Raw genomic sequence first — 144179 nt, 5'->3', positions numbered from 1 at the left:
GAGGGTAAGGCTCAGGATCACTCTTCCATTGGTGATTCATTTGCTGCTCCCACATCTCTGAGGTCAAGCACTTGCTATTCTTTTCTCCAAGAAGCTGGGTCCTGAAAATTGTGAGCTCCAAATTCTTTTCCTTCTTCCCTCCCCTCTCCCTTCTATAGAAGGCAAACCATTTGATATAAATTCTACATGTGTAGTCATACAATCTTCCTCCCTTTCCAAAGAGTTCAGTACCTGACTCATTGTCTTACTCTTTTTCTCAATTCCAGCTTTTATACTAGGGGACTTGGATGTCTATGTTGGTGCTCCCTCAAATTCCCCTAACTTCTAAATTCCTCAGTCTCCTTAAATCTCACGACTTACTCCTTTATTCTACTTTACGCCTTTGTTCCACTGACTTTTACCATTTTCCACAAGCTTTTCACTTCCTTGATTAAAAACTGATGTTCCCCTATCTTATTGTACTGTCCTAGATCATTCCATTTCTCCTTATGTCCATCAAGATCCTCAGTGATTTCTTAGGCCATTGCCCCTGTACTGAATACACTTCACTTTCTCTAGTCTTGATTTTGTCATTAGCCAACTCAATTCCACACTGTCCTTTGCTTTAGAATCCCTCAGCCTCATTTCTTCTCAAATCTCTGCCCTGAGCTACTCTCCTCCTCCTCCTCTTTCATCTCTATGAATTGCTCAACAGAGTCGGAGGAAATCTTACGACCATGCTGACTTGAATGCACATTATATATTCAGGTTGTCCAGCAGCTCTCATTGCAATAAGATCTTCCTTTTATTCCGCCCTAATTGAGACCCTGTCTCACCTTTCACAAAATCTTTCCCAAACCTAGAGCTTCTCACAGAAAAACACACCTTTTACTTTACTGAGAAATTTGAGTTCATTCAAAGTGAGTTCTTTTTCTGCCTTTCTGTTTATCTGAATACCCATTGACATTACCCTTATTGCTCTAGTTTGTGACAGTGAAGTGGTTCTCCTTGTTTTCAAAGCCAACCCCTTTATGTGTGCATTGGATCCATCTCATCTGCCATCTTCTCCAGCAGATTATCATCCCCTTTCCCAATCATTATCTTTCTCTGTAACCTCTCTATATCAACTGTTTCCTTCCATACTGCTTTCAAACATGCTGAAATCTCTACAATCCTTCAAAAACTAGTCCCTATATCTTCCATTTCCTCAAGCTATTATCTTATCTGTGTCCTCTCTTTTGTGGTTAAATTCCTAGAAACAGCTGTCTATACTTGCTTCTCCAAAACTCCTCAAACCCTTTACAGTTCAGCTTCTGACCTCATCACTCAACTCAATTGTGTCTTTATATCTTCAGTGCCTGGCAATTCACTCATGAATCCTTTTGATGTTGTGATCTCTGTGGATTTAGCACAGGAAATGAACTTTCTCTCTGTGCCTCTGCTTCCCAATTTGTGTAATGGGTGATAGATAGCAGCATTTGCCTTTCCTCAAACTCCCAGCAGGAATGGAGGGTACTTGAGTGTGAGCTTTATAGAAACCAGCCCACATAATTGTAATAGAAAGTAATTTCATCTTCCCTATCATTCCTTGTAGCTTGCTTCCATTACTGTTTCAATTATCCTCCTTTACCTTGAAAACATAGGTAAAAAGATTCTCTGCATGATGATTGCATAATATGACAGCCACTCAAGAGAACACAGAGAGTTTGTAGTTTAAAAGCTTGTGGCATTTTAAGATAATGGTTTTTAGGGACCAGGTTAGAGGAGAACATGTCTTCTTATCCATTCAAACCTCCAAGTGGTTTTCCTCATGTAAAAATATTTAGTAAATGTTAGTGCTTTACCAAGTAGCAAAGGGCAGCATCTGGCTGATGTGGGTCCTTCATGGAGCCCTGCAATGCCTCAAGAATCTGGACTGCATCAGACAATCCTCATGGGCCATCTGGTTCTGAATTCCTAGATCTTTTCACACTTTCTTCCTTTTCTCCATGCTCCCATCCCTAACATCTGGACCTTGGGCTAGTTATCAACCAACCAACACATATTTATCAAGCATTATGTGCAAGGTATCAAGTTAGTCATGGGAATGCAAAGACAAATGAAACAGTCCCTGTCTGGCCTCAAGTAGCTTACCATCAACAAAATACCTACCTGTAAGTGAGGGGGATTTGATTTCCTTCTTTCTCTCTTCCTCCAGCCCAATTGACATAGTTACAGTACCTCTTTTTGGCTCCTTAAACTGCCTTTGTGTCTTTAAAAGTAGCCCAGGGAGTATATACAATCATTCTTTTTCTTTCTTTTTTTTTCTAGGGCAATTGGGGTTAAGTAACTTGCCCAGGGTCACACAGCTAGTAAGTGTTAAGTATCTGAGGCTGGATTTGAACTCAGGTCCTCCTGAATCCAGGGCTGGCGCTCTATCCACTGCGCCACCTAGCTGCCCCTATCCAATCATTCTTTGTTCAATAACTTTGATCTCTTCTCACTCAGTGAAAGGGGATTTGACTTTACAGAGGGATAACAGGAAGTTAACAAACATTTTATGTCAATATTTTAACACCTCATTATTTTTGATTATATACTGTGACTGACTTGACTAAACTGAGTTGGTGAGGGTAGCAAATTTCCTGCTTTTAAATATGAAATGAAGGTAAGGTAATTCATGAATCAGGAAGACCTGAGTTCAAATCTGACCTCAGATACTTACTAGCTGTGTGACCCTGGGCAAGTCATTTAACCATGTTTGCCTCAGTTTCCTCATCTGTAAAATGAGCTGGAGAAAAAAAATGACTAACCATTCCAGTATCTTTGCCAAGAAAACCTCAAAAACCATCAAGAGTCAGACACAACTGAAACAACTGAACAACAGCAGCAATTCATGGGGAAAAGGAACTAGCACTTCAGGGGATCAGGAAAAGCTTCAGGTAGGAGGTAGCACTTGAATTGAGCTTTGAAGGAAAGTGGGGATTCTCAGAGGCAGAAGGAGAGCACCTTGGACATAGAGGAAGGTGAAGGCAAAGGTACAGAGGTTGGAGATTTAGTGTTGTGTTTGAAGACCAGATAGAAGGTCGTTTGTTTGGATCATAGAGTTTGGGAAGGGGAGTAATAGAGAGAAGGCTGGAGAAGTAGATCGAAGCCAGATTATGTGATTATTTTAAGTGCCAAAACAGAGGAGGCAAAATGGAACCACTAGAGTTTATTGAGTAGGGGTCTGCCATCCTCATACTTGTGCCTTAGGGAAGTCACATTGGCAACTGTATAGATAATGGGCTTGAGAAGGAAGAGACTTGAGGGAAGGTGACCAATGAAAAGCCTATGGAAATACTCTGGGTTATATTATGAGCTCCATGTCAATTTAGAGATGGGGATCAATGCAAGAGGTTGTGGAGATAAAATGGACAAGATTTGGCAACTGATCATGACTATGTGAAGTGAGAGAGAATATGAGTTGATGATGCCAATGAGGAGGTGAACCTGAGTTACTGGAATGGTGATGGCACCCTATTTCAATGACTCCTAGAACTTTCTATCTTCTCTTTGCATCTGTCTCTGTCTCTTTCCTCTTCTTTGATCACCAGCTACCTATTGCATATTTCCAACTGGATGTCCTATAAGTATCTCAATTCAACATGTCCCCAACATAACTCATCATTTTCTCCCATAAGCCATCTCTTGAAAGCCTCCTTGGCTCTTCATTTTCTGTCACCTCTCATGTCCAATTAATTGCTGAGTCTTGTTGATTATAAGCTCTCACATCCTTTCTATTCACATGGCTACCAGTCTACCCAGCTCAGCCTTTATCACCTTTCACCTGGACTATTTAATTCATCTTCCCATTGATCTCTCTGCCTACCATCTCTCCCTTCTCCCTACTTTTCTCCATGGGGTTTCCAAAGGGATATTCCTAAAACACAGAAATGGCCATGTCTCTCCTTGCTTAGGAAGCTCCAATTATTTCTTCTGGGCTATGGATGAAAATCCATTTCCCTCTGACATTCAGAGTTTTTCTCAATCTGCTTCATCCCGTCTTTGCATCCTAATGACATGTTTCTCCCTTTCATGCACTTTCTGTTACAGTCAAAATAACCTCCTTATGGTTTTGTCTATACCTCTGTGCCTTTCCAGGGGTTGCTCCCCATGCCTAGGATGCCCTTCCTCTTCACCTTAGAATCCCTGGCTTTCTAGAAAGCTTGACTCAAGTGCCATTTCCTACATAAGGCCTGATCTCTAGATGCTTGTGATCAAGCTTCAGAATTACTTTGCCCATAGCTTGTATTTACTTATGTGTGCACATTTCCTCTGATGGAGTGTATGCTCCTTGAGGGCAGGAGCCATTTTGTTTTGTTTCCATCTTTGGACCTCTCAACTTCTGGCGCATCATAGGCACTTAACAAATGCTTGATTTATTATTTAATCAGACGTTTTCTTTTTTATAATGAAATTCTATACCGATAACAGGGCCAGACCTTGGCAAAATGCTAATTAGGAAGAGTTGGTTCTTAGTTTCCTTCCAGCTTTCCTTTCAGCACCCATTTTATCACATTCCTCCAACCTTATAGGGACCTTGGTTTATTGTCAGCTAAACTCTTATAAGGTGTCAATGACTGAAGCTCAAACTGTGAGTCTTTCCAGGGGATTTGTATTTCTTTCATTATTCATGGAAATTAGCTCTAAATGAAGGGATTTTAGGCACCATGCCAGTGGGGGGGGGGCGGTGATATTTTTGCATAAGTAGACCTTCCCAGGCATCCTTTCCAATGTGCAGGTACTCTGATTGAGTCTGGAATTAGCCCCATATAGTAGAGAGTGCAGAAGAAAGGAGACCACAAAAAGCCCCCTGAATGATTAACTTCGCCAAATTCTCCAGGATAAGGGATAAAATGGAGAACTGTGACCCCACATTGTAACGAAGAGCTTTGTGCACTCCTTAGGGGATTCTGGGAGTGAGGGACAGGTTGCCAGAGAGACTCTTTTGTCTCTTACTCACTTGGATCCGAGTGAATACAAACAACCTGTTTCTTTATTAATGACATTCTCTTTTTCTGCAGAGCTAGATTAAGCACTGATTAAAGGTGAATGATTCCACAGTATAAATGTAAGTGCCTTCTCACATTACAGAGTTTACTCTGAGATTCTTTAAAATCACTTTGGCTCTTTTCCCATTCGCCTCACACAGCTCTCTTCACCCCACCCAAGAGAGGACTCCAAGCTCCCTCAGAGAGGCAGCTAGCTTAGCTGCACAGAGCATCTAGCTCAGCTCCTGGGAGCTGTCTTTGGGGCACCCTTGGGTTCCTGAGGACACAGGGAAGGACCCTGGGGACTCTCTGCTCACAAGGTAGGAAGAAGCAGAATACTGTTGTATGGCTTTCCTTTCTATTTCATTCTTTTATAGAAAGAACAGGGCTGGAAATGTGGACTTCTCCTTGGGTGAATAATATGTCAGGAGAAGGAGGAAAATTCACTTTTCCTACAGCTCTTCTCCAAATCCAGAAGCAACTTTAGCTATGTCTTCATCTCTGGTGGCAGTGCTAAGGAGATGACACAGTTTGTTAGAGCTGGCTGGCTAACTTTTAGGAGGGAGGGACAGGTTTCTGTCACCATCGATTCAGGCTCTCCTGTCTCCACCTAAGGGGAATATTATGCAAATCCCCCAAACCTTGGATTGATGCTTTATGTCTAAATGACTTGATGAAAAACAAATTCTCTTTTTTTTCCACTTGAGGATCTAACAACCACTGTTTACTGCTTCAGGGTTTCTGTTTTAAATGTTTCATATTAAGATTGATTTTTGTGATGATTTTGTTTCTGTTATGTCTGTATGTGAAAATGAATTGAGTGTGACCAGTTTGTGTGTAAGAACATATCAGAGAGAAGAAACTGTGGCTTGTCATCTCTGGTCTGATTCTTTCAGTTGGAGAGGGCGGTGGTAGCCATTGAGATAGGTTTGGGGAGTGTCTACATCCCAATGTTCTGCTCTTGCATTCCTCTCTTCCTCTACTGTTGGGAATGTTGAAGTATTGAGCCCAGAGTGGAATTTTGGGATTTGGCAAGTTAAGAGTTCTAGGGCTTCACTAGAGAGTGTTATAAAAGTCTATTGTTTATTGTTGCTTTCTTTGGGTGGTTGGGGTCAGGATAAGTGTTAGCCCTGATTCCTTTGCCTCTAGCTATTTGACCACACTCGCAGAACTCCTAGGGGGAGAACCCCTAAGTATATGTCTATGAAAAGATGCCCCAGCTTCCCACTCAGATGCAAAATTGCCCAGCTAGGGCCAGTTGACATATTTCTCACTGAGCTAGAAGTCTTTTTGATTTCCACCTTTCCTGGGGACAGAGGAAGTGGGTATTTGGATTTAAAAGGCCTCTTCTGCAGATTGAGGCAAGATTTTCTTTATATAATAGAGATAGTGATACATAACTAATGTTTTAAAAACTGAAATGATCTTTAATCACTGACAGTATTTTTCTAAAAGTTCTAAGAAATATGCTTCCAGACCATGGCCCATATAGAGAAAACTGACAGGCTATTTAGCTTTTGGGCTCATGTCCAGAATAATGTTTATATGACCTAGAAAAATGCCATATATTTTTATTGTGTATGTATGTATATACATATAAAATATATAAACACTTGACAGAGAAAAGTTGAGTGTGAAGAGAATGATAACATTCAGAATAAAAGTCATGTTTTGTATGGCAGAGGAAAAAAAACTTTACAGTGAAGGGAGAAGGTGTCTAGCTAGTCATCCTGCCTCTAGCTGAAGTTGTTCTGCTAAATGTTCAGCAATCAGCTCTTTGGGAAAAAATGTCCTCATTACACACTTTTAAGACTAATGTGCATTATGAACATTTTCTCCATTAATTTCTGAAGTCTAGACAAGCAACAAAACAACAACTCAATCCCAGGTTTGTAGTGTGTTGATTTCCCAAGTGTAAGTTCTCACACTGGAAGTTTAACAATTGTTAATGATTAAAGCTGGCTCTAGCACACCTCAGAACTGTAACACTTTGCATCTATATAGAATATTATGGTTTATGAAAGACTGATATGAAAACAGTCTCCTCCAATATATATTGTGATTGCTTTATGCGTCATGGGTCCATGCAATGACAATTTTCCACCCAGTCAGATTATGGTAGTGTACCAACCTACCAGATCATTCTCTCTCCCTTCTCAAGGATTTCAGTACCTGACTCACCCTTTTCCTTTCTCCAACTTCCATTAGGGGAGCTGAATATTCACACAGATGCTCCTTGAAACCTCCTAACTTCCCAATTCTTGAACTTCTTTAGATCCCATATGGCCTTTTTCTTCACTCTACTTCAGTCATACATAGGGATGGATGGTCACACACTGGGATCTCACTTTTCCCCATCAATGTTCCATTTTCCTAATAAGAAACTCTGACATTCCTCAGAGATCTGTGACTTTGTACCATTTAATTTCTTCCAATGTCCCATTCTTCCTAAACCTGTCCTTCTCTCCCATAAGAATGGATACCACTGGGTACTTTCTTAGACCACCTCTGCTCTGATCTCACTTCCTACCTCTCCAGCCTCAACCCAATAGTTGGCGGGTTCATCTTTACTTGAATCCCTTGTCCTCTTGTCCTGTTGCTACACTGCTGTTTCCTAAACTCAGCCTTGGATTGTTCCTATTATCTTCCCCCTCACAAGCCTATGGGTGCAACTTGAGATAGTCTCTCAAGGGTTCTGATTGGATCTATTATAAAGTCATGGTATCCAAATTCTGTGGGGCCCTCACTACAGCAGAGCAGTCCTGTCCCCCCACCCCCATCCAATTCTTTCCCCACAGAAGCTATTCCAAACCTCCTCTTCCTCCCCCAAACTTTCACACCCTTCAGCTTAGGACCTTGTCTTGTACTTTATGGAGAAAATGGAGGCTGTTTAACATGAGTTCCCTTTTCTCTCTTTCTTTTCATCTCAAAACCCCTTGACCTCATAACCCATTCTATCACTCTTTCTGTTATTCTCTGACAAAGAGGTGACCCTTCTCCTTGACAAAGCAAGCCCATTAACATGTGCATGGGATCCCCTGCCCTCTCGTGCTCCCTCCATCATCTTCTCTTTGCCTGGTATCTTCAGTCTTTCCCTATCAACCTGTTCCTTCCCTACTGTAGTCAAACATGCCCAATTCTCTCTCATCCCCAAAACAAACAGGCCTTAAATAAACCTAAAAACAAAAACACCCTCTTAAACTATTGGCCTACATGTCTCTGTTTAGCTTTTAAAGCCCAACCTCTCTCTCTTGCCTTATTGGACTTTCCTGCCCCTCCCACACTTGGTGATCCAGCCAAACTGGTCTTCTCTCTTCCTCACACATGCTGCCCTATCTCTGCATCTCTGCCATCTCATATGCTTGGAATGCACTCCCTCCTCCTCTCCCTCTCATACATCCTTTCAGACTGAGCTTAAGGACCATCTTCTTGATGGAAACTCATCCTGATTCTCTCCAATGGTCCTTTCTCCCAAATTAACTTGTATTTAACTCATGTGCATTTTTAGGTGCATATTTGTATTCCTTCTTGTGTGTCTTTGGGTGTGCACTCTACATTTTCCCCCATGTACTTCATGTCTTATCCACCAACTGAGAATCCTTTGTGAATAGGGATTATCTTCTTTATTTTTTTTGTATGTGTACCCCCAGTGCCTAGAACAGAGACTGGCACATTAATAAATACTGACTGACTGAAGGGTAGGCAGTTTGCTGAAGTTTCTTAAAAACAATAAACTGGAGGTTCTAAAACAATCCTTAACCGGTGTCCAATCTTCTCTCGACGACCCTCTCCATACTTAGTGTGGTTGATAAAGCTATTTGTGTTTCTTTAGGACTTGCCAAGCTTTGCATTCTGCTCTCTTAGGGACAATTTTGTGGTATGATAAACCACCAGAGCATAAAATTTCCCACAAAATAGAAATCCCACTATTTTGGTTTTGACAGATGGCCAGTTTGGGTGATAGAAACTGTTTCTCCACAGTATTATTGGCCCTTTTGTGGTTGGATGCTCTAGTTGTTAAGAAAGTTCTTAGAATGAGACACTATTTGCCTTGTCACTTTTATGACATCTTAGACTTACTTTTTAAAGTTACACAGAATGAACTGTTCTATCTTATTTGTTCTTGGATGTGTCCTTTCCAAATTTTAATTTTTGTTTAGGATTGCAATTTTGGAAGAGAGTATTTCCCCTTAAAATCTTTTGCTTCTAGGGGTTTTATTTACATTTATTGAGGAGTCATTAGCCTTTTCAGACTATGATTATGGCCATGCATACAGAAATCCAGTGACTTCCAAGTGAAGAGCAGCTGCCACATCTTCCTAAGTGAAGAAATGATGTGTATGTGTGTGTGTGTCATATGTTCATATGTACACACACACAGCAGATGGGATTCTGCCTACCTTGGAAGGTGGCCAAATCCTAAAATTATGGGGTCTTGGAGATTGAAGCAAATCCATAAGTCATTCAATCTAACCTGAAGAGTAAGTACATTGGTTTTCTGAGACTTGGATTGTATGAAACAGCTAGAGTTTGATGGTGAAAGGCTTTCAATGTCAGGATGAGGGGTTTGTATTTTGTGCTGGAAGTAATAAAGAGCTACTGAAGATTTTATAATGAGGGAATGACATGATCAACAACAACAACTAGAAGCACTGAGTCAGGCACTTTGTTAAATGCTTGGGATACAAAGAAAGACAAAAGACAGACCTTGTTCTTAGGGAACTCACAGTCTAATGCAAACACCTAGGTGCAAATAATATAAATACAGGATAAATGGGGGCTAATCAACAGAGGGAAGGTGCTAGCATTAAGGGGGATTGGGAAAGGCCTTCTGTAGAAAATGGAATTTTAGGTGGGACTTTAAGGAAGTTTGGGAAGTCAAGAGACATGAGGAGGGAGAGCATTTCAGACATGGGGGACAGTTGGTGAAAATGCCTAGACTTGGGAAATGGAGTGTTGGGTTCGAGAAAAAGCAGGGAGGTCACTGGCATTAGATTGTAGAGTACATGGAGCAGAGTAAGGTGTAAAAGGCTGGCAAGGTAGGAAGGGGCCAGGTTATAAGGGGATTTAATAGCCAAATAGAAGATATTGTATTTAATCTTGAAGGAAATAGGAAGCAATTGGATTTCATTAAACTTTTTTTTTTTTTTTTTTGCGTGTGCGTATGTATGTGTGCATAAACTTTAGGAAGATCACTCTAACAGCTAAGTGAACAATGGACTGGAGTGTGGAGACACTTGAGGTAGGGGGACCAACTAGTAGTTGTTGCAATTATAGTCCAGGTGTGTACTAGCAACAAGATTACAGCGATATATCACAAAGATCTTACATTATGACCAGGTGGGACCTATGCTGGGAATGTAGGGCTAGTGCAATATTGGGAAAACTATCAACACAATTGACCATATCAAGAACAAAAGTAATAAAAATCATATGATGATCTCAATAGATAACAGAAAAATCTTTTTATAATATGCAACACATTCCTATTAAGACATTAAAAAGCTTAGTAGTAAATGGAGCTTTTGTTAAAATAAGTAATGTTTATCTAAAACCACTATCAGGTATTATCTGTAATGGGGATAAGCTAGAAAGTCTTCCCTAAGATCAGAGATGAAACAAGGATGCCCATTATTATCATTGTTATTCAGCATTTTACTAGAAATGCTAACTATAGCAATAAGACAAGAAAAAGAAATTGAAGGAATTAGAACAGGCAACAAGAAAACAAAACTATCCCTCTTTGCAGATGATATGATGGTATTAGACAATCAACTACAAAGCTAGTTGAAATAATAAACAACTTTAGCAAAGTTGCAGGATATAAAATAAACCCAAATAAATCATCAGTATTTCTATTTATTACCAACAAAGTCCAGCAGCAAGAGCTAGAAAGAGAAATTCCTTTTAAAATAACTGTAGACAATATAAAATACTTGGGAGTCTACTTGCTAAGATAAACCCAGGAACTATATGAACACAACTACAAATTTCATACAAATAAAGTCATATCTTAACAATTGGAACACTATTGATTGCTCATGAGTAGGCTGAGCCAATATAATAAAAATGACAATTCTGACTAAATTAATTTACTTATTCATTGCCATACCAACTACCAGTGCCATCAAACTACCAAAAATTATTTTATAGAGCTAGAAAAAATAATGAAATTCACCTGGAAGAACAAAAGATCAGGGATATCAAGAGAATTAATGAAAAAAATGTGGAAGAAGGTAGCTTAACTGCACTACAAAGCAACAATCATTAAAACAATCTGTTACTAGATAAGAAATAGAATGGTGGATTATTGAAATAGATTAGGTACATAATACATAGTAGTAAATGACCATATTAATTTAATGTTTGATAAACCCAAAGGTCCAAGCTTTGGGACAGAACTATTTGACAAAACCTGCTTGGAAAACTGGAAACCAGTTTGGCAGAAACCAGGTATAGAACAATATCTCACACCATATAACAACATGAGGGCACACCATGGACAAATTAGGGGAGCATGGAATAATTTATTAGTCAGATATATGGGTAAAAGACTTTATGACCAAACAAGAGACAGAGAACATTATGGGATATAAAATGGATAATTTTGATTACATTAATGTTTTTGTACACACACACACACACACACAACCACAATGCAGTCAGGATTAGAAGGTAAGCAGAAAACTGGGGAAATTTTTGTAGCAAGTTTTTCTGATAAAGGCCTCATTTCTCAAATATATAGAGAACTGAGTCAAATATATAAGAATACAAGTCATTCCCCAAGTGACAAATGGTCAAAGAATATGAACAGGCAGTTTTCAGAAGAAGAAATCAAAACTATCTATAGTCATATGAAAATGCTCTAAATAACTTTTTTTTTTTTTTGCAGGTCAGTGGGGGTTAAGTGACTTGCCCAGGGTCATACAGCTAATAAGTGTCAAGTGTCTGAGGCCAGATTTGAACTCAGGAACTCCTGAATCCAAGGCCGGCGCTTTATCCACTGCGCCACCTAGCCGCCCCCTCTAAATCACTATTAATGAGAGAAATGCAAATTAAAACAACTCAGGTACCACCTTACTCTTATCAGATTGGCTAATATGATAGAAAAGGAAATGTTGAAGGGGTTTTGGGAAAATTGGGACACTACTGCATTGCTGGTAAAGTTGGAAACTGATCCAACCATTCTGGAGAACAATTTGGAACTATTCCCAGAGGGTTATAAATCTGTGCATACCCTTTGATCCAGCAATACCACTACTAGGTCTGAATACCAATGAGTGTTTTTTTTTTTTATAAAAGTTAAAGGACCAATTTGTACAAAAATATTTATAGCCATTGTTTTTGTGGTAGAAAAGAATTGGAAAATGAGGGGACATTCATCAGTTAAGGAATGGCTGAATAAGTTGTGGTATATGATTGTGTTGGAATACTGTAGCAGTATAAGAAATGAAGAGCATGCTTTCAGAAAAACCTGGAAAGACTTACATGAACTGATTCAAAGTGAAGTGAGCAGAACCAGGAGAACATTGTACACAGTAATGGCAATATTATATAATGAACACTTGTGAATGGCTTAGCTATTATCTATAAAGTTCTGAAGGACTCATGATGAAAAATGCTATCTATCTCCAAAGAAAGCACTAAGTGCATATTGAAGCATACTTTGTTTTTATCCTTTTTTGGGTGTTTTTATTGATGGGGGTGGTGGTGGTTTGTGTTTCTTTTTAGAATATGGCTAATATGGAAGTGTTTGCATGACTGCACATGTATAGCCCATATCAAATTGCTTGCCTTCTCAGTGAGAGAAGAGAAGAGGACAAAGGGAGAGAATTTGGAATTCAAAATTTTAAAAAATGTTAAAATTATTTTTACATATAACTAGAAAAAAATGATTAAAAAATTAGTTGAGGTGTGAAGTGATGAGAGACTGCGCCAGGTGGTGGTTGTGTCAAGAGAAGAGAAGGGGGAGTATATGACAGATATTATAAAAATAGAATTGACAGTACTTAGCATCAGATTGAATGGGGGTGGGGCAGAAGAGGGAGTAAAAAGTGACATTAGGTTGTGAGCCTAGACAATAGCAGTGTCCTCAGTAGTAATAGGAAAGTTGACACCAAGGGACAGATTGTTTTGGGGAAAGATAATGAGTTCAGTTTTGGATGTGGAAATATTTATAGAATATTCAGATTGAGATGTCTAATAGGTAGCTGGAGATATGAGACTGGCGTTCAGGAAAAAGATTAGGGCTGAATAAGTAGATCTGAGAATCATCAGCATAATGATAATTGAATTCATGGGAGCTGATGAGATCACCATCTGAAATAGTTTAGAGAGGGGAAAAAAGAATCAGCTAGTCAGTCAAAAACATTTCTTTTTTTTTCTTCTCACTCTCTTTTATTTTTTGACAATAAACATTTTTATTCTCTCCTTCCCTTCCTCCCCTCATCCCCTCCCTGAGGTGGTAAGCACTCAGATATAGGTTATACATGTACAATTTTGTAAAACATTACCATTTTACTCATTTTGTATAAGAAAACTTGAATAAAAGGAAAAATGAGAGAAAGTGAAAAATAGCATGCTTCAGTCTGTGTTCAATCAATATCACTTCTTTCTTTGGTGCTGGATAGTCAGTTTCATCACGAGTCCTTTGGGATTGTCTTAGATCATTGTATTGCTGAGAATAGTGAAGTCATTCACAATTCTTCATCAAACAATATTGCTGTCTCTGTGCACACAGTGTTCTCTTGTTTCTTCTCTCTTCACTATACATCAGTTCATATAAGTCTTTCCAGGACTTTCTGAAATCGTCCTGCTTATCATTTTTTATAGCACAATAATATTCCATCACCATCATATACCACAGTTTGTTAGGCCATTCCCTAATTGATGGGCATTCCTTTGATTTCCAATTCTTGGATCTTAGCAGTCTCATGGGCTTTGTCCAAGGGTAAACAAATATTAGTAACACTCAATACAGCCAATGGTGGGTACCTATATTGTCAGCCTTTGCTTTTGCTCTGAGATAGGGTGTTTGTCTGTTAGAGAAGAATTTTAGCTAGGTGGTTCAGTAGGTAGAACGCTGACTTGGGGTTAGGAAGACCTGAGTTCAAATCCAGGCTCAGACACCGACTAGCTGTGTGGCCCTGGGCAAGTTATTGAAATACTGTCTGCTTCAGTTTCTTCATCCACACAATAGAGATAGTAATAGCACCTCTACCTGAGGAGCAAATGAAATGATATTTTAAAGCACTTTGCAAACTTTTAATTAATATGTAAATATTTGTTCACTTACCTTCCTCCTCTTCTTTCTGTAAGGTTTTAATCTGTGTCAAGTGAATAGCTTGTGAAATTGTTGAAACCCAAGTCATAGGTACCACAGTACAGACCATGTTACCAGGCTGCATTTAGATATTTATGACCTGGGATCTGGCCCATTCTATCTCTGAGGGAGGGCCCTAGTTGAGGGGGGGCAGGCAGGATCCATGACTGCTTTGTTCTCTTGTTTTTTTTTTGGGGGTAGGGCAATGGGGGTTAAGTGACTTGCCCAGGGTCACACAGCTAGTAAGTGTCAAGTGTCTAAGGCTGGATTTGAACTCAGGTCCTCCTGAATCCAAGGCCAGTGCTTTATCCACTGTGCCACCCAGCTGCCCCTGTTCTCTTGTTTTGGAGGAGTATTGGGTTAGAATTAGATTTACCTCACAACAAATATTTGTAGTGTAGGGGTACATTGATTTTCATCACAAATATTTGAAAGTCTTCTTTTTCATTAAAGTCCCATTTTTTTCTGCTGAAAGATTCTGCTGAGTTTTCCTGGGTAGGTGATTCTTGGTTGTAATCCCATTTCCTTTGCCCTCTGGAATATCATATTCCATGCCCTCTGGTCCTTTAATGTAGAAGCTGCTAGATCTTGTGCTACCCTGACTGGGGCTCCACAGTACTTGAATTCTTTCTTTTTGGCAGCTTGCAATATTTTCTCCTTGACCTGAGAGCTCTGGAATTTGGCTATAATATTCTTAGGAGTTTTCCTTTTGGGATTTCTTTCTGGAGGTGATCAGTGGATTCTTTCAATTTCCATTTTAGTTTCTTCCTCCTCCTCCTCCTCCTCCTCCTCCTCCTCCTCCTCCTTCTCCTTCTCCTTCTCCTTCTCCTTCTCCTTCTCCTTCTCCTTCTCCTTCTCCTTCTCCTTCTCCTTCTCCTTCTCCTTCTCCTTCTCCTTCTCCTTCTCCTTCTCCTTCTCCTTCTCCTTCTCCTTCTCCTTCTCCTCCTCCTCCTCCTCCTCCTCCTCCTCCTTCTCCTCCTTCTCCTCCTTCTCCTCCTTCTCCTCCTTCTCCTTCTTCTCCTTCTCCTTCTTCTCCTTCTTCTCCTTCTTCTCCTTCTTCTCCTTCTTCTCCTTCTTCTCCTTCTTCTCCTTCTTCTTCTTCTTCTTCTTCTTCTTCTTCTTCTTCTTCTTCTTCTTCTTCTTCTTCTTCTTCTTCTTCTTCTTCTTCTTCTTCTCCTCCTAGAATTTCAGGGCAATTTTCCCTGAGAATATCTTGGAAGATGATGTCTAAGCTCTTTCCTTGATCATGGTTTTCAGGTAGACCAATAATTTTCAAATTCTCTCTCCTGGACCTATTTTCCAGGTCGGCAGTTTTTCCCAGAAGATATTTCACATGGCCCTCTATTTTTTTTACTCATCTGGACTTGCTTTATCATGTCTTGGTTTCTCACAAAGTCACTGGCTTCCATTTGTTCAATCCTCGTTCTTAGGCAATGATTTTCATCAGAGAGCTTTTGAGGGGTACATTGATTTTTAAGGGTTCAGAACAAAGGTCACTTTTCCTGGTTCCCCTCAAGGGGATTGTAACTGTTTCCTATGGGAAAGTTTAACTCACTCCAACTAACGGCCAGTTACACAAAAGACCAATATAAAGCAAATACGGGGAAATTGTACAAGTTAGAGCCGATTATAGAATACACAAGAGTAAGTGGGAGTGATTACACTGGGGAAGTCTGCTTTTAGCATCTCCCATGTTGAAGCTGCTGAGATTCAAGAGACAAGTTGCAGGAATGGCTTCCCACTCTCCAGCCCCACATAGCTGCTCAGGGACTCCCATTAGCCATTCAAAAGTTGGCACCTTCTGCCCTGTCTCTTGCCCGTCTCTCTGACAATCAGTTTCTTTTCCCTCTGAGGTCTCTTTGCACTTAGGTGGCATTGTGGGCCCAGAGGTTCCTCAGACAATTAGGAGTCACATCTCCCTCTGCACAAATGCAGAGTCACAAGCCTCTAGTCGGTGAAACTGGTGGGTTGAGTGTATTACAATTACGCCAGTTTAACTCACAATGTTTGCCAATGCTTTTCCTCCTTTTATAAGTTGATCTTTCTATTGCTGCCTTGTTGCTTTGATAATATCTGAATTTTTGTTAGTACATTCCTCCTGGATTCAAAGATTCATGGAGACCTGCTTCAAAATTGGCATTGTTATTAATGACTACCCTTTGGATTCAACCAAGCAATACTGAATATGGCTACATCATATAAGTTTATTTTTTCCACTAGCATAATATGAGTGAGATTTAAAAAAATATTTTATTAAAAATTTCTTTTCTAATTACATGTAAAGATATTTTTGAGTTCCAAATTTTTTCCCCACCCTCCCTTCCCTCCCCCCTCCTGAGGCCAGCAAGCAATTTGATATACATTAGAGTCATGTTAATCATATTTCCACATTAGTTATGTTGTAAGAGAAGGATCAGAACAAAAAGAAAAAAATGCAAGAAAGAATAAACATGAACAATAACAAAAAAAGCATCAACAAAAGTGAAAATAGTATGCTTCAATCTGCATTCAGATTCCATAGTTCTTTCTCTGGATGTGGTAAGCATTTTCCACCATTAAGTCTTTTGGTATTGTCTTGGATCATTGTATTGCTGAGAAGAGTTAAGTCCATCACAGTTGATCATTCCACAATGTTGTTGATGCTAAGTACAATGTTTTCTTGGTTCTGTTAATTTTACTCAGCATCAATTCATGTAAGTCTTTCCAGGTTTCTCTGAACTCCTCCTGCTCATTGTTTGTTTGTTTCTCTTCTCTTCTCTTCTCTTCTCTTCTCTTCTCTTCTCTTCTCTTCTCTTCTCTTCTCTTCTCTTCTCTTCTCTTCTCTTCTCTTCTCTTCTCTTCTCTTCTCTTCTCTTCTCTTCTCTTCTCTTCTCTTCTCTTCTCTTCTTTTTGGTTAGGCAATTGGGGTTAAGTGACTTGCCCAGAGTCACACAGATAGCAAGTGTTAAGTGTCTCAGGCCGGATTTGAATTCAGGTCCTCCTGAATCCAGGGCCGGTGCTCTATCCACTGTGCCACCTAGCTGCCCCTCTTTCTTTTTTAATCAGAAAATTATTTTATTGCTTTCTAGTTACATGTAGAGATAGTTTTCAACATTTGTTTTTATAAGATTTCTAGTTTCAAATTTGTCTCCCTCCCTCCCCTCCCCAAGACAGCAAGCAATCTGATATAGGTTATATAGGTACAATCACATTAAACATATTTCTGCATTAGTCATGCTGTGAAAGAAGAATTAGAGCAAAAGGGAAAAACCTCAAGAAAGAAAAAACAAAAACAAAATAGAAATAGTATGGCTCAATCTGCATCTAGATGCCAGAGTTCTTTATTTCTGGCTTTGGAGAGCATTTTCCATCATGAGTCCTTCAGAACTATCTTGGACCATTGTATTGCTGAGAAGAGTCAGGTCTATCACAGATGTTCAATACACAGTGTTGTTGATACTGTGTACAATGTTCTCCTGGTTCTGCTCATCTCATTCAGCATCAGTTCATGTAAGTCCTTCCAGGTTTCTCTGAAATCTGCCTGCTCATCATTCCTTACATCACAATAGTATCCTGTTACATTCATATACCACAACTTGTTTAGCCATTCCCCAATTGATGGGCATCCCCTGAATTTCTAATTCTTTAACACTGCAAAAAGAGCAGCTATAAATATTTTTGTATATGTGGGTCCTTTTCCCTTTTTTATGATCTCTTTGGGATATAGACCTAGTAGTGGTATTACTGTGTCAAAGGGTATGCACAATTTTTTTTCTTTTTTGCAGGGCAATGGGGGTTAAGTGACTTGCCCAGGGTCACACAGCTACTAAGTGTCAAGTGTCTGAGGCTGGATTTGAACTCAGGTACTCCTGAATCCAGGGCTGGTGCTTTATCCACTGCACCATCTAGCTGCACCCTGGTATGCACAATTTTAAAGCCTTTTGGGCATTGTTCCAAATTGCTCTCTGGAATGGTTGGATCAGTTCACAGCTCCACCAACAATGCATTAGTGTTCCAATTTTCCCACATCTCCAACATTTGTTATTTCTCTTTTTTGGTTATATTAGCCAATCTGATAGGTGTGAGATGGTGCCTCAGAACAGTTTTAATTTGCATTTCAAGTATGAGGGACTTTTCAAGATGCTTTACTAAAGTCTAGGGAAACTGTATTTATGATACTTCCCCAATCTACCAGAAAATTCTCTTGATAAACAACATTTGATAAGCATTTATGGATGCCTCAATAGTGTTCCCAGAGCTGGGGACCTATTCATAGACCAAAATGAAATAGTTCCCATAAGGAGTTTCCATTATAAGTAAAGGTTGTTGAGTATGTTGCTGTTTGTCCTTCATTCTCAAAGAGCACCATGACATCGGGTGATATCATAACTTACACTGAAAAGGATTTAAGTAAGGCAGGGCTGTGCATGGTCACAACCTCACTCTCTCCTCCAGAACCATCTGGGTCCAGTGGCAAGATCTCTCTCCCTCCCCGCCCCCCTGTCTCTGTCTCTGTCTCTCTGTCTCTTTCTGTCTATGTCTCTCTCTCTCTCTCTCTCTCTCTCTCTCTCTCTCTCTCTCTCTCTCTCTCTCTCTCTCTCTCTCTCCCCCCCCCCCCATGACTGGAGATGGCCCCAGAGTTGTTCAGTATAACATGTTCCTGATGATGTCATCATGCCTTTTTGAGATCATCATCTCTTTTCTAGCTGTCCATTAACTTATTATCCTTTATAAACTCTTCCAGGAACTGAAATCAGGATGATTGGATTGTCATGTGAAGATTCCATTCTCTTCCTTTTTTTTCCTTTTAAAAAATAGGGCAAGGCAGCTAGGTGGCGCAGTGGATAAAGCACCCGCCCTAGATTCAGGAAGACCTGAGTTCAAATCCGGCTTCAGACACTTGACACTTACTAGCTGTGTGACCCTGGGCAAGTCACTTAACCCTCATTGCCCTGCCCCCAAACCAAACCAAACCAAAACAAAAAACAGGCTATTTGCAGTTTTCCAGTCTTCCACTTACCATGATATTTCAAAGATTAATGAGTGAAACATCTGCCAGTTTCTTCAGTACTTGAGAATGTAGTTTCTTAGGGCTTGGTGACTTGAACTCATGAAGGTCATCTAAAGGAATAAAAAAACCCTATCTTAACACTTGTATATTAGGATTCAACTTAAAATAATTTCTTATTTTGTCATTTACAGTTCAAAGGAAAAAAACTGAGCAACCTGGCTTCTTTTCTTAGTAGGCCTATTCCTTCTCTGATCAACTTTGTGGTGGTTCTTTCTACGTATATTGTTATAGTAATTATGTATAGTCTTTTCTTTATTTCACCTTGCATCAGTTCATGTAGATCTTTCTATGTTTCTCTGATTAACCATATGTGTCATTTTTTCCTTTTTTTTGGCAGGGCAGTGAGGGTTAAGTGACTTGCCCAGGGTCACACAGCTAGTAAGTGTTAAGTGTCTGAGGCTAGATTTGACCTCAGGTCCTCCTGAATCCAGGGCCAGTGCTTTATCCACTGCGCCACCTAGCTGCCCCATATTTGTCATTTTTTACAGCATGGCAATATTCCATCACATTCCTGTACCATTCCTCAATTAATGGACTTATATTTTGTTTCCAGTTCTTTCACTTCTATAAATATTTTGATGTCCACTAATGCACTAATTCATAGTACAACCAGCAATGTACTAGGGTGGTTATCTTTCCACAATCCCTCCAACATTGACTTTTAGGGTCAGCTTTACTAATTTGCAGGGTGTGAGATGAAACCTTAGTGTTGTTTTGATTTATATTTCTTTTATTATTAATGTTTTGGATCATTCCTTTGTGTGGTTGTAAGCAGTTTGCAATTCTTTGGAGAGCTGTTTGTTCTGACTTTTGACCTCACTATTCCACTGAAACTGCTCTTTCCAAAATGACTTAGTTGCCAAATCAGATGGCCTTTTCTCAGTCCTTACTCTCCTTGACACCTCTGCAGCTGTTCACTCCATTGATCGCCTTGTCCTGCTCGATAGTCTCCTTTTTCTAGTTTTTCAGGACATCTCTCTCCTGGTTCTCCTCCTCCCTATCTGACCACTCCTTAGCCTCCCTTGCTGGATTATGGTTTCTAATTATAGGTGTCCTTCAGTGTTTTGCACCGGTCCTTTTTTTGATCTTGTCAGCTCCCATGAATTTAATTGTCATCTCTATACTGGTGATTCTCAAACCAACCTGTTCTGCCCTAACCTTTCTGCTAATCACTAATCTTGCATCTTCAATTACTTTTCAGACATCTCAAACTGGGTGTCCAGCAGACATCAGTCAGTCAATCGATAAACATTTATTAAGTGCCTTCTATATGACAAGTACTGTGCTAAGCACTGGAGAGACAAAAAAGACAATCCCTGCCCTTAAGGAGTTTATAATCTAACAGGAGAGACAGCATGCAAACAAATATATACAAGGCAAAATATATACTGGATAAAGAGGAGATAATTAAGGCATTGTAATTAAGAGAGGATGGGAAGGCTTCCTGTAGAAGGTGGGATTTTAGTTGGGATTTAAAGGAAGACAGAGAGGTCAGTAATCAGAGTGGAGGAGAGAGGGAGCTCAGGTATGGGAGACAGGCTGAGAGAATTCCTGGAGTTGAGAGATAGATTTTGTGTGCGGAACAGCCAGAGGTCAGGATCACTGGTTTGAAGAGTGAGATTCAGGGAGTCTTGAGTTAGAGGAATGGAAAAGTAGGAAGGGCTACATCATGAAAGGCTTTGAATTCCAAACAGAGCACTTGTATTTGCTCCTGCAGGCCATAGGGAGCCACTTTGGTAGCTGAATGGAAGAAGGACTGGGGTGGGAAGAGACTTGAGGCAGTCACACCCACCAGCAGGCTTTCATAAGAGTCCAGATGTGAGGGGATGAGGGTCTGCAACAGGGTGGGGGCAGAGTCAGAGGGGAGAAGGGGGCGTGTGAGGAAAATATTGCCGAGGTGAAATGAACAGGCCTTGGCCACAGCTTGGATCTGGGGGTGAGAGGGGGTGAGAGGGGGTGAGGAATGCAGAATGACTTGTAGCTTGTGAGCCTGAGGGACTGGGGGACGGTATTGTCCTCTACGGTCAGAGCGAGAGACAATGAGTTCTGTTTCAGACGTGTTTAGTTTACGATGCCCTCTGGACATCCCATTCAAGATGTTTGAAAGGCAGCGGAAGATGTGAGATTGGAATCAGCCGAGAGTTTAGGGCAGGAAAGGTAGAACTGAGAGTCAACATCACAGAGATGACAAATCCATGGAAGCTGATGAGATCGCCAAGTGAAGTAGCATAGAGGAAAAGAGATGAGGAAACAGGACAAAACCCTGAGGGATGCCCGTCTTAAATTAAACATGTCCCAAAGAGACCTCATTATCTTCCCCCTAAACCCTCCTGGCCAACTTCCCTATCACTACATGGTTCAAAACCCTCCTTCCCATCCCTCAGACTCCCACCTAGGAGTCGTCCTGGCTTCTCCATTATCTCTCACTCCCCCTCTCCAATCTGTTGTCAAGGTCTGTGATTTCACTTTTACAATACCTATTGAATACTCCCCCTTCCCTCTTCTGATGCTACGACCACTCTCTTACAGACCCTCATGTCTGGATTATTGCAATAGTTTGCAAGTGAGTGTACCCACATCCAGCCTCTCCTCACTCCAATCCATCCTCCAGGCACAGGAGTGGTTTTCCCAAAGTACAGGTCCAATCATGTCAACCCCCCCACTCAATAAATCCCAGTGGCTTCATCTGGCCTCCAGGATCAAATAGAAAATTCTCTGTTTGACATTGAAAGCCCTTCACAACCTGCCTCCTTCTACCTTTCCATTCTTCTTACATCTTACTCTTCCCCACCATGTAATTTGGGGTCCAGTGACACTGGCTTCATTGCTGTTCCTTGCACATGATTCATCATCTCCAGACTAGGTATTCTTGATTTTTTAATTAAATTTTTTTTAAATTAAATTTTTTTGGGGGGGGGCAGGGCAATGAGGGTTAAGTGACTTGCCTAGGGTCACACAGCTAGTAAGTGTCAAGTGTCTGAGGTCAAATTTGAACTCAGCTCCTCCTGAAGCCAGGACTGGTGCATAATCCACTGCACCACCTAGCTGCCCCTCAGACTAGGCATTCTTTCTTGCTGCCCCTCATGCCTGGAATTCTCTCCCTCCTCACCCCTTCTTCCTGGCTTCCCTGAGACCCTTCAATTCTCAGATCAAGTCCCACCTTCTGCAGAAAGCCTGCTCTAGTCCTTCTTAATCACTGTACCTTCTCTCAGAAATTATCTCTAGTTTATCTTGCCTATATCTTGTCTGGTTGTCATTCTCAGACTGTGAGCTCCTAGACAACAAAGATTGTTTTTGACTTTTAAAAAAATTACCAGAGCTTATCTCTATCCCTGGCACATAGTTGATGCTTAAAAAATACTTCTTGCCTTGCCTTGTCTTAACCCACAGGTATCTATCTCTTTCTAGTACCCCCTCCCCCCTTCCTGAAGTAATATATTTCATTGCTTGTGTTTTTACTAGCTACTGTGAACGTTTTGTTTTTCTCTTGTCTTGGTTGTTTACAAAGCAAATAATCTGCTCCTGTCTGTTTTGTATTGCTGTTGGAATGATTCAATGCTTCTTTTTTTAATAAAAAAAATTTTTTTTTGGTGAGGCGATTGGGGTTAAGTGACTTGGCCAAGGTCACACAGCTAGTAAGTGTCAAGTGTCTGAGGCTAGATTTGAACTCGGATCCTCCTGGCTCCAGGGCTGGTGCTCTATCCAGTGTGCCACCTAGCTGCCCCTTAATGCTTCTTTTTTATTGAACATTCATCTTTTTTTCATTGACATTTAAGCTCAGGCTTCAGGATATGTCACTTTGAGTTGTTGCTTGAGTTCCTTTACTCTTTGGACCTCAAATGACTAATGAATAAATTTAACAATTATTAGTGAATTAATCATTAATTAAAGAGGAATATTTAAAAAATAATATCAGTTAATCCAGTCCCCTTTCAGAAATTTCTGGTGGATGCAAAAGTTTTCTGTTGTTGAGAACGATTTTTCTTGATATTTGAAAGTCTTTCTTCTTCGGAATTTGTTGTTTCTCATTGGAATAGTGGAATTTAACCATCGTTGTGTCTTAGAGTTTGCAGCACAGGTTGGTTTCTTTGTTTTTCCTTTCTGGAGGTGAACTGGATTCTTCTGTTGGCATTTAGTTTTCTGTCTTCAGAAGATTTGACCCCTTTTCTTGTATTCTTTCTTGCATGTCCATGTCCAGGTTTATTGATTTAAGTGTTCTTCTGGGAGCTCTATGATCCTTGGGTTGTTTCTACATCTCCTGTCTTTGGGATCAGTATGTTTTGCTTCACTATTTTCCACCCTGCATTGAGTTATGAAATTGTTTCTACCCCCATAACACCTTTCACATCTGGCCCCTTCTCTTTGTTTAAATAGCCACCATTCAGGCTCTCACCACTTTTGCCGGCTCTTGCAATGAGCCCATAATTGATCTCTCTGTTCCAGCTCATTTCCCACATGACAACAAATGTTTTCTAAAGTACAGTTTGCCTATGTTGATCTCCCCACCCAAGACACATCAGTAGCCCCTTACTTTTGCCTAGGATCAAATACAAACTCCTCAGTTTAGCATTTAAAGCTCTGGCCAGAAATTAGCCCCAACCTACCTTTCCAGGCTTATTACACATCACTTCCCTTCATGCACACCATGGTTCAGCCAAGATCTCCTTTTGACCTTTTCTCCTACATGACTGTAACTTTTTCTTCTCCATGACTTTGCTCAGGATCACCCTCCTCCTGGCCTGGAATTCACCAACTCCTCACCTCTTCAGGTTAGAATCTCGGTTTTTCTTCTAAGCTCAGTTCAGGCATAGCCTTTTCTCTATGAAGACATTCCTGATCATCTCCAGGTGCTAATGTCTTCCTCCCAAAATTATTCTATAATATTCTATTTTAGGTACTCATATATGGTTTCCTTCATTAGAATGTAACTCCCTAACATTAAGAATATTTGCCTCTGGACTTTGAATTCCCAGAGACTGGAACTTATTGATTGATACTCAACTTCAAAAATTCTGCATCATTTCATAGACTCATTACCAGTATGCTTATTCTCCAGAGACACATCAGCATCGTATTGTATTATTTCCAACTAGCTGAGGCCTAGGGATTGTTTTAGTTTGCATTTTATGTTTATTAGACAGTTTGAAAACTTTTTTCAGGTGGTTGTTGATAATGGTGGATTTTGGGGAGAGTTTCTTATTCTTCAATTGATCAGTATGGCATTTATTAGGCCCCTAATTTGTGACAGGCAGCTAGATGATGCAGTAGTTAGAATGTCCGAATCAGGAAGACTCATCTTTCTGAGTTCAAATCTGGCCTCACCCACTTACTAGTTGTGTGATCCCGGGCACATCACTTAACCCTGTTTGCCCCAGTTTTCTCATCTGTAAAATGAGCTGGAGAAGAAAACAAGCTACTCCAGGATCTCTGCCAAGAACACCCCCAATGGGGCCACAAAAAGTTGGACTGTTCAGTTCAGTCATGACTGAAAAATGACTGAACAACAACAAAAACAACATGTGATAGGCACAATGCTAAGCTGGTGACAAAAAAGACATCAGTGAAGCAGACTCTGACTTGAAGAGTTTATATTCAGTAGAGGGAGGCAACACATGTGACTGCGAGCATCTATGAAACATATAAACTGAATACAAGGTTGTGTGTGCGGGCACAAGCAGCTGGGCATTAGAAAAGGCTTTATGTAAGAGGTGGCCTTGGAGCTCAGTTCTGAAGGCAACGAGGGGTCGATGAGGCAGAATTTTGCAAAGGTGGCCAGTGTGCCTGGAATGCACTGACTTCTCACCGGAGGCTCCTTTGAGCATGAAGTGAGCATGGGGGGGAGTGATGCAGAATAAGGCTAGAAAGATAATTTAGAGGCAGATCGTGAGGGGCAGGGGACTTTTTATTGCATCCTAGAGGGCCTAGTGAACTGCCACAGTTTATTCAATAGATCAGAACTGTGCTTTAGGCAAATCACTTGGTACTTGGGTGGAGAACAGATTGGAGAAGGGAGAGACTTGGAGCAGGGAGGCATATTAGGAGGCTATTCAGTGAATCAACAATATATGTTTTGTTTTTTTTTGGCGAGGCAATTGGGGTTAAGTAACTTGCCCAGGGTCACACAGATGGTAAGTGTTAAGTGTCTGAGGTTGGATTTGAACTCAGGTCCTCCTGACTCCAGGGCTGGTGCTCTATCTACTGCGCCACCTAGCTGCCCCAATAATATACATTTATGAAGTGCTTGTTAAGTGCTGTGGGAGGCACTGGGCATATGAAGACAAGACTAAAACTATCCCTGCTTACATAGTTTACTTTTCAGGCAAAAGAACCCTCCAGTACACATAGAGATATATTCCAAATAAATAGAGCAGCTAGGTGGTGCACTGGATAATTAGGAAGACCTGAGTTCAAATCCAGATTTAGACACTTACTAGTTGTGTGACCCTGGGCAAGTCACTTAACCCTCTGCCTCAGTCTCTTCATTCAAAATAAATACAAAGTACTTTGTGATGAGGAGGCTCTAACAGCTGGGGTGGGTGGTAGAGAGGGTAGGTTTCATTCTTCTTTTTTTTTTTAGTGAGGCAATTGGGGTTAAGTGACTTGCCTAAGGTCACACAGTAGGTTTCATTCTTGTAGATGGGGGCGATTTAGCTGGGCCTTAAAGGAAATGTAGGATTCTTGGAGAAGGAAATGAGGAGGGGGTGCTTTTGAGGGCCACATGACTGGAAAAGAGGGGCTGGGTAGGACAGATACTGTGGAGATAGAATCAATCAGACTTGGCCACTGATTAGAGATAGGCATGGGGGGGGGTGAGGAGTTGAGGAAGATTCTAGGTGTCTAAGCCTGGTGAATGGAAGGATAATGACACCCTTATCACAAGTAGGAGAGTTGTTTTTTTTTTTTAATAAGAATGGATTTGGTGTTGGGGGTGGGAAGAAAATGAGCATTATTTTAGACATACTGGGGCCTCAGTTATATCCAACTGAAAATGTCCATTGACCATTGGATGAACTCAGGCAAGAGACTAGAACTTTTGAATATTTTGAGCATTTACCAAGTGATTTTAATGCATTTTATTTTCACAAGTTTCTATCAATGCCTTGTAGATTTTGGATATAAGATTTTCATCAGAAATCATGTGCACATAATTGTTTTTCCAATCTGTTTCTCTTCTTTTCACCCTGGAGGCATTGCGTGTCGAGGGCAGGCGATATTTTATTTTGCCTTGGAATCATCAGTGCACCATTTGTCTTTGTCACAAGGGCAAAGATAGAAGAAAAGATGGCCTGCCCGGTGATCTTCCCGGATGCTCGAAACTTCCAACTCTTCACTCCCGATTCCCTGGCTATGATTGAGAAACTGATCGCTGCAGAGAAACTGAAGAAGGCCAAAGACCCATCAGTTTTAGAAGCCTCTCCTCGGCCTCAGCTTGACTTGAAAGTATCCAGGAAGTTGCCCAAGATCTATGGGGATGTTCCTCCTGAGGTTGTGGGGAAGCCGCTGGAAGACCTTGACCCTTTCTATGTGAACCACAAGGTATGTCCAGGGAGGGTGCTAGGGGTAAAGGGGTTGGGGCAACCATGTTTTTATGGTTATAGAATCAGTGACCTTGGGGTTCTCACCCTCATCTTCCTAGTTCTGGACGGTGCCACCTTTTCTTAGGGTGTTTCTTGAGGTAGAAATCTAGTCTAGTAGTAAGGGGACAAAGGAGGATAGAGAAGCAACAATGTTACTCATTTTGGTGAAAAGAGAATTAAATTGTGACTCAGTTCTGGCTTCATGTCTTTCTTTTCTGAGGTAAAAATTAATTAAAGGCAAGAAAACAGAGTAAGAAGAACAGTAGAACCCTTAACTGAATTAAAATGGAAAGAAAAAGGATTGCAATAGCTCAGGGCCTGTCTCCTCATTGTAAAATAATAATACCCATCCTGTCTCTTTCACCGTCTTATTCATCAGTTAATCAGAAATTATTTGTTAAGTTTTTACCATGTGCCAGACACCCAGGACATGAAGAAAAATGGAAAATGTTCTGAGGGGGGAGTTAACACGTATATAAGTACACACTTAAAAGATAAATGCAGGCTACATGGGAATTAACTTTAGTGGGGACTGCGCTAGCAGCTGAGGGGAATGAGAGAGGCCTCCTGGAGAAAGGATCATTTGAGCTGAAACTTGAAGGAAACTGGGAATTTTCAGAGCATATGTAAGGAAGGAGAACATTTCATGCAAAGGGGATTGGCCGTGTGAAGGTCTAGAGACACCTAGGAGGTGGAGTGTAATGTATGACAAAGGAAAAGCATGTTGCAAATGGTGAAATGCTATAGAAATGTGAACTATTTTCAGCCACTGAGATTTCTAAAATTCAATTTTATTTTAATTTTCAGTTCCAAATTATCTACCTCCCTCTATCCCCGTCCCGCCTCCAACTCATTGAGAAGGCAAGAAATGCAATAACCATTCCTCATATGAAGTCATACAAATTATATGTTAAAAAAAACAAGAAAAAGAAAGAGAAAAAATATGCTTCCATATGTATTCCGAGTCCAACAGTTCTCTATTTATCTGGAGGTGGACAGCGACATTTTTTACTATGAGTTCTTTGGGATTGTGGAAGATCATTGTATTTGTCAGAGTTACTAAGCCTAATAGTTGATTATCTTTATAATATTGCTATTACTGTGTAAATTGTTCTCTTGGTTCTGCTCATTTATTTCACTTTGCATCAGTTCATATAAGTCTTCCTAGATTTTGATCATTTATCATTTGGAGAATGGCTCTTAGTTTTACAAATTTGGCTCAGTTCCTTACATATTTGAGAAATGAAATCTTTATTGGAGAAACTGCAGATTCCCTGGCACCCCCCCCCAAGTTTTTTGCTTTTCTTTTAATTTTGGCTGTATTGGTTTTATTTGTGCAAAAATTTAAAATTTTATATAATTAGAGGGAGTGGTTTTATAGGAAAGATAATGAGTTTCTTTTTGGACATATTGAGTTATTGAAGGAAATATTATTAACAATAACCTTAAAATAACATCCTCACCTTTTTCAGTGTAGAAATAGATCATTACCAAAAGCATTTAAGTTAGACTGAAAGGCACATGTGCTCTCAGCAGGAGTTAGGGTTTGTTGAGGGTGACCTTGAAGCTATTCCAATGAAAAACTTTAAGCACAGAATAGACAAGTGGATAGTCCTACTTAGAATTTGGAGCTAGAACATGTGACCTCACAAGATGCTTTCCTGTTCCTAGGATTCAAAGACTGATTATCCTTCATATGAAAACTAATGCTTCCTTGGAATCACATCTTTAGTTCAGATAGTCAAGAAATGAAATTGTGCCCAGTCTTGGTTTTCATATTAATCATGTATTCTTACTGTCTGGTTCCAAGGAGGCTTTTGATGCTTCCTTTAATTTTATTTATTGCTCCACCATTAAATATAATCTCTGTTGTTTGTGTCTTTCAGACATTCATGGTGTTGAACAAAAAGAGGACAATCTACCGCTTCAGTGCCAAGCCAGCTTTATTCATTCTCGGGCCTTTTAATCCAATCAGGAAGCTGGTCATTGGCATCTCTGTCCATTCATATCCTTTCGTTAACCTTCTTTCTCTCCTTCCCTCTACTAGTCGGATGCCACCCCTGATGTACTGAGGGGATGGCCATGTGCTATCATCAGGAATTCCACAGGACTGGGTAATTGAGAATCCAAGTGCAGAGTGTGAATTTTCAGTCAAATAAGTGATGTGATTATATATAACATTATAGAGACTAAGGTCAGTAAGTTTCGTAACAGTAGCCTTGTGCCAATATCCAGGTATGCCTTAAAAGACATCTTGAAACAACTTTCAAAGATATTCAGCATTAGCTTCATCAATGTTGATTGGAACTCTCATACCTGCCTTCTTGGTATAAGTAAAATAAAAGTGTCTATTTGTCTTTTCTTGAAGCTACATTGGGGGAAATGGAAGTACTCAAAGAGAGATTAGGACCACTGCCAGGGTGAGAGAGTGATAACACTTACCATAGAGAAGGAAGATTTGTTCAGGTTTTATTTTGTTCTTGTTTTCCCTGCCAAAGAAAATGATGTTTGCATTGGAAAGAACACTATCATTACCACCACCACCACCACCATCATCATAGCTAGCTATGCCACTTTAAGGTTGGAAAAAGCACTTTATATGTGTTAACAACCCTGTAAGGTAGGTGATATTGTTATTCCCATTTTACCAAACACAAATGAGTATGAGTTGAAGCCCCAGAGAAGAAAGGAGAAATTAAGAAAGCACTTAGTTAACCTGGATAAATTCCAAGTCAACATAGGCATTGACCAAGATGGCACTTGGGCACTGAAACAGCTCAAATGGACTTACTGAGCTACCATCAGTGATCTTTGAAAGACTGAGCCAAATGGAAGATGTGGCACATGTTGGCAGAAAGGCAAATGTTTCTGTTTTTCACAAAATGCAATAATAGAATGGTTAAATTTTACAGCACAGGGGATAGCCATATGAGCAAGCATGCCAATCTCTACCCTTCAGGAGCTCACATTCTCATAGGCAAGACAATAGAGAGCAGAAGGAATCTATGTGGTGGCAAGGAAGTTGGTGAGGAGGAGATAGTTTTGTGTAGTTGTAAAGGAAATCAAGTATGCCTGGAGCCACTACCGAAATAGTGGTTTAGAGCAGTGGTGTCAAACTGAAATAGAAACAGATCCTTGTGGATGCATATTGATTTAGAAAACCGCAAATTAACATTATTTATATTGCATTTTTATTTACTTTGTTAAACATTTCCTGATTACATTTTAACCTGGTTCTGGCTGCACCTGGGAATTTTAAATGTCCTCTGGTCTAGGATATCAATTACTGATGGGACAGCTAGGTGGTGCAGTGGATAAAGCACTAGCCCTGGAGTCATGAGGACCTGAGTTCAAATCTCACCTCAGACACTAGTTGTGTGATCCTGGGCAAGTCACTTAACCCCAAGTGCTTCAAACATCCAGGGCTATCTCCAGTCATCCTGATGTATATCTTGCCACTGGACTTTGATGGCTCTGCAGGACAAACAACACAGTCAGGACAAACAACAACAACCAATCAATCAATTGCTCATAGCCATATTTGTTTTGTCTAATTCCATCCAACAGTCCTTCCTCTTGGCTTAGGAAACAAAAACAAAATAATATTGAGAAGCTCTGCCTTTTCTCTGTCAGTTGTCCTTGTCCTGCCCACCTGAGCAGTGGGTCCTATCCCTTCCTTGATTTGTTTCTTCACCCATATAACTAAAGAAAAACAATCTTCTTTTTCTGGCTCACACTTTGATTTTCAGCCCTAGTTCATTCTGGGCATTAACACTTTTAACACTATTCTCACAGAACCCTGCCGGGCACACAGGTCATGGATCTGTCCTGTGTCGCCTGTCCTTGTTTCTACCTTCTGTGCTCATCTTTTGGAAATTGAAGTTGGTTTCTCAGTTTCCTGTGCATCCCCATTGGGTTCTTTAGCATTTATTTCTCTTTACCAGAATTGCTTCTTTTTATGTATTCAAAATTTCATTCTAGACTGACTTTCTCTAAAGAAATTTAGTCCATGGGATACTCCTTATCTTTTTCAGAGGTTTGTTTGGAGGTCATTGGGAGATTTTTTGGACTTAGGAATATTAATTTTTTGAGATTCAATTCTTTTTTTCCAAGGAGAGACAGAGTTTGGTGAGGAAAGGGGGTTCAGATTGGTGGGAGGGATGAGAGAAGAGAGTAAGGCAGATGGGGCTTCATTGTTTCAGGGGAGGAAGGTCAGTTGTGAGATTGATGGGTGGGAGAGTGAGTGTGGAGAGAAGGGCAAAGTGGGTAAGGGAGTGGGTATACTGCAATGGGAGAGGATTAGTAGAGTTGACTTTGCCATTAGGTAATGGCACAAACAGGTGACATGATGATGTGTAATGACATGGTGAATGTCATGTAGGATGCCAGCAAGTTAGATGTGGTACTCGAAACAAGGGGCTGTCCAAAGAATTTTGTAGAACAAGATTTTGTGGAAAGCCATTAATGAACCAGCAGATTTGTAGAGTGTCCCTCTGTATGTCCAGCCCTGTATTAGGCGCTGCGGGAAGAGGCAAGGGAAGAAGAAATGGTTTCTGCCCCTGCAGACCATCAAGCCTACAGACCAGGACCCATGGAATCTTAGAGAATGATACATAACCAGAACTGAATTGTGCGTCCCATGCATTGGGTACAGGAGGCTGGGGGAGGAAGAGATAAGAATAGGTTGGAGTCTTCAGCTTCATGGAATAGGTAGGAGTTGAGCTTGACTGTAAACATCAGGAATTGTCATCGTTGGGCCAAGTGGGAAATGACAAGCAGTATGGCATAGTGGATAGAAAGCTGGATTTGGAATTCAGTCAACCTGGCTTCAATTTCTGCTTTCAGCACATCTTTGTTGTGTGATCCTAGGCAAGTCACACTACCTTTTAGTGTCCCAAGCGGCTTTCTAAGACCCTAAATTACAGAATATTGGACAATCTATATTGATTGAGGGAATTTACTTTCCAGGAGTTCAGGGTTTGATACAAAAATCCAATGGCAGGGAATCCTTGAAAATAGTCCTTAGGAAAGCAAGAAGAAGACAACAAAGATGAGGGTCTGGCGCAGTTACTTCAAGAGTGACAAGAATTGTTCACTGACAATTGTTGCCTCAGTTGAATAGAAGCTCCAGAGCTACACTAGGGTAGGCTAATCAAGGCTTTGCACTAGGGTATAAGATTTAGAAGGTAATGAATTTACTTCCAGAGTTCCACTGAACAGTTGGATAAAGTACAAGGAGCTGCCACACTCCTTTGGTGTTGTCCTAATCCTGGACCCTTTTCAGTATTGGCTGTATCCTCATTCATTCTTCTTGGCTCACTGGTCAAGGCCAGGAAGTTGATATACTCCTTGCTCCCCATTGCCACATCCTGGCTCTCTATCATTCCATAACCTCTCTTCCTTCGAAGTTCATGCAATCCATAGCTACCATTCAATCAAAATCATGTTAGCTGTTGTTTACTGACCTCTAGGACACTCCTCTTTGTGTCTCAGTGAATTCAGTACTTGGCTCAGAATTTTTCTCCCCTCCCCAACTCCTGCCCTCTGAAATACTCTACCACTTCCTCAGCCTACTCACTTTCTACGACCCATGTCATTCAGCTTACCTTGGCCACATACAAAAATGAGCATACTTTTGAGCTTGCCATGACTCACAAATACATGACATCCACATTCAAGAATTCTGAAATCCCCTTGTCCAACTTAATCTATTGGCCTTCCCTTACCAAATCCTACTTTTCATCTGTATCATGACCCACAATCCCATAATCCCTCAGTTCTCTTCCAGGCTGTCTCCTTTGCACTAGCCAGCATCTCCTCTTTTCTTTACGTTGACCCCCTTGGTGAACAAGTTCAACTCAACACAATCCTCCTCTGTTGAATCCCTAGCCCCTTGATCATTTCACTGATTATGCCCTGCCAAGTCTCAGTCTTGGATCATTCCCACCATCCATCACATTCCCTCTATACATGTGCTGCTGAACAAACATGGAGAAAATCATGCAACCATTTTGACTGGGTCCACTAAAAATTTATGCTACACAACCTCAATTGGGTCCTCTTTGCTGTTAGGTATTATCTGCATTACCTGCTGTATCAACTCACTTTCCGTATTTCCACAGTGGCTCTTTCAAACCTCCTCATATTCCTCAAGGCCCCCCTCCCACAAGTCTCTGAGCTGAGACTTATAGTAAAATATTTCACCTTGACCTCCCTCCTCTCCTCTCTTCTCATCTCCTATCACTTAGAAGCCTTCTGCCATTATCTCCTCCTTTACCCCTGTCTCACATGAAAAGGTGGCCCTAATCCTTACCTAGACCTTACCCTTTACCCTCTACCTACACAAATGCTCCCATTCCACCCCTTCTCCACCAGATTGTTCTCTCTACCACTCTGATCTCTTGCTGCCTTCACGACTTCTTCCATCGGGAATGGAATGGACATGTCTCCTTGATTCTGAAAAAGTCCTCACTTGATCCTTCCATTCTCAATAATTATCATCCCATCTCTCTCCTTGCTGTCTACCCTATGTGCCTAAAAATCCTTGAGAAGGCCATCTACAATTGGTGCCTCCACTTTGTCTCCTCTTACTCTCTTCTCAATCCCTTACAATCTGGTATCTGACCTTATCATTCTACCCAAAATATTCTCTCTCCAAAGTGACCAGTGATCTCTTAGTTTCCAAATCCAATGGCCTTTTCTCAATCCCCATTCTGCTCAACCTCTCTGCAGCCATTGAGACTATTGACCACTGTCTTCTATTTTACACTTTCTTTTGTCTAGTTTTTTTGGGACCCAAGCCTCTCCTGATTCCCTTCCTTCCTATCTGACTGCTCCTCTGGGGTTTCTTTGCTAGATTCTCATCTGATCTGGGCTCTCTTCTCTTCTCCCTCTACACTGCTTCGCTTGGTGATCTCATTAGTTCCCATGGATTTAATTGCTACCTTTATGCTGATGGTTCTCAAATCTACCTTTCCTGCCCTAACCTCTCTGCTGACCTTCAGTCTCACATCTCCACATGACATCTTGAATTGTATATCCAGTGGATATTTTAAACTTAACGTGTTCAACACTGAATCCATTATTCCCTTCTCCACAAACCTTCCCCCTTCCCTAAGTTCCCTATGACTTTTGAGGGAACTACCATCTTTCCAGTCCCCCATACTTACAACTTAGGTGTCATCTTAACTCTTCACTATCTCTCATTCTTCAAATCCATCCTGTCACCAAAGCTTTTTTTTTTTTACGGGGCAATGGGGTTAAGTGACTTGCCCAGGGTCACACAGCTAGTAAGTGTCAAGTGTCTGAGGCCGGATTTGAACTCAGGAACTCCTGAATCCAGGGCCGGTGCTTTATCCACTGCGCCACCTAGCCGCCCCACCAAAGCTTTTTAATGTTACTCTTGCACCATCTCTTGAATATGCCCCCTTCTCTCCTCTGACACTGGTGTAGGCCCTCATCATCTCCTGCCTAGACTGTTATGATAGCTGCTGGTGGGTGTGCCTGCCTCAGTTTTCTCCCCAAGCCCATCCATCCTCTTTAGCCACCAAGGTGATTTTTCCCATAGCACAGGGTTGACCATGTCACTCTCCTCCCCAATAAACTCCAGGAACTCCCTATCACCTTCAAGATCAAATATAAAATCCTTTTGTTTGACATTGAAAGACCTTTACAACCTGCCTACTCCCTTAGTATTCTTCTACCTCACTCCCTGCCACTTACTTTTCAGTCCTGCTGTTCCATGAACAAGACACTCCCACTCTGGGCTCTGGGAATTTCCTCTAGCTCCTCCCCCTTTGTGGAACATTCCACCTCCCCATCTCTGCCTCTTGGCTTCCCTGGCTTCTTTCAAGTCATGACTAAAATTCCATCTTCCCCAAGCCCTCCCAACCCCCTCTTAATTCTAGTGCTTTCTTTCTTTTAATGATTTTATTTTAATCCTGTAGATAGCTTGTTTGTACATATTGACTTGTATCAATATGTACCCCCATTAGATTGGTTTCTTTTTCTTTTTTTTTGTGGGGCAATGAGTGTTAAGTGACTTGTCCAGGGTCACACAACTGGTAACTGTCAAGTGTCTGAGGCCGAATTTGAACTCAGGTCCTTCTGAAACCAGGGCCGGTGCTTTATCCACTGCACCACCTGGGTGCACTCCTTAGATTATAAGCTTCTTGAGGGCAGTCTTTTGTCTCTTTTCATATCCCCAGAACTTAGCACAGTGCCTGGCACATAGGAGGAACCTAACAAATGCTTATTGGATGACTAATGGAGATTACCAAGGCTGCCAGACCTTGGAGCACATCATGCCTTCTATCTAGGGGTCACAGTGGATAGAATGCTGGGCCTAGGGTCAGGAAGACCAAGTTCAAATTCAGCTTCAGACACTTAACTTACTATCTGTGTGACGCTGGGCAAGACATTTAACCTCTGTTTACCTTAGTTTCTTCAACTATAACATGTGGATAAGAATAGCACCTTCTTCTGAGGGTTATTATCAGGATTAAATGAGATGATATTTGGAGAGTGTTTAACATAGTGTCTAGTACAAAGTATATGCTTAATAAATGCTTGCCTCCCTCCCTCCTTTCTTCCTTCCTCCCTCTCTTCCTTCCTCCCTCCCTTCTCCCTGTACCACATATCCAGGTATGTGTATAAGCCTTGGTACTCATCTCTCTCTTTTTTAAGCTGATTGCAGGTGAGACCTGAGCCCCAGACAAAGAGTGAGAGATTTTGGACCCTCTCTCCAAGCACAAAAAGTATTGTGAACAGTTGTTTACAGAAGCAATATCCAGCCAGGAAACCTGAGTTGACACCCTCGTTGGCATAAGCTTTTCCTTACAGCTACAATGAGCCTCCAGGAAGAACCTGGATGGGTACAGAGGAGCAAGAACTAAAGGGAGCTATGCTGACCATGTTCCTGTTTCATTGTTCTTGACACATTTTTTCATATCTTCCTTAACTATTGCTCACGTTATTCAGCATGTTCATCATATGCACTGTGGTCGTCAACTGTGTGTTCATGGCCCTCATAAAAGATGTCAACATTAATAAATATGCTGAGTAAGTGTCTCCCCTTGATTCTTCCCCCCAGATACGTATCCTTGATTTCTTCTCTTTTTGTTTCCATAGTTTACTGAGAAAAGGCCAAGAAATGAGAATCTGGAAATTATTTTCCTTTTAGACAAATTTGGACACAATTTCTGGAAGATCTTCTGTCTAATAGGGATCTGGTAGTGAGTGGGACCACAGATGAATTTAAATCTCCTGAAACAACTTAGATGAAATGAACAGTCTTCAGAAAATGGACAAAAGTTTGCTGAATTGTTATTTTTAAAAAAAATTTAAACTTGGAGGAAAACTATAGTTTTAAACATCTATTATACATTTACTGTATACAGTAAGATACTATAGATATTGAGTGAAAGATAAAGTTTAGATGAAATACGGAGTGATGTTGTGGATTTTAGGGTTCTAAAGATACCTCCTTTGCCCTTCTTTCCTTCCCTTCTGGCCCAGACAGGATCAGGCGTCCAGTCAAAATCAACTATTTGTCTTTGGCTGTCCCTCATCTCTGAAATACATTTTCTTTTCATCTTCACCTCTTAGAATCTCTTGTTTCCTTGGTGATAGCTCAGATGCACTTTCTACATGAAAGCTGTTCTGATTCACCCACATGCTAATTCCTCTACCTCATGTCCATGTCGTATTTATTATGGATATACCTGTGTACATTATGTCTCTCCCACTGAACAAAAGGAGTTTGCTGGGCACATAATAAGTGTTTAATAAATGCCTCTGGATGGCTTGATTAATGTGAAAACTGAGAACCAGGATTATGTGACTTGCTCAGAGTCACACAGGTGTTGAGTAGCAGAGCTAGTATTCAGTCAATTAACACTGAATGTGGTTGTGAATACTTTGCAATTCTTCTTTGGAGAATTCTTGGTTTATATCCTTTGGTCACTCATCTATTAGGGAATGGCTATTAGTAATATATATGAATGATTAATATAAAACTATATATAAAATGATGGATGCATATATACACATATACATATGTATCAGTACATCTATTGTTTACAGATCTTGGATATGAAGCCTTTATCAGAGAAATTTAAGACAAAGATTTTTCCCCCCCATTCAGTCACTTTCCTATTATCCTAGATGCATTAATGTTGTCTGTGCAGAAACTTTTTAGTTTCATATGATCAAATTTATTGGGTTTTTTGTAATTGCCTTTTTAATTGCTTGGTTAAGAATAAATCTCCTATCTATAGCTATGATAGATACATCATCCATTTCTCTTCTAATATTATGTAGCGTAATATTAAGGTCACATTCATTTATAATATATTGTAGAATATGGTGTAAGGTATTGGTCTGTGCCTAATTTCTGCCAGATTATTTTCCAGTTTCCCTAGCAATTTTTATCAACTAAAGAGCTTTTTTTCTCCAGGTAATTTATGTTTTCCACTCTATCAAATACTAGATTGTTAAGTTCTATTGTTTCTGATTCTCCTTTGTCTAGTCTGTTCCATTGAGCTACCTCTCTATTTTTTAAAACCAGTTCCAGATGCTTTTGATGCCTCTTGCTTTATAATAAAGTTTGAGATCCATAAGTGCTATTTCCCCCTTTGTCCTTACTTCTTTAAATTATTTCTTTGACATCTGAGACCTTTCAGTTTTTCCAAATGAAATTTGTTATTATTTTATCAGTTTTATTGGTATAGCATTAAAAATGCAAGTTAATTTTGATAGTATTGTAATTATTGATTATATTGTCAAGTTCTCACCATGGGCACTAAATATTCCTCCAGATATTTAGTTTGTTCTTTATTTCTTTAAGAAGCACTTTATACTTGATTCTATGTAAGTCTTATGTGCTTTGGAAGGTTGATTCTCAAAACATTGTTGCTCAGTCATTCAGTTGTGCCTGACATTTTGTGACCCTGTAGACCATAGCACACTCATACTGTCCATTGTGTTTTCTTCGCAAAGATATTGGAGTGGTTTGTCATTTCCATCTCCAGTGGGATCTGATCCCCAGATACTTTGTACAATTTATAGTCATTTGGAATAGGATTCCTCTTTGAATCTTGTGTTTTGTTGTTATACAAGTAAGTTGTTGATTTTTGAGAATTTATTTTGTAGTTTACAACTTTGCTGAAGCTATTAACTGGCTCAACTAGCATCTTTGCTAATTCCCTAAGGTTTTCCAAACATGGCCATCCTATTGGCCAACAATTGTTCAATGTTCTTTATCTATTGTTTTTCCTTTAATTCCCCCCCCCCCCTTTCTCTTTTCTTTTTGTTTTCTCTGGTAGTCAGATAGGTTTCCCTTTCTTCTCCCCTTCAATTAGTACTATTCATTAGTTTTTTGTTTCTGTTTTGCTTTTTGGTGGGGCAATGAGGTTCAAGTGACTTGCCTAAGGTCATGCAGCTAGTAAGTGTCATGTGTCTGAGGCCAGATTTGAATTCAGGTCCTCCTGAAATCTGGGGCCAATGCTTTATCCACTGCACCACCTAGCTGCCCCTCTATATTTATCTTATAAAAGAATTCTAGTGGTGTGCTTTCACAGTTTTTTGAGAATAATTTGTGACATATGAGTAGAAGCTTGATAGAATCCTCCCATGAATCCATCAGGAACAGGGTTTTGTTTTATATTTCCCTCCTGCTTTGGAATTTGTTTTTTTAAAAAAATAGTTCTGTTTGCATTTCTGAGACTGTTATTTAAGATCTCTATCTGTTCTTCTGATGGTTTGGGCATCTAACATTTTTGAAGGTATTCCTTGATTTCTTTTTTTATTCTCAGTTTTGTTAGCATATAACTGCATAGCTCAGGGGTTTTTTGTTGTTGTTGGTTTTTTTTAGAGTAACATAATAAAAAGGTCTCCATCCTCTGTATTATTTCATGTATAGTTGTGTTTTTAAAATGTGTTTCTTATAAGCCACAGAGTGTAGGGGTTTATTTTCTTATCCAATTTGTCATTCTTTTTCATTTTTATTGGATTTCTTAATCTATTCACCTTTAAATGAATGGATTAAGAGTTTATATTTTACTCATTCTATCTCTAATATTGGAGTATTTCAGGTTGTAATTTTATCCCCCTCTCTTCTCCTTTAAACATAGTACTATGTTCCTTCAGTTACTTTACCTTAGTCTTTTTAAGGAGGTCTTTTCCTCATATGTTCTCTTCCCCTCACCACCTATCCCCTCTCTTGTTTGTTAGCCCCTTCCCTTTGGTGTTTTGGGTTTTTTTTTTTTTTTTTTTTAGTGAGGCAGTTGGGGTTAAGTGACTTGCCCAGGGTCACACAGCTAGTAAGTGTTAAGTGTCTGAGGCCGGATTTGACCTCAGGTACTCCTGACTCCAGGGCCGGTGCTCTATCCACTGCGCCATCTAGCTGCCCCGTAATGGGAAAGTCTTGGGGTTTTGTTTTTGTTTTTGTTTTTTTTGTCGGGGCAATGGGGCTTAAGTGACTTGCCCAGAGTCACACAGCTAGTAAGTGTCAAGCGTCTGAGGCTGAATTTGAACTCAGGTACTCGTGAATCCAGGGCCAGTGCTTTATCCACTGCACCATCTGGCTGCCCCCCTTTATATATATATATATATTTTTTTTTTTTTTGGTTGGGGCAGTGAGGGTTAAGTGACTTGCTCAGGGTCACATAGCTAGCAACTGTCTGAGGCCAGATTTGAACTCAGATCCTCCTGAATCCAAGGCTAGTGCTTTATACACTGCACCACCTAGCTGCCCGGTGTTTTGCTTATGTTACATTTTCTCTCTTGATTTTATCTGGTTATATAATTCTTCCTTCTTTTTTTTTCTCCCATGCATTCAACTCATACTATTTATTAGTTTTTTTTTTTCATTAGTTTTATAAATTTCATTTCCTCCCACCTTTTCCAAGAGGGATTTTTCTCACTCTCCTCATTATCCATCTTCTCTTTCTGTCTTCTCTAGACCCTCCTTCTTTGAATCAGGATCCCTATTTTTATCCAGTCTCTTTCTTTTCTCTGTATTCCTCATACAACCCAAACTTCCAAGGTATTCATTTCAGGCTCTCCTCTCTAGGCAATTTCTACCACTCCCTTGTAGAGCTTGCCCCATATCTTTCCCTTGTTTATTGTGCCTCTCTCTCAGAACAATGCCAATAACTGCAGGTCAGAGAAAACACTGCCCCATTCTAGCCATGCCCCTGATCATGCAGTCCATTATCATGCTCTTCCTTCCCCCATTACCTTTTCCCCCATTTGCCTCAAAAATCTCCCTGAGTTCAAAATTCTCCTGAGTTCATGCCCTTCCAACTCTCCAAGGTGTCAATCACTCCCAGGGCTTCCAACTCCCCTTCTGCTTTGCCTAGGTAAGGAGCTTTGCAAGCTCCAAATTGCCCAGACCACATTCGGTGCTAGGTCCCCATCTTCCTTCACAGACCATTTCTCTTTACCATCAGTGGGAACCCCCTACCACTACCAAAGCAATACCTCCTTCCTTTCCCCTTTTTTCAGTTCTCTCCTCCTCTTCACCTATTCCCCCATAGGCTCTTCTCTCATTGAGACCACAAGGGTCACTTTTTCCTCATTGCTAACCTTGTATCTAGGTACATCAGTCATTCCTCTCTATGTTCCTACTCCCCTTCCCACTTTCATTTATACTTCCATGTTGTAATGTAGACCCACAAAAACACTGATTCACTTCTAGGCAGGGTGTCACCAGATTTTGTCCGCACGGTCCCAGTGTTTGCATTCCCAATTTATTATTCTTTCTTTTGTTCTTTGGTGAGACGTGCTGTCACAGAATTCTAATTTTTCTATTCAGTCCAACATTTTTGCTGTGTAGGCCATAAATTCTGCTTTCATAATTCTCATTTCTTTTTTGAAGTACTCAGGAACAGTACGTTGTAGTTCCTTGTTCTCCTCACATTCCACAGGGTCTTCTGTTTCTTTGGACCATTTTCCTTTGTTTTACAGCATTTATGCACATATTCTGTAACTCATTTTCTAGATCTGGAGGCCATACTTCTGCTTTTGATGAATCCCTTGTTGATTTATCTGCTTATATTCAAGATCTTTGAGTTTTCTTCTCAAAATCTTTAGTAAATTTGTTTTTTTCTCCACTTATGTTGTGAAGGCTGTCCTTCACATGTAGCAGGCAGTGCCATTGTATGGCTTGAAGGAAGGTGGAGTATACATCTCTAGCCTCTTCTCCAAGGGTGACTTTAGTCCTTGCTGGCAGGTGGAGTAAGAAATTGAGGCCATGGATAGAGCACCGGTCCTGGAGTCAGGAGTACCTGCGTTCAAATCTGGCCTCAGACACTTAACACTTACTAGCTGTGTGACCCTGGGAAAGTCACTTAACCCCAATTGCCTCACTAAAAAAAAAAAAGAAATTGAGGCCAGAGACCGCCACTCTGCTCTACTGGGCTAGAATTATATCTATCTGCTTCCTACCTAGTATCCACCTAGGGAATGTAGTTTTTGGGTTCAATAGAACTTCTAGTCACTGGTTCATTAATGGGGGAAACAGGACTTCAAGTTTTATGCCCAAAGCTTGACCCACCTTTCCCACCAAATACCAGCTCTACAAACACACATAACACTTAGCCAAGAAACCCATTTACCCCAATTGTTGGCAAAATAGAAGTCAGAGAAAGTATATATAGGAGAACATATACCAGATGACACAGAGTGAAGGAGTTCTCCCATTGGGAGTGAGGCAGCAGCTCAGCCAAGAGAGAGTCATAGATTTCACCCACGGGGAAGTTCCCTGAAGTCTCTAGAGTAGCAAGCTGATGGAGAGTGCCAACTTCTCTCACATTACCTTCTTCCTAGAATATTCTCCTTTAGCGACTCAAAGCAGGGTTGGCATCTTCATCTTCTCCCTAGAAGCTGGAACCAGGAGAGCCCAAAGCCCCACAAGACTCAGAGCAGGTCCTGAAGACCAAAAAGCTTAAAGAGAATTCAGACTGCGCTTGATAACTTTTCCTTGCTCCTCACACAGGTGCCAGCACTGATCTCCACCAATGAGAGAGCTCCATACCAATGAATGTTGGGATTGGGGTTACACTTATTTTCTCTTATAACTCACTCCTTTCTAATGGGTGTTTCCTTGGGGGCTGAATCTCAAGGCATCTCAGCCTCGTCCCACACTGAGCAATTCACCATATGCCAGCCAGGGTCTCTGCTCCAAGTGACTTTCGGGTAATCACAAGTGATCCCAGCTGGGTACTGAGTGCTTTCCCTCAGGTTTAGTGGAGTCCTGCACAGCATGTCCTGCCCTCTCCACTGTCTCCTGTCTTTGTCCTGTCCTGCTCCCTCTGTTCCTCCGTTCTCTCTGGCTCAGCACCAGCAGTTCAGAGATCTTTTCCAACATTGAAGGCTGCTGGCTGAGGCACTGGCCGTGTGGCCCCGGGGAACTCCCATAGCACTCCAGACAGAGGCTCTCTGTCCTGCTCTGAGCAGACTTTCACTGCCTGGAGCAGGATTTTCACTCTCCAGGGTATTGTAGAGGGAGAGAAGACAGAGGCGTGGGCTGGATTTTGTTACAAGCTAGTGTGAGTCACCTGGCCCAGCCTGGCTGCCAATAGTGTGGGATGTCTCAGAGGTGCTGAGTGAACTCGGTGATAGAAGGCAGTTCGTGATTTTGTTTTCTTTCATTTTTTACCTTCTTTGGGATTCTGGGTATCCTTGATATGGAGACAATGGAAGTTTCTCTATCTTTGGCATGGACTTTCTGCTTCGGGAGGTTGGAGAGGTCCAGAGGATCAAAGAAAATGTCGACAACATTTCGTTCATCACTTGACCCAGAGGTTGGCTGCCCTTTCCTTTTTCCTTTCTTCCTTCCTTCCTTCCTTCCTTCCTTCCTTCCTTCCTTCCTTCCTTCCTTCCTTCCTTCCTTCCTTCCTTCCTTCCTTCCTTCCTTCCTTCCTTCCTTCCTTCCTTCCTTCCTTCCTTCCTTCCTTCCTTCCTTCCTTCCTTCCTTCCTTCCTTCCTTCCTTCCTTCCTTCCTTTTGTTTTGTTTGCAGGGCAATGAGGGTTAAGTGACTTGCTCAGGGTCACACAGCTAGTAAGTGTCAAGTGTCTGAGACTGGATTTGAACTCAGGTCCTTCTGAATCCAGGGCCGGTGCTTTATCCACTGCGCCACCTAGCTGCCCCTGCTCTTTCTTTTTAAAAATATCTTGTTTTATTTTTAATTTATGGAACAAAACAGCCTTTTCCATAACCTAATAGAATAATAAAGAGATCATTGCCCATGAAACTACAAATCTATTCTGTACAACTTGCTATTCCTTTGAAACATATAATAAATTTATCGTGTAAATTTCTTTTTTTCTTCCTCCCCCCCTTGCTATTTCTTTGTTTGTTTTTTTATTTTGAGGGGCAATGAGGATTAAGTGACTTGCCCAGGGTCACACAACTAGTAAGTGTCAAGTGTCTGAGGCCAGACTTGATTTCAGGTCCTCCTGAATCCAGGGTCAGTGCTTTATCCACTTCACCACCTACCTGCCCCCAACCCCTTGCTATTTCTTAATGAGAAAAGGAGCACACCAGCCTTAATATCTAAGACTTGACCTCTTTCCCACCAAATACCAGCATGGTTTCTTTGATTTCTATTTTGCTACTGATTTGGATAAATGGGTTTCCTTGCTGTTTGCTATGTATGATCATGGTGGCACTGGCATTTGGGTTGGTACTTTTCATTGAGATAGCTACTTGAATCCATGGCTCCCCAAAGTCTGTCTACCCATAGCTAGTGGAGATGGGAAGGGAGAAGGCCTTGACATGATCATGGAGCTGGAGCTAGTCGATGGAGACATTAGAAGTCACCTGGTCAACTCCCTCATTTTATAGATAGGGAAACAAAGGTACCAGGAGTCAAAGTGATTTGTCCAAGGTCACTGAGGTAGTAAGGATAATCACTCAATCAACAGACACTGATTAGATGCTAAGCAAAATCTTATTACATTAGAACTATGTGCCAGACACTGTGCTAAGTACTTGGGATACAAAAAGAGGCAAAAGACAGTCCTTGTCTTTTTTTTTTTTTAATGTATGAGGTATTTTATTTTTTCCGTTACATGTAAAGATAGTTCTCAACTTTTGTTTATACATGCTTTACAATTTCAGATTTTTCTCCCTCCCACCCCTCCCTCCCCCCTCCCCTAGACAGCAGGTAATCTGATATAGGTTATATCTATATATCTCTATACATATACATATAGATACATATATATATACACACACATATATATATATACACATAATAACATTAATCCTATTTCTGCATTAATCCTGTTACAAGAGAAAGAATCAGAGCAGTGATGCAAAACCTCAAAATAGAAAAAAAAAAACCCAACAGCACCCAAAACAAAAGAAATAATATGGTTCAATCAGCATCTATACTCCACAGTTCTTTCTTTCTTTTTTTTTTCTTGAATTTGGAGATCCTCTTCTATCATGAGTTCCCTGGAACTCTTCTGTACCATTGCATTGGTGAGAAGAATATAGTCCATCACAGTAGGTCAACACTCAATGTTGATGATGACAGTCCTTGTCTTAAGGAACTACCCTTCTAGTCTTGTTCCTTGAGTTGTTTTTTTCCCCTGGGTGGATTGAAAGGAAACCCATGAACGAGCACTCAGTCACGTCCACATACTTCAAACAAGAACACAGATCTGTAGCAGACCAGCCAAACAGACCTGGTCAAATGAAATGTTTCTTGAAACATTTAAAGGCTCCATGTAGCACTGGAGGTCTGGTCTGACTGCTTACCGCTGTTTTAACAGGGCAGATGATTAGGCACTTTAGTACTCAGAATAGTGACCCACGTTACCCAGGGATATCTCATCATTAGTGTTGAGATACTGCTCCCTTTTTTATGTTTGTGTGAATTGGGGTGTATTCCTTGATTCTGCTCACTTGGGTTTGAGCAGGAGAGCCCTGTCTTGTTCTTGTCTTTTACGGAGAACAAGGATACTGAATGGACAAATATTTGAAAGACAGTCAAGCAGAAGTGCTATTATTCCTTTTGACCTCCGAGGTTAGAATTAGGAGCAATGGATGGAAATTGCAAAGAGACAATTTTAGACTTTGTGCCAGGACAACTTTCCTAACACTGAGAGCTTTGTTTGTTAGTTAGTTTTTCCTCATGTCATAGTATAATAAAAAAGGATGATTGCACATGAAGCTGCAAATCTATGATGGTCAGCTTAGCATTCCTTTTAAATAGATAATAAAATTATTATGTAATGTGTGGTTTAAAAATCTAAGTGTGGGTTCTAATGTGTTCCCCCAGTTTTGGGGGAAACTGGCTAAAATCACTGATAAATTCACCAAGAGTTTAGGCTTTTAAGGGTTTATTACAAGATATAAAGTAGTAAAGAGAAAGATTGAGGACAGATTCCTTATAGCATAGAAATCCTAGCCTTCCTAACCACCCACATGAAGTCCTGCCACCAAGCCGATGTCTCGAACCAAAGAGGAAGATTCTGTCCGCCAGCCTCAACTTCCTCCTTCCTGTCCTCCTTCCAGAAATGGGAGGTTCTTCAAGTTGATTGGCTGAGAGGGGTCTCCTGTTGATGTTGAAGTCCATAGCCTCTAAGAACACTTGATGTCTCAGTCCATAACCTTTGAGAACACACTGACCTCAGGGTTGGCTAAAATCTAATCACCTTTAAATGGATACTTAGTAGTTCCTCATTCACACCCAATTCAAACACTACTAAGTCAATCAAGTCAGACCCCTGGGCATCTACGAAATTCCATTATCTTAACACAGTAAATTTATTTTTTCCCTTTTTTCTTCTCTTCCCCAGGAATGGCTACCATTAGACACAAATACACACACACACACACACACACATATATTTGTGTATATATAAATGTATATATAAGTATATATAAATATAATCTATAATATAGAAATATATAATATTACATATAATAATCTATAATCTATATGTATATATAAATATAATCTTTCTATACTTGCTTCTATTTATCAGTTTTTTCTCTGGATGCAGATAGCATTGGGTATTTATAATATTCAAAATGACTTATTCGCTCAAAGTTGTTCTTAAAACATTATTGCTGTTACTGTATACAATGTTCTCTTGGATGGTCATTTCACTCTTCATTATTTCATGCAAATTTATTCATGTTTTTCTGATCATTGAGTGCAGCATTTCTGATAGCAGCATAGTATTCCATCACAATCATATAACATGCTTGTTCAGCCATTTCCCAATTAATGGGCACCCCTGTGACTTCTAGTTTTTTTGTCTCAACAAAGAGAGCTGCTATAAATATTTTAGACAATATGGGTTCTTTTCCTTCTTTGCTAATCATCTTTGCAAATTGACCTCATAGTGGTATTGTTGGGCCAAAGAGTATAGGCAACTTAATAACTCTTTGGATATAATTCCATATTGCTCTTCAAAATGTATGGATCAGTTCACAATTCTACCAGCAATGAAGTAGTGTCTTAATTTTTCCATATCCCCTCCAACATTTGCCTCTTTCTCTTTCAGTCATTTTAGCCAGTCTGATAGGTGTAAAATGATACCTCAAAGTTATTTTAATTTGCATCTCTCTAATCAATAATGATCTAGAGCATTTTTGTATGACTATAAATTGTTTTGATTTCTTTATTTAAAACTGCCTATTCATATCCTTGTACTCCTGACTCCAGGGCTGGTGCTCTATCCACTGCGCCCTCTAGCTGCCCCTTTGACTCATGTTCTTATAGATTTGAGAGTTCTTTATATATTTGTGATATGAGACTTTTATTTGAGAAACTGCTTAGAAATCCCCCCCACCAATTTTTTGCTTTCCTTCTGATCTTGGCTACATTTGTTTTATCTGTACAAACCCTTTTTAATTTGAAGTAATCAAAATTATTCATTTTATGCCTCACTCTGCTTTCAATCTCTTGTTTATTCATAAATTGTTCACCTATCCATAAGTTCTGTTAAGCAATTTGTTCCATGTTCTTCCAATTTTCTTGTAGTATCTTTCTTTTTGTTTTTTTGGTGAGGTGATTGGGGTTAAGTGACTTGCCCAGGGTTACACAGCTAGTAAGTCTTAAGTGTCTGAGGCCAGATTTGAACTCAGGTCCTCCTGACTCCAGGGCCGGTGCTTTATCCACTGCACCACCTAGCTGCCCCAGTATCTTTCTTTATATCTAGGTCATGCATTCATTTTGACCTTATGGCAAATTGTATAAGATATTGGCCTAAACCCAACTCTGCCATACTGCTTTCCTGAATTCCCAACAATTTAAAACTAATGATGAATGCTTATCCCAAAATCTCATCTTTATGTTTGTCAAATACAAGGTTACCATACTTATTTGCTGCTGTAAATTGTAAGTCTATTTTGTCTATTGATCTACCTTTCTATTTCAGAGTCAGTACACAGTCTTTTTTTTTTTTTTACACATAGTCTTGATAATTTTTGCCTTATAATATAGTTTAAGATCTGGTACTGCTAAATCTCCTTCCTTTACATTTTCCCCATTAATTCCTTTGATATTCTTGCCTTTTTGTTTTTCCAAATGAATTTTGTTATTATTTTTTCTAATTCAGTAAAAATATCTTTTTGGTAATTGAATTGGGATGACATTGAATATATAAATTAGTTTAGGTAAAATTGTTATTTTTATTATTTTGGCCCTACCTACCAATGTACAATTGAATGAACAATTGTTGAACAATTAATGAACAATTAATATTTCTCCAATTATTCAAATCTGATTTTATTTGTAGAAAAAGCTTTTATAATTTCATTTATGTAGTTTCTGGTTTTGTTTTGGCAGGTGTACTCCCAGGTGTTTTATACTGTCTAGAGTTATTTTAAATGGAGTATCTCTTACTATCTTTTCTTGCAGGATTTAAAAAATGATATATAGGAATGCTGATAATTCATATGGATTTACTTTATGTCCCATTATTTTACTAAAATGATTGTTTTAACTAACTTTTTAGTTTAGTCTATGGGATTTTCCATAATATCTCATCTCAATATCATTTCATAATATCATCATTCTCTATTCTGAGGCCTTCTATTTCTTTTTCTTCTCACTGCTGTTGCTAGGATTTCCAATAAATATTGAATAATATTAGTGATAGTGAACATCCTTGTTTCACACTTGATCTTACTGGGAAGGCTTCTGGCTTAACTCCATTACAAATAATGCTTGCTGATGGTTTTAGAAAAATGCTTTTTAAAAAATCAATTTAAGGAAAAATCGTTTTCTCCTATACTTTCAAGTGTTTTTTTAAAAATAGAAATGAGTATTGTAGTTAATAAAAAGATTTTTCTGAATCTTTTGATATAATAATATGATAGAAAAACTTTTATTATTGATATAATCAATTATGTTACTAGTTTTCCTTATGTTAAACCACCCCTGAATTCCTGGTATAAATCCCACTTCATCATAATGTACCAGTATCATTTGTTTCATAAAAGGAATTTAGTAGGACCCCTTCTTTGCCTATTATTTAAAAATTATTTAATATTGGAATTAGTTGATCTTTAAATGTTTGATAGTATTTACTTGTAAATCAATCTGATCCTGGTGCTTTTTTCTTAGGAAAATAATATATGGTGTGTTCAATTTGTTTTTCTAAAATAGGTCTACATAGATATTGTATTTCCTCTTTTGCCAATATAGACAATTTATGCTTTTGTAAATATTCTTTCATTTTACTTAAATTGTTAAACTTATTGGCACATAATTGGGCAAAATAACTCCTTATAATTACTTTAACTTCATCTTTGTTAGTGATATATATCCTTTCCATTTTTAATACTAGTGGCTTGGTTTTCTTCTCTCTTTTAAAAAAAAATCAAATTAACCAATGGTTTATCTATTTTAGTGAGTTTTTTCATAAAACAAACTTTTAGTTTTATTTAGTAATTGGATTTTTTTGCACTCAATTTTATTAATCTCACCTTTTAGTTTTAGTATTTCCAATATAGTATTTAATTGGGATTTTTAATTTGTTTTTTTCTAGTTTTTACAATTTCGCATACCCAATTCATTGGTCTGTTCTTTCTCTGTTTTGAATATTTAGAGATATAGATTTTCCTCTGACCACTGCTTTTGCTGTTTCCCTTAGGTTTGAACATGCTCTCTCTTTATTGTCATTCTTTTTAATAAATTATTTATTATTTTTATGATTTGTTCTTTTACCCACTCATTCTTTGAGATTAGGTTGTTTAATCTCCAATTTAGTTTTTAATCTATGTTTCCATGGTCCCTTATTAAACATAATTTTTATTACATTGTCATCTGAAAAAGATACTTTTAATATTTTTGCTTCTTACTATAAAACTTTTATGTATTAATATGTGGTCAGTCTTTGTAAAGGCACAATAAACAGCTGAGAAAAAGGTGTATTCTTTTCTATTCATTCAACTGTCTCTAGATATCTATCATACATAGCTTACCTAAAAATCCCTTCACTTCCTTGACTTCTTTCTTATTATTTTTTTGGTTAGATTTATCCAGTTTTGAGAGGGGACCATTAAAGTCCCCAACTATTAGAGTACTACTATATATCTCCACTTGTAATTCATTTAACTTTTTTCTAAAAATTTAGATGCTATGGTATTTGGTGCATATAGATTCAATATTGATATTGCTTCATTGTCTATGGTACTTTTTAAAAAATCAAAATGTCGTTATGCTGTTTATCTCCTTTAATTAAATCTATTTTAGCCATAACTTTGAGATCATAATTGCTATCGCTGCCTTTTTTGCATCAACTGAAACATAATAAATTCTTCCCCACTCCTTCATTTTAACTCTGTATGTCTTATTCTTAAATGTATTTCTTGTAAACAAGATCTTGTTAGATTCTGATTTTCAATCTATTCCACTATCTGTTTCTGTTTTGTGGGTAAGTTCATCTCATTCACATTCAAAGTTATAATTACTATTTTTTGAATTTTCCTCCATCTTATTTTTACTCATTATCATCCTTCTCAGCCTCTTTTCTTTTCTGTTTTTCTTTTTTTTTTTTTTTACCGTACACCCCTTCAGATATATAGGTTGTTTCCTCTTCAATCCAGATCTGATAAGAGTAAGGTCCCAACGTTACCAGCTCTTCACCATCACCTACTTCCTCTGTATCAATCAGTTCTTTTCATGTCTCATTTTTATAAGGATTGTTCCTTTTTACCTTTTCCTACCCAATTAAAAAAAAAATCAACCCCAACCTTTCTTTCAACCTACCCTAGTTATGAAGATAGTTTAAAAATACTGATAACATTTTCATATATATGTAAACAGTTTGACCTTAATGAGTCTCCTATGATTAGTCTTTAGTATTTTCCTTCTATTTCTTCTGGATCTTATATATTGATTTTTTTTCCCATTGAGTTCTAGTCTTTTTGTTATAAATACCTGAAAGTCTTCCAGTTCATCAAATGTCCATTTTCCCCCATTTGGGATTATACTCACCTTTGCTGGGAAAGTTATTCTTGGTTGCAGCTCTTTTGCTTTTCAAAATATAATGCGATATAGTATAATGCAATTGAATGTTACAAGACCTATGCTATTTCAGTGTAGAAACTGCTAGGTCTTGTGAAATTCTAATTTTATCTCTATGGTATTTAAATTCTTTCTTTCTTGTTGCTTGTAATATTTTGTCTTTAATCTGGGAGTTTTGAAACTTGGCTATGACATTCCTGCAAGTTTTCTTCCTGGGATCTCTTTCAACTGGTGAATAGTAGATTTTTTTCTCTCTCTACTTTATCCTCTTGTTCAAGAACTTCAGGGTAATTTCCTTAATAATTTATTGTAATATTCTATAATATTATCAGTTGTTTTTCTAGTGAGATTGTTTCAGATTTTCTTCTATTTTTCTAGTTTTATTATTTCTTGGTGTCTTATAACATCATTTGATTCCTCTTCCCCAATTCTAGTTTTCAAGGAGTTATTTTCTTTCTTAAAGTATTGGACCTCTTTTCCCACTTAGTTAACTTTCCTTTCATAATTTTCTTGGATTGCTTTTATTTTTTCCTTAATCTCCCTCATTTGATTTTTGAATTCCTTTTTAAGACCTTCTAAGAACTCTTTTTGGGCTTGTGATCATTCGACTTCATTTTTTGGGGTAGGAGTGGCTTTTTTTAAACCTCACTATCTTTTTTCTGAATATGAACCCATATCTTCTTTTACACTATAATAGTTATATAAGGTCAGGTTCTTTCTCCTTTGTTTGCTCATTTTTATTTTTTATCTTGTTTGATTCTATTTTTAGCAGTTTATTGTTGTAATCAGGTCTTAATCCTGCATTGTTGGTAATGGTGCTGCAGGCCTCAGGTCCTCCTTACTGTTATCTTCTGAATTCTGCCCTGGCTCCCAACCTCTCACTGAGAGCTTTTAAAAAATGAAACGGTTTGATTCTGGAGGTGATGAATTCCACCTCACGGGAGGTATTAAAGAAAAGATTGGATAACTACTCGGGTGTGTAAAAGACATTTCACTTTTGGGTAAGGCTTAAAATAGATGGTTGCTGAAGACATTCAGAATTCTGAAATTCTTCAGTTCTGTGAAGAAGGCGTCTATTTGTTTGTATACATGAGTGGACAAGAGAGATGTAGAAACTTGGCCTGAGGTGATCAGATTTTTATTGTGAGTAGCATTAATAAAATTTGGTTTTCTTTTTGATGTAAAATATAGTCAATAACTTTGCCATGCAGCCAGTCATTTGAAGGCATTTGATATCCTCATGTATTGGCCCATCCTCCAAGAATTTCAAACTGCATGTTTAGTCTGGTCTATCAGACTGTATTTACCATCTAGTTTGCTTACAAACAGAATACTATGATACATTTCCATGTAATTTAGTTATCAGGAGTTGAAAAAGGCAGGGTTAAGAGATGAACTTTTTAATGTTTTCATTTCATTGAAAAATACTCATTTCTGTTCTAAATTCTCTATTTCTTAGGTATGTTTTTACCGCCATCTACATTTTTGAAGCATTGATTAAAATATTAGCAAGAGGACTTTTTCTGGATGAGTTCACTTACCTAAGAGATCCATGGAACTGGCTGGATTCTGTTGTCATCACCTTGGCGTAAGCATGCCTATCATGTGTTAGAGCCCAAGGAGTGGGAAGGGACCCTTAGAACGGACCCAATCCATCTTCTCCACAGAGTACATTACAAACCGGAGGGAGTTAGGTTAGTCACAGTGGGACCAGAATTGGGTGTGGATCTGAAAACATTTCTTGGCTCTGCACCAAGTGTTCTGTAGCTCTCACACTGGTACAGGAGTCACAATGCAGAAGTAAATCCATTTCTACGTCTACGATGACAAGAAGGTATCAAGATGGTAACATAACTGGCTTCATGCCAGCAAGTATCTTTAGATTACTTTTTAAGCAACAGAGTTCTTAAAAATATTGATATAGTTTTGAATGTTTCCCAAAGGCCTAAAAGTATTTGATTTAAATAAGCTTCTAGATCAGAATATCATGATCCAGAAGGTAGCTTACTGATCATCCCACCTAATCCTTTTACTTTATAGATAAAGGAAAGGGTGCTAGCTAGGTGAAGTGATTTGCCCACACAAGTTATTCAGGTCATAAATAGAATAGAAGAGTAGGCATTCATACTTAGCTTTACTGACTCCAAATGCAAGACTTTCCCCCATTACTATGCAAATCGCAGGAACAGATTCTAAGATTTAAGATCTGTTGGGGATCTTTGCTGACCAATTGAATCCCCTCATTTAATAGATAAGGAAGCTGGGATCTAGAAAATGTAGATGGTTTATTCCAGCAAGTTAATGGCAAATCAAAGCTGATAGGATATTATTTAAGGATTATAATAAGCCCTCAGAAAATCCTTTCTCTTGTGTTTGACTTTGGGAAGCAATGGGATGTGGCCTTCAGGGATGCTTCTGCTAAAGGGTATTATCCCTGTTCTTACTTGGCAGATTTCTATCGTATTCGGGACTAACACTAGACAGTGTGTCAGCTCTAAAAACATTTCGAGTCCTCAGAGCTTTAAAAGCCATCTCAGTCATTTCAGGTTAGTAACCTCAGCTTTCTTTGATTAGCTCTTAGTTGTAGAGAGTTGACTTCTTTTCTCTTTAACGTTTGTATATTATGTGACAGATATGGTGATCACTAACTAGCAGTCTACCAAAATATGCCTTATGGCTACTTTCTTATCCACTTATGTTAGGTATCTTGGAATTTGCTAAAGAAGTCACTGCTGTTAGCATTTTTTTTGTGTGTGAGGCATTTGGGGTTAAGTGACTTGCCCAGGGTCACACAGCTAGTGAGTGTCAAATCAAGTGTCTGAGGCGGGGTTTGAACTCAGATCCTCCTGAATCCAGGGCCAGTGCTCTATCCACTGTGCCACCTAGCTGCCCCAGCATTTCTTTTGATAACTTCTTATCCAATACACAGGGGTGTATAGGTGTTTGAGGATGATGAGCACCTCTGGTGTGAGGGTTTGTCGAGTCCTTTTCAGGGCTGCTCATCCACCTTTGGTGTCCACCTGGCACTCAACTCTCACCTGTGGCTCCAAGAAAGTGTAGCATGTGCAGTAGCCACATCCTGGCAAACCTTTCTGGCAGAAGGGCTAAACCAAGTTGAGGGTAACCAACAGGCCTCAAACCCATCATGAGTTAGGGTTATACATCTACCCCAAGCATGTGAAGACTTCTTCCACCAGAATGGGTCAATGAGAACAATTGTTCCAATGCCATGAATGTGGCTGAAGCAGTCACTGTCTATAGCTTTGATATTGGTCAGACATTGAAAATGCCAAGGTCATTCACTGCATCCTGGGCCACCACCAGTTGTCCTGACTTTTGTCCTGCCACTGGATTTCAATGACTCTGGAAGAGAGAGTGAGGCTGACAACTTCACACAACTCTGTTTCACTTAAATCCAATTCAAGCAAGACTTAAGACATTACCCTGTGATGTCATTGGTCCACTTTGAAAGCAAAGAACAAACAACATCTGATCCACAACAAGGAGTAGAGATAATTCACTTAACTGTGGCCATTTTCATGTGAGTAAAGTGGACATTTTCATGCCTGGGAAGGACCTTAGGGATTTCTAAGATCAAATGAGATTTCATATCATATTATACATATCATGTCCTATTGATCATAATATTATTAAACTTAATATAAACATTAGCTTCTCTCCTCCCCCTCCTCCTCTCAATTTAAAGTTGGGCAAACTCTATCTTCAGTAACAAAGTGGGGACTCAAACCTAGGTCTATTTGCTTCTCTTAAGAGACCATGATGCAGCTAAGTGGCCCATTGGATAAAGCACTAGATCTGTTAGGTCTAGTTAGGAAGATCTGTGTTTTACTCTCACCTCACATACCTTCTGGCTGTGTGACCCTGGGCAAGTCACCTAACCTCTGTCTGCCTTAGTTTACTCACCTATAAAATGGGGGTAATAATAACAACTACCTCCCAGGATTGTTAGGATATAATGAGATAATATTTGTAAAACATGTTGCAAACCTTAAATTACTATATAAATGCTAATTATTATATATGATAACTATGTATCATATAATACATGATTATAATATGTAATAGTATTATTACTATTCAATCAATCAATAAACATTTATTAAATACCTACTATATACTAGGCACTGTTCTAAGTCTTGGACATACAAAAAAGAGGCAAAAGGTAGTCCCTGACCTCAAGGAGCTTATAATCTAATGGGGGGGGGCAGTGCAGAAACTACATGCAGACAACAGGAGACTTCTGCAGATTTAGAGGATAGGTGAGGAGGACCTGAGCTAGAGAGAGGGAGCTGTGTGAGTGGAGAAAAGAGGATAGGTATGAGAAATGAATGAATAAAAAGAGCTTAAGGACTTGCTATGTATAAATGCTAGGGATACAAATACTAAAGCAAGACTGTCCCTGCTCTGAAGGAGCTTAAATACTAATAGAGGAGATAACATCTGTAGGGCAGTGGTGGTCTGGGTGGGGTGTTTTGGTCTGGGGAGTCATTGGGACAGTGAGTAGAACAATAAGAGGGTAGATCAACACTATTTCCAGGAGCAATGGTAGTATTCATTTGATGATGGTTACAAAGCTGGAAAATTGGGGGTGGGTAGGAGGAGGGAGGATGCATGCTTAGTAACAGGAAGATTTTTGGGGTTTGAAGTGAAGCATGACTTGGGCTGTATGAGGTACTCACCATTCAGGGGGGCACGGACCCCAGGGAGGTGGTTCCAAAGCTAAAATATATTTATATTATCTTATCATTATTATAAAAGATATTATATTATTGACAAGATTTGAAAACTATTTAGAAATGGGGAACTTGGCAGAGTAAATGAATAATCAAGGATGACTCTGGGGTTGAGAACCTGGTGACTAGAGCATTGATGGCTTCTTTGACAGAAAATGGGAAGTGAGGAATTGGGATGGATTCAGGGAGAAATCTGACAACTCTTGTTTTGGACGTGTTGAGTGAGATGCCTCCGAGACCTCCAAGTGGAGATGGATAGTAGGCAGGTTGGTGAGGTGAGACTGGAGCTCAAGAGATGAAGGCAGATTTGGGAGTAATCTATGTAGGTAATAACTGAACCCATGGGACCTGAGGAGATCATTAAGAGGGAGAGTAGAGAGAGAAGAGAAGAGCCACAAGGATGGAGCCCTCATACATGTCCACGAATGGCAGAGGAACATGAATACTGATGTGGATGAGAAGACTAAGAAGGAATAAGAGTGCCCTGAAAGCTCAGGGATGATGGGATGGTCAATAGCCTCCAACGGTGCCAAATGGTCAAGAAGAATGAGGAAAACTCTTTGGATCTAGCGATGGCTTTGGTGACCTTGCACAGCCCCCCTCACTCAGATCCAATTCATTGTAAATTATGACATCACCCCAATTTCATGGTCCTTTTCTAAAATAAAAGACAAACAACCACAAAATTACATGTTCACTGATTGCTTTTACATAAAGCCTTTCTCAACTCTTCTGGTGCCTCCCCTCTCTTAATTATTTCCTATTTATCCTCTACCTAGCTTGCTTTGAATAGAAATGTTTATTGATTGATTAATTATTCATATCACAAGGAGTTGGGATAACTTTAATTTGTTTTACAAAACACTTTGGACCCTATTGATACTTTATCATAAAAGCGAGCATAAGGTGAATAGAATGGTATAAAACATCTTTGAAGACACTTTATAGATGATTTATAGCAAAAGGTTTGCTGTCAGGGGCAGCTAGGTGGCTCAGTGGATAGAGCACTGGCCCTGGAGTCAGGGGGACCTGAGTTCAAATCCGGCCTCACACACTTGACACTAGCTGTGTGACCCTGGGCAAGTCACTTAACCCCAATTGCCTCACCAACCCCCCCCCCCAAACAAACAAACAAAAAAAGGGTTTGCTGTCATTTTGGGCAGCTCCTCAATATTCCACTTGGATCCCTTCTCATGGTGTCAGTTGATTCTGGGTGCTCAAAGGTTGTATTTGGTGGGTTCTACAATGCTAGAAAGGCTTTGAGCATCGTCCTATCAATAAGCTATATCTGGATCTGGAAACTCAGCCTCACTCAGTTGGCAGAGTCTCATCAATAGCAGGTGGGCCTCATTGGGAAGAATTCTTTGGCTGTGTCAACTGATAAAGGGGGAAGGGAACAAACATTTATTAAATGCCTTTTATGTTCCAGGGACTGTGCTAAGTGTTCTACAAATATTAACTCATTTGATCCTCACAACAGCCATGGGAGATAGGTGCTGTTATGATCCTCATTTTATAGATGGGAAAACTGAGACAAACAGAAGTTAAATGACTTGTCTAGCATCACAAAGCTAGTAAGTATGAGGTGGGATTTGAACTCATGTCTTCCCAACTCCAAGCCCAGTGTTCTATCCATCCAGCTGCACATGATGCACCAATATCAGTATAGAGGCTGAGGAGGTCAGGAAACATTAGAGAGAAATTTATAAAACCCTCCAGATTACATCAATGTTTAATTTGCTACTCAGTGACTTTAGTGTAAAGGTAGGCACAGGTAAAGACATAAGAAAAATATGAGGGTAAATTTGGTTTAGGAGATGGAAGAGAAAGCAGATAGAAACTTTGCATTTATACAGGTTCCTGATCCCTGTAAATGATGAAGGCTCACTTGAAATGAAAGACCTCAGAAGCTCTAAACATGGCAAACAATGAAGATCATCAGACTATAAAACTGACAATAGTTTAAGAAGGAAATGGACTTCTATTGAAATACCTCAGATTCGATCAATAGCCAAGTCTTGTTGACTGGACCTCCATAACATTTTTTTACATTCATCCCCTTTTCTCTACTCCCAGAGTCACCACCCATCCTAGCTCAGACCAAGATGACCTCTTGCCAGACTATGGTAATAGCTTCTCTGTTGGTCTCCCTTCTATTTAAAAAGTAAATTTATTTCTTTAGAATTTTCCCCAAGTTACATGTAAAAACAAACTTTCACACTGATTTTTAAAACTTTGTGATCCAAATTCTCTTCCTCCCTCACTCCCCACCCCTCCCTAAGAAATTGAGCGATTCAATATAAGGTATACATGTGCAGTCAAACCCACATTAGTCAGGTTGTCAAAGAAAACAGACAAAATAACTTTAGAAAGAGGAACTAGGGGCAGCTAGATGGTGCAGTGGATAGAGCACTGGCCCTGGAGTCAGGAGTACCTGAGTTCAAATCCGGCCTCAGACACTTAACACTTACTAGCTGTGTGACACCCTGGGCAAGTCACTTCACCCCAATTGCCTCACTAAAAAAAAAAAAAGAGGAACTAACAAAAAAAATACTTCAATCTGTATTCAGATACCATTAACTCTTTCTCTGTTGGTCTCACTTCTTGAAGTCTCTCCCTTATACAATAAATCCTCCACATAACTGCCAAAGTGATTTTTTCCTGAAATACAAATCTGACGTCACCTCCCCCCTGCTTAGTGAACTCCAGTACTTCCCTTTGAATTTCATGGATCACGTACAAACCCTTCTGTTAGTCCTTCAAATACTTTAGCAGAGACATTTGTTGCCACTCTACCATTTCTTCTCCACAATGAGCATCTTTCAGTCTTTCTCTTAAGCCTTGTATAAAAGTTTCTAGCCTCCCCACCACCCTGACTGTTCTCATCAGCACATGCTCTAGTTTGCCAGCATCCTTCCTAAAATGTATCTGAAGAAAATATTTCAGATGGGTCCTGACTAGGCCAGAGTGCAATGGACAACTCTCCCCTCACTTGGAGGCTCAGAAGGTGAGGTGGCTTGGCTGTGGTAATATAGTTCTTGTGTTGATGCTGAGATTCAAAACTAGCTCTATTTCTACTCCATCATGCTCCTTCAAAGAAGAATAACTTGGGATCACCTGAAGCAATAGAACAAACTCTAGAGAATTGACATTGTCTCAGATGATGAGTATTGATTAGCTGAGGAGTAGGGAGCTAGTACACCTACTCAGTGTATTGGATGGGCCACTGTAGGTGTGCATGCTACCTGCTGACACCTGGAAAGAGGACACTGGATGCTGGGCTGTATGAGGACAAGATGAGGAGCTGGCAATGTTTATCCTGTGAATGATGCCTGCTCACCTCTTTCTTCAGAATGGAAACCACCTCTACCTGCACTGTCTTTGCACCTGTTGCTTCAGTTTCAGAGTCAGCAACTTCCAATGGCCCAATGGATCCCGATGCCTCTTTATCTCTGCACGTCTGTAGCCTCGTGTTCCTTAGATGTGGATCCTGCCCACGTCTCCATCTACATGCTGAGTGGGCCTGCACCATGTCTTCTTGTGGAAATTGGAAACCCACGCTGTCTTCTTGTGGAAATTGGTCCAATGTTTATGAACCCCCGTGTGCCAGGTGTTGTACCAAAACTTGGGGGTTAGAGATATCATGAAGCACCACCTCACACTTTGTTTCCTCTTGGTCTAGGTTTGAAGGTCATTGTTGGGGCCCTGCTGCGCTCGGTGAAGAAACTAGTGGATGTGATGATTCTGACCATCTTTTGTCTGAGCATTTTTGCCTTGGTGGCTCAGCAGCTCTTCATGGGAAGTCTAAGGTACAGGTGTATCAGGAAGTCCTGTCTGAAGAATGGTAAATGTCTTCCTCTTGAATACTTTGTTTTTTCCCTTTGAGTCAATAAACATTTATTAAGTGCCTACTACATGCCAGGCACTGTCCTATGTGCTGAAGTGACCAAAAACAAGTTAAAAGAGGGTCCCTGTTCTCTAGGAGACAATAAGGAAGCAACTATGCACAAGCACATTACAGACAGGACAAATTAGAAAAAACTAAAAGGGGAAAGTGCTAGAATTAAGGATAGGAAAGGACTTCCTGTAGAAGGTAGTTGGAACTTTTAATTATCTGCTTATACATATTGCACATCATGGTCATTATAAATACATATATGTGTACACACAACACACATGTATATGTATATTTATACACATCCATATACACACAACACATGTATACATCCATATGTACAAATACACATATACATACATGCATGCATGCATGCATGCATGGGTCAAGGTTTCTTGGTTGGTCCAGGATTCTCATGAAACTAACATCTAAAAGTGAATTTTCACTAGCTGTGTGACCCTGGGCAAGTCACTTAACAGTCATTGCCCTGCCCCCCCAAAGTGAATTTCCAGAAAGAAGTGTTTTGTGTCTATGTGTGCATATACATCTGTGCTTGTGTGTGCATAGACCAAGAAGAGTAAGACTTACACAAAAATAGAATTCCAAGGCTGTGTCCAGTGGCTTTTCTCCCTTGTTGTTGAGTAGTCTCCCCTGGAGGTCCTTTGGGGCATGCTGGTTGGGTCAGAAGAGCCAATCTGGACTGGCTTTTATCATAGGCCCTTCAACCAAGCCTTTCTCTGTTTCAAGCCTCCCCTCTCCTACCACAGCTGCCACTGATGCCCAACATTAATGGCCTTAGAAAGCTTGACTGTTAAATCCAAGATCATTTTTTTACTTGTATCCTCAGATATGTATTTCTTTCTTTTCCAGAGTCTTCAAATCTTGAAAACTGTGAAGTTCTCAGTGATGAACCTGATTTTCTAGGTACAGAAACAGAGACTCGTTTCTACTTGATCTTTCTTGCAGGGTTCATTGATATTTTTCTGGCCAGTTGAAGGGTCAAAGGAGACTGAGGATTCATATGCCCAACAATTCTATCATCACCTGGTCTCTGTGAAACAGTCGCCCCCGCCCCCCCAGTAGTTCTGCCAGGAGCTTTAGAGGATCACTTCTGGCTGGGGGAGGTTTGGGTCTTTGGGCTTTTATTCTGAGGATAATGAAGAAAGTTGGAATCTTTTCCAAACACACCAATCTAGAATAACCTTTGAATAAACCAGGCTAGATGAGGGGGCATGCAGGGGAGAGAGAATTCCTTGGGCATTAGAGGCTGCACTTAGTGGTCACCTCAGTTGTTCCAGTTGCTTCTGTCTATATGTCCTCCCCCTCCTCCCCAACTCTAAGGGAAGGGCTCCAGGATAACTGTACATCCTCTGCAACCCCAGGCCTTGGCCTGGGATTGTGTCTGGATGCAGGGCCTGGTTTAATAACAGATGGATTTGGCAATGGTGCCATCTTCTCTGTGCTCCTTCCCAACATCTTTCCAAGTCAACCACTTTCTTAGAATCACTTTTATTCCTTGCCCTGTGTTCAACCCTTTGGAACCAGAGCTACTTGGGGGCACATTATCTCCTCTGACAATTGTCTAGATTTCTACATTTCCCTTTCCCTTTACAGAAGCCTGCACTGAAAGTAAAAGCGAAGGCTCATCTGAAGTGAGATTATGTGGCAGCTGGATGGGTAATAGGTAAGTCTGCACTCTGTAGCCTGTGGCCATTCTGGGTTTGGCTGTTTGTCTTTTCCAAGCAAACCCTTTTGTTGCCATCTAAGTGGAATAGTCACCTGGGGTTTGGCTTCTAACACCACGTGCAGCAGACAGGAGGAGTGACAGCACCATCCTCCTGTGGCTAACTGCTTCTTCCTCCAGACTGTTAGGAAGACCCTTCTTCCTCCAGACTGTTAGGAAGACCCTTCTTCCACACTTCTTTCTCTGCATCTAATTCTTTAAACTCTTAACCCTGAGTTGTGTTCTCTTCTGTCTCCTTGTTTGTTTCAGTGGCCCTTATCGCCCATCCCACTGAGGAATTCTATCTTGCAAACTAGGAAGAAAAGAGATGTAGTTGCAGCCCATCCCACATTCTCTTCCAGCTGGGAGGATTACTTGCAAATTGGGGCACACCTAATTATTATTCGTCTGTGTTAGAGACATAAACGTGACAGATCTCTTTAAGCCACTAGAACAGCTCCCTCATCTTTTACCCCTGCTGAAACAGACACCTGTAGTTACTTGTGGCACGCTCTAGTGATTCCTCCTGCTAATGGTCTCAGCAAATTGCTCTTAATTTGATTGATTGCATCGCAAGAGGAAGGTGTAGGCAGTGAGAGGAACCCCCAGGAGCCTTGTGTTCTTACTCATCTTGGCAAGGCTGGCCTATGGGTTATAATTGAAGGTCCTACTTCCCTCCAGATGTTGTGTCCTTCTGTCAAGGTGCTCTTGTCCTATGAGACCTGTCATGACAATCCCAACATTTGAGTTAGTCCTCTGGTTCTGATGACAAAGGTGAGGCACTAACTCTGGAAAGCCCTAGTGTAGATTCCAAGAAGAGGGAAGGAAGTCCTTTAACCCTGTCCCCTTAAAGGTTAGGAAAATTAATTTGCTTGTGGTGTGCAGGATAGTCTGCACATGGAAGAGCCTGGATATAAGGAGAGGAGGAACACATGGGTAGCTCCAGGCATGAAGGTTCCTGAAAGAGCAGGGCCCACTCTCTGGCCCCTCAGGGGATCTAGTGCCCTGGAACAACTGGGGAGATATGGAGTCATCATGCTAGGATCTTCAGGACCACCCAAATAGCCATTGTGATGATGGAAAAAGCCCACTGTGGTCCAGGAAAACAGCCGTGAGCGACATAATGTTTTCTCTCTTCCCTTTTGTTTCCTCCATAGTTCCTGTTGCCCTGAGTTTACATGCTGTAAAACTAGGATCAGTCCTGATTATGGTTTTACGAACTTCGACCATTTCGGTTGGGCCTTTCTCAGCATGTTCCGTGTGATGACTCAGGATTCCTGGGAACGCCTTTATCAGCAGGTATCAGGTGTCCTGTTGAACTTGGGTTGGAAATCTTTGGTCTAAACCTAGCTTCTTTATGCCAAGTTTAAAATGACATTTCTATCTACCTGAATTGACTTTGAATTTGTTATTTAGGATTTCCCCCTAGAGCTACGGGGAGACTACTTAGAGTGAGTAACTTACTTGGAGAGTGTCAGAGTTCCCCCTAGTCTCAAACATCTGTCTCTACCCCCAAACAAACAAACAAAGTCAAAGTACCTGCAGGTTAAACAAGACCTACTTTATTCAGTCTTTCAGGTTAAAGATTGGGGAATCTCCATTGTTCTTTTAAAATCCCAATTACACCCCTAAGGGACAGTAAACTTTTACTAAGCAGTCTTAGAATTTATCTCTGAGGCATTTTACAACTTTGAGGGTCTCTTACTTCTGAATACTTTCTCCTTTTTTACACGACATTTAGTCAATCAATCAACAGATATTTATTAAATATTGACTGTGTGCAGGGCACTGAGATAGTTTGAAGACATGGTATGTTCTAGTAAAGGTTTTTTTTTTTTTTTTTTATTAAGGTTAGGGAGACCTGAGCATATTTGAAGGCAGTAAGGAAGGGAGCCAGTGGATGATCGAGCTTGGAGATGAAGAATCCCTCTTTTAGACTGATTCTTAATTTACCTCCATTTCATTGGTTACCTCTCATATGACCTTTCATAAGAGGGTCCATCCACATTTTCTTTAAGAAAGATCCGGTCATTTTCTAAAGAGTTACAAATCGTTTGGGAAGAATTTTGTTTTTGTCTTCTGGCATCCTAACCAGAGCCCTTCTAAGTTATAGGAATTCTGTCCTATTTTTAGTTTTACTCCTGCCAAGCAGCTTGGCCCAGGTTTTGATGAGGCTGTGCACTGCATCACTACACCTCAGCTTCCTTCTCCCTTAATTCCTGTGGGCTGTTTCTCCCATTGGCGAGTTCTTCCCACAGCTCCATTTTGTGGAAGGACCCAGAACAGCCATTTCTCCTTGTCCCCATGGGTACCCTTTTATGTCTCCTATTAGAAAGTAAGCACCTTGAGGGCAGGATTGTCTTTCTCTTTGCTGTATTGCTTAGCACCGTGCCTGGTATATTGTAAGCACTTAATAAAAAAGGCTTGCTGATTTACCAACCTGGTTTTAAGCTTCTCCTTTAGCAAGCAGCCAGAAGGTAGTTCAATCACCTGCCAGGGCATAATCTGAAGGGAGACTTGGTTCAACCTTTGTTAAGCAAAGGAGAGGTTGATTGATTGATTGATTGATTTTGGTAAGGCAATTGGGGTTAAGTGACTTGCCCAGGGTCACCCAGCTAGTAAGTGTTAAGTGTCTGAGGTCAGATTTGAACTCAGGTACTCCTGAATCTAGGGCTGGTGCTTTATCCACTGTGCCACCTAGTTGCCCTGAGATTTATTGCTAATTACTACTCCCCGTAAATTTCCAGAAGAGAAATTTAAGGCTTACCAGGAGAAGCTCTTGAAAATGTTTTTTTTTTTTTTCAAAGGAGTGAATGGGAGGGAGAGAGAGAAAATGGATTTTTGTGTATTGAAAAAAATTTTCATAAAGAAAATAATATGTGGAATAAAGTTGTATGAAATGATGATTCATAATTTCATACATAATTCACTTTTTGGGTTCTGTTATATATCTTCAGATATTCCTCTTTGGGTGTTTAAGTTCAAAATTAAAAATAACATTAAAAATGCATGTAATATAATTTTTTACTGGCTTTTTCTGGCTTAATGATATCTATTAAAATGTCACAATATGAAAAAAATATATTATTTGAAGGACATATCATTTATCTTTTAATGCTAGTGCCCTGCACGTTTTAGGTGCTTAGTAAATATTTATTTAATTGAATTAAATTCCTTCAGAGGTTGGATGTCCTCTGTCCATGAAGACCTGCCTCTCCTGCTTACTACTTTTGGGACCTTGGACTAGTCACTTACCCTCCACAACCTTTAGTTTTCTGTAAAACTGCCTGTAATGGCCCTTCTGTTTCTAAATGGGACTGCCTGACTTTAATGCCCAGCTTCAAGTCCTTGTTCACCTCCAACCTCTATTAGATTGAGATGGGAAGGTTCTTTCGGAGTGCTGTTGATGGGAAAGGGCTTCTAAATGGAGAGCAGCTACTTAATGCCAATACATAGTTTGGGGTTCTGGCCCTCCTTTTACCAGTATTTCTTCTCCTCTTCCTCGCATCTTGTCTTCTTTTCGTTATCTTTTTTCTTTTCCTCATCTTTCACCTCATTATCTAGTCTTTTCTAGTCCTTCCCATTCTCTTCCTCATCTTTCTTCTCTTTACCTAGTTGATGCCACTTCTATTTGTCCTCCTCCTTTCTTTTCCCTTCTGTGCATCATCCTCAGAGCTTTCTGTTTGAGCCCTTCCTTTCTAGTCTATCCCTTCTTTCAATGGGAGCCCTTCTCTCCAGTTCTCCCACTCTCAGTGGCTGGTTTTAAGAATCCCCAAGTCTTCCTAATTAGATCTTCACAATTCTTCCTCCTCTTTCTTGTTCTTGTTCTTGTTCTCCTCTTTTTCCTCTGTCTGCCTTTTGGAAATCAGAATTACAATGACCCCTGTATGCCTGTGTTAGATCATTAATCTAATCTGTTCCAAAATGAACTTATTCTTTTCTCCCTTAAATCTGCTATTATTCCTTCTCACTTCACTGTTGCTGTCATGAGCATCTATCATTTAGCTATTTCCCTGTGTTTCAAACTTTGGTGTCAATGTTGACTCTACTCTCCTTCATATCCCTCACCACATTCACCTAATAAGCTCCATGACTCTACCTTCAGAATAGCTTTTATCCATCTACTTCTCTCTATTCCCATTGCCCTAGTCATATCCCCATATCCCCAGTATGTGCCCCCCCCCCATTACTACCTGCATAGACTATTTCAGCAACTTTGTGCCAGTTTTCAAGTCTCCGTCACATTTTTGTTAGATAAAATTTCCTTATTTACCTGTTTGGTTGTCGCTTCTTTTGTCCAGAACCTTTAAATGACTCCCTGTTGCCAACTTTATAAAGTCTCAATTGCATTGCTTGGCAATCAAGGCCCCTCCCCCATCCCATGGCATCACTTCACCTTTCCAGTCTTATTTCATAATATTCCCCTGCATGTACTTTGTGCTTCCAAGTCTCACTGGCCAAACTCCTTGTTATGTCCTGTGACACAAGCCCAAAGTTTTACTGTCTGTGTGTATCCTTCTACCTTGGAATGCCACCTTTCTTCCCCATCGCTTGTTGAAATAGACTCTTCTTTCAACCCCCATTCAGTAACTTCCTCTTCCACAAAGCCTTCCCTCATTCTTCCAGTCAATAATGATCTTTCTCTTTTAAAAAAATATCTCGGGGCAGCTAGATGGCGCAGTGGATAGAGCACTGGCCCTGGATTCAGGAGTATCTGAGTTCAAATCCAGCCTCAGACACATAACACTTACTAGCTGTGTGACCCTGGGCAAGTCACTTAGCCCCAATTGCCTCACTAAAAAAAAAAATCAATAATGATTTTTATTATTATTATTATAAATTATTATTATTATAAAAAATCAATCCAGTCAATAATGATCTTTCTCGTTTAAAAAAATATCTCTATTAGCACATGGTAGGCACTATATAAATGTTGCCTGTCCTCCCCACTATCATCATTATTGATATTATTATCTCTCCGATGCATATCGATGTTATTTAGTTGGCACTGTATGTAATTACTCTATATAGATTTAAACAATAGACAATAGATTGTATGCTTACTGAAGACAGGACTAGGTTTTATCTAAGCACAAAGCATCGTGCTCTGTGTAGAGTAGGCACTTTCTCAGTCATTGTATTGACTGGAAATTCTTGAAGGATCAGTGCAAAGACTTTGCTTTCATGTACTATGTGCAGACCCTTCGAGTTGCTGGGCCATTTGCGGTGGTCTTTTTTGTTGTCATCATCTTCTTGGGCTCTTTCTACCTGATTAACCTGACCTTGGCTGTCGTCACCATGTCATATGAGGAGCAGAATAAAAATGTGGCAGCTGAGACTGAAGCAAAAGAGAAAATGTTCAGAGAAGCTCTGGACCTGCTAAAGCAGGAAGAGGAGGTAGGTACCCCTGGGGTGTGGGTGAACAAGGAGAAGGCAAAAGAAGAGATACAAAATGTACACCGAGTATGCAGTAATGGGGGCGGGGGGGGGGCAGGTCAGTGTGACACTAGCTGGGAAAATCAGGAGAAGCTTCCAGTCTGAGGTGGTCAAAGAACCAAGCCCTGAAGGGAGCTCAAGGGATTCTGATGGTGGACATGAAGAAGTGGTTTGAGATTTCTTTTCTGAAGAATGAAAAGAACCAAAGACTGGCTGCTCGCCTCAGAGGAAAATGGGATGATTTAGTAAATGACAATTTTAAAGCCCTGTGTGGAAATAGTCCCTGCAAGTCATTGCAAAGTGAAACTGACCCTCTTCTCATGGGTGATGGTGACTGGGGAGCAGGTAGAGCCCGTGTCCAGTCAGGGGGCCCACCCGGAATGGGACCTTACTGAGCATATTTCTGCCACATCCGAGGAAGAAGCAAAGTCCTGAGTTTTTTTTTATTTTTCAGTCTTGGGTCATGCGGCTTAGCCTTATCTTCTCTCCTGTAGGGTGAGGAATGAGACTCAATACTTTCTCTGTGGTCAATGGCTATAAAATCCAGATTCAGATTGGCAGCCACAGATTTCTTGGTATTCAAGGCGCTTGCGTACTGGGATCTGGTAGAGAAAACCAACGGTGTCTCTACCTCTAGCCCTCCTTGGACTGCTGTTGTGCCCATATAGGTGGTGTATAAGGTGCTCTAGCCATCGATTGCTTTAAAAAAGTGTTTCATGTTGTCAGGATTTCTCTCCACAATGAATTTGGGCTCCTTTAGGGAAGGGAACATATCTTGTCCTTTGGAGTGTTTCCTGAAGCTGCTGGCACCATTTTGATTTTCTGGAATTATCAGGGCCTGCTGTGTGCAGTTACTATGCTAAATAAGGTGGTCTGAGCCCTGCCTAGCTGGAGGCGGGGCCTAGGAGAACTGTAGAACCTTTCCCTTCAATATTGAAAGGGTCTCTTGTTTTGTTCGTGCAAATACCTCCTCTTCTGAGGCAAATCAAAATGCATTCACTTTATAGTAAATGTTTTCTTGAGTTATTGTGGCCTAAAAAGTTCCTCTTGTTGTGGCCAGCCCTTTGGGAATGAGTCTCTATTCTCACTGGACTTTGGCTGGCCTAACAATTTTTATGGGGCCAGTCTTTGAAGTCTTTCTGGTTTTCAAGGGCCTTTAAGAACTTAATCTTACTCGGCACAGCCTGTGAACATGCAGTCCCCTTTATACACCACAGTGAGGTATACTTTACATAAAAATGTATAGAAAATTAACTCATGCCTTTAATGAACAGGAGTAGGCACAGAAAATGGACACACAGGGCTAGGTTGTGATCTGCATATTAAGGAGAACACCTAATTCAGTGAGATCACATATTCATTTGCCAGGTGACACATGATGGGTCCTCAAGGAGTAGGAGTGGTGCTGCAAGTAGGCATTCACTCTTCATATAATTCAGAGGGAGGTGAGATCACAGGACGTCCGATGGGTTGGGGGTATTGGTGAAAGTAGTAGGTCTTGACTGATAGATCAATGGATTTCTTTTTACATTTTCAGACTCTAGTTGCTATGGGAATTGATAGGAGTTCACTCAATTCTCTTGAAACATCATCCATTTCTTGCCAAAAGAGAAGCCTGTTTAGCAACAAAAGGAAATCCCTCCTTGTGGGAAATTCTGGACATGATCAGGCTCCAGTCTCTGATCCTGAGGAAGGAATCCAAAGAAAGGTAAGGCCACAGTCCACAGAACTGGGGACACTGGACCAGCTATGGTCCAGGGAGTGTCTGGGAGAGAGCCCAAGTTAGTCAGAGGATTTCTCACTGAGTGGAAGGGGAGGGAGGATGGTCACAAAGTGTATTGTCAGAGTGGGGAGAGGAGGAATTCAATCAGTCCAAAAGCAGAGTGCAGAGAAATATTGTCTAATTTATTAAATGTATGAAGGCCAAACTGTCACAAACAACTATTTGCCCTACTGCAGGGCATACTGAGTGCCCGTCTCTCAGGAGGCTCCCGTATGCAGTTTTTGATTGGACATGACCTTTGTTCTCAGGAAGCTCATAGTTTTTTGTTATTGTGATAAAGCAGCAGATATTGAACCAAACCAAGCGCCTGTCACAGAACCTGTCCGTGGATTACTGGGATGAGCACAGTGACACCTTTCAGAGGCAACGAGCCCTGAGTGCCGTCAGCATCGTCACTATCACCATGCAGGGTGAGTGGTCTGGCCGTGGCTTTCTGTCCGCTTCCACATCAAGCAACGGTGGAGGTTCTACATACTTTTGGTTGGTCCTCTCTCTGTTTCTGCCACCCCCCCATCTCTTAGATTGTCTCAAAAGTACAGAGTCTTGTTCCAGATGTGCCCCAGCCTGACCCTCTGTTTTGTTCTCTTGTCAGTTACTTAAATGATGCTTTCCCCCCCCCCTTTCTTTCTAGAGTATGAAAAGTCACAGAAGAAGTGCCTTCCCTGCCAGAATAACTTTGCCTCCAAGTATTGCATTTGGGAGTGTTGTCCCATGTGGCTCCACATTAAAAAGACTGTGGAGCTGATCATCATGGATCCCTTTGCTGACCTGGCTATCACCATATGCATCATCATTAACACTATATTCATGGCAATGGAGCACTATAAAAAGGAGAAAGACTTTGACAAAATGCTCAATATAGGAAACTATGTGAGTGTAGACATGGTCTTTTTATGGCTTCTATTTATTTATCTGGTACTTTGAGGTTTACAGACTACTTGAGGAGTACAAGGTTTGTGGTCTGCATTTCATAGAGGAGGAAACTGAGGCTCAGAAATGTATATGGGTTATGTGGCAAATAAAAATGAAACTGAGGCAAACGAAAACATGTTTTCTTAGTTAACAGTTTATTAACAGTGATGCACATAGCTGTTAATAAAGTGGGTTATTGGCTACCTCGGCAAAGCCAGGGACCCAGGGACCCAGGGAGAGACTTTATTTTGAGCTAAATTGAGAATGGGGTTTGACAAAATGAGAAATACGATCAATTACAGAGTAGAGTTGGCTGTCAAGGGATACAGCATCATTTTAAGTTTCCTTTGCTAGGAAATGGCAGAGGGGGCATCAGACTCAGATTCTCTGATTATTAAGTCTTCTGGTCATTCCATGATTCTGCATTGCCTTACAAGCCTGGGGAGCGATTGTTTGAAACCTGGCATGGTGTCCTTTTATGGGTAAACCATAAAAAAGAGATTGCTATAGTCAGGTTTGCCATCACTAGAACAGTCACACGTCAAGGTCCTAAAAGAAACAGGGAAAGGTGCTGATAATATTGCAGCCAAAGGAGATTCAGTGATGGAAACCTAAGGAGTCACGCAGGATGCCCCAAGATAAGCTATATACATTTTTACTAAGCTACACCGGATAAGGAGGACAGACCCAATTGTACTTATCTTAAATAATTCCATGATTTTTATCATTCCCTCCACTGATAATAATAAAGATAAACAACAATCATAGCAAGCATTTTGTGGTGCTTTAACATTTGCAAAACCCCTGACACATGTCATTTCATGTGATCTCCACAATAACCCATGAAGTGGGTGTTATTATTATTCCCATGAGGAAACCAAGCTACGGAAATGCTAAGTGACTGGTCCAGGGTCACATAGCTGGTGAATGTCTGAGTAGGATGTGACTCTGGCCTTCTCGATGCCAACATTCTCTCTGTTGGACCACCTTGCCACCTTTCTATACCATAGCAGTGTTTGTGAATTGGTCTGAAAAAACAAAACCAAAAAACCCCATGTCATTTGGTAACTAACTCTCTGTTGATAAGCTTCTCTGAGCTTGGTGAGACTTGTCTGCAGAAAATTGACATACAGCCCATAACTGGGCCTGTTCTCAAAGGTCTTCCAGCTTAGCTCTGCTGGCATACCCAGTCACTAGATTAAAATACTCATCAGTGGGTCCATACTATTTGGAGAGCAGTGTCTTGTTAACCTCTTTGCTTCCCCCTCCACTCCACGTTCTGTTTTTTGTTTCTGTGTTATTCAAATGTCTTTTTTTTTTTTTAATTTTTAGTGAGGCAATTGGGTTTAAGTGACTTGCCCAGGGTCACACAGCTAGTAAGTGTTAAGTGTCTGAGGCCGGATTTGAACTCAGGTACTCCTGAATCCAGGGCCGGTGCTCTATCCACTGCGCCACCTAGCTGCCCCTCAAATGTCTTATTAATGATTTGAACGACAGCATAGAATTTGTTTGTCAGATTTGCAGATGACATGAAGCTGGGAGGGATTGGGAACTTCCTGATTGACAGTCAGCATCTGAAAAGAGCACAATAGGCCACAGTGATGGGTCACCTCTAGCAAAATGAAATGTAGAGAGTTTGTAAACAGCATTGGACGCTTCAGTTCAAGAAAGAAACTTGAGAGCTAGAGGAAGATGATGGAGTGAACGGTACCTTAGGATACAGCTCTTCTCCAAACTGTGCCAAATAAAAATAAAAATGTCACTACATACAACAAAATCAGCAAGGATGGATGGAAAAATGGAAAGAAACCACCACAAATTAATCCCATCCTGCTGTTTCCCCTTGATATCACCCTACATTTCCTATAGTCTGAAACCATGTTGGTGAGGGAATCGATCAGTTTTTTTTTTTTTTTCAGATACTCCAGTTTTAGGCACATTTTAAATTTTCAAAGCTAGCAGTTCCAACCTTGGTGGTCTGAGATAAGAGTACAGCCAGCAAGGGTTAAGGAAGGGACACAGTCAATAGGAATCTTCATAGAAAAGATTGGTAGTAAGAAGCGTGTTAATAGCAAGAATGATATGGAAAATCAGAAGAGCTGTTAATAAACAGACAAAATCACATAGCTAATAAATGTCTAAGGCCATATTTGAACTTGGGTCTTCCAGACTCTAGGCCCATCATTTTATGCACTGAACCAGGAGTTACATTGTATTTTGTAGATCAGACCATCTATTTTAATGAAGAATATGCTTGTCTTTGGACGTTGAGGGAATCATGTCAACTTCAGTATTAATTTTGTTGAGCTGTGCACAGATTCCCATTTCTCCAGGTCATTTTATGGTCCTCAGAATAGAGGCCACCCTCATGTCTTTTCTTCTCCTCTCTTTCTGTAGGTTTTTACTGGAATTTTTGTAGCAGAAATGTTCTTTAAAATCATTGCCTTGGATCCATACTATTATTTTCTCCGACCCTGGAACATTTTTGACAGTGTCATTGTTGTTCTGAGTCTTGTGGAAATAATCATTATAAATCTCTCTGAAGCCAGTTTGTCACTATTACGTTCCTTAAGACTGGTAAGGTGTCCTTCAGTTTTGTTGCATTAATATTAATCTGTTGTCTGAAATGAAAAAAAATATTTCTCAATCAGTGTGACCCGAGTATCAGTGGAGTCATTAGACCTCTCTCCTTGGTTAGATGGGCTAGATTCCATCTTGAGGAAATCCTCTCCAAATAATGATCTTCGTGGTTTTTTGTCCCTACCCAGGGAATATTGGAATCTGGCTCCCATCTCCTCAGATGAAACCCTGCACCCATTACAAAGCATTGGACTGTTGGAGTAAGAAACACAGTGACATACAAACAAAAGAGACAAATAACACTAGTCACTGACATTTGCACATTGCTTTATACACCTAACCTCACTTGATTTTCTTTTCTTTCCTTTTCTTTTGGTGGGGCAGTGAGGGTTAAGTGTCTTGCCCAGGGTCACACAGCTAGTAAGTGTCAAGTATCTGAGGCCGGATTTGAACTCAGGTCCTCCTGAATCCAGGGCCGGTGTTTTATCCACTGCGCCACCTAGCTGCCCCCTCTTTTAACCTCATTTGATTTTTACAACATCAGATATTATGATCCTTATTGTACAGATAAGGAAACAGGGGTTCAGGGATGTTAAATTATTTGCTCATGTTCACACCACTAAATGCCAGAGGAAGGATTTGATCCCAAGTATTCCTGATGCCCAAGTTCATCATTCTGCCCACTACGCCATAGCTCCAGTCCCTCATCACCACTGACCTATTAGACATTTCAAACTGACTGTCTAGGGGATACCCCTGACCTAATATATCCAAAATAGAATCCATTACCTTTTCCCTTAAAACCATCCTTTCTTCTGAACTCTTATTGATGCTAAGGGAACCACCATCTCTGTCCCCTAGGCTCAAAATTTCACTGTAATTCAAATTTTCCTCTTTCACTTTCCTCATAGATCTCCACTGACAAATCTCATTTCTACATTGATTGGGGTGGGTGCTGCAGTCCATCTGGGGTTCGGTATAACAATCAACCCAATTTCACCAGAAAACCAGGGAATGACTTTTCCACTTACCCTCAGTGCTAATGACATGTGATTATAAAGAAGTGGTCTGCTTGGGAACATCAATTGCTCTTTCTTCTAGTGCTCTTGACATGGTCCAGTGGAACACGCAGTGGCTCTGAAGTCATCAGATCTGGGTTTGAATCCTGTCTCTGTCACTTAATGCCATGGTGATTTTGGCAAGCCACTTAATTTGCCAAGGTGTGGCTAGGTGGCAGAGTAGGCAAAATATTGCATTTGGAGTAAGGAAGGCCTTAGGTCAATCTCACCTGGAATATTTACTAACCCTGGCAAGATATTTAACCTCTGTCTGCCTCAGTTTCCTCATCAGTAGAAATGGGGATTATAGCACCTATCTCACAGTGCTGTTGTGAGGATCAAGTGAGATACTATTTATAAAGTGCTTTGTAAAACTTAAAGCACTCTACAAATGCTAGCTCTTATTATTAACCTCTCTGGGCCTCAACTTCTTCCTCTGTAAAATAATGTATTTGGACCAGAAGGCACTGAAATACATTTTTGTTCTTTATCTCTGATCCTATGGCTCTGTGCCCTTTAGGCATGAATTGATTTATTCCCATAAATATTCTTCATAGAGGGCAAAGCTGGCATTTGGTTATTAATATTTACTCTTTTACATTTTTAAAGTAATAATAAATTCCAACCTATTTTCACATATTTTTGTATCTTCCCATTTTTTAACCCCCTCCATGTCATCCCCAGCCTGACTTCCTCTCTGGTTCATGGACTCATTCTGCTCCAGCTGCTTTTCTCAGCTTGGTTCTCTTTAATCCATTTCTACTTCCTTGGGCTGTGTGTTCACAACTCTACTGTTGAGGACCCAGTCATTGATGGGGAAAGGAGTTTGGTGGGAAAGCATTTTCAGAGATTTTCCATTTTTTGGTCATTGTTTTCCTTCCAGCTTCCTCCTTTGGCACTGTAGCTATTAGTCCAAAATAGGGAGCCTCGGTAACAGGCAGGACTGTTCACTTTGATCTAGGCTTTCCTCAGCCCTGGCCAACACTCTCATTTGCATTTGGCTTTGGCTTCCATATTTAGGAAATGATGAAGAGAGAAAAGGAATGAGGTCAACAAAAAGTCAAGAGGTGAGGGAAAAAGAAAGAGACATGGCATTTTCCTTAGGGAAGAAAAAGTTGGGTGAGGGTGTGGGAATGGTCTTTCAGTTTTCAAAATTATTTTTATCTTGAAGTAAATGTAAATCTCAAAGTAAGTGTGTTTGAATTGATAGGAAAATACAAAACTTAATTTCATGGAGATGACATTCTAAAAAGATGGTAGAGTGGTAAGAAGCCAGGAGAGTTAGCTCTATACAAACATCTCCTCTGGTAGAGAAATGCCAGCCAACCCTCTTCCTGACCCATGAAAAAAGGGAGACAAAATGAGGCTAAGTGACTTGCCCAGGGTCACACAGCTAGTGTCAAGTGTCTGAGTCCAGATTTGAACTCAGGTCCTCCTGAATCCAAGGTTGGTGCTTTATCCACTGCGCCACCTAGCCACCTCCTGATTTCTTTCAAGACTCAGCAAAGTGATCACCTTCTGCAGGAGGCCTGTCTTGCCCCGCAGGGCTACCTCTACGTTGCCCTCTGAGATTGCCTTACATCTACTCTGTATAGATTTTACATGTCCACAGTTATTTATATACATCTCCTCTCCAATAGAATGTGAATTCCTTGACAGTAGGGACTGTGATTTTGGCCATCTTTGTATCTGTATCACTTGGTCCTGTGCTTGGCACATGGTAAGTACTTAAATGCTTATTAACTCACTAATTACCTTTGCATACATTATCTTATTTGACCCTTATCCCAACCTTCTGAGGTAGGTGTTACTATTATCCTATTTTAAACATGAAAAATCTGGGGCTCAGAGAAGTTAAATAACTGACCCAGAGTCACACAGCTAGTGATCGATAGAGGGAGGATTCAAACTCAGATCTTTTTGACCCTGAGTCCAACCCTCTGCACCCTGCTGTCTTTTCAGTCATGTGCGAGGCAACATTGGCTAGGGATCTGCCAGGAAATGGATTTAGATGCCTCGTATGCCATGGATCTCAATGAATTCCCGGTATGATAATATAAATCATAGAATTAATTCTTCTTTATTTACCCTTTTGTTTTCCTCTTCCATTTTCAGCTGAGAATTTTCAAGTTAGCCAAATCCTGGCCAACATTGAATACTCTTATTAAGATTATCGGCCACTCGGTCGGTGCCCTGGGTAACCTCACTCTGGTTCTGGCCATCATCATCTTCATCTTCTCAGTTGTCGGCATGCAGCTTTTTGGGACTTCCTTCAATGCGACCTTTTCCTGTCTTAACTCCACGCGGCCGCAGCCGAGGCGTTGGCATATGGGAGATTTCTTCCATTCCTTCCTGGTCGTGTTCCGTATTCTCTGTGGCGAATGGATTGACAATATGTGGGAATGTATGTGTAAGTCTCCCTGGGTGCTGTGCATTCTGATCTTCTTGCTGATCTTGGTGATAGGAAACTTGGTGGTAAGTTCGTTCAGTTTTTCTGCTTACTATCTTTCTTTCTTTTTTCTTTCTTTTTTTTTTTTTAGTGAGGCAATTGGGGTTAAGTGACTTGCCCAGGGTCACACAGCTAGTAAGTGTTAAGTGTCTGAGGCCGGATTTGAACTCAGGTCCTCCTGACTCCAGGGCCGGTGCTCTATCCACTGCGCCATCTAGCTGCCCCTCTGCTTACTATCAAGTGACCAAAAGTTACTTCATACTCATGGCTTTTTTGAATGTCAGATTAGTGGAATAAGTTTAGAAACTGGAATTAATTACAACTCCCAAATGTTGATTTTCCAATCGAATCCAAATACTACAAATCTGATTAATTTGACTAATGAATTTGTTTTTCAATCATGCTTCAACATCAGGAAAGTGTTAACTGAATGTATTGGGACTTTAGAGCTTGTAAAACACATTTGATCTGTATGCCTATACTATGGGATAAATACTACAGATGGCAAAACTGAGGCTAAGGGAACTGACTGTGTTCACAAAGCTAATAGGTATGGGAGCTTGTATCTGGATCTAGGCATGGATGATACTATATCATGTTGCTGCTTATCAAGGTTGTTTCTCTGAGAGTAGGATAAATAGTACAAAAGTTACAGCTACATATTGTTTGGAAATCTTTTGCTTAAAATATCATTACCTTATTTTTTCATTCATTTTTTATCCCTTCCAGCACAGATAACAATAGAACCAGTTTGAATTATAACTCATTTTTGTGTACTACTTTAAAGTTATACAGTACTTTGCTTATATAGGATTGAGACTGATTGAGTAAATTATTTGTCAACTTACCCCACCTAAAGAGATAAAGTACTACTTTCTTTTTTTTTTTATAATACTTTTTTTTTTTTTGGCAGGGGCAATGAGGGTTAAGTGACTTGCCCAAGGTCACACAGCTAGTGTCAAGTATCTGAGGCCAGATTTGAACTCAGGACCTCCTGAATCCAGGGCCAGTGTTTTATCCACTTTGCCACCCAGCTGCCCCGATAAAGTGCTACTTTCTAACCTTCTTCATTAATCAGCTTAGAAGCAATCAATCTTACAGTTTGGACTAAGTATAAAGAAGACCTTGATTAATTAAGTATGAAGAAGACCAGGAAGAGTGCTCAGATTGGCTGAGAAAACTTGGTCATGCCTTTTGTAGGGCTTATATAAAATGGAGAATTCAGGAGAGAGTCTAGCAAGTGGCAAAGAGAAAGAATTCCAGTTAACTCTCTTAGAAAAAGTTGATTGGGGGTGGGGTGAGGAGGTCCTGAATCCCAAGCCTTGATCTTGATCTTTGGCTCTCTTCCCCACCACCAATCCCTTTTATTGAAGAAGAACCTCAAAAACTTCATCCATATGGAGAATTTTCTTTCTTTCCATCAGTACCCTTGCAGTGTTCTTGGAAAAGCCAATGATATTTTATCTATCAGGAGCCAAAGACAGACTGAACATAGGTTCACAGTTCGACAAAGACCCTAGAGAAAAAGAGTACTCTATACCTACAAGGAACATCCTGAAGACTCTAGCAAAAAGACTTCCAAGAACTGTGAATTACCTATCTGCCCCAAGAGCCTTTTAAGCTTGAGCCCTCTCTCCTCAGGACTCAGCATACATTGGGGGGAGAATATGTATCAGACCTTTGGGGCTATGTGTTTTTTAACCAATTGTTTCCCTTGTGCTGCCACAGTAAAATGCCCCTTTCTAAAGGTTGATTAAGTCTGACTGATCAATTGAGAACTGATAAGCATATCAGTAGTGTTGTGGGAATGTGTCAACCAAAGAACCAACAAAGGCACATTTTACAGATGAAGAAACTGAAGCAAACAGGGATGAAGTGACTCGGTCTGAGTCACACAGCTATTAAGTATCTGTGCATACTTACTTTTAAAGGATTTGAACTTCTTAACCCTAAACCCAGCACTCTATCCACTGCACCACCTAGCTGCCTAGAGATATTTTGAAAGTAAATACTTCCAGTATGGAAGTAAATACGAAGATTTTTTTCCCCCAATTGACTACTTCCTGTTTGATAGCATTTTCTGGTAAATCTATGCAGACCATGATATAAAAGAACAAATGATTAAGTGGTTGCTATATCTCTCTTTACTAGGCAGTGGAGTACAGCCAATACCATGGGTTTTCCACTGAGTTGAGAGTTTGTAACTACAGAGTGGCAAACCATCCTGACCAGGAATGAAATTGATGATACTTCCTGCTTTTTGTTGGATGTGACACCAGAAACATTATTTAGGAAATAGTGGAAAGAACATTGCACCAAGAATTAGGAGGTCTGGCTTCTGTCATTTACTGCCAGACCTCTCTAGGCCTCTGTTTTCTCATCTCTGATGTGGGGTTTAGGTGAATTGAGCTAATTAGCCCAATTTTTATTGTGACCCTGCTTAATTTCCCCACGTAGTATAAGTGGAAATATTTTTAGAGCAAAGAGAGGCTTCCTCAAGAAGGGATAAAAGGCCATCTGTGGGGGCGGCTAGGTGGCACAGTGGATAAAGCACCGGCCCTGGATTCAGGAGTACCTGAGTTCAAATCCGGCTTCAGACACATGACACTTACTAGCTGTGTGACCCTGGGCAAGTCACTTAACCCCCATTGCCCCGCAAAAAAAAAAAATAAAAAAAATAAAAAGGCCATCTGTTTGCTTCTTTGGTGACCCTCGGGGAAGATTGCCCTGGAAAGCCCCTTCAGTGTTATTCCTCAGTCCCATACAGGTGACCTTTCTCTCCTTACTCCTCAGGTACTCAATCTTTTTATTGCTCTGCTCCTCAACTCCTTCAGCAAGGAGGAAAAAGAAGGGAACGGGACTGGAGATGTGAGGAAGACAAAGCTGCAACTTGCTTTTGATCGATTCTGTCGGGCATTTCATTTTGTGAAACATGCCGTTTGGCATTTTTGTAGCAGTCCTTTCAGGAAGCAAAGGTCGAGAAAGTTGAAGGCTGTGTCCAAAAAACACAAGTCTCAGAATAAAGACATTATTCCACTGGAGTCGGGAATAAACCGAGAGCAAGCAAACCACGAAAAATTTTGCCCTCAGAACAAGAACAGTTACTCTGGATTCACAGGCCTGGGCTGTACACAGGATAATTTGAATTCCAGGCATCCTTCCTTTATTAGAGCCCCACTTGCTGAAGAAGATGAAGATACTGAATCTTTAGATGAAGATGAGCCCCAAGACGTTATGGAAACAGAGTTTTATAAACAGGTATGAACGCTTGAATTTGGCCTATTGAGAATAAAAAGGGGATTTGGGGGGTTTTATTTAAATATTTTAATCTAATTTTGTTTTTCAATTAATAAGAATTTTTCTTTTCCTCTCACCCCCCCTCCAATTTCAAAGAAAAAAAATCACCAAAATTCTCGTAACAAATTTTTGCATTTTCATGATTAAAAATGTAATTTTACACTTTGGATCCATCACCTCTCTCTCAAGAGTTAGGTAGCACAGATTATCACCAATGCTCTGGGTCCAACTTTGTGCTAGACCCTGTGGGACTAGGTGGGTGTGGGAGGAAAAGTCCCTTCCCTTCCAAGAGCTCATGACTCATTTATCAGTATACAAGATACCTGTGAAGTCTGAAATTTTGGTAATGCCACCAAATACACAGGATTATGGGGTTCCGAGAATCTCAGAAGGGACTTCAGGTAATGTGACAAATGATAAAGCTACTTCTTCCTTTTTTTCTTTTTTTTTGCTGGATGGTAATGACCATACTCACTACCAAACAATCCCAAAGACGCCACCACCAAACATTTGACCCCAGAAGCTTCTTTTTCAAAATATGAAAAGTTCTTTCACTTAATAAATGTCTGTTATGTAAAAGGAAGTATGCAAGAGCATAAACAATAGTTGTGGAGATCAGATTGCCAAAGAGATTGTTAGAGGTTTCCCACCTTAGACACAAACTCCGTGAATGACCATGGGCAAGTCCCATCTCTTATATCCCAGGCCACTCTCTCAGATCAGAAATCCTGGAGCAGGTCCTACTCTGTCCTGGTAGAACTTGTAGGCCCCAACCACACGGCAAAAGTTTGTAGTTAAAAAGCATTCGATTGCTATGTCTTTCTAGAAGCAATGTTAGTTGATTACTGACCCTGGACCATGGGGTGAAAGCTGGGTTGGGGGTTGGAGAGGAGGGGGTTACATAGTTGGTGGCAGGGCTGATGGCCAGGTGTCCATGGTGGATGAGTGTGAAGCATGGTCAGCGGCCAACCAGATACAGTGAATCAGGGGAGTTTGCATTCATTCAGCAATCTGGACAGCTCAGAACTAGGGTCAAGGTTTCAAAACTGAGTAAGAGTTGATATCCAAGATAAATAAAGGCATTTGGTTATTGTTTGGGCTCAGAGTGAGTGTAAATAGCAGTTGTTTCTGTTTTGGCCAGAAATCCTGAGGGTCTTCCCCTCCCACATTTATTTGTTTAGTAATTTTTTTAACTACATAAAAGAGGCCATTCTTTGCTTCATTTCTTGTAGCCTTGTTTGTCCTTCATTCTCTTTTTTTTTTTTCTTTTTGGTAAGGCAATCGGGGTTAAGTGACTTGCCCAGGGTCACACAGCTAGTGTTAAGTATCTGAGGCCGGATTTGAACTCAGGTACTCCTGAATCCAGGGCCGGTGCTTTATCCACTGCGCCACCTAGCTGCCCCTGTCCTTCATTCTCAAAGAGGACCATGACATTGGGAGATGATGTCATGACTTCCAGTATATTGGATTTAAGTGAGGGAAGGCTGTGCAAGGTCACCAACCTCACTCTCTCTTCCAGAGCTATCTGGGTCCAACAGAAAGATATATTAGGACAACTTATGAAGGCCATAGGTGTTTAAGGCAATTGGGATCACACAGCTATTAAGTATTTGAGGCCAGATTTGAACTCAGGTCCTTCTGACTTCTGTGCCAGTGCTCTATCCACTACAGTGCTCTGCCCTCTTGTAGCCTTAGTCACTGAATGGGTGTTGCCTCAGACAAGCTGAGACCTGGGAAAGAGTTTAAAAAGGCCAAGGTCTCCCACTATATGGGGAACATCTCCAGTCATTCTGATCTATATCTTGTCACTGGACTCAGATGGCTCTGGAGGAGAGAATAAGGCTGGTGACTTTGCACAACCTTGCCTCTTTCAATCTAATTCACTACAAGTCATGATAATCCCCTCTCTAAGAGATGGCCCTCTTGGAGAATGAAGGAAGCAACTTAGCCTGAGGCCAGGATCTCCTTTGAACCAGAAAGAGGGAGGGGAAGACAGGGTGTGGGCTTGGTTTTATTACAGACACATGTGCCAGGTCCTTGGGTTTTTAGTTCAGTCTTGCTGTCCATAGTGCAATGGGATGTGAGGGAGGAATGCTCAGGGAGCTCAGGGTAGGGATCAATTCATGGTTTTTTTAACCACTGCTTTTTTTGGATTCTGGGTGTCCTAGCCCACAGAAACAGATGAAATGGCTTTATCTTCAGCATATAATTTTAGTTATGGAGAGGTTTAAGAGGTCATGAGGATCAGAGAAAATGTCTAGTTTTACATCTTATTGGTCATATGACCCAAAAGTCCACTCTTCTAGAGATAATACTTTTTTTTAGTTACCCATTTAGATTAGAGAGAGAAAAATTTCTGAAGTTATAGAATCCAATTTCAGACAGAACAAACACATCTAACAGGATTATAGTGATCAGAGATTTAGGTCTGGGAGGGACTTTAGAGATGGTCTAATCTAAGCCTCTCATTTTACAAATGGGGAAACTGACACTTAGGGAGGGAAAAGTCATTTGGCCAGGTTCTCTCTCTCTCTCTCTCTCTCTCTCTCTCTCTCACACACACACACACACACACACACACACACACACACACAGTACCTGATCTTGGATTCACCCCCAGCCCCCATTCTCTGACTCTTAAAGTACTCTTTCCCCTTTATCTCATTTTCTCTCTTTTGTTCTACATTGCCTCTTAACTTGTTTCATGACAAATAAGATGTTTAAAAAAAAAGAAAGAAAGAAAAACCTTACCTGTTTGGGAATTTTTGTGGCAGGAGGAAAAGGAGTGTTTGAGCCCAGGAGCCATGAGTGGAGAAGTCGATGTCTTTTCTGAAGATGGCACTGAATGGGCAGCACAGAAATTGAAAGAGGTAATCCTATCAGATGAGCAAGCCAAAGGTAAAGTCTGTGGATAGCTCCCACATACTGACTTTCTTCAGATTGATGTGGGATGGAATTAGGGTCAAATTGATGGTGAGTCATTCCAAAAGAATTGCAAGACTCAGTGACTCAGTTTCCCAAGTTTTATTGCAATACTGTGAGAGAACACAGGGAGAGAACCAGAAAAGTGTCAAGGTATCTCTCCAATAAGGAAAGAAAAGACAGTTATATTTATAGTATGGATAAATTGATTATGAGTATCATTATAATAATCTCTACTTTAGGGAGGTACAGGGGAGGTCATATCCTAATTTGGAGTTCCTGGGGTCCTAAGCCAACCCTCGAGGTGGGTACCTTTCTCTGTGGAGGTGTGTTTTTAGGGTTTACATACCATAAGGTGAATCTGGGGACAAATTTGACCTTTTCTGCACATGTCTCTTTCTGATTCCCATGGCTAGTTTCAAAACATTTTAATTTATCATTTATTTCTAGTTTGATTTTCTATAGCCTGTCAGTAAATCATTGCTGTTGTTACAGTCTCTCTGACCTACCTCTTTATGTTCTCGTTATGGGTGCTGATTTATGTAGGTAAGAGAACCTAGGCCCTGGCTTGTTTCCCAAATCCTAAGTTATCCATTAACTGGGGTCTGAATCCCTCTTAGAGCTCAGATATACATTAGAGCTTGGGTCTTCGGTTTTCCTGTTAACCCCTTTTTTGCTTCCTACATCAAGATCATCTCTTGAGAAGTCAGAATGGGAATACTTTAGGAGGAATGCAGGCCTGCAGAGACAACAGGAAGAGGAAGACCTTTCAAAGAATCTAAATTTGTGTTTCTTTTACCACTGAAGCACACAGAATTTGGTGGCTGACCCTTCCCTGCTTAGGCCACCAGGGTAGCTTTTCTTTTCATGTTTTCAAGGGGAAGGAGCAGTAGCCCCTAACATGTAGTTCTGTTATTTAAGAGTAGCATCATATAATGAAAAGAGGCTTGACTGAACACCTGGGTTCAAACCCTGACTCTGTCATTTACTAGCTCTGTGACCTTGGGTAAGTCAGTCACCTCAGGGCTTCAATTTCATTATCTGTCAAACGGGGAGGTGGATTAGGTCATTTCTAAGGTCCCTTCCAGCCCTAATACTCTATGAATTAATGGGAATGGGACCTCTCCCTCTAATGTCCTATACAGGGAGGTGAGGAGAATGGGCAAAAGGAGTCATAGCCTGTGTAGTGTATGGTGATGTGGTGTTGGAGATGAAAAGATGAGGTTTCCCCTCCCACAGTATATGACAATAGTGAACATTTATATTGCATCAAAAAATAAAAACCAAAAACAGAGTGAAGCACAGTTGCCTAGATAAACACCCATTTTATTTCTGCTCAGCAACATGGACATGCATGCATGGGGAAACCTTGGGAGAGATCCCAGCATTAAGGGGATACTTATACAGCAGGGTCACAGTTTTAGGGGATACAGTTAAGATGTAGGACCTTGTCTTTTTTCCCTTGCTAAATGGGATATTTGTGCAAACAGGAAGCTGCCATTGGTGCTGATAATAGCAAACACTTGGGTTCCTCATTCCATTTACAATCTGACAGTTCAAACCTCCAGCATAAACAGTAAAACAAAAGGCAGGGGAGAGTCTCGGTAGATAATCTGATACCAGCTCAAAGCTTCAGAGGGTACCATACTAGCCACTGTAATCAATTGATGGTATGTATGGTCCTCATACGATCCCCTAGTTACCTGGATAACTGGGGTCTCAAGCAATTTAGTGTATCCCAATCTTTTTTCTACAATTGTATTATAAGATTTGCCAAAGTGCTTTTCATTCATTTCATTTGGATCTGCCAAAAGCCCTTGGTGGTCCCATGAGCATGAATGGATTCAATTAGCATCTTTAGTCTGAGGATTCCCAGATCTGCTTATTCAGCCCAAACTTCTCTCAACTTTCAGACTCACATCTCCAGCTGCCTATTAGACATCGAAAACTGGATGTTCTGCAGATACCGTCAACTCAACAAGTCCCGAATGGAATTCATTATCTTTCCCTCCAAAATGTATCCCACTCCCAAATTTCCCTATTATGGTATAGAGAGTATCACTATCTCCCCAGGCACAAAGGCTCATGGCCATGGTGTCAAAAGCTGATAGCTCAGTGGATAGAGCACTGGGCTGGAGTAAGGAAGCCCTGAGTTTAAATCTAGCCTCAGATATTTCTTAGCTGTGGCAAATCATTTAACCTCTGATGACCTGACAAAAGGATCCACTCAACAAGAAAACAGCAAACCGCTCTAGTATCTTTGCCAAGAAAACCAGAGGAACAACTATGGTTCATGGGGTCATGATGAGTTAGACATAATTGAACAATAACATAGTCGTTTGCTATTGTCTTCCCCATTAGTGGTGAGTTTCTCAAGGGCAGGGAATATCTTTTTTTTTTTTTTTTTTTAGTGAGGCAATGGGGGTTAAGTGACTTGCCCAGGGTCACACAGCTAGTAAGTGTTAAGTGTCTGAGGCTGGATTTGAACTCAGGTACTCCTGACTCCAGGGCTAGTGCTCTATCCACTGCACCACCTAGCTGCCCCAGGGACTATCTTTTGCTCCTTTTTGTATCCCCAGCGCTTGGCACAGTGCCTAGTGCATAGTAGACACTTAATAAATGTTTACTGACTGACTTCCTGACCTTATGAGGCAGGTGTTACAGATATTACTTCTGAAAAGGCTACAAGCCAGTACTAAAGTGGAGGGAGAGTTAGTGCACAACTTTTGGTTCACAAATGATTGTGCACACTATGCAGCCTCTGAGGCCAAGATGCAATCAAGTATGGATCAGTTTTCTGGTGCTTGTATTCATTTTGGCCTGACAATTAACACCAAGAAAATAGAGGGTTTCCCCCAGCCAGCACCACACCTTGGCAAATGGAGACATTTTGAATGCTGTGGATAAGTTAATGTAGCCTGGCAGTATACTTTCCAGGGATATACACATTGATGGTGAGATTGACACTTGAATTGCTAGAGCTAGCTCAGTGTGTGGGAGGCTCTGAAGGAAACTGTGAGAGAGAAGAGGCAATAGGCTGACTACTAAACTGACATTCTATAGACTTGCCATGCTGAGCTCATTGTGGTATGCCTGTGAAACCTGGATAATCTACCAGCACCACGACAGAGACTGGCTTCCATTTGAGTTGTCTTAGGAAGATTCTGAAGATCAACTGGCAGGATGAGATACAGGACACTGAGGTCCTTCCTCAAGCTGAACTGCCAAGCGTACCAACTTTATTGCAGAAAGGGCAACTCCAATGGGCTGCCCACGTTACTTGAATGCCAGACGGACATTTACCTAAAAGACTATTTTATAGAGAACTCACACAAGGCATGTACTCACATGGAGGTTGGAGTAAATGATAGAAGGATGCTCTCAAGGTCTCTTTGGAGAACTTTAGAATTGACTGTGAGAAATGGGAGACCCTGACAAAGGACTGCCCAGCATGGGATGCGGGCATCAAAGAAGGTGCTGTCCTCTAGGAGCAAAGCAGAATTGCATTAGCTCAAAAGAAACCTGAGATGCACAAATTTAGAGATATCTCCACTCCAAGTGTTCACGTGGACTATTTGTGCCTGACCTATGGTAGAGTCTTCTGAGCTCATACTAGTTTGGTCAGCCACAGTTGGGCACCATACCCTGACTCCAACATAGAGATGTAATTTTGGTCCTTTTTGAGAATGAAGGACAACAACCAACCAGCAGATGTTATTTATTCCTGCTCACAGATGAAGAAGCTGAACTCAGAGAAGCTAACAGACTTGTCCATGGCCTCATAGCCAGTAAGAGTTTAAGGTAGAACTCAGGTTATTCTAACTTCCAGCCTACCATTCTATTTACTTCATCACACTGTCTCTCTTATCAAGTCCTCGTAGGAGTTGGAGCCCATGGTGGTGGGAGGAGGGCCACAGAGGTGGGAGAATTTTGTTTTTGGTGTTTTGTGTGTGTGTGTGTGTGGGGGGGGCAATGAGGGTTAAGTGACTTGCCTGGGGTCACACAGCTAATAAGTGTCAAGTGTCTGAGGCTGGATTTGAACTCAGGTCCTCCTGAATCCAGGGCCGGTGCTTTATCTATCCACTGCACCACCTAGCTGCCCCCGAGAATTTTGTTTTTAAAAGATTTGTATCTTTTTTTCTCAGAGGAAAAGCTGATGAGCTCTTTCTGGGAGTTAGGGTTGTTCTTGGCTCTGGACAAAAATGACAGACTACTTGGTTCTTACCTGATACTTCCAGGCCCTCAAAGCTTTTCAGGAAACTGAAAAGCTCCACTGGGAGCAGCTGATTATCTAATCAGCTGCAGCTGGGGTGAGGCTAATGGTTAATGATTTTCTCTCGTTTTTGTGCTTCTCCTTTATAGAAGTTTGATGGCACCAGCTACCTCTCTGACTGTAGCACCATTGATCTGAATAATCTCATTTTCTTGGTTCCTGAAATGGTTCCTGAAAAGGGCCCTGAGAGATGTTTGCCCAAAGGTAAGGATAAGCTTTATGGAGTCTGGGTTTACATGAGCCTTCCCCTTGAAGTCTGTGTATGATCCCTCTAAATGAGAGAGCTCCTCAAAGCTTTGTCCTGGCTCCTCTTCTCTTCTTCCTACTTTGTCTCTCTGTGTCTCTGTCTGTCTCTGTTTCCCTGTCTCCCTATTTCTGTCTTTCTCCATGATTTTTCCTCAGGGATAACTCCTGAAGCCTTTCCCATATATGGGTATAGCTGCAAGGCAGTGGAGGTTTAAAATCAGGGTTTCCTTCCCCTAGGCGTGTTGCCTGCCTAGGCTAATGAGCCCCACCTGCCCGAAGCGACTGGCTTTAAGGCTCCAGTGATTCACCTTCACCCCTTCTCCTGTTAGTGGAAACAGTTCTGCCACGAGAAGGCTAGGAGTTGGGCTTTGGTTGTCAGAGGCTATTTGAGACGTATGCTATTGGAGCATTTTATAGAGAGTGGGAGCTTATCCCCACTCCCACCCTGGCATGACCAACCTTTGGACAATGCATTAGTGTTTCAATTTCCCCAAATCCTCTCCAACATTTATAATTTTCTTTTTCTGTCATATTAGCCAATGTGGTAGATGAGGGTTTGTACCTGAGAGTTATTTTAATGTGCATTTCCTGATAAATAGTGATTTAGAGAATTTTTTCTTATGACTAGATTGTTTTGATTACTTTGCCTGAAAACTGCCTTTTCATATCCTTAGACCATTTATCAATTGGGGAATAGTTCTTATTTTTCATAAATTTGGCTCAGTTCTCTATATATTTGAGAAATGAGGCCTTTATCAGTTATGATGACTAACTGTATTTCCCTCTATCCCATTTCCCCCTGTTTATCTTACTCTCTCCTTTCACCCTGTCCATCCTCAAAAGTGTTTTCTTCTGACTACTGCCTACCCCAATCCATCCTTTCTTCTATCAGTCTCTTCCCTTCTCTTATGCTTTTCCCCTCTTACTTTCCTGTAGGGTAAGATAGATTTCTATACCCAACTGAATGTGTAAGTTATTCCCTCTTTGAGCCAATTCCGATGAGAGTGAGGTTCAAATGATTCTACCCCACCTTCCCCACCTACCCCATCCACTATAAAAGCTCTCACGCACCTCTTTTATGTGAGATAATTTGCTTCATTCTATGTCTCCCTTATCACTTCTCCTTTCTCACCCCTTAATTTTATTTTTTTAGAGATCAGCCCATAGTATTTGATTCATATTCATATTTCACTGATCAACCTTTTGTTTCTTTTCTTCTCTTTTTTTTTAGTGAGGCAATTGGGGTTAAGTGACTTGCCCAGGGTCACACAGCTAGTAAGTGTTAAGTGTCTGAGGCCGGATTTGAACTCAGGTACTCCTGACTCCAGGGCCAGTGCTCTATCCACTGAGCCACCTAGCTGCCCCCTCAACCTTCTGTTTCTTAACCAGTACTAAATCATTCTGATGATTATTGCTTTGTAGCATAGTTTGAAATCTGGTACTGTCAGGTTTGCTTCCTTCTCATTTTTTTTCCCTTGAGATATTTGAGATGCTGAGATATTTTCCTTGAGATTCTTGACCTTTGATTCTTCCAGATGTATTTTGTTATTATTATTTCCTAATTTTATAAAGTAATCCTTTGGTAGCTTAATTAATTAGTCAATCAACCAAACAATTAATGAATTAATTTAGATAGGTTTTTTAAAGGAAAGGTCCATTTACTCATTAAAATGTTTAAAGATGTACATTTTCCTCTAACTATTGTGTTGGTTGCATCCCCAGAATTTTTGTCTCATTGTCTCATTGTCATTGTCTTTTCTGAAATCATCTATTGTTTTTATGACTTATTTCTTTACTCATACTTTAGCATTGCTATTTTGCCTTCAATTAATTTTAATCATTTCTCTAGTGCTCATTTATTGAATATATATGTATATGTGTTTATGTGCATGTATATATATTATATAATTGTGATGAATAAAATGTGTTTAATATTTCTGTTTCTCTGCATTTTATGCCCTAAAACATGGTCAGTTTTTGTAAATGTGTCAAAGCACAACTCCTTGAAGCCATGGGTGAGAGTTGGGTGATAGGTAGACACCAAAGGTGGATCTGCAGCCCTGAAAAGGGCTCTCTAAGCCCTCATTCCGAAGCTGCTAGTCATCCCTGGACACCCCATATTCCTTTCCATTCTCATTCAATAATTATCTATTTAAAAAACTGTATTCAGGACCTAACTACTTTCATTCTGTTTTTGGGTGGTGGTGGTCTTGAATTGTGTGACTATGAAAGGGTCGGGGAACATTGAGGTCTTCCATAATTATAGTTTTATTGTCAATTTCTCTTTCTAACTGTAGCTTTAAGAATTTAGATGCTATGATATTTAATGCCTACATATAAAGCATTGGTATTGATTCAATGTTGACAGAATATTTCAGCATATGTAAACTCTCTTATTATCTCTTTAAATTAATTTTATTTTTTATTGCCTTCTCTGAGATCATGATCACTGAGTGTTATATGATGTGTAAGGTGTGGAGTCAGTATAAAAACTTTGGAAGAGAAGAGACATTTTTATTTATTTCTTCTTTAAGAGAGACAAGTGATTCCAGGCTCTCTTCAGGGAGAAACATGTTGGAGAGAAAAAGATTTTGGAAAGGGCAAATATGTAGGGTAATCAACCAAAGGTATTCCTTATATATCATGTTACATCAACATTCTCTCCACCACTCTGAAGTCATGTATACAAAAAAATTATTTGGAAATCCAGAAAGTCAGGAATGAGCCCAGGAAAGGAATGGAGGCAGGCTGAGGTGGCCCTTCACAAAGTGGAGGCTCCAATATGAGCTCATCAGTGGAAGAAGGAGGCATATTATAGGGAGAGCAGGAATGGTAAGATGTCCCAGAGTGAGGAGACTCATCTCCCAGCAAAATGGCATAGTAGAAAGAGCCCTGGATTTGGGCTCAGCCATCAAATTTCAAATCCAGCCCTTGACTCATCAAAACCATGTGACCAGACGCCCCTTCCAGGTGTAAATGTTTAATTCTGTAATTCTACCTCTGTGTCCTCTCTCCATATCTGGGGAGGATCATCTGCACAGAGATAATCATTGAACCCAAGGGAGGTGATGGAAAGTGATATCAAACACTCAGACTTATAGCAATGTGGAGGCGATTGACTGAATGTTTTTATCTTTAGCCGAGATGATGGGCACAGTCGGACACCGGGGCTTCTTTCCCTTAGGCTCTCTAGGGCCATGGCCACTGACAGTCATACTTCCTTTTCCTTTCAGGCTGTAAGAAATTCTTTCCCTGCTTTGCACTGGATGTAAGAAAGTCTCCTGGAATCCACTGGCTGCATCTGAGGCTAACCTGCTACAGAATTGTCAGGCATAACTGGTTTGAGAGTTTCATTATCTTCATGATTCTTCTGAGCAGTGGAGCTCTGGTAAATGGCTGTTTGAATTGACCTAGGAATTCAGTTCAATGGTGCAGTGGGTAGAGCACTAGGGCTGGAGACACAAACACTACCATTAGGGAATTTACATTCTAATATGAGAAGATAGGAGAGCTTGAGTTGGAAAGCAAGAGGCAAGTAGGGGTGGGCAGCTGGGCACCGGGCATGATAAAGGGAGGGCTCATCATTCCAAGTCCAAGCCCCAGGGATGGGGGCTATTAAGATGGCAGCTACTTTTTAAAGTGCCAAATATTCAAATATATCTGTGATCTTATCAGTATGCATGCTCCTCTATCAGTATAGATGTTCCATCAATGCAGGTCACAAAATATCCGTGCCTGTCCAAGTTTTGATATTATTGTTATTTTTGTATGTGTCATAAAGTCTCTGTTATATTGTTAAATTTCATGAGGGCAAGGGCAGTGACATCTCTCTCCTACCTGGAACGTACTCTGTGGGTAATTGGTGAAATGAGTGAAAGAAAATGACACTTGATGGGGCAGCTAGGTGGCACAGTAGATAAAGCACTGGTCTTGGATTCAGGAGGACCTGAGTTCAAATCTGGCCTCAGACACTTGACCCTGGGCAAGTCACTTAACCGACATTGCCCCACAAAAAAAAGAAAAAAAAGAAAATGACATTTGATAACATTGATTCTATAGGAGAATACATTACAAGTTCTCAAATTGGAGCCAGGAGCATAGATTTTCCTAAGTCTCTCAATGTCTTTAGTAGAGGGATGAAGAAGGAATAAATGAGATTCTTCTAGATACTTGCAATATGCTAACACTACGCTTGCATGTAGAAACTAAGGTTTCCAGTTTAGTTATTCTCCTATTATTCTAAATTAAGAAGCAAAGAGCAGTTGCTTTAGTTGTAGAATAGAAGAGAGCTTATGTAGTGTGGCTACCACATTTTGGGCCTTCAAACTGGGATATATGGTATGATCGAAGGTATTATCATTTGCAAAACTGTACTCCTTTAAACTGGGAAGACTTCCACTACAACATTAGTGCCTGTCCTGTTGCAGCCTATAACAGGTTTCAATTTGGCTCGGAACAGTATAATAATAAATGCATTTGAATGTGAAGATTTTTTATGTCTACTTGAAGTTCATGGTTGTATAAACATATTTTCTGATAATGAAGCATGGCAGATGAACTCCTTTTCAACAGAATTGAATGTTTGCACTATAGACATTTAGTTATCTGCATTTTACAGATAATGATACTGATGCTTAGGGGGATTGGTGACTTGACCAAAGTCACTTGGCTATGAAATGGCTGGGGGAAGCACACATTTGACCCTGGTCTTTGGGTAAAGACACTATTGTACAACACTGCTTATGTGACAGATGTAGAATAGGGAATGGGGGACAGGATGGAGGGGGTCTCATTCATATTCTGTATTAGAGTGGTTTTTCATGTATGAACCAGGAGGCTCATCCATGAGCTATATATGAACATTCTAAGTCTTTTCAGCAAGCCTAGTCCTTACCACTTATCATTTGTTCATTCCAATTCTGGGATCTTTTTGATAGTCCCACTCCACTCCTTTCTTATGGCTGGAGAAGACATTGGTTTTTTGTTTGTTTCAAAGTGGATAGACTTTACTAATGGTCCCAGGACATGCTGAATTGCCTGCCTGAGTGTCCACCCAGTTAACTACAAAGATGCTAATCGCTGGTTGGTTGGCTATTAGAGGATGAATTCTTTGGCCATGACAAACCATGAACTGTTTGTACTTAAGTGGAGTCATGTGTATAAAATTCATTCTAAAAGCTAAAGTGTGATTTAAATGTCAGTCATTATTATCAATATTATATCACAAGTAATTGATATTTAAAATGGGTAATGGACAAGAAATAGCAGAAAATGGCACCAATACCAATTATGATAATTTCATAGAAAAACATAACCAATCTAAATCAATGGCCAAAACAAAGAGACCAAAAAGAGTCTAAAAATTGCCCTAGTCAGAAAACAATTGATTTCTTTGCAAAGTGGAGATAATTACCAAACACTGGCTTTAAAATATTAACTAATCTGTAACATATTAGAGAAGGATGAAGGATAATTCTGAACAATATCGCCTCATAAGCAAGGAGAAGCACAGGAGAGTGGGTCAGTTTAAATAAAGCTTGTCAAGAAACCCAAATGAGTAAAGTAACCCCAAAGATGTTTAAGGATAAACATTAAAAGAGGAAGACAAATAGAAGAAAAATGAAAAGAAGCAAAAGCTGCAAGGATTTTTGTAAAAAATTATTTTTCACCATCAAGGATGGTGGAATGACAAGCCTTGGACTTGAATATCATAGTCCTGTATGTGCTTATAGAAACATCATGAAAAAGAACAAAGACAAGATTGGACCAAGTGGGCATAGGGGACACCCACTCAAGGCAACACCATTATATGGGCAGTGAGGGATCAATTCACAAAGTATCCAAAGGAGGGGAAGATACCAAAAGCACTGAAAAAATCTCAAACCCAATTCATCCTGGAAATCTATCCCTGATACGTGATCAAGAGAACATCAATCATTACTGATCTTTATGCCTACTTTCCCATTCATAAAAAAATCTTTCTCAGACTCATCTATGTATGTGTTCAGGGTTTCCTCAATGTTATAGACAAATTAAGTTATAGTGAAGCTTTCACAAGTGATATTCTACATTGAATGACACGTTTGCTTTTTATAGAATTGACAGAAGGATATATGATGCCATTGTGCTGTTTGTTGATAATGACAAAGCATTTTATGCTCTAGACCAAACCATTGCTCTCTTCCAGCAGGAGGTCTCCCAATTCCCGTCCCCTCTATCTTCCCCCATCCCCATATAAAAACTATCTATTCTGTCTTCAAAGACAACAGTGATAACCTTGTTCAAGAGATGTCTGATCATAAACATTAGGTAAGATGCAAAACATGGAGACATAAAGGTATTGCTGCTGTCCTGGGTCTTCCAGAGGCTCTTCTGAACATCATTGTTCTGGTTATGTCAAGCCCCAGAACATTGTAGAGCCATTATAACCACTCGAAAAATTTTGGCCCAACTCTCTAAGGAGATGAAGAATGTCTATTGTTCATCCTGTGACATGCAGGTAGAAGGACAGCTTGTCTATCAGTTTGTGTATCTGGGAGAGATGGTACAAGTAAACAATGACTTGGGCTTAACACTAAACATGAGAAGACCTTAGCAATCATTAGAAATAGATTCTGATGGCTCCAAGTGGTTGCATGTCACCAAGAAGTGAGAAATGTGTGTCTATTACATACCAAGAAAACTACTACAAACTAATCCTGCAGTTTTGGAGAATGTAAGTGTTGGCAAACCTTTGGCGCTTGTCTGCATTGCCAATCTATATCTTGAAGGAAGTAGTAAAAACATGAGTCGTATATTGTGATGACTAATCATTGTACAAGGAATGTATACAGAAGCACCCAACCAGGAACCAAAAATCTTCTATGGTTGCTATAGTACTGTGGGCTAGGACCTGTTTTCTCTTAATTGAATTGAATTAAGATAAGAAAAATTGTTTAGAAGAAATAAATCTTTTTTTAAAAAAACCAAGCACAAAGGCCATGTGATATATTCATAGAGTATTAGACTTGGTGATGGGAAGACCTGGCTCCAGTTGTGTGACCATGGGTAGGTCACATGTACTCTCTGAGCCTAAGGCAACTGTTTAAAACTTCACTACTAAGTTATAGACAAATTGCTTATTTATTGTTGAAAGGATTTCACAGGTTCACAATCCTTGACATATTGACATAATTTCCCTACAGTTACTATGTGAGTTTGTACAGTAAGACAAGAGGAAAACATGGTTCCTATCTTCAGCTAGGGGGCACCACAGTGCATAAAGTGCTGGGGTTAGAATCATGAAGACCAAATCCAAGCTCAGACACTTCCTAGCTGTGTGACCCTGGGCAAGTCACTTAACTTATCTGAGTCTCAGTTCTTACTGAAAAATAGTAATAATAATAGCACCTACACCCCAGGGTGGTCATGAGGACAAAAGAATTTTTGTAAAGATTTTGCAAACTCCCAAGTGTTACATAAATGCTAGCTGCTCAAGAAAATTATGACCTACTTGGGCTTAAGTAGATTAACAAATATGAAACAGAATGATACAAGGGAGATCTAAATCCTAAATGATATAGCTATACAACTTGACCATTATAGGATTTTAGATAAATAGGAGATTACTGTTGACTGAGATTATTAAGGAAGATTTCATGGAGGAGACAGGATTTTAACTTTACTTTAAAAGACAAGTAGGATTTGGACAGAAAAGGGGGGAGCCCCCTCCAGGTAAGGTGAGTCACACCTATAGAGAATGGGGTTGGTGAAGACTGGGGCAGGGAAACCATTCAGGATGTTATTCAAATAGTGAGATAATGAGACTTTAATATGGGAGCCACCATCCTGTTTCATTTCTATCTAATAAAGTATGAAATATTTGGCTAGAAATAGTCAACTTGGGGAATTTGTGAGATAATATGACTATGTCTTTTATGTAAAATATTGTCCACAAAATGTTATCTGTTTTCATAAGCAAGTTAGTACAGGAACATGGGTCATAAATTTAAAGTTGGAAGGGACTTTAGCTGTCATCTAGTCCAACTTACTTGCTTTCTGGGTAAGGAAACTAAGAGTGAGAGAGATTAATTGACTTGCCTAAACTCTCACCATAATAAGTGACTGAATCTTCATTTGAATCCGGGTCCTTGGACCTCAAATCCCTTGATAACATTATCCATTGACTTCTACACACAATTAACATAAAGTTAGGAATAAAAATCCATGGATATATTACATATTAAACTTTGTCATTTCAGATATTTGAAGATTGTTACCTTTCATCAAAACCCACTATTAAGGAATTGCTGAAATTTACTGATAAGATTTTTACCTATATTTTCATCCTGGAGATGTTATTAAAATGGGTGGCATTTGGATTTAAGAAGTATTTCACAAATGCATGGTGTTTTCTTGACTTCATCATTGTAAATGTGAGTTTAACACCTACATTCTCTCATTTGGGGTGGGTGACCTTGCTGGGGCATCATGTAGTAAGGAATTTGAGTTAGATGGCTAATGTGTAAGGAGGTTGCCTCTTAATATAAAGAGTCAATATAGGAATCCATATAAAATATATATAAACAATGGTTCTGACAATTTTGTTTTAATTTTCCTACATATTACTTTGGAAAGAGAGCTGGCCTTGAAGTTGGGAAGACCCAATTTCAAGACCTACCTCTGCATGTATGGGCTGTGTGAACCTAGGCAAGGATTAACCAGGTGACTATCACCACCTGTTGCAGAGAAGGGGCCAGCCTGTATTGGTAGATTTAGGAATTCATCATCAAGAATTCCCTGTAGCAGTGAAAGTAGGTCTAGTCTCATCCCATGCAGTGCCATCTTTTGTTTTACATTACCTTCATTTCCAAATATTCCCCACTTCCCCCACCTACAGAGTCACTGCTTATAAAAATGAATAAAAGCAAAAGGGGAAAAAACAATTCAGCAAAATTAATGAATGCTTTAGCCAGGTCTTCTGTAGTCTATACTTCTGGTCTCCCATTTCTACAAAGAAGGGAGGGAAATGCATTTGTCATCTCTTCTTTCTGGCCAAGTTTGGTCATTATCATTATATAGTATTTAGGGTTCTTTTTTATTCTTTCCATTTACATTATCTCAGTAATTCTGTATATAGTTTGCTTTGTTCTGCTTTCTTCACTTTTCATTCATTCATATGTCTTTCCATGTGCCTCTGTATTCTTTATCGTCACTGTTTTTTATGATGCAGTAATGTTGCACACAGTTGTGCAATTTATTTCTGCAATTTCTTCAGTCCTTCTCTAATCAATAGACATGTACCAGGTCAATCACTCCCTCCAAGACCCTAGTGGATGTTGGATAGAGTGTGAGAGGGTCAGGCATAAAGAGGATCAGTCTATCTTCCGACACCATTTGACTAATTTGCTTTTTTAAAATGGAGTATAGATTGATCTCTATATTAAACAAGGGAACTTGATCCAAATGCAAGCATGGTGACAGGGACCTGATTGTATATAAATTTTGTATTTGTTCTAGTATTAGCACAGTGCTGTGAGTACAGTAAGTACTAAATCCATATTTGTCAAATACAGGACTATGTATGCTATTTCCTTAACAGCAAATGTATTCTGCTAATTGGTTTTTGTTTTTCCTCCTAGGTCTCTATTGTAAGTCTTATTGCTGATAATTCAAAGTCAACCATGTCTTTTAATGTTAAATCCCTTCGGACGCTGAGAGCTCTGAGGCCCTTGCGAGCACTGTCCCAGTTTGAAGGAATGAGGGTAAGCCATGGGGAACCCAGGGAAGCTCAGCCAACTGGGAGATGAGTTGAGTGCTGGCTCGTGTTTTTTCAGCAGAGACAGAAAGAATCTCTGTCTGTGGTATCTGTTTGATCCATGATTCTCTCTCCATCCCACCAGAAACATGATTGTGCCCCCTTTATACTGTGTGAGAATGTATGAAAGTATGTTGTGGGTTTGCAGCTGGAAGACCTAGGTACGAGTCCTAGGGGTACCATGGATGGAGTAATGTGATCAAGTCCCTTGAATTTGGAGTCTCAATTTCCTCATTTGTAAAGTGAAATCATCCACAAAAGTCATAATTGTAATCAATTCATCAGTAATCAGTTATTAAGTGACTATTACGTACTGGGAATTGTGCTAGATGATGGTGATAAATTTACAAAGAATGAAACAATTCCTACTCCCCCAAAACTTACACTCTAAATGGGAAGACAATGAATACACATATAAATGTAAAAAGAGTAAACACAAATATACACAATGCAGTTAAATATAGTTTGGGAAGGAGAGCATTAGCACTTGGGGGGCAGGTATGAAAGACTTCATGCTGAAGATTGTGCTTGAGCTGGAGACAGACTTTGAGGCAGAGGTGAGGAGAGAGTATGTTTCAGTCAGGAGATGGGCAGCACAAAGGCAAGGAGATAGACAGTGGGGTGTAATGTGTAAAGAAGAGAGAAGTCCAGTTTGGCCAGATCATAGAGTATGAGAGGGAGAATGATGTCTAATGAAGCTGAAAAGACAGATGGGACAGGTTGTGAAGGAATTTAAAAGGTAACCAGGAGAGCTTAAATGTTTTCCTAGAGGAAATAGGAAGCCACTGGAGTCGTTCGAGTAGGGGAGTTATATGATCACATCTGCACATAAAGAAAATGATTTTGGCAAGAATATAGAGGTTTGTACTGAAGTGGTGAGAGACCTGAGGCCGGGAGACCAGCTTTTAGGAGACTCTTGTAATAACTGAGGCCAGAAGTGATGAACAAGGGTGGTAGCTGTGTGAATAGGGAGAGAATGGTTGGCTTCTAAAGATGTTGTGAGTTAGAAGTGGCAAGATTGAGCACAATAATACTTCCCTTTCTTGAAGCATTTCTATTTTTTTTGGGGGGGGGTCTTCTTTTAACATGTAAACACTTACACTAGATGACTTATTAAGGGTCACATCATCCAATGCTTGCATTTTACAAATGAGAAAACTGAGTCATAGACATGAAGTGAATTGCCCAAGGTCATACAGCTAGTTAGTGACAGAGGTGGGATTGAAACCTGGTCTTCTAATCCTAAATTCAACAGTCTTCCCAGGGCATCATGTGGCCTGGGGAGTGGGTGACATGGGGGTAGGGTGATAGTGTGGAGGTAGAAGGCACTTCTGGAGGTCATCTAATCCAACCCCTTTTTTTAACAGATGAGAAAAAAGGCCTGGAGGGCTTAAGTGACTGATCTACTTTCATATAGGTAGTAAATGGCAGTTGAGATTTTCACCCATGTCTTTGACTTCAAAGGACAGTCAGGCGGCACAGTGGATAGAGCGCCAGTCCTAGAGTCAGAGGACCTCTTCCTGAGTTCAAATCTGGCCTCAAACACTTACTAGCTGTGAGACCTTGGGCAAATCACTTAACTCTGTTTGCCTCCGTTTCCTTAGTTTGCCTCAGTTTCATCTGTAAAATGAGCTGGAGGATATGGTGAAACCCTCCAGTATCTTTGCCAAGAAAACCCCAAATGATGTCACAAAGAGTCAGATGCGACTGAAAGAACTGAACAACTTTGACTTTGAATCTATCCCTCTTTATACTATGCCACACAATCTCAGAAGAGTCTGAGATTGCTAACATTGGGGAAGACATCAAGGAAGACCCCCCTCTTTTCCTAAGGCCATCCCTGTTGGGTATGTGGGGATCCTCTCTACAAAGAGTAAACATGTGTCTGAGAGAAATGAAGCATAGTTTGTGAATCAAAGAATGAGACAATGGGATGATGGGAGCACTTAACTTATACTAACAAGACACCTTTCTCTGATCCTCTTTTCTGCAGGTTGTTGTCAATGCCCTTGTCGGGGCCATCCCTGCCATCTTAAATGTTCTGCTCGTCTGTCTCATCTTCTGGCTCATCTTCTGTATGCTAGGGGTGAACCTATTTGCTGGGAAATTTGGAAAGTGCATCAACCAAACCAAAAAAGATGACATTATAGATGTCAATCTCATTAACAACATGTCAGTGTGCAATAGTAATATCTACCCTAACGTATGCTGGACTAACACTAAAGTCAACTTTGATAATGTGGGAATTGGTTACTTGGCTCTTCTACAGGTGGTAAGTGACCCAGCTACTGCTTCCCCTTCTCTTGCAGAGCACAGAGAGAAGAGGATGAAGTCATCACGCACCATTCCCTATGTACTGCTCCAAACTTTTCCCTGACTCTCCTTTCCAATCAAGTGTCTGTCCTCTATACAAGTTACACTTGGTTCCTCCTTATAACCTCTGCTTATGTCTTTTTTTCTCCCTTATAATTATCTAAACCTCATCCCCTTTCGAAGGTCCACCCAAGGACCTTCTTCTAGGACAACTATTTCCCCTTTCCATAGCTCCTTACTCTGACTATTTAAAACATTTTCTACGTGTATTTTGTACTTAATGATATATTATCCTTTGTTTGTGAGGATAATGCTGCTAGCCACTTTCTTAGACAAGAGCTGAATTTGCCAGTCACTAGATAGTTCTTATCAGAAGCTACTCTCCCTAATGATCTGATCAGTTCAAGTCATCATCAGAGTTCCTTCTCATCACTGGTGGATAAACACAAACTAAGGGTAACTCTATTGGCTTGGGAGTAAGAGATAGGACACGTATCTCTGGGCTGGTCCAAAATGGAGAGACCTTGAGGGGGAGATATAAATGCCCACCTGAGGTTGGAAAGGGTTGGCATCCCAAAGTATTGCAAACAGCAAGTTCCTGAAGAAAAATCACTAGCATTTATATAGTGCTTTAAGGTTCACAAAGCACATTAAAACTATCATCTCATTTGATCTTCACAATGACCCTGTGAGATAGATGCTATTATGATGCTCCTTTTACAGTTGAAGAAAATGAGGTGGGTAAAAGAGAAATGGCCTGCCCAGGATCACAGGGTTGTTAAGTGTCTGAGGCTGGATTTGAATCCAGGTGTTTATGACTCCAGCCTCAGCACTCTAGTCCCTGTGCCAACCACCTGCCTGGTCACAGTGCACCATTTGAGATCTCCACCTGGGACAGAAAGCCACATGGTTTCATGCTTCAGTGAATTGTTTCAGTCTAAGTTGAGCAAGTGGCCAGGATGAGGTAACCAACATGTGAGATTCACTTGGCCTTGGCTTTTTTAGGCAAGGCTTGTGTATGGGGGTATCAAGATGTCTTCTTCCTGGCCATGCCCATGTATTTGAGATAGCTCAGCCCTGGTAGATTGTCCAGCCAGTTATCATAGCTTCTGCTAAATAAGAACTGTGGAGTTATTTCCCTCTTGTCAAACATCTGCATGCTAGGACAGTTGCCTCATCTTCATTCACAGAGAGCTTATGTCTCATGGATGGTCTTTTTCTTTAATAAGGCTGAGTCTCATACAGCTACAGACCATCTCTCATACTTTTATATTCTTTATAGTCATTAGTATGGGCTCCACAAATACTTTCTACCTTACAGGACTCAGTCCAAGGGGCACAATATTTAAAACGAAGTAGATCTAATCTAGCCTCATACACTTAACTAGCTGTGTGAGCCTGGCCTAGCCACTTGACCCTCTTTGTCTCAGTTTCCTCATCTGTAAAATGAGCTGGAAAAGGAAATGGCAAGCCCCTCCAGTATCTTTCCAATAAAACCCCACATGGGGTCACAAATTGTCGAAGCGTCAGATTCCGCTGAAATGACTGAACAACAACAAAAGTCTAATTAACTGCCCCATCCAAGTAAGATGGCCAGCTCTCTTACTGTGTGTACTCTTGGGGCTGGAGATACACAGCCACATACTATCATAAGCTATTGACAAGGAAATCAATTTATTAGATTGTGTATTATATTTGCTAAGTTACCTGGATCTTCTTGTCAGCCAATCATAGCACCACCACCCTCTTTTCTATCTGAGAAGCAGCAGTATACTGGAACCTGTATACCTTGGAAATTGGCAAATGTTACAAATCAGGGTTTGATTTATTATTTTGATGACTGTCTTGACTTAAGAAAGTAATGTGAGTAAATTTCTTTTGGAGAGCTGATTGTTAAACATTTACTAGCACACCCACGCTGAGAGAATTAATAAGATCAATTTGACACATGCTTATGATTTCTATTTACAGTAGTAGAAACTATTCACAAAGAAAAGATTGATTAGGAAATCTAGTATCTAATGGAAAGGATTAATCAGATGATCTTAAGGGATAGCCTTGGGGAGATATGTGTTCTACTCTAGGGATCTACTTGCTAAACTGGCAGGATATACAGTTTCCCCTAATAGAGCTAAAAGCATGCCAGCAGATTCTTCAGAGATACAGAAGAAAGAGCCTTCAAAATGATCTGCTCCAACCTAGGCAACAATTCCCTTTCTAGGGTTCCTGGTAAGGAGTTATTCTACCTCCCTTTGAAAGACCTCCAATAATGGGAACTTATTCCCTCCCAAAGCAGTGCACACCACTTAAAGACAGCTTTAATTGTCAGGATATTTTTTGTTTTTCTTTAAATGGATCCAGAATCTACCTCCCTTACTTATAGCCACAGGTTAGAGCTGAAAGGCCTCTTAAAGCACACTTTGTTCAAAGTGCCCATTTTAAGATGGAGAAGTCCAGTGCTAGAGTACTTGAACAACTTGTCTAAGGTCACTGAAGTACTGGAGTCGTGGTCTTTGACTCTGAAATCTTTAGAATTGGAACCATTGCTCATTTCTTCCAAAGGACCCATGGATATGGTCTGAGAAAAGAAATTTGCCTGATTTGAGGATGAGTTCAGAGCTTAGATATGGAAAAGCTAGCCACGAGGTAGAAGACTTACTTTGTGATACTTGCCTTTCCCAGGGATAAATGAGGAGTGCCCATGGTATGAAGAAACTGTCTGTGTCTAGCTGGTTCCCCAGAATTGGCCCTTTTGTATGATGTCCAGGGGTGTACATGACTGAATCAATAAATGAGCACTTATGTGCTAAGCACTAGGGATACAAATGGAAAAAGCAAAGAATCTCAGACTCTAGATTGAAGGAGGAAAAGACATAAAAGAAAGTTCAGCTACAGGGCAAAAGGAAAAGCCTAGGAGGCCTAAGCTTGATGAATTGAGGTGGATAGGAAGCCCGGGCATCTTTAGGTTGCATCACTGGCTAAGATGACAATGCTGGGGGTCTGGAGAAAATAGGGGAAGGGCAGATGGTAAGGCCTGGTGATTCTCCATGTCACTGGGAAGAATAGAGTTGGTGACATCTGTCTCATCTAAATCATGTCATCAATCAAGCAGTCCTGATGAGTTCTGGGTGGCCCCCAGGGAGGGGGCAGAGGTAAAGTAAGAGGGAAGCTATGCCTCCTGGTGGGGGTGGGTCTTTCTGTTGCTCTGCTGACTTGGATGGTTCTGTGAATCGATCGTCATGGACATTTGTAGATACATTTGGAGTTAGTAGCCTCTTCCTCTAGGGTGCAATTCTAGCTAGGTCCCTGCTATTCAGTTCAGTTGTTCCCCTCCTTCAGGGTCCCTGTCCTTACAGACTTCTTCTATCTTGGTAGTACCTACAGAAACAGAAGCCTATTTTTAAGAAAAATTGACTCCTTCAATTTATGTTGCCTATATCCATAACTTCATAATTTAGGAATCACCTGCCAAATGTAATTAAACCTGCTTGGATTTTCCCTCTGTCATTTTTAGAAAGTAGGTAGAGAAAAACATGAGTGTTAAACAAAAATTGAAATTACATGGGCTTAGGGACTGACATGAACACAAAGCAAACTCAAGCACACTACCAAGCCCCATCAAAAGTTGCCACAAGGCATGCTGGATAACATTTGGCACTTGGGATCATGAAGACTTGGAGTGGAATCTTTCCTTAGCTTCTGTGTGGCCCTGGGCAAATAACATCCCCTCATCTATAGAATGGGGACAACACTGATAGTGGCTACTTCACGGGGTTGTTGTAAGGTTCAGATTAGATCATGTTTGTCAAGTGCTTTGCAAACCTTAAGGACCACTGGAAAGGTCAGCTGTTATTACTATCAAAGACATTACTCAGAGAAACTTAGCCAGTGTAAGTCAATTGCTATAATCAAGAGACCCAAAGAACCTAAAATTGCTTTAGTTAACAAACACTTGACTTACTTGCCAACCAGAGAGATATGCTAGCCAAGCACATTAATGATTATGAATATAAATCTGTTAGCAAAATCTTATACATCAGGTTGGTGGAAGATCATAAACAGCTTTATTCAACGAAATGGAGAAGCAGTAGAAGATAACACCAGTTTAAAGAAAGATTGGTGAAGAACCTAGCTAAGCAAAATTATCAGGAGGACACTTAAGGGTGAAACTGAAAGGGGAAACACAAACAAAAGGACTATGGGAAAGAACAAAGATTTTTATAACAAGATCTTTTCACTGTAAAAGACAGTTAATTCACCACACTTGAGCTAATATTACAACAATAACATCACAGGCATAGCTAGATGGATTAAAGAGATGGCAGAAATGACCCAAAAGAGAAAAAAAAGATGTGAAAAATAGCTAGACTAAATGAGGCACTGTGTTCACTTAGTTAACAAACATTTATTAAGGAGATGAAGAAAGTCTTTCAGAAAGTGGAATTTGAGCTGAATCTTGGAGACAGAGAAACCACAAGGAGGAGCCAGAGAGAGAGAGAGAGAGAGAGCATTCTGGTCATGGGAGACTGCTGGTGAATGTTCCTAGCCTGGAGATGGAGTGTCTTATGCAAGGAACAGTAAGGGGGCTGGTGTCACTGGATCTTTGAGTATGTAAAAGGGAGTGAAACGTAAGAACAGAAAGGTTGGGAAAGACTTTAAAAGCCGGACAGAAGATTTTGTATTTGATCATGGAGATAACAGGGAGACACTGGAGTTTGTTGAACAGGAGGCAGGGGTGTAACATGGTCAGACTTGGGCTTTAGAAAGATCACTCTGGTAGCCGAGTGGAAGATGGACCAGAGTTGAGGGAGATATGAGGCAGGCAGACCCACCAGCAGGCTATTATGAGTCCTGGTGTGATGTAATGAGGGCCTGCACCAGGGATATTGTTTTAGTGAGTGGAGAAGAGGAGACAAATGTGACAGATAGTGTGAAGGTAGAAAAGTAGAAAGGAGGTGAGATTTGAACTCAGGTTCTCCCAATTTCGGGGCCAGTGCTCTATGTACTGTGCCACCTAGCTACCCTACTCTATAGTAATAGGGAAGTTCAGAAGAGGGGAGGTTTTTGGGGAAAAGATAACAAATTTTGTTTTGCTTATGATGTATTTGAGATGCCTACATGTCTCCCTGACCTCAAGTACAGAACTCTATCAACTGTTCTGTGTTTCCTCAATGAGAGAAAAGATTATTTGGAACAGCTGCTGTGGGGAGTGGGCTAGATAATGAATTAGGCAAGAGTAGGAAGATTGCCTTGGTTCGATGAGAGCACACTTGAGATATTATAATATAAATTTGAGTGTACTTGGACATCAGAGGTCCCAGTGAATACAAATAGGTTAAAGATAATTAAGACATGAAGAAAGATGGAATAAATAGTCTGATAAAAGAATCTTAGAGTTCATGATCACAGAAGTACAACTTGAAGATGATGGTAAGGTCAAGAATGAACATCCCTCTACTTAGTCAAGATGGAGCAAAAGAGCTGGTTATAGGATTAAAGAATTCAGAGGTTAGGGTGTCTGAGGGAACATTTACTGAACTCCTGAACTACATGACAAAGGAGGGAGAATGACCAGGATTTGGCATATAACAGCTACTTGGATCTGGATGGCATGATTCATTTGGACAGAATGAAACCCAACATGGGAGAAGTTGATGCATGATAGTGGAGGAAGGAAAGTCTGTAAATGACAAGAAGCAAGAAGTATTCAGATTCCCTCACCATGACCAGTGATTCAGGTGTATTCAGTACTGGTAAAGATGGCCAGGCTTGCAGTATGATCTGGGGAGGTGGGACAAGGAACCTGATTTCTGTGTTTCACAGAAGATAGAGAAAATATGAAAAGAAAGAGTCCCTTTTTGGGGTTTCTCTCTCTCTCTCTCTCTCTCTCTCTCTCTCTCTCTCTCTCTCTCTCTCTCTCTGCTGGAGGCAGAGGAGGAGAGGTGTGTTAGTGTGCAATGATGGAAAAAAGTTCACCAGTAAAACATCTCAAATGCACAGAAGAAAAAATGAAGGGAAGTTTAATTATGGAATGGAAATTCCAGAGAGCACATAAAAAAGGTCAGGAGGGGTTGGCGTGTGTCATTAGAGGTATAGAGCAACTGTATATGGGGACTAGAGGATGGATCATGGTGATTGGGCAATGGGGTATTTACTCTTTGGCACTGTAAGATTAGGTGAGATTTTGCTAACCTAGACTCCCTGAAGTTTGGTCTTTGACTAAAGGGACTAGAGTGGTAAGGTGATCCCAAACTGTAGAAGGCCTTGGATGGCAGGCAAATGAGCTTGGATTTGATGTGATAGCATGAGTGACATGACAAAATAGTGCTTTAAGAATATAATTTGGCAATGGCAGAGGCCACTGGGAGAATCACAGTGCCTAGGAGTACTGGGCCTGGGATCAAGAAGACCTGAGTTCAAATGTGACCTCAAACATTTACTAGCTATAAGATGATGGGCAAGTCACTTTACCTCTGCCTGTTAATGCTAGGGATACAAAAAGAGGCAAAGGAAGGTCCTTGCCCTCGAGGTGGTATGAAGTTTGGACCAGGGTTTGAAAGTGAGAATACAGAGAAAGCGAGACTCGAGAGGAAATGAAGACTATCTGAGGCATGAAAGAGAAACATGACTTGGTGAAAGATTAGAGACTGGGGATGAAAGTGCAAAAAGAATCCAAAGACTGAGAGAGTGGAAAAATAGAGGTATCATTGAGGAAAATGAGATTTTTTTTTTTGTGGGGCACTGAGGATTAAATGACTTGCCCTGCAAAAAACCCAAAACAACAACAACAAAAACCAAAAAAAGAAGAAAAGGAAGAATAGTTTGTTGCAAAAAGTGATGAGTCTAGTTTTGCACACATAATTGTAAGATAGTAGGAATGGAAGAGACCGTACGAGGCATCTAGTCCAACCCTTATTTGCATATGAGGGAAAAGGCCCAATAGAAGTGACTTGCCCAAAGTTGTACCAAAATTAAACGAACCCAAATCTTCTGGCAAAAAGGCCTGTATGTTTTCTGCTATGCCACTTTACCTGGATGAGATAAAGATAAACTTTAAAACATCCAAGTGGAGATATTCTGCAGAAATAACAGAGCAGGTTTAAGATTCATTGTTGCAGAATTGATGATATGGGGATATATGGTCTCATTTTAGTAAAGACAGAGCCTTGGATACTGACCAAAATTTGGGAGAAACAGTGGAAGCCAGCAAAGAAAACCAAAGTAGGAAAAGCAGGAATTTTAGTGTTGCTACAAACAAAAACAAATCATTGAGGGAAGAGAAAGGTTCAAGGAGTAGTTTATCATGAGAACCAAACCCTAAAGATAGTTTGAGGACAGTGAGGCAAGAAGGGAATTTGTTAATTACCTTTGAGAAAATTGTTTCAGGTGGTGATGTTGGGGAACCAAATGATAAAAGGTTAAGAAAGGGATGGATAGATAGCTAAGCCATTTGAGAATGTTGGAAATAAAAGGAAGGCAATGTATAGATTGTCAGGGGTGGTGGCTGGTTGTTGTTGTTGTTGGTTTTAAGTTAAGAGAGATCTGAGTTCGTATAAGGGTGGAAGGGTAAAATGGAAGAAGATAGGGGGTGCTAGAGAAGGAGGGGGAATTGTAGAGCAAGAGCCAGAGGAGGTGTAAAGGAGTTAACTGCAAGGGAGAGAGGTTTCTCTCTTCTCCACCCATTTTCCTTCACTTTCTTCTATTGCCCATCATCTGAATTCAGTAAACATTTATGGAAGAGACTTCTGAGTTATGTGACCAAGAAAATGGAGAACTCGACATTTTCTCTCATTCTCCCAACTTCTTAACCTGCTCCCCGCCCCCAGTATAAGAATTATGTAAAATTGGTGAAGTAATTTCAGTAGTCTTCACAGGCTGGGACCCTAAGATCCCTAATGGTATAACAACCTGATGAATTAATAACTGAGAAGGCTAAAGCCTAATTCCTAATGTGTTCACTCAGCAACCCCAGATTCTACTTTCTGATAGTGTGGCACAGGGGAACCCATGCTCTCTAAGGTCCACTCTCTAAGGTCCACAGCAGGCTTTTCCAGCATACCCTGCTCCCGCTCTCACCCTCCCATTGTGTGGCATCAAGCAACTGAACTTAATTCTACCACCTGCTTCCTCACCTTCACATGATAGAGATGGAGTAGAAAGTCAACATGTGCTTTTCCTTTAGCATATATTTGGGATTTCATAAGGCCTGAACTAAAGGGGCCAGGTATCTACCTGCATCAACTCTATTCCCCAAAAGTCACCCGAGGTAGGAACTGAGGCCAGTGAAAAGTGAATTCCCTAATGTGGGAGGAGGCTGAGAAAACTTTGAAATCTAGCTCCCAGGGGCAACTGTTTTCAAATGAAGGAGTAAGAAAGTGAGTAATAGAGGAATATAAAGAAAAAAGGCTGCACTTATCAAAAATCTCACGAGGAAGAAAACTCTATTAAAAAAAACCCAAGTGTACAATTAGCCCTGGGGTCAGGAGGACCTGAGTTCAAATCCGGCCTCAGACATTTAACACTTACTAGCTGTGTGACCCTGGGCAAGTCACTTAGCACAAAGTCACTTAACAAACAAACCAAGCACACAAACAGATAAATCAATAAGGAAGAGAACAGGAAAAGGGAAGATGACCTCCAACACATGTGTTGTTGTTGTTTGTCCTTCATTCTGGAAGAGGACCATGACATGGGGTGATGTTATGACTTGTGAGAGACGGCTGTGTAGAGTCACCAACCTCATTCTCTCTTCTAGGGGCAGCTAGGTGGAATAGTGGATAGAGTACTGTATCGAAAGTTGGGAGGATCTGAGTTCAAATCTCACATCAGACATTAGCTGTGTGACTGTGGGCAAGTCACTTAACCCCAATTGCCTTAAAAATATCTGGAGCCATTTCCAGTTGTCCTGATGTATACCCAGTGTCTCTGAGGTTCTCCAGCACATTTAACTAAGTCCAAGCATTCCTACATATGCATTTTATTTATTTATTTATTTAATTTTAATTTTAATTTTTTGTGGGGCAATGAGGGTTAAGTGACTTGTCCAGGGTCACACAGCTAGTAAGTGTCTAGTGTCTGAGGTTGGATTTGAACTCAGGTCCTCCTGAATCCAGGACTTGTGCTTTATCTACTTCAGTGCCACCTAGCTGCCCCCCCCCCAAGTATTTCTAAATGGCTATTGCAAAACAAAGGAAAATAAATCAACTCTTGATGAGGCAGAGGATTCTGTGCATTGTGGAACCACAGCAAAATGGTTCAAGACAAAAATAAGATTCATGAAATAAGAATCTATGGTCTGCCCGGCAGAAATAATTGACAGAATTGTGGTAGCAAAGCGCTCCAAAGAAATGAGAGACGATCTGATGGGGAACACAAATATGGAAGTGAAGTACATGCCAGAAGAAAAGAAGGGGGAAAACCAATAATGTTAAAAGAACCCATTATCTCTGTGTAAGCAAAGCATCTGGATTTCAAAGACAGCATGTATAGCAATAACTTAAGGTTTATAAATCTCCCAGTCGACCACAAGTCAAAAACCCTGAAAAACATAATGTTAGAAATAATGCAAGAATGCTCTTTTCAGAACTTCTTACCACAGAAAACAAAGCGCCAGGTGAAAGATTCCATAGATTATCTTCAGGGGAAACATCAGGAACAGCAAAAAAGCATGCTTCAATCTCTTAGACACAGTTGTTAAATTTAACAGTTCTAATGAGAGAAAACAAATTCTGCAAGTGACCAGGGGAAAGACCTTCAAATACAAAGGAAAGGAAATTAAAATAACACAAGATTATTTTAGAAATCATAGAAAGGGAATGGAATATGTTCTGAAGAGCAAAGGACCTCAAGATGCTACCAAAGGTGACATTCATATCTCTTTTTCTGCATTAATTAATATAATCTTGTGATTTTCATTGATTTTGTTGTTAACAGACATGTATGGGGTGTTTATGGAGAACTAGCACTTCTGGTGTGAGAGCTTCCTGAGCCCCTTTCAGGACTACTCATTCAACTTTGGTGTCCTTCCACCAGTCACCCAAATCTCACCTGTGGCTCCAAGAAGCTGTTAGTATGTTCAGTGGCCACACCCTGGTAAAATCACATCAGCATATGGCATAAGCCAGGTTAAGGGTAATTGAAAGACCTCAAACTCATTGGTGAGGTAGGGGGATGTCTACCCCAAACATGTGAAGATTTCTCCCCATGGAAGGGGTGGATGAGAACAGTTTATTTAAATAGCCACGAAGGCAGCTGAAGCAGGCACCGTGGAGCTCTTAGAGCCTGGTCCAACATCAAAAATTCCAAGGTTATTCCCTTCATCCTGGGCCATTGCCATTTGTCTTGACTTTTGTCTTGCCACTGGACTTCTATGACTCTGGAAAAGGGACTGATACTGACAACTTTGTGTAGCAACTGCTTCACTGAAATCGATTTCACGCACAAGTGAAGACATCGGCCCAATTAGTTCAATAGTTTTCTTATATTCAACTTTATTAATCTCACCTCAAATTTTCAGGATTTCTAATTTGGTGTTACATGATGGATTTTAGATTTCTTCTTTTCCTAGTTTTAAAAAAATGAATACCCAATTCTTTGATCTGCTCTTCCTCTATTTTATCAATATAAGCATTTAAAGATATGCAATTTCCTCTGATTACCACTTTTCTTGTATCCCATGAATTTTGGCGTATTATCTTTAATTTTATTATTCATTATTTCTATTATTTGTTCTTTGACTCACTTCTTCAAGATTAGATTATTTTGCAATTAATTTTTTTTTTTTTGCGGGGTTATGGGGGTTATGTGACTTGCCCCAGGGTCACACAGCTAGTAAGTGTTAAGTGTCTGAGGCCGGATTTGAACTTGAGTACTCCTGAATCCAGGGCTGGTACTTTATCCACTGCGCCACCTAGCTGCCCCTGCAATTAATTTTTAATTAATTGGTCCTTCATTAAATGTTATTTTGTTTTATTATGATCTGAAAAAATACATTTAATATTTTTGTTTTTCTTCACTTGACTGTAAGGTTTTTATGCTAATATATGATCGATTTTTATAAAGGTGCCATGTGCCATTAAGAAAAAGATATATTTCTTTCTGTTCCCATTCAGTTCTCTCCAGATGTTTAACATATCAAGCTTATCTAGGCTTCTATTCATGTTCTTGATTTCTTTCTTATTTTGGGGGGGGTTAGATTTATCTAGTTCTGAGAGGGGAAAGTTAAGTTTCCCACTATTACAATTTTGCTATCTATTTCCACCTGTAATTTATTTACCTTTTCCTTTATAAATTTGGATGCTATAGCATTTGGTGCATATATGTTTAGTATTGATATTACTTCATTATTTAGGGTACCTTTTAACATAATGTATCTTCCCTGCTTATTTCTTTTAATTAAATTTATTTTAGTTTTAACTTTGATATCATGACTTCTACCTCTGCTTTTTTTGTGTGAGGCAATTGGGGTTAAGTGACTTGCCCAGGGTCACACAGCCAATAAGTGATAAGTGTCTGAGGCCATATTTGAACTCAGGTCCTCCTGACTCCAGGGCTGGTGCTCTATCCACTGTGCCACCTAGCTGCCCCTTACCTCTGCTTTTTAAAAAATATCAACTGACATATAATAAATTCCACCTCTTTATTTTTACTAATTTTGAATGTGTTTCTTATAAACATCATAGTGTCCATTTCTGGGTTTTAATCCATCCTTCTTTCTACTGAGTGAGCTCATCCCATTCACATTCAAACTTATAATTACTTGTTGTGTATTTCCCTCCATCCTTACCCCCTTCCCACTGTTTATCCTTCTATCTCTCTTTTTACCATATCCCTCCTCAGAGGTCTAGTTTACTTCTTGCTTTTTTAATGTGATACACTTTACTCCATTCCACCTCTCCCTTTCCCTTCCTTTCTCCCAGTGCATTCCTCTCACCCTTTAATTTTATTTTCAAAAAGATATTATCCCTTTATATTCAACTCACACATGTGCTCTCTGTCTAAATATATTCCATTTAGCTGCCCTAATAATGAGAAAGTTCTTATGAGTTAGAATTATCATCATCTCATGTAGGAATGTAAACAGTTTAACCTTTTAATATCCCTTATGCTTTCTTTTCCCTGTTTACCTTCTTAATTTTGTTTATCTTTTTATGTTTCTCTAGGGTCTTGTATCTGGAAGTCAAATTTTCTATTCAGCTCCGGTCTTTTCATTGCAAATGTCAAAAGTCCTCTCTTTTATTGAATTGCCATTTTTTCCCCTGAAAAATTAAACTAAATTTTGCTGGATAGGTGATTCTTGGTTGTAATCCCAGTTCCTTTGCCCTCTGGAATAGAATATTGAAATTCCTACACTCCATCAATGTAGAAGCTGCTAGATCTTGGGTTATCCTGACTGTGGCTCCACCATACTTGAATTATTTCTTTCTGGATGCTTGCAATATTTTCTCCTTCATCTGGGAGTTCTGGAATTTGGGTATAATATTCCTGGAGGTTTTCATTTTGGGATCTCTTTCAGGAGGTGATCAGTGGATTCTTTCAATGTCTATTTTACCTTCGGTTTCTAGAATATCAGGGCAATTTTCCCTGACAATTTCTTGGACGATGATGTCTAAGTTCTTTTTTTGATCATAGTTTTCAGGTAGTCTAATAATTTTCAAATTGTCTCTCTTGGATCTATTTTCCAGGTTACCTGTTTTTCCAAGGAGATATTTCACATTGCCCTCTATTTTTTCATTCTTTTGGTTTTGCTTTATTGTGTCTTGGTTTCTCATAAAGTCATTAGCTTCCATTTGCTCAGTCTTAATTTTTAAGCAATTATTTTCTTCAGAGAGCTTTTGTATCTCCTTTTCCATTTGGCTTTTGAAGCTGTTGACTTTTTTCATGATTTTCCTGCATCACTCTCATTTCTCTTTCCATTTTTTCCTCTACCTCTCTTACCTTATCTTCAAAGTCCTTTTGAGTGCTTTCATGGGCTGAGGCCAATTCATATTTTTCTTGCAAGCTATGGATGTAGGAGCTTTGACTTTGACATCTTCCTCTGAGGGTGTATTTTGATCTTCATTGTCACCAAAGAAACTTTCTAGGGTCAGCATCTTCTTCTGTCTGCTCATTTTGCCAACATATTTTTTGACTTTTAACTTCTTCTTAAAGTGGGGCACTTAAAGTGGTGCACTTTCCCAAGCTTCAGGGGGTCCCAGGTGATATTATTTAAGGAGAGGCACATTCACCACTCCCCTGGCCTTTGCTCTGGTCTGCAAGCAACCTCAGGCCTGCAAGCAACCTCAGGCCTGCTTTTCCTCTTCTCTAGTTTCCTTCTGACCCCTGCCTCCCTAATAAACACAGCTTTCTAAGAGTCCCTCTCTCATTCTATCCCCTCATTCTCCCATTACTCTGTAAGTTAAGAATACTTTTCTACCCAACTATATCTATATGTTGTTCCCTCTTTAACCCTGTTCTGATGAGAATAAGGTTTCCATGCTGCCTAACCTCCACCCCATATTCTCCTCCACTATAAAAGTTTTTCCATTCATTCCTCTTTTGTATGAAATAATTTGTTCCATTTTACCTTTCTCTACCAAGTTTTATTTTATAGGATCGTGCCAGCATAATCAACTCAAGCTCAAGCCCTCTGTTTATATATACTCTTTCTGATTACCCCAATAATAACATTCTTAAAAATCATAAATATTCGTTTTCCATATGAGAAAGCAAATAGCTCTTACTAAGCTCTTACCTTACTAAATCCCTTGTGACTAGTCTCTCATGTTTGCCTTCTTATGTTTCTCCTGATTCTTATGTTTGAAAATTAAACTTACTGTTCAGTTTTGTTATTTTCCTTAAGCATGTCTGAGAATTCTTTGATTCATTAGATATCTATTTTTCCCTTGTAGGATTAAACTCAGCTTTGCTGTGTAGGTTATTTTTGGTCGGAAACCCAATTTCTTTGCGCTTCAGACTATATTCCATGCCCTTTAGTCTTTTAATGTAGAGGCTGCAAAATATTGTGTTATCCTGACCATAGCTCCACAATGTTTGAATTGTTTCTTTGTAGTTGCTTGTAAAATTTTCTCTTTTACCTGGGAGCTTTAAAACTTGTGAGCTTTTGTTTTGGCATCTCTTTCAGGTGAGATTGGTGGATTTTTTCAATGTCTATTTTACCTTCTAGTTCTCAAATTTCAGGGAATATTTCCTTAAAAATTTCTTTCTTGGGGGCAGCTAGGTGGCACAGTGGATAGAGCACTGGCCCTGGAGTCAGGAGTACCTGAGTTCAAATTTGGTCTCAGACACTTAACACTTACTAGCTGTGTGACCCTGGGCAAGTCACTTAACCCCAATTGCCTCACTAAAAAAAAAAAAAAAAAAGAAAAAAAAGAAAAAAAATTTCTTTCTTGAAGCAAAATGTATACACTCTTTTTTTGATCATGATTTCAGGTGGTCCAACAATTCTTACGTTATTTCTCCTTTTCAAATCAGTTGTTTATTCAATGAGTTATTGCATGTTTTCTTCTATTTCAATGAACAAAATTTCAAATGATCAAGGTAAAATCCCAATAAAACCAGAAAAATAAAAAGAATGATTAGAACTCCTATGCATAGTCATATACTACCAAAATTGTGTTCATTAAAGAAAGAATACCTTAAAATATAAAACACTCAATTACCAGAAAACCAAATATGGATATTAACTAACCAAATCTCAGAAAAGGAGCTAGATTTAGCTATAAAGGAACTACCAAAGAAATTCTTGAACCTGATGGATTTACAGAAGAGCTCTACCAAATCTTTAAAGAAGAATAAGATCAATACTATGCACATTGCTCTCAAATGATGAGAAGGGCCCTACCAGACTCTTTTCACGAGACAAATATAATAAAAATACCTAAAGGAGGAAAGGAAGATAGCTATAGACCAATATCATTCATGAATATTCAAAAAATTTAAGTAAAATCTTGTCAGACCAAGACAATAATTATTATGACCAAACTGGATTTATGTGAGGGATATAAGGATATTCAATATTAGGAAAGCAAAAAAATAAAAATAAAAAAGTTTTAAACATAGCATCCCAAAATACATTTATCTCAATAGATATAGAAAAAACTTTGATAAAACACAATACTCGGGGGCAGCTAGATGACACAGTGGATAAAGAGCCAGCCCTGGATTTAGGAGGACCTGACTTCAAATCTGTCCTCAGACAATTGACACTTTCTAGCTGTGTGACCCTGGGCAAGTCACTTAACCATCATTGCCCTGCCCCCCAAAACAGAAAAGAAAAAAACCACAATACTCATTTTTGCTAAAAAAAAATCCCTATAAAGTATAGGTATAGAAAGAACTTAAAAAATATCTACCTAAAATGGAAAACAAGTATCAAATGCAATGTGCATTCATTTATTGGCTTATTTTAAAAAATAAATATAGTACCAAAACAAGACTCCCCATTACACCTGATATTATTTGATGAAATTATAGAAATATTTGCAAAAGTAATAAGATAAGAAAGAAATTATAGTCATAAAGACAGGGAAAGAGTAGATAAAACTATCTTTGCCAATGGTGCATTGAATTTCTTTCTTTCTTTCTTTCTTTCTTTCTTTCTTTCTTTCTTTCTTTCTTTCTTTCTTTCTTTCTTTCTTTCTTCCTTCCTTCCTTCCTTCCTTCCTTCCTTCCTTCCTTCCTTCCTTCCTTCCTTCCTTCCTTCCTTCCTTCCTTCCTTCCTTTCTTTCTTGCTTGCTTGCTTGCTTGCTAGAGTGAGTGTCTCTGTTACCAAGTTCTTTTCTTGAATATGAAGGTTTTTTCTTTATTTTTGTCCCAGGCAGTCTGTAGAATTCCTGGGAATTTCTCTCACCCTCATCATCCTGTTTTTTCATTTTTATTTGCCTTTTCCTCACCATTCTCAGTTTTCTTCCCAGTCTTGAGAATGTTGAGTACTGAATCTGGGAAAGTTTCTATTTACTTCTCTGTTTTCTTCATCAGTCTCTTTTCCTTCTTTGCCAACTTGCTCCTGATTTCTACAATTTATCTCCCTGTTTCATTCCTTGCCTTCTTCAGGGACCTAATTCCATGTCATGTGAGGACCAGTTGGAGAAACAGGGAATATTTAGTTGAGAGAAAAGAAATCATGAGTGATCAAAGAGCTATGTTTGAATATTTGAAGGGCTGCCATGTTGAGATGGAAGTGGGCTTGTCCTGCTCAGTTCTGGAAGGTACCTCTAAGAGGTCAATAGAGCCTTGACATTGGGAGACATTTTCTAGCACTTTGGACCATTCAAAATAGCATTGGGCTGCTTTGGAAGGTTTGGGGTTCCCCTCTTTGGAAGTCTTCAAATGGAGGCTAGAACACAATTCAGGAATATCATAGTAGGGATTTCTTTTGTGTATGGATTGAAATAGATGATCTCTGAGGTCTTGTCCAACTGTCAAATTCTGTGATTTTTGTTCTTGAAATTTTCCTTTAATTTGAATTATAAACACTTTCAGGCTTATGAAGTTTTCTATACTTTGTCGATTTCTCATAGTCCCTTGAACATGCGAGTATAATAATGTCTATTGATGTTGTTTATATTTCATTCCTGGAAAAGTACTGTATAACAATGTTTCCTTTTGTTCTTTTGCTCCAGGCAACTTTTAAAGGTTGGATGGAAATTATGTATGCAGCTGTAGATTCAAGAGGGGTAAGTCAGAGACACTGGGTAACATTCTGGGTTATCTGAAAGTAAACTCATCAGGATGTTTTGGGTCCTGTTGGAGGGGACATGTTGCTATGATTAGAAAGGTCATTGTTTGGTAACCTAAAAATACCTATCAGGGAGGGAATTTACTCCAATATAGGTAAGTGGCCAGCACAGGGGTTTCCTTGGATGTTTGATTTGGGTGCAGAATTCTGTGAAATTTGATCTCTCAGTAAGAGAGCTTCTAATATTTCACTGCCAGGAATCAGAAGAGTGGAGTATTTTCCTCTGAATCTCTTTCTTCCTCCTTAGCTACAGAGTCATAGATACTGAGGGCTCAGGAAATGAGCCCATACCCTAGGAGGACAGAGAGATAGAAGTTAGAGTTGTGAACCAAAAAAAAAAAATAATTGCTATTGATTTACCCAGAGCTGGAAAGGACCACGTCTAACCTTAATGTTATTGACGAGCAAATGCAGATACAGAGAAGTTAAGAATTACCCCAAGTCACATAGCAAGCCAGATAATAGAGTTGAGACCAGAAGCCACATCTCCTGCTTCCTTCTACTCTACCTCACCAAATGTATACATGCAAATACACACATGTGACTTTTTTTCCTCATTAGGATCTCCTTGACGTCCATGTGTGTCTGACATAGTTTATTTACACTAAGTTTTCAGACATTGTGACTGCCTAAAAATGGATTCTCCAAATGAATCTAATGTCAGAACCATCACCATCTTTGACAGTGAAAGGCCAGGTTACAGATGGGTTGTGGGAAGAGGGTGTAAGAGAAATGAACTCATACCACTCAAGTGTAGTTGTGTTGATCTTTGAATCCTTCTTAAAAAGACCTTGAACATTATTGTATGAATTTTGAGGCAAGGAAGTTGAGGTCTGATGAAGCTGTGTTCATTCTCAGTCTCCTACAGTAGTTAGACCTAAAGTGTTACTAATATTAACATCTCACTTTTTTGTGTGCTTCATCTTGCTGGTGCTGGTAACAGACATTCAGTGAGAAAAGCAGTCCAGGGTTGGTTACCCCCTTTATATAGACAAACTCAGACTTATGTGAAAGAACATATCTGAAATTACATGGCTGACAACTGTCAGAGCTAGAAATTAAACTAAAGTCTTCTAACACCAATTCCAGGGCTCATTACCCTGTCACATGCTGGTTCTTAAAACTGGATGTGGGGGCAGAGCCAATATGGCTGATTAGAGGCAATCACACAGCTTCACTTTCTCAATATTTCCTTCCAAAGAATTTTTCTTTTTTAAAAAAAAATCATAAAAATATTTTATTATTTTCCAGTTACATGTAAAGATAGTTTTCAACATTTGTTTTTAGAAGATTTTGAGTTCCAAATTTTCCTCCCTTCTTCCCTTCATTCCTTCCCCCCTCCCCAGGACAGAAAGAAATCTGATATAGGTTATATATGTACAATCACATTAAACATATTTCTGCATTAGTCATGTTGTGAAAAAAGAATAAGAACAAAAGGGAAAAATGTCAAAAAAGAAAAACAACAACAACAAAAAGTAGAAACAGTATGGTTCAATCTGCATTGAGATTTCACAGTTCTTTTTTCTGGATGTGGGGAGTATTTCCCATCACGAGTCCTTTGTAATTGTCTTCGATCATTGTATTGCTAAGAATAGCTAAGTCCTCATAGTTGATCATCACACAGTGTTGCTGTTACTGTGTACAATGTTCTCCTGGTTCAGCTCACGTTGCTCAACATCAGTCCACTTAAATCTTTCCAGGTTTTTCTGAAATCTTCCTGCTCATCATTTCTTATAGCACAATCTCCCCAAAGAACTTTAAATTAACTCTTTAAATAAAATTTTGAAGCAGCAGAGCCAACAAAAAGGCAGAGCAAGACATTTTTCCAGCCTAAGACAATTGAGGTCAGTAGGAAAAGTCTGTAACACTGGGGTGAGAGTCAGTCCAGAACATGACAGGAACACCAGCTATTGGCTTTGGAGGTGGCGGCAACAGCAACAGCATCTTTGGGAGCCCCTAGTCCAAGACTGTAAGGTGGTTGGATTACTGATTGGAAACAGATTACAGGGAACACTTTGCTGGCACTGGGTGCAGCTGGCACTGATTGGCAATTCTATTTCCCATAAGAAGTTCTGGGTCATGATTTCTGGGTGGAGAGAAGCATTGGTAGTCAGTCACAAGGGAGCATGGGCCCTGGTTCTAATACCAAGGTGGAGAGGAACACCAGCACTTGGGGCTGCAGGATGGCAAGGTAAAGACCAGTGTGCAGACCAGGAAACCAGTGACTCTTCCTTGTTCTAGATCACACCTTGTTGGAAGCAGTGAAAACTTGTAAATCCCCAGAAATAACTCTGAAAGCAGTAGCACAAAAAAAAGCCAGAAGCTTAGGACAGTGCCTCCCTACCCCACAGTTAACAGAGCCCAACTTCAATATAACATTCAGTCAGAAAATAAGTTGGGAAAATGAACAAACAACAATAACAACAATAACAAATGACTTGACCATAAAAAGATATTATGGTGGCAGGGAAGACCAAGACATAAACTCAGAAGAGGATAATAATAAGACACCTACAAGCAAAGCCGCAAAGAAAAAAGCTAATTATACCCAAACCCAGGAAGAATTACTGGAAGAGTTAAAGAAAGAGATAAGAGAAGTAGAAGAAAAAAATGGAAAAAGAAATGAGAAAGATACAAGAAAATTATGAAAAGAATATTAACAGCTTAATAAAAGAGGCAAAAAATATACTGAAGAAAACAACACCTTAGAAAACAGAATTAGCCTAATGGTAAAAGAGGCACAAAAATTCACTAAAGAAAAGAACTACTTAAGGAGCAGAATAGAACAAATGCTAAAAGAGATATAAAAACTCACTCAGAAAATAATTTATTAAAAATTAGAATTGGGCAAGTGGAAGCCAATGATTTCATGAGATATCAAGAAACAACCCCCCCCAAATCAAAAGAATAAAAAAGAGAAAATGTGAAATATTTCAGTGGAAAAACAACTGATGTGGGGAACAGATTGAGGAGAGATAGTGTAAGAATTAAAGGACTAGGGGCAGCTAGGTGGTGCAGTGAATAAAGCACCAGCCCTGGATTCAGGAGTACCCAAGTTCAAATCCGGTCTCAGACACTTGACACTTACTAGTTGTGTGACCCTGGGCAAGTCACTTAACACTCATTGCCCCACAAAAAAAAAAGAAAAAAAAGAAAAGAAAAAAAGAATTAAAGGACTACCTGAAAACCATGATTAAAAAAAGAAGCATTTCAAGAAACTATTGAGGAAAACTGCCCTGATATCCTAGATCCAGAGGGTAAAATAGAAATTTAAATAATCCACCAATTATTTCCTGAAAGATATACATACCAAAATAAAAACTCCCAGGAATATTATAGCCAAATTCCAGAGCTCCCAGGTGAAGGAGAAAACATTTCAAGCAGCCAAAAAGAAACAAGTCAGCCAGAAACAAGACCAGTCATGATCATGCAAGATTAAACAATTTCCACGTTAAAGGAGTAGAAGGCTTGGAATATATTCTCAAAGTGAAGGGAGCTAGGATTACAACCAAGAATAATCTACCTAGAAAAACACAATACAGTCCACTGGGGGAAATGGATATTTAATGAAATAGAAGACTTTCAAGTATTCCTTATGAAAAGACCAGAGCTGAATAGGAAATTTGATATTCAGAGAAAAGACTCAAGAGAAGTATAAAAAAGTAAACCTGAAAGGGTAATCATAAGAGAATCAATATAGTTAAATTGCCTACATTCCTATATGGAAAGGTGATGCATGTAATTCCTAAGAACTTTATTATTATTAGGGAAATTAGGAGTCTATACAGACAGAAGACATGGTGTGAGTCAATCTCTAAAAAAATGAAGGAGTGAGAAAGAGGGATGCAAGGGGAGAAGGGGAAGGGAGAGGATGAATGTGGAAATTGTTCTCACATAAAGGAATCATACAAGGAAGGACTTTTATAGTGGAGGAGGAAACAATAGAGTGGGCAATGTTTAAACCTCCCTCTCATTGAAATTCTTTCAAAAAAGGAAGATTATGTAAACATACTCAGTTAGTTATAGAAATCTACCTTACCCAATAAGGAAATAGGAGGGAAGGGAACAATTGATATGGGGAAGGGGTGATAAAAAGGGAGGGTGGATTTAAGGAGTCAGTGATTAGAAGCAAAGCAGGCTTTTTTTAAAGGTTCTTAGCAAATGTTTATTGAACAATTGATTCAGACAAATTTTTTTTCTTTTGGTTGTTTTTTTGCATTTTTCTTTTGTGTTTCCAGAACTGTATCCTTGAAAAACTCCCATCCCTCCTGGATGGTTTCTCCCTTAAACATTTTAGACCATGCAATCTTACACAACTTTTCTTTGAACGCATTGAGTCCAACTTTTCTAAAATTTAGCATACAGGCCAGATTTTGGTCAATTTGTGTAATTTGTTATTATAAACTCTAGTATGGAATTGGTTACTTTATTCTAAGTTTTTCATCATTCCCATGCCACTCTCAACTCAAGAACAAAATAGACTTTTGAGAAGGGACAAGATAAAAAGAGAGAGAAGGATAAACAGAAGAAAATAGGATGGAGGGAAATATACAGTAGTAATTATAACTGTGGATGCGAATAGGATAAACTAATCCCTGAAACAGAAGCAGATAGCAGAATGGATTAGAAACCAGAATCCAATAATATATGTGTATAAGAGACACACTGGAAACAGAAAGACACATAGAGTTAAAATAAAAGGCAGGGGCTGACTCTAATTTGTTTCAGCCGAAGTTAAAAAAAAGGCAGGGGTAGCCATTATGATCTCAGACAAAACAAGAGTCAAAATAGACCTAATTAAAAGAGATAAGCAGGGAAACTACATTTTGCTAAAAGGTACCATAGGCAATGAAGTAAAATAAAAAATTTAAGGGCAAATTTCTCTGATAAAGGCCTTATTTCTCATATAGGGAACTGAGTCAAATTTATAAAAATAAAAGACAGGCCCGAACTGATAAATGATCAGATGTTTGGGACAAAATCGCCTCAGTTTACACAAATAATTCAAGGAGACCACCAAGTCAAGCAGAGGCAGATTTATTACATTCTCATGAGAATGGGAGACTCCATGCCAGGGATGAGGAATGCAGTAATGGGCTCATGAGTTGGGTATTTATGGAAGTTTTGAGGGGGGGTCCCCTCATGCACAGGGTGAGCTCACAGTCTGACATCTAATCCTGTCTCACCCAGGGTGCATGTTCTGCTTGTGGTCAGGGTATGGGTACATGTTCCAAGAGCGAGGGGGAAGGGAAGGGGGGAAAGGTGAAAGCATGGGAGGGGGAGAAGGTGAAACCACTCCACCCCTGCGAGGAGGGGCAAGGGGGAAGAGGAGAGAGACGGTACCAGGAACTGGTACTGGGAGCTAGGGTTTAGGAATGTAAAAAGGGGGAGGTAGTATCTGGGTGGGTCTGCATTTGCACTAACAGGTGACGTCTTCTCCTGCCTGGTCATAGCAACAGCATAACTAACCTATAACAAGGACTGCAGGTTTGGAATGTAGGCAAAGCGGGGTGGTAGTACCAGGATACATCAGGTTCAGTAAAACAAGACGCATGATTTCTGTTATTATCAATGGAATAAAACCTAAACAGAATAATCTAACAGTAACAGGGACTGGGGGCTGGGTACTTTCCAGACTCCATCCTCAGAATCTGAACTGACTCAAGTCTACCTATCCCATACATCAAAATATATGAACAGGTAGTTTTCAGAAAAAGAAACAAAACTATTTATGGTTATATGAAAAATGTTCTAAATCACTATTGATAAAAGAAGTAAAAATTAAAACAAATGTGAGGTACAACCTCACACCTATCAGAAATAACAAATGATGGAGGATATGAGTGAAAATAGGTAGACTAATAAACTGTTGGTGGAGGTATGAACTGATCCAATCATTCTGCAGAACAATTTGGAATTATGTGCAAAGAGTAATAAAATCATGTATATCCTTTTACCTAGCAATACCATTACTAGGTCTGTACCCCAAAGAGATCAAAGAAAAAGGAAAAGGACCCATATATACAAAAAATGCTTATAGCAACTCTTTTTGTGCTGGTGTGAATGAGATTTTCCCCATCCTTTAGTTATAAGATATTTACCACAGTTATAAGTGATTTAATTAAGATAATATATTAACTAAAATTGTGATTTATTATATTTAGATATTATTTTATTACAATTATATAAATAGGTTAAGTCTCTCTTCTAACTTTCCAATGTCAAGCATTAAGTAATATCACAAGATACAGTAGTCAGCAATACTATATTTTAGAAACCTTGAGTGATATGCTTGACTCAAGGAGTTCACGCAGCTCACCAGTGGCATGCTTGAATAATAGGAGGGGGTCATGCAGCATGACTATGACCCACCCTGTTGTCATCATAAGACTTTGATAAGAGTATTGGAAGATGCTGACATTATGGTAATTAGGCAGTTTCCCATATTTCCTAAGAATATGCTTTAATTTTAGAAGTGCAACTAATTAAAATTAATACTATGTTACATAAGTGCAACTTTTGGAAGGGTATATAAACCCATGGATTTTGTAACTCTGGGTCTTTCAGGTCTAACCCCTGGATGACTGGCTTTATTGTGGGAATAAATTCTCTCAATAAACCTATGTGCTTCAGCCTGGAAACTATGTTGTTTCTGTTCCTCAGTCGGACTTAGAAATTTTCCCGACACCAGCAAAGAACTGGAAATTGAGGGGATACTCATCATTTGGGGAATGGCTGAACAAGTTGTAGCTTATGATTGTGATATATACTATCATGCAAAAAATGGGAAGACCTTTATGAACTGATGCAAAGTGAAGTGAGAAGAACCAGGAGATCATTGTGCATAGTAACAGCAATGTTATAATGATGACCAACTATCAAAGTCTTGGCTACTCTGATTGATACAATGATCCAAGACAATTCCAAAGGAGTCATGATGAAAAAATGCTATCACCTCCATAGAGAGAACTGACAAATTCTGAGTGCAAATTGAAGTATAATTTTCTTGTTTTCTTTATTTTTCTTGCTTTTTTGTGATATGGCTAATATAGATATGTTTTGCATGTTTTCATATATATACTATTGATATCATATTGCTTGCCTTCTCAATGAACTGGAGGGAATGGGATAGAAGGAAGGAAGAAGATAGTACAGAACTCAAAATTTTCAAAGAAAAGAATGTTAAGAATAAATAATAGGGGCAGCTAGGTGGCTCAATGGTTAAAGCACTGGCCCTGGATTCAGGAGGACCTGAGTTCAAGTCTGGCCTCAGACACTTAATTACTAGCTGTGTGACCCTGGGTAAGTCACTTAACCCTCATTGCCCTGCAAAAAAAAAGAATAAATAATAAAATTTTGACAATTAAAAATGAAAACTTGATATGTGCTATGATGGCAGTGTAGAGCAGTGCTCTCTGCTGGGCTGAAATAGCCCATAATAATCCAGATGTAATATAGCAGTAATTTAGGGTTTTTTCTGTTTCATGATGTGACTGAGGAGTTTTAACTGAGATATTATCATGGTATTTGGATAAGGCAATAAGGATGAGAATATATCTTCCCCTGGTAATTTTTCTATTCTGCATTTTCATCCCTATAGGTAGAGGAGCAGCCCTCCTTTGAGGCAAATGTAGCCGCATATCTCTACTTTGTCGTTTTTATAATTTTTGGCTCATTCTTCACACTGAATCTTTTCATCGGTGTTATCATTGACAACTTTAACCAACAGCAAAAAAAGATAAGTATGCCGACTGCCCTGTCTCATTTTGTGCCTTTTGCAGAGAGAAGATCCTCATGCCCAGGGCCTGGGCAGAGCCTTTGTGTTCCTTAATCAAGATGTGAAAATTGTGCTACTTAGAGTAGTAGAGGAAAATTTCCATATTCCCTCTGCTAGGGACACCCTAGAGATACAAAACCCTTTCTCTAATTTGGAACAACAACAACTTCTTTCCCACCAGTCTTCGCCTTTTTGCAACACCATTAGTGAGAAGCTCTTAAGAAAGCACAGAATTCAAGAGTAAGAAGGACTTCAATACTTTACCACAGCTTCTTGATATAGCTGTCCCTAGACTGTTTTCTGAGACTGAGAACTCTCATCTTGCCAAAGATGGTCAATGCAGGAGAGTCCAAGCTTCCCTTACTTGTCTCTGGAAATGTTTATTCATTAATTCTTGAGGAATGAGGTATTTGTAGACTTGTACAAAGTCATGTAGTCCATCTCCCTGTTTTCATGGAGGTTTTAAACCATTAAAGTAGATTATTATCTACTACTATAAAAGGTACTACATACCCCCCCCCCCCTTTTTAAAAACCACATACCTTTTAATAAGGGTATGGTAAAGAATTTGAAACAGATTGCTCTCTTCCCATAAGATAGGCCTGACTACCTCATATCTAGTAAGTACAGTAGATGTAATTTTTTTTTAAGTGAGGCAATTGGGGTTAAGTGACTTGCCCAGGGTCACACAGCTAGTAAGTGTTAAGTGTCTGAGGCCGAATTTGAACCCAGGTACTCCTGAATCCAGGGCCGGTGCTCTATCCACTGCGCCACCTAGCTGCCCCAGTAGATGTATTTTTTATTGTTCTATCCTTAGCTAGGATAAAAATCAACTATTAATGAATAACCTTCCATAGCTTTGTAGAACAGTCTTCTAGCCTCTCCCACATGGCTTTCTGGGGGTGTTGATAGAAAATTATAGAAATGAAAAGCTTCATTTCTGAAACTTCAGATGATCCCCCATAATGGACACAAAAGAATGACAATGCCTTTCCATTGTACTTAGGTGGCCAAGTTATCTTCTTGACAGAGGAGCAGAAAAAATATTATAATGCAATGAAAAAACTGGGATCAAAGAAGCCTCAAAAACCTATTCCAAGGCCTTTGGTGAGATGGTCTGAGTTGTTACAAATACATATACCATAGATAGGGGACAAAATTAAGTTTATGAAATGTTAAGCTACTTCCTTCACTACTTCCATATTAAATTAGGGGATGGGTATGGGTCCTCCCTCCCTTGATATAAATTATAATAATGCTGCTGCAACTTGGTGGGTGGTCTTTGGGAACCGTCACCTAAATGTAATATAAATTAACTTCTACCATACATACAGTCTGGTTCTGGGCTTATACCTGGTAGAACTTGAGTGAGCTGGTATTCTGCTGACCTGGCCTGGGAGAAGCAAAAGGTACCACCATCCCACTGTGAAGCTTCATAGGAAGACTTTAGACAAGGGTGAAGGAGTGTGGTGGTTTTGTTTGTTTGTTTTTTGTGGGGCAATGAGGATTAAGTGACTTGCCCAGGGTCACAGAGCTAGTAAGTGTCAAGTGTCTGAGGTTGGATTTGAACTCAGGTCCTCCTGAATCCAGAGCCAGTGCTTTATCCACTGTGCCACCTAACTGACCTCAAGGAATTTATTTTTAAATCTTTCATTTATTTTATTTTTTCCAGTTACATGTAAAGGTAGTTTTCAATATTCATTTTTGTTATTTCTTCCTTTTTTTTTTTGGTGTGTGAGGCAATTGGGGTTAAGTGACTTGCCTAGGGTCACACAGCTAGTAATTGTTAAGTGTCTGAGGCTGGATTTGAACTCAGGTCTTCCTGAATCCAAGGCGGGTGCTCTATCCACAGCGCCATCTAGCTGTCCCTCAACATTCATTTTCATAAGATTTAGAGTTCCAAATTTTTCTCCCTCCCTCTCTTTCCTCCCCCCTCCACAAGACAGCAACCATTCTGACATAGGTTATGTATGTACAATCCACAAGTGCTCCTTTTAAATTTTTTTAGTCTGTGTTCAGTCAATATCAGTTCTTTCTATGGGGGTGGAGAATATGCTTTGTCATTAGTCCCTTGGGATTGTCTTGGATCATTGTATTGCTGAGAGTAGTTAGGTCATTCACAATTGCTCATAGAACAACACTGTTGTCACTGTGTCCTCCCAGTTCCGCTCACTTCACTATACATCAGTTCATATGAGTCTCTCCAGGTTTCTCTGAAATCATCCTGCCCATCACTTCTCATAGCACACTAGTAGTAGTAGTAGTAGTAGCAGTAGTAGTAGTAGGCTTCCACCAGTCGTGGACGACCATGGTTCAGCGCCTTGAAGAACCACAGGCCACAGTGTGGCTGTGCAGTCTGATACGGGAGCTGCAGCTGCTGCCGCAATGAGGACATCAGAAAACTGAGCTCTCTGTTGCCCGTTGGTTCCTGTGTCTCATTCGTTTTTCTTCCTCTTGAGCTTGAAAGCCCATTTCAGCTGCGTGCAAGCTGCTCCTGAGTGCTGAACTCCACAGCACACTAACACAGCATTAAAATCATATACTACAGCTTCTTCAGTCATTTCCCAATTGATGGACATTCCTTTGATTTCCAATTCTTAGCCATCACAAAGGGTTGCTATAAATATTTTTTTTGTACAATTTCCCCCTTTTTCTCTTTTTTACAATTATGATTGTTAACTGTTTCCCTCCATCCTATTCCCTTTCCCATGATATTTACTCTATTATCTATTTTCTTTCACCCTTTCCCTCTTCAAAAGGCATTTGCTTCTGACTGTCCCCTTCCCCAATCTGCCCTCCCTTCTTTTGCCCCTCACTCTTTATCTCTTTCCCATCCTATTTTCCTGCAGGGTTAGATAGATTACTCCACCCAATTGAGTGTATATGCTATTCCCTCCTTGGGCCAGTTCTGATGAGGTTAATGTCTTTGAGCCAATTCTGATGAGTGTTAGGCTCATTTACTGCCCAGTTTAAATAGATTACTCCATCCAATTGGGTGTGTGTGTGTGTTAATCCCTCCTTGAGCCAACTCTGATGAAATTAAGGTCTTTGAGTCTATTCTGAGTGCAAAGTTCATTTACTTCCCTGCTCATCTCCCATCTATTCCCCCACTCTATAAACCCTTTCCTGTTTCTTTCATGTGAGATTTCACCCCATGCTAACTCTCTCCTTCCCCCTTCCCCAGTGCATTCCTCTCACCCCTCAATTTTACCCTAAAGATGTCATCATGGGGCAGCCAAGTGACACAGTGGACAAAGAATCCACCCTGGACCCAGGAGAACCCCAGCCCCAATTCGGCCTCAGACACAAGACACTCACCAACTTCATGACTCCAGGCATGTCACCTAACTCCAACTATTTATGGTTCTCTAGGGTCTTGTATTTGAAAGTCAAATTTTCCATTCAGTTCAGGTATTTTCATCATGAATACCTGAAAGTCCTCTTTCATTGAAGTCCCATTTTTTCCTCTGAAAGATTATAATCAGTTTTTCTGGATATGTGATTCTTAGTTGTAATCCCAATTCCTTGGCCCTTTGGAATATCATATTGCATGCCCTCTGATCCTTTAATGTAGAAGCTGCCAGATCTTGTGCTATCCTGACTGGGGCTCCACATTACTTGAATTCTTTCTTTTTGGCAGCTTGCAATATTTTCTCCTTGACCTGGGAGCTCTGGAATTTGGATATAATATTCCTGGGAGTTTTGCTTTTGGGATCTCTTTTAGGAGGTGATCAGTGGATTCTTTCAATTTCTGTTTTACCTTATGCTTCTAGAATATCAGGGAAATTTTCCTTGACAATTTTTGGGAAGATGATGCCTAAGCTCTTTCCTTGATCATGGTTTGCAGGTAATACAATAATTTTCAAATTATCTCTCCTGGATCTATTTTCCAGGTCAGCAGTTTTTCCCAGAAGATATTTCACATTGCCCTCTATTTTTTTTTTATTCATTTGGATTGACTTTATTGTGTCTTGGTTTCTCATAAAGTCACTAGCTTCCATTTGTTCAATCCTAATTCTTAGGCAATTTAGTCAGACAGCTTTTGTGTCTCCTTTTCCATTTGGCTTTTCAAGCTGTTGACTTTTTTCTCATGTCTTTCCTGCACCACCCTCATTTCTCTTTCCATTTTTCCTCTACCTATCTCTTTATCTTCAAAGTCCTTTTTGAGCACCTCTATGGCCTGAGACCAATTTGTATTTTTCTTGGAAGCTTTAGATAATAGGGGCCCTGATGATGCCATCCTCCTCTGAGGGTGCACCTTGATCTTCCTTGTCACTAAAGAAATTTTCTATGGTTCTCACCTTTCTTTGTCTGCTCATCTTGCCTGTCTTTTACTTGACTTTTAGCTCCTTAAAGTGGGGCACTATTTCCAGGCTGCCCTGTCCCAAGCTTCAGGGGGTCCCAGATAGTATGATTTAAGGAGGGGCAGGTTCTTTACTTGCCTGGCCTGTTCCCTGGCCCATAGATGACCCTAGACCAACTTGCTAATCAACCAGCTTTGTGTGCTGTGGTTGTCAGCTCCAACGAGCCTGTACCCTTCCCCCACCTGGGCCATTGCTATTCAAGCCTACCTCCTGGTTCCCAGCAAGGGTGAAAAAACCAAGTTCTGCCAAGTTCTTCCCCCCTGACAAAGGCTCAGCCCTCTTACCAGACAGTGATTCAGAGGCTCTGGGGGTCTCTTTCTCTAGTGAGGCCTTCCTGGGACTGGATCTGTGTCAGGGTGACTGTGAAGGTTGGGCTCCACTCTTGTCTCGGCACAGCAGCTCCCTCCTTCAGACCTCCCAAGACGTCCTTGGTTGGAAAATGATCTTAGCATGTTTTTCTGTGGATTTTGCTGCTCCAGGAATTGTACTATGGCATTATTTGGAGTTTTTCTTGGAGCAATCCTGTTGTGAGTTTGAGATCTCACTGCCTTTCCTCTGCCATCTTGGCTCTGCCCCCCAGGAATGTATTTTTAAATAATTTTTATTATTATGAATCTAATAAAGGCTAATGCCTTTCCTATATACGGAGCAATACAGAAAAAGAAAAAAACCCCACAAATCTTGCATACATCTTACTTTTTGTTAGAATACATTAAATTTAAAACAGTAGTGCCAACACTGCCCTTGCTGTTTGTATCCCCTTATGAACTTTCTTCTGTTCTCTTCTCTATATTTAAAAAAAGTTTCATTAACATTCTTTACTTTCTCTTCTTTTTAAAAATACTGTTATTACTAAACTCCCACCCCATAAAGCCTCTCCAAGTCTGTTATTATATATATACATAATGTGTGTATATAAGCAAAAAATATGAGAGATACATATAAGCAAAACAAATCTTCATGTTAGTTATGTCTGAGAATGTTTCATGATGCAACTTTAGTTCTTTACTCTCCTGCCAAGAGGTAGGAAGCTCTTCTGGAGTTGTGGTTGGCCATTGCATCAATCACAATTTTTTTTTTTAATTTTTTTTTTCAGGCATTGGGGGTTAAGTGACTTGCACAGGGTCACACAGCTAGTAAGTGTTAAGTGTCTGAGGCCGGATTTGAACTCAGGTACTCCTGAATCCAGGGCCAGTGCTTTAACCACTGCACCATCTAGCTGCCCTCTCAGTCATAATTCTTAAGTCTTTCATAGTTATCCAGTTCAGAGAAAAGAACATTAAAGTCTTTTATAATTATTGTGTTACTCTTTATATCTTTTCTTCAATTCAGTTAACTACCATAATGAATTTGGATTCTATGCCATTTCATCTTTAGTGTTAATATTATTTCTTTTCTTTGTTTGTTTTGTTTTTTGCAGGGCAATGAGGGTTAAGTGAGTTGCCCAGGGTCACACATCTAGTGTCAAGTGTATGAGTCCAGATTTGAACTCAGGTCTTCCTGAATCCAGGGCCAGTGCTTTATCCATTGTGCCACCTATCTGTTCCCATGTTAATATTATTTCAGTGTCTATGATACCTTTGAGCATAATGTGGTTTCTTTGTTAACTCTCTTGAAATTGTCAGTATTCATTTTTGCTTTGCCTATTATCATTGTTACAACTCCTTTTTTTAATTACCCTTTTTTTTTGGTGGGGCAATGGGGGTTAAGTGACTTGCCCAGAGTCACACAGCTAGTAAGTGTCAAGTGTCTGAGGCTGGATTTGAACTCAGGTACTCCTGAATCCAGGGTCAGCACTTTAACCACTGCGCCATCTAGCTGCCCCCTTAATTACCTTTTGTAAAAATTCATTTTGTTTCACCTTTTTGTTTTCAACTTATAAATATTTTTTTAGATTATTTGGTAGAACTTTTTAAAATTTTTAAGTATATTTTTATTAAGCATTTCACAATTACATGTAAAATTTTTAAAATTCATTTTTAAAAATTTTGAGTTTCAAATTCTCTCTCTCCTGTCCCATCCCTTCCCCACTTTAGGTCACTTTCTTAACTGGATTTCACTGTTATATATTTAGGGTGAAGAACTGATTATATTATAGTTACTGTACCACAAGATTAAGGACCTCCCTGGAAATCATAAGAAGGGAAATATCTGGACTGTGCTTATTTGTCGTTATTTTCTTTATCATAACAGTAGTCATGTTCATTAAGCATGCTATGTAAAATATTCACAAGACCCATACTCAGTCCCTAAAGTTAGCATGCAAACAATTTCACAAAAACAAACAGCTTTGAAAATAAGAAATCTTTCGTGGCATTAAGCAATCTGCTTAATTAAATTCTTTATGTGGCAAATTGTTGAGTTTTTAATTATCCATTTTGCTACTCTCTTTTATTAATTAGATTGTTCAATTCTGATTGTTAGATGTGTTTTTCCCCCATATATTCCTTTTATTGATTTTTACCTTCTTTCAAATCAGCTCCCTCTCCCTGAAATTAGTCTTGCTTACACTACTTTGATGGTAGTCTATTCCAATGGACTAACCCAAACCTTGACTCCTATTATCCTTCACTCTTTTAAATTCCTCAAATTTAATTAAATTGATATTTTCTTTTTCTTTTTATGTATTCATTTATCTACTTTTCTTCTCTTTTGATCTATGCCTTTCCTTTCTAAGCTAAGTGAGTAGTTCAAAAATTTTATTCAACTTATTAGTTTAAGTTATATTCTTCTGTAGCAACCAGATCTGGTCAGACCAGTGTGTTACAGATCTGATAGGGTTAGAGGTTAGAAGTCCTGTAGGGGCACAATATAAGAAGTTAGTTATGACAATTAGCATTAGAATAACAAAAAGGGAAAATATTGGATGTTGGAGGGGATGCGGGAAAGCTGGGACACTAATGCATTGTTGGTGGAGTTGTGAACTGAGCCAACCATTCTGGAGAGCAATTTGGAACTCTGCCCAAAGGGCTACAGAACTGTGCATACCCTTTGATCGAGCAATACCACTGCTAGGTTTATATCCCAAAGACATCCCCCAAAAGAGAAAAAGTCCTATTTTTACAAAAATATTTATAACAGCTCTTTTTGTGGTGGCTAAGAACTGGAAATCAAAGGAATGCCCATCCACTGGGGATAGCTAAACAAGTTATGGTATATAATGGTGATATAATATTATTGTGCTATACAAAATGACACGCAGGATGACTTCAGAAATGCCTGGAAAGACTTGTATGAACTGATGTGTAGTGAAGTGAGCAGAACCAAGAGAATGTTGTGTAAATTGGGGGGTCTAGTTTCTGGCTCCCAGATTTTGGAGGGACATTGATAAATTGGAGACCATCCAGAGGAAAGCAACTAAGATGGCAAGGGACCTTGAGCCTGTGTCAAACAAGGATTGGATAAAGGACTTGGGGAACTTTACCCTGAAGGACAGCAGGGCAATGATAAAAGTGTGCACATCAGAGTGGATCCCAGAAGTACTGGGCAGCAGAGTAGGCTGTGGTATAAGCCAAAGCAGCAGTCAAGTAGGTGAAGTGTAAGCCCTGGTAGTAGTTAAGTGCTTGGTGATTCTTCTAAATCCTTGTTGTTCAATCATTCAGTCAGGTCTGATTTTTCTCGATCCTGTCTGGGGTTTTCTTGGCAAAGATACTGGAATGATTTGCCATTTCCTTCTCTAAAGCATTAAAGCAAACAAAGGTTAAGTGACTTGACCAGGGTCACACAGCTAGTGAGTGCCTGAGGCCAAGTTCTAACTCTTACCCTTACCTTTTGCTTGGTGGAGCTAGAACCTGATGGACCTTCTCCACATTATAGTCATTGTAGTATCCAGAAGTCATTGACTATTTCCTTCTCTGTGAGGGCTCATAGTAACAAGGGGTGACTATTGGAAGGTGGCTTGCTTTCTGATGACAGGGGAGGTGAAACTGTTTACCCCAGCACTGTGGAACAAGAGGCCTCTAAAAGAGTCAGGAGGGGGTACTTTCTAGACATGGGAGATGACAAGAGCAAAGGCGCTGAAATGGGAGATATGTGAGCGATAGCAAGAAAGTCAGTTTGTCTAGATAATAGAATATTGTATAGTGAGGTTGGAAGGGTAGTTTGGGGCCAAGTTGTAAAAGACTTTAGAAACCAAACACAGAAGTTCATATTTACCTTAGCGGCAATAGAAACACATTGGAGCTGATTCTGATTGAGTTGAGCAATGACCTAGTTATTCTCATGCTTCAGGAAAATCATTTGGGCTGTTTTGTGAAGGAAGGACTGGAATGGGGACAAACTTGGGAAAGGGAGAACAGTTAAGAGGTCATTTCAGTAGTCCAGGAAAGAGATTATGAGGGCCTGGACTATGGTGGAAAGAAGGGGAGAGATGGTATGGAGGTAGAAATGGCAATACTTATAGATGGCTAGATATGTGGGGTGAGGGAAAGTGAAGAGTCAAGGGTAATGCCAAGGTTACAAACTTGAGAGATGGGAGGGACTCTGACATAACACAGTGAAGTTCTGTAGAGGGATGAGTTTGGAAGGAAAGGCTAGTCCTCCTGTGGGGTTGTTGAATTTTAAATGTCTATAGAACATCAAGTTCAGTCATTTGGGACAATAAAAAGGAACTTGAAAGGAAGGAGAGTCATTTAAAGAGGCAGGGTCTGACTAGGTTTCTGGCAAAAACACACACACAACAGTAAGAAAGGAACAAGGAATTCATGCTGGGGTTTTGGGGGTTGAGAGGGAACTGACTATTACACACTAACTGTTGAGGGTAGGGCCCCATTCACACTAATGATAAGGATGCCACTGAATGGAAGTAATTCTGCCATTGACCCTGTTGGATCCACTGTATATTATAAAATGAAATCTCAGAATGAGACTTGGGCTAGTGTAGTTGAACCTCAAAAAGGACCAGAATTTATTTTTCAAGTTTCATGGATCACCATATACCAGTGACTGGAATTCCCATATAATACAGGACACAGATCCATGTAAATATCTCCAAAGTGTCATATGGGAAGACAAAAACATTTTTTTCCTTAAATTACATTCCTGTGGTTTGGAAAAAACCATTACTGATAGATATTTCATTTCTTTTACCTGCGTGGTAAGATTCCTATAACTTACACAGATCTCTCCTTTGTCTTCTTCCCTCAGAACAAGTGCCAAGCTTTTGTGTTTGATATAGTCACCAACCAGGCCTTTGACGTGTTCATCATAACCCTCATTTGCCTTAATATGATCACCATGATGGCAGAGACAGACTCTCCTGATGGAGCCGACAAACAAAAGGAACATCTTCTGGAAACCCTCAACTCTGTCTTTGTGGTCATCTTTACAGTCGAGTGTCTCTTGAAAATCTTTGCTCTGAGGCAATTCTATTTTGCCAATGGTTGGAACTTATTTGATTGTGTGGTCATGGTGCTCTCCGTTGTTAGTAAGTAAAGATGGCAGCCGGGGTTTATAACTAGAGGCTTTGAGAAATGTGTTGAAGTTTACTACAGTTTCGTAAACTGTATCCAATGTCATTTTTTTTTTTTGCAGGGCAATGAGGGTCAAGTGACTTGCCCAGGGTCACACAGCTAGTTAAGTGTCAAGTGTCTGAGGCTGGATTTGAATTCAGGGAGTCCTGAATCCAGGGCCAGGGCTTTATCCACTGCGCCACCTAGCTGCCCCATCCAATGTCATTTTAACATCCATCTGCATAGCATTTTGAAAACCTGACTAGATTTTTTAATGTCACTTGATGTTATAAAGTTGTGAGAGATTATGGCCTAATTTCCATCTATTTAGTTTTGATCATGGTGGCAAAATGAAGTGAAAAATTTCAATCGAGTTAGCATTTATTAAGTGTCAATTGTGTACAAAACACTATGATAGGTAGGTCCTGGGTGACATTAAAGTTTAGCTAAGACCCAGTCCTTATCCTCATGGATGTTACAATCTGAATCCAGTAGGGGGAGATGACACTTATAGAAATAACTATAATGCAGAACAATTCAGATCAACAAGTAATTATTAAGCCTGGGTTATGAGTTTGGACTCTAATGAGTACACAAGACACAAAGACAAAATGGAAAAGAATTCTTTACTCTAGGAGTTGAGAATCTACCAGAGATAGAACAAGTATAGGGATCAGTAGATACAAGAAAATTTGAGAAGGGAGAGAGAGCATTTATAGAGGAGATAAGGCATACAGCAATAATAATAATATTTGCTCATAACACAGCACTTTTAGGGTTACAAAATATTTTCTCCATCAGTCACAAGACATATCTCAGGTACCCCAGAAACTAAGAGTTGGCAGGAATGTTAGAGATATGCAAACCAAGCTAAATATAGCCAAGAACCATTTTACAACCTGGACAGGGCTCAGTCAACCAATATTCAAGGTACTCTGGTGAGGAAGAACCCACCATCTTCCCAGGCCATCTATTCCATTTTGGGACAAATTCAATTGCTGGGGACTTTTTTCTTACATTAAATCTTTTTGTTGTTTTTTGTTTTTTGGTAAGGCAATTGGGGTTAAGTGACTTGCCCAGGGTGACACAGCTAGTAAGTGTCAAGTGTCTGAGGGCAGATTTGAACTCAGGTCCTCCTGACACCAGGGCCAGTGCTCTATCCACTGTGCCACCTAGCTGCCCCTTCTTGCATTAAATCTTTTTTTTTTTTTTTAGTGAGGCAGTTGGGGTTAAGTGACTTGCCCAAGGTCACACACCTAGTAAGTGTCAAGTGTCTGAGGGCAGATTTGAACTCAGGTCCTCCTGACTCCAGGGCCGGTGCTCTATCCACTGCGCCACCTAGCTGCTCCTTCTTACATTGAATCTTAATTTGCTTCTTTTTAACTCCCACCTATTGGTCTTTATTCTGAATTCTGGGGTCAAGTGGAACAAAGCTAACTCTTTTATAATACATCAACCCACTGGGAGGGTGAGCTTTAGGAAAAGGTAGAGAGCAGTCAGGCTGGGAAGGTGTGTGAATGCCAGGCTAAGTAGTTTGAATCATAGATTGGAATGGGAAATTCCACCTTCCTCATTTTACATTTGAGGAAACTGAGGCCAGAGAAATGAAGAGACTTGCTGAAGGCCAAACAATCTTTCAAGCCCCAGGATTTGAGGGGGATTTCGCAAATTAGAGACCCCAGTCTTCCCAGTCAAGGAGGAGACAAGGTCACATGTTAAAAGTAAGGGGATATGGAGGGGTTTGGGGAGCTTGAGGACCTGTTTCAGAATCTGAGCCGAATGGCCCTTCTGACATCTTGTCCAACCTGTAGGAGAAGGTTTGGAGTAACCAGTGCAAAGACCAAGGTGGAACAATTCACTTCCAACTGGGTGGAGCTTAGGCAGGGGAGAAGACATGATCTAAAAAAAGATGCAGGTCAGAGTCAACAGACTTGGGTCTCCCCACTCACTAGGGGCTTTTGATCTGAGACACTATAGTTACATGGCAAAGACACAACAACAACTGATCCGCAAATAAAATGAAACAAAGAGAAACATTCTGAGCGAGTAGGGGGATAAACACGAATTGCGGGGCGTTGGGATCCAAGGTTTCAGTTACCACCCAATGAGGAAGCCAAACCAGCCAAGGGGCAAGAAAGCATCCATGAGTGGGCTCTTCTTGACTTCGTAAACATAACAGAAACATTTAGAGCCCTTTGGAATGGTTGGCCCTGACAGAAAGACAGCAGGCTAAGCCATAGCAGACCTCCTGTGGGCTTTTCCTTAATCTCTTTCTGCTCATTAAAAGTCAAATTCTTCCCAGTTCTGAATGTCTTACACTCTGGGGGCTTCACTGTTTTGCACATTTTGTTTTTCATAAATGTAAGTTGATAACCTCACATTTGCATTGCTAATGGTCCATAATTCAAACAAATATTTATTTCCTTGCATAATGAGGGCCAGCAGAAAAATCCTCCCCTCCCCCTACCTGTGAGATTCTTGCACACTGCTGATGGGCCTTGTGTGTTCTGGCTCAGGCTCCTGGGTTCCGTGCTATGTGATAATGCAGAGAACCCTGGATGATCCCTTGGATGCTCCCACCCTACATTGATGGAAAGTACCAGAGAGAGGATGGAAAAGAGAAAATACAGATGTCTTTTAGACCGAAAGTGAGGACCAAGGGATGACTTAGAAATTGCCTATATCATCCTGCAGATCAGAGATTTCCTGATTTGTCTCCATTATATTCATATTAGATAATTGCGAATTTATGAAAAAGCCATAAAATATTCCATTCCATTATTATCATTTATTATTAATATGAATAAGAACTCACATGAATATTAGCTTAGTATTTACAAACATTATTTCCATAGCACCCTGGTGAAATAGTACAAACACTTTATCCCAGTGCCACCAAGTAGGAAACAAGCTGAAAGGCAGGTAAATGCTAGTATCACACATCTCACAGCGGTTTAGCCATTAGCTAGTTGTGTGCCTCAGTCACAAATCTAGTAGCAGATCTGGTGTTTGGACCCAGGCTTTTTGAGTATACATACTTATTTTTGGAGAAGAAGGTGTCACCCTTGACCTCTCACTCTCTTACCCCCATATCCAATCAAATGCCGATTCCTGTCAATTTCACCTCTGCAGCACCTCTCAAAGAAGCTCCTTCTCCCTCTGATGTTGCCACCCCACTGACGCAGACCATCATCACCTCATGCCTGGACTGTTGCAATAGGCTCCTGGTGGTTCTGTCTGCCTTAAGGATGTCCCCACCCCAGTCCGGTCCCCACTCAATCACCAAAGTGATTTTCCTAAAGGGCACGTCCAACCATGTCTCCCTCCCCCTTCTATTCACTAAACTCCAATGACTCCCTGCTGCCTCCAGGATCAATATAAAATGCTCTGTTTGGCATTCAAAGGCCAACCTAACCAGTTTCCTCCTAACTTTCTAGTCTTCTTATACCTTACTCACTAACACAACTCTCTGATTCAGTGACATTGGCCTCCTGGACATTCCATGAACAAAACACTCCATCTCTGGGCTCTGGGCATTTTCCCTGGCCATCCCTCATGCCTGGAACTCTCTCCTTCCTTATCTCTGCCTCCTGACTTCCTCAGCTTCCTTCAAGTCCCCACTAATATGCCAGCTACTATTGGAAGCCTTTCCTGATTTCTCTTAGTCCTAGTGCCTTCTCTCTGTTGATTATTTCTAATTTATCCTTAATATAGAATGTTTGTCCATAATTGTTCATATCTTGTCTCCCATCATTAGGTGGAACTGAGCTCCTCAAGGGCAAGGACTGTTTTTTTTTTTTTGCCTTTCTCTGTATCCTCTGTGCTTAGCATAATGCCTCATGCACGTAGACATTGAGTAAATGTTTTGACTGACTGAGAAAGCCAGAATGAGAGTGCAGATGAGAAGAAAATCTATGATCCCTGGCCTGTGTCACTAAAGAATGCTAGGCACTTTTTTCCTAATGGAGTCCACTCTTTATATTTGCTCTCATACTCTCATTCCTAAGGTTCATCATAGAATCAAAGGATCCTTGAGGAGTAAATGAGATTACAACTCTGCCCTTGGAGGGGCCATTCACAGCTGTGCTGATAAATAAATCACCTGTTTCCTAGGTCTCAAATTATACCCAACATTTTGAGAAAGGGCCCATTCCTTAGGGACACATAAACACAAGCCAAAATTGTTGACATTAAAGGACATTTAGAAAGAAACCTTTTGACTTCAAGTGTTACCTTTCTAATTGTTGATAATTCACTTCTTTAAAATGCCTTTTAGGTAAAGAACCCAACAATCCCCTGATAACATGAAAGTAACCACCACAATTCATAGCAAGAAAAAGTTACATATTCACATGAATTAAGAATCTTTTCTGGAAATTTAATTATCTTTTTTTTTTTTTTCTAAAGGCCTTATGGTTTCTCTACTGGAATCGAGTAAGGCAATTCCATTTCCTCCCGTGCTCTTCAGAGTCATCCGCTTGGCTCGAATTGGCCGAATACTGAGACTTGTTCGAGCAGCAAAAGGAATCAGGACTCTTCTTTTTGCATTGATGATGTCACTTCCTTCTCTGTTCAACATTGGGCTTCTGCTCTTTTTTGTCATGTTTATCTATGCCATTATTGGTATGACCAATTTTTCCCAGGTAAAATTTGAGGCAGGGATTGATGACATATTCAACTTTCGAACCTTTGCCAGCAGCATGCTCTGTCTCTTCCAAATCACGACATCAGCAGGCTGGGATGCCCTCTTAAGTCCTATGTTGAGTTCAAGATTTTCATCATGTGACTCAGAGAACTCTTGTTATTCTGAAAATGTACCTTGTAATTCCGAGAGTTCATCATGTAACTCCGAAGGTTCATCTTGTAACTCAGAAAGTTCATCTTGTCCCAGAAATGACACGAAACCAGGGGGTGACTGTGTCAGCTCTGTCGTGGCAATCACGTTCTTTGTCAGTTACATCATCATCTCCTTCCTAATTGTTGTCAATATGTACATCGCGGTGATTTTAGAAAACTTCAACACAGCCACTGAAGAGAGCGAGGATCCCTTAAGCGAGGACGACTTTGACATCTTCTATGAAACTTGGGAAAAATTTGATCCTGAAGCAACACAATTCATCCAATACTCGGCACTCTCAGACTTTGCCGACGCCTTGCCAGATCCCTTACGTGTGGCCAAGCCGAACAGAAATCAACTGCTATTGATGGATCTGCCCATGGTCAGTGGCAATCGACTTCACTGCATGGACATACTGTTTGCTTTTACCACAAGAGTGCTGGGAGACTCAGAGGGCATAGATTGCCTTAAAAGTCAGATGGAAGAGAAATTCATGGAGGCCAATCCTAACAAGAAGTTATACGAACCAATTGTGACCACCACCAAGCGCATGGAAGAAGAGCGATGTGCCGCTATTATCCAGAAGGCCTATCGATTGCACTTGCTAAAGAGCAATGCCAAGAAAATGACTTCCTTACCACATCCAATGGTTTGCAATGGAGTCATTGGTAACTTAGAAGTACCTGATGGCAAAGTACACTTTGACTGACATTGATTGAGAGCAATCGACAGACTGATCAGAAGCTATAACCTTGCAACTTTGCCTTTGTACTATGAGGGAAGCATAGGGTAGAATAAGTGGCTTGACGAATATCTAAATGGAAGCTGAGTTTTTTTTTTTTATTATCAGACATAAATAATTTTTTTTTAATATGCAGGGAAGACTTTAAAATATGACTTAAGCAACCTTACATTACAATGATATGCATCAACATTTCCATTCCTTTAAAAATCAGGTACCATTTTAGTGCATAAAAGGAAGTTTATAAAGGGCTGGAGAAAGGCCATTGTCTGGATTATATTTAAATGCCTTTTCTCCATTCACAGATGTGGTATAGCACCCTGATCTAGCACCTTTCTTAGAATAATCACATATAATGATCTTGCATGCTAGCCAGGAAATGCTGGTGTTTTCATAAAAGAAATGTAACTTATTTAAAACACTAAACCATGTGTCTGTTACCTACAAAAGCATTTATTGACTTCATCATGAACACTTGAAAAATTAAATGCTAATTCTTGTTATATTTGGTTGTCATTCACTTTTTTTTGGCAGGGCAATGAGGGTTAAGTGACTTGTCCAGGGTCACACAGCTAGTAAATATCAAGTGTCTGAGGCCGGATTTGAACTCAGGTCCTCCTGAATCCAGGGCCGGTGCTCTATCCACTGCACCACCTAGCTAACCCTGTCATTCACTTTTTATGGCACTCCTTGGACTTTCTTGTCTTCTCATTCTATTAGGAATAATGCAAGGTAGTTTGGACTTTAGTGCTTTACTTACCCCAAAGGTCCATACTTCATCATCATATGGGGCTGTCTTTTGGTTCTTTTGGTTCTTGAGGATAAGTTGGTAGAGTTCAGTCTTTGGCAGATTCTACAGGTCTGGAAAAGCTTCAGTTATGAGCTCTGGGGGACAGGCTGTCTTCCATCTGTATATAGCCTAGCAAAATTCAGACAGGTTTATCACTGGGGTACTGTTTTAGGATATATAAACACCCAAGGACCAGTAAAACATGGAAGGGATTGATATCTGCACTATACTCAAGAAACCATAGTCTTAAAGAATACACATAGCCTGTCTAATGTGCCATGAGCAGTGCCCAGTTCTATTCAATAGTCAATACCTTGGGCTATGTGGCCTCTCATCGGTCTAGGTTGTGGTTCTAAGTCACTGGCCAGGCCTCTATCCTGTGGCAGACAGTCCAAAATCCAGGAAGTTCCGTTCTCTCTGTTGTTCCTAATAATACAGATGTTCCTAATAATACAGATGTTCCTAATAATACAGATGTTCCTAATAATACAGATGTTCCTAATAATACAGATGTTCCTAATAATACAGATGTTCCTAATAATACAGATGTTCCTAATAATACAGATGTTCCTAATAATACAGATGTTCCTAATAATACAGATGTTCCTAATAATACAGATGTTCCTAATAATACAGATGTTCCTAATAATACAGATGTTCCTAATAATACAGATGTTCCTAATAATACAGATGACAAAACTTCTGGAAGCAGATCAGCATCTTTTGACATGATATAGGATCTCAGGGCGCTCTCTTTTCCTCCTGCAAATGACATGTGCTGGGGGAGCAGGTTCTTATCTAGTGTGGCCTCAATTTCACATGGGCACACTTTTGCTTCCAGATTTCCAACCTAAATGAGGTGCACATTCACTTTATGCCTCAGGTTCAAGAGTCCTGGGCAAATACAAGGAAATTTCTGCCCTGCTCTCACAATCCCATCAATGTAGTCACAGACAGAGAAAAGACATTGGCTCCTGAAATCAAATTGCCACATTCCAACTCATTCCTTTCAACACCCCCCTTACCTTTGACTTCCTCCATCATTCACATCACTCACCAAACTCTGTTACATTTGTTCCCCAAGCAGGAAAGGTAAAGGACCTACATGTAAAGTGAAGGAAATAGAGTTACTGCTTTGGTAAGGAAAGTCCCTGGTTTCTATAACTAGTGTGAGGACACGTCTCCAAAAGTGGGGGCTTTGCTCCAAGTTTCCTTGCCAAAAATGAAGTAAATGCCTAGAGCTAACATCTGGCATGAATACAAGAGATGGTCCCACACTCAGGGAGCTCCTGAGCTAGGGAGAAAGAGCAAATGATCCCCAAACCATTCAAGCGCAGCCTAAGGTCACACAACAAACAAAATAGCTCATTTGTCAAATGTCATTGGAGAAATCATGTCACACAGAAATGACTTTTTTAGATCATTGAAGCAAAAAAAAATGTAACATTTTGACATTTTTAGTGGAAACCTATGACTAATTGACACAAAACTGGGTCTCCCAGGAAGCCTTCTGCCTTCCAGCTGAAGTTCCCACTGTTAGTCAACAAAGGTGGATCATTGTCTCTAAAAGGCCTAATCTAGTGGGATTTCCATTAGTTGTACTTATTTTAAACATAGTTACAATGAGGGAAAGAAATAATCATTTATTAAGCACCTATTGTGGGCCAGAAACTGTGCTAAGCACTTTACAAATATCTTGTTTCATCTTCGCAAGAATGCTAGAGGTGGGTGCTATTATTACCTCCATTTCACAGATGAGTAAACCAAAGCAAACAGAGGTTAAGTGACTTGCCTGGGGTTACACATGTACAATATGAAGATTAACCACAAAAGCCATACTCCACAGCTTGTTTGTAATGCGAAGGTGTCCTGGGGTTCTTGAACGCTATTCCTGCTGTGGGTAGATGCTAACAAATTGGAAAGGTTTCAATTATGAACTGCTTCCATATTGACAAAATGGAAGAAAAGAAGGGTGATGACACAATTCTGAGAATATCCACAAATACCAATTTAACTGTTGGTTAACAAGGTTCTTTGTTTATAACCAACAAGTTGACTAATGATGAGAAGAATTGAAGTCATTGATAGTCTTATCAATGAAACAACCAGCAGAATACAATCTTTTTGAGGTCAAATATAGTTATTTTTTCTCTTTGTATCCCCAGTGTCTAACACAATGCTTTGTGTATTTATAAGGAGTCAAACAAAGCTTGTTGAATTAATCTATGACCAGAAATGGAGGTACCTGTCTCAAGCCACCCCCCCCTTAAGACAAGTGCAATTCAATCTGGAAAAGATAAAAGGTCTCCAGTATTTGGGAAGATATTAGAGGGTTTTTGGAAAGGCCTGGGTAAGAATAACACAGAATTAGTTGTGATGGTCATGGGTAGACAGACTATACACACTAATGAAGTCCTTTGAAGACTCAAATGACCCAGAAAATAGGATGAGTACAGCCAAGACAGCACACATCATAGAGGCAGCATGATATACTGGAATCAGGAGCCCTGGGTTCTGGGCCTAAAACATGACTATCTCATTCTGTGATCTTGGACTTCTCTGGGCCTCAGTTACTTCATCTGTAAAATAGGATCATTGCACTTTCTGGTACAACTGGAAAAAGAGAGCTAATGATTGCTAAATGTTTAACACATACATCCTGGGATTATTGAATCACAGACTTCCAGTGATGTCTTCACTCGCTAGCCATTTCACTCTTACACAGCTATTAAGACATGTTCCTTTATAAATTGTGCCCAAAGCTCTGGACTCACATGGATGTGATCCAATCTTGGAGTTGACTCAAAATATGATTGTGTGTTTGGTTCTTTGCCACCACCCAAAATTTTCTCTAGGAGACTAGATATCCAAATTTTGTGCATACCTAGATTTCCAAAAATGTGGGTAACAAGGTCTCTAGCTCCCATACAAACACTCAAGGTAATAAATGCATATTGGGTAGAGGACACTTCATTCTAACCCACATAAAATAGAAAAGATGCAAAAAACCAACAACCAACCTCATGTGAGTCCATAAACATACACGAAATTCATGAAGCATTCAGAGGATTCATAGACACTCAAAAACAGATACATAAACTCAAAGCACTCACAGTATTTCCCTTTAAAAGAAGTTGAATGTATGACTAGCATTCTGCCAATACTGACATTCTGAGGAATCCATGGCTCTCCCACAGGATTTGCCTGTACACTCTCAAAGAAAGGTGCAGGAGAAAAGGTGGGAAAGAGACTAAAGATTCTATCAGCTTATTTTATAGGTCCCTGCAAAGTGGTGGCTCCTGCAAAAAAAAGTCTATAATACTGAACAACCAAAACACCTTGGGTACAGTTCTAGTCACTGAAACCCATCCCCAAGAAGAGGCCAAGGGGCAGCTCCAAACCATCCAATTCCTTTGACTAAATGAATAGCATTTACATGCTAGATTTACCAAATCACAGAATATAAGGCCATTTAGTCAAAACTATATCTGGACAGGAATTCCCCTCTATAACATTCCTGGAAAATGGTCATCCAGTGTCCACTTAAAGACCTCCAGTGATTCAGAACTCATTAATTATTCTAAATTATTCTTTTAGACAGCTATTATGATGCATCTTCTTTCTAAAAATGTTAAAAAATAACTCTCGTCAATTAGACTATATTAGGCACCCATGTATAGCCTCTTAAAGTATTATTGAATGACAGCCAACCAATAAATATTTGGCAAATGTCTTTATAACATATTCTGTATGAAGTACTGTAAATGTGAAGACAAGAACAACACCTCTGCACTCAAGGAGCTTATTATATGCCATCAAGGGAAACAGTATGTACACCTATAAGTACATATTAGACATGGACAAAGTAAACTAGGAGGGGGAAGGGTGCTCTGACAACAGAAGAGATTGAGAAAGGACTTTGATAGGAGGTGGTACTTGAGCTGAGTCTTCAAGAAGTCTAGAAGATCAAGAGGTGAGAGGGAGGGGGAAGGAAGGAGGGGGGAGGAAGAACCTATCATTTAGAGGAATGGTTTGCTTTTAAACCAAGGCATGGATAATGATGCATTTCTGACTTGGTGCCAACCAGTTAGCTTTCTATTGTGTTAGAAACTAGTTTTGATTTTCCCCCCAATCCCAGTAAATATATTTATTCTTCTCTGGGTTATTATAAAAATAAAGCATGCACCTAGGTGGCCTTGCTCAGTGGTATCCAATTCAAATAGAAAAAGTGGTCACTAGTCCATACAAAAAGTGCCTTGTGGGTAACCTATTGACTGAGATTTAAAATGTAATGTTAGCTATATTGTGTTGTCTTTACTATGGTTCAGGACACCTTCAGGAGTGTTGCAGACCTCATGCATGTTTGACACATATGGTTTAGTGTAAAGAACATTGTATTCAAAGTCAGGAAAACATAAGTTCAAACCCTGCCTCAGATACTTATTAGATGTGTGGCCCAAGGAAACTCAATTAACCTCTTTGTGCTGCAGTTTCCTTATCTTGTGAAAGGAGGGGATTGAACTCAGTGGCCTCTATGGTCCATTTTAGAAGTAAATCTATGATCTAAATCTATTCAAAATTCTAAATCTATGATCGTTTGTTCCTGTCATCCCTCTCTGTATCTTTTGAACACAAGCCCCCAGCCAGAAATCTTGATCTCCCAAACAGAGCAGTTTTAAATCTCCTTCACCTCTCAGGTCATTTCCAACAGACCTCCCACCCTTTTTTGACATTTCATTCAAGCAAAAGCACAGACAATTTAGAATTTCTCTTGATCATAAATTTCATGGCATTGTTCCAGATTAAGGAGCAAAGTAAACTTCTAAGCACAAAGATAAATGAAATTTTAAGAAATAAAGGTAAACACACTTCAAGCCCTGTGGGAAACATTGGGCTTAAAGTGAATGCACTGATCCTCTCAGGAGAGGTAAAAAATGAAGGTTCACAGCCTGAATAGATTTTAGCAGCTCAGAATTTTCTCTGACATAATTTGTGGATCCTTTGTCCTTACCAACCTAGCTCCAGAATTCCTGTAGCTGTTGGCCACATTTAATTAATTTTTCATGGAAACAATTACTTAGCTTCTGTCTCCCCATCTGCTGTCATTTTTCCTGCTTCTTGCTTCCACAAATCCAAAGGTGGGAGGACAAAAATCCCAAGATGAAGAATTGTCAATGAAGAAGGTGCAGGGAACTATCTGTGCAAATCCACATTCATCTGTCTCCAATGTCCTGATACCATTGATGACACCTGCAAAAGGTATGGTCAAGACGCTTCCTGGAGTCAAGCTTTGAATCCTTTGTAAAATCAGTTATGGTATACTTGAAATATGCAAACATACAATGTGACCATCAAAATAAACACCAACACTGAACAGAACAGGGTCCCAGGTGATTATCTCAAGGTCTCATTCACAACCAATATACATCAGCAACAATTCATTTGATAGAGTGTCCAGTATTACTTCAGAGATTGCTTCAATGACTGCAGATACACATTACATGCAAGACACATTTTAAACGAATATATTGTAGCATTAAATGCATAGCCATAGAACACAAGCAAATAAGTATACCATCCAAACAAACCAAAGGGATTCATAA

General features: G+C 39.9%; 1 protein-coding gene across 1 annotated transcript; it reads left to right on the top strand.

Moving 5' to 3' along the window:
* Positions 1–26644: 26644 nt before the first annotated feature.
* SCN11A (sodium voltage-gated channel alpha subunit 11) lies at positions 26645–138166 on the top strand. Its single transcript, XM_044001880.1, has 27 exons — positions 26645–26899; positions 28827–28945; positions 35911–36000; positions 51898–52026; positions 52890–52984; positions 58875–59036; positions 59958–60011; positions 60702–60771; positions 61968–62109; positions 66010–66207; positions 67784–67954; positions 68310–68439; positions 68661–68899; positions 71339–71518; positions 74695–75054; positions 77822–78286; positions 81100–81195; positions 85610–85724; positions 89000–89154; positions 94007–94180; positions 95387–95509; positions 97556–97834; positions 114498–114551; positions 122217–122358; positions 123400–123500; positions 131903–132182; positions 136615–138166. Exons 1-27 carry the CDS (start codon positions 26645–26647, stop codon positions 137751–137753), a joined length of 5517 nt encoding a protein of 1838 aa, XP_043857815.1. The 3' UTR covers positions 137754–138166.
* The last annotated feature ends 6013 nt before the right edge of the window (positions 138167–144179 follow it).

This window comes from Dromiciops gliroides, chromosome 1, assembly GCF_019393635.1.
Source record: "Dromiciops gliroides isolate mDroGli1 chromosome 1, mDroGli1.pri, whole genome shotgun sequence".
NCBI classification, from domain to species: domain Eukaryota; kingdom Metazoa; phylum Chordata; class Mammalia; order Microbiotheria; family Microbiotheriidae; genus Dromiciops; species Dromiciops gliroides.
Note: the sequence above shows the minus strand (reverse complement) of the source record. Positions and strands in the feature narration are given on the sequence as shown.

What these genes read in the sequence shown, in the direction of transcription:
- SCN11A (XM_044001880.1), top strand. Translation starts at nt 26,645, where the DNA reads ATGGCCTGCCCGGTGATCTTCCCGGATGCTCGAAACTTCCAACTCTTC. An exon ending in GAAGTCCTGTCTGAAGAATG is followed by an intron (nt 59,037 to 59,957) that starts GTAAATGTCTTC and finishes TTTCTTTTCCAG; the next exon opens with AGTCTTCAAATCTTGAAAAC. An exon ending in TGCTAAAGCAGGAAGAGGAG is followed by an intron (nt 66,208 to 67,783) that starts GTAGGTACCCCT and finishes TTACATTTTCAG; the next exon opens with ACTCTAGTTGCTATGGGAAT.